The sequence below is a fragment of the Antechinus flavipes genome, chromosome 3 (genome assembly GCF_016432865.1).
Source record: "Antechinus flavipes isolate AdamAnt ecotype Samford, QLD, Australia chromosome 3, AdamAnt_v2, whole genome shotgun sequence".
Lineage (NCBI taxonomy): Eukaryota > Metazoa > Chordata > Mammalia > Dasyuromorphia > Dasyuridae > Antechinus > Antechinus flavipes.
The window spans coordinates 313649921-313780413 of record NC_067400.1 but is presented as its reverse complement, the minus strand read 5'-3'; the positions used below and the strand labels follow the sequence as shown (position 1 = coordinate 313780413).

Below are 130493 nucleotides of genomic sequence, written 5' to 3'. Positions count from 1 at the left end.
TTTTATTATTTCTGTGTCTCCCCTATGACCTGTATATGTGCAGGCTCATATCTACTTGAGCCTTGGCCAGCTAGAAACATATTTACTTAACCTGAACTGATGACATTGATTGGTATTTGACATTTATCAATATTTAGTCTATTAGCTGGACCACTGTCTGCTTGATTAAGCCTGAAGGCCTGACTTTGTTTCCCAGAAATCAGGAGATTTCAGGGAAACAGAAACCTTCCATTCCAATCTCCCCAACTAGCAACAACCAATTAGATGCCTCCCCCTCCCCTTCTCAATGCTCTCTTACTTGTGATGTAATTTCTTATATAAAAGCTATGTATCTCTACTACTTCTTTAGCCCTCCTACTGCGAGCTTATCTTGCGGTGGGACGGCTCATCCTCCGGAGGTTTTTCAATAAACAACTTTTCTGCCTTCTACTGAGGGATCTCTGAGTAGTCATTTTGGGTAAGGGTCTTCTACATCCCACACAATACTGACCTTTTTACAAGTACCTTCTCCACTGCCCCCAAAATACATCTTCAAACTATGACTTCAAGAAAAGTTATCTGTACTAAAGTATACAAAATTGACAGCAACCTAGAATATTTTCCTATTATATTTCATTTTTAAAGTGAAAAACTTATTGCTTATTGGAAATTTTCATACATCAGCAAGACCAGATGGAAGGGGGCAGAATACTCCTGAAATCTAACTAGTTACTTATTTTACCTACTCCCAAGGCAAGCACCTTTCATAAAGATAGAAGTAGAAGAAATTGGGCCACACTGAAAAAATGAGGAAAATTCACTTCAAACATATTTGAAGTATTTACCAGAATGAAAGCTGGCACAATCCCTGCTTTCAAGGAGTAATTAGAAATGAGACTGGTCAAGGTAGGTCAGAGCAGGTTTGCTCTGGATCTTAATTGCCAAACCAAGGAATTTGTGTTTCATTCTAGAGGTGATAAGAACCCATTGAAGTTTTTTGTACATAGAAATGACATAATCATCATTTGTACATCATTGAAAATTATTTTAATAGCTGGTTGAAGCCTGAACTGAAGGAGGAGAGTATAGAAACAACTCAGGATGCTATTCTGTATTTATAAATACCTTGGCAATAGATAACTTGAATTTCTTTTTTTTTTTTTTTTTGAGAGCTTCCTAACTATGGATCATTTATTATTTGGAAGACAATTCTTAATTCTTTTTTTAAAATGTTGTTGTCACATCATTTTCAGAAGAGCTTTATTATTTTTTTTTCTAACTCAATAAAATATTTTTTTAGTTCTTTACTTGGGATGATACTGAATAAGTAGATCAGTTAGGTAAAATTGTAATTTTAAAAATTATATTAGCTTTATATACTCATAAATAACAAATATTACTTCAATTATTTAGATCTGAGTTTATTTGTATAAAAAATGTTATATGTTTATGTTTTCCATAGTTCCTATGTATGCTCAGGAATATACTATTTTATACTGTTTAGGTTTTTTAAATGGGCTAAAACTATATTGAACAATATTGCTGATGCATAGTGTAGTTTATTTTTCACTTTTGATTAAATCTATTTAATTTTAACTTTCATCTCATAATTACTGTCTTTCTTTCAAACTCCCCAAATAGTGATGACAATCATGAGCTAATATTTTCATAAATATTAAGTAAACAATTTGACCTTACTGTGTCCCTTCTAAGTGGTCTTTAATATTTATCTTTTATTTCTATTGAATGTTATATATCAAATTTTCTTTTAAGTTCTGGAGTGTTTGTTAGAGACCTGAAAATCTTTCAATTTATTAACGTAAGAAACAAAATATCTTATCAAGAATTCCACTGACTTACTAATGAATGGAAGAAAGATTTATGTTACATTCCAGCAAAAATGGGTCCCTAGGTAAGTAGACACACCTTTGAAACTCCAAAGGCAGCATTTTATTTCCTATCCTGAAGTATCAAATCCTTCCCCTGATTCCCCATTAATTGGATGTTACAGAAGTTACACTTTTTTTTTCATTTAGGATTATACTTAACTTTGCTGGATAAATTATCTTTGGGCATAACCCCAGCTCTTTTACTCTCTGGAATATAGCATTCGAACACCTACAGTCTTTATCAGTCACATCAGTCACTTCATGATATTTAAATTGTTTTTTTTTTCCCTTGTTGTTTCCAATATTTCCTCCTTTATCTAGCAGTTCTTAACTCATATGACAATATTTTTAAAATGATTGTACATATATAACTTTTATCAGATTGCTTGTTGTCTTGTGGAATGAGAAGGTAAGAGGAGAGAAAGAAAAACATTTTTGGAATTCAAAATCTTACAAAAATGAATGTTTAAAATTATCTTTATATGTATTTGAAAAAATAAAATACTATTATAACATATATTTTTTTTAAAGGAACAGCTTTTTCTAGCTCCATTACCTTCTTCAGAATATGAATAAATATTTTTCTATCATCATAATAATTATCTATGGTTGAGTTCTTTCTCCTGTGCTTACTCATTTTTTATTATATCATTATTATTATTATTTGCTTTAGTTTGTTTTTAGCGACTACTAGTATAATCAAATTGTGGTCTTAGGACATATGGAATGATACCACAAGCCTCAGGTCCTCCTTACTGCTATTTTTTGAAGTCTGTGTTGGGCTCACTTCTCCACTTTTAAGTCACAGGGCCCCCAGACACAGTATTCCACAAAATTATCTTGGTCACTTCCATTCTTCTGGTGACTTCAAACTATAGCTGTCCTTCCTGTCCTGAAACTGTAACCAGAGACTGCTCTTCCTCAAGTGCCCTCAGTCAACAGGATCTCTGCCCCTCACTATTGCTCTCACAGGCTATGTTCTAGCTTCCTCTCCCCATTACCTTAGTCCTGGACACATGGAATCAGCATAACTGTGTGTGGTATCCCTCAACAATGGAAGGTCCTTCAGTCTTCTACTTGGTTGTCAGACTCCCACATTGAAAAAATGAATGTTTCTAAGTCTGAGGCTGCCTTTCAAATTAGCTGCCCCCAAGATTTGTTGTTTATTGATTCTGCAGAGACTCAGGCTGAACCTCTGCCCCAGGAGATCGAGTCTTTCCTGGGGTCTTCTCAAATTGTCTTAGGAAGACAACTGCTTTATGCCATGTTTATTTTTGCTGCTCTGAAGTGATGGTCTGTCTTTTTATATGTGTGCGGAGGAAATTTGGAGAGCCCGATGTTCTGACTATTCCATCACCTTTCCTCAAGTAGTAGTTGTTTTTCTTCTTCTTCTTTTTCCTTCTTTCTTCTTTTAATGCTGAAGCAATTGGGATTAAGTGACTTGTCCAGGATCACACAGCTAGGAAGTGTTAAGTGTCTGAGATCAGATTTGAACTCAGGTCCTCCTGACTTCAGGGCTGGTACTCTATCCACTGCACCATAAGTAGTTTTTATTCTTAAAAAAATTCAATCAATTCCTTTTGAGGAGGCCCTAGGTAACTAGGTGGGGCTGGCAGAGAAATCTTGAAACACTGATGAGATTATAATACTCCCTTAATCAAGTAGAGAAGGGCATTGATGGAATCTCTTGTTTTGCAGTCCCCTTCTCCCGGACTCCCCCCACACCCCAGTCTTGGGAAACTCCTCCTTATTGTATCCAAACAAAAAGCCAAGTTATGATGTCAACATCTCCCCTCCTCCCTAGGTTAAATTTCTCATATAAAGCTGCCCTTTGCCTGTGCCATTTTTGCTTTTAGGGGTTAGACCACCATGTTTTGCCTCATGGTGTTTTTCTCCTTGTTGTAGCTCTTTTAGGGTGCTCAATCCCTTTTAGGGTTGGTCTGGCAGTCAATGGTGTAACCCCTTTCCTTTGCTAAGTAAAACATTCTTTCTATTGTTTTCCTGAATATATTTCATATTTGCCACTTCTGGTGTCTATTTTACCTTTTCATTTTGGGTGCAACCTCTTCTCATAAAAGTACCTTTAGGCAAAGAGAATGCCTTCATGAATTCTTCACATGTACCTTGTATTTAGAACCAGGAATTGCTACCCCAACCTCATCATTTCATATCTTAGAAATGAGAGATTTGCTTTAATTCCCCCCCCCCCCACCTCTACTGTTTTGCTTCTAATGTTAGCTATTCAATTTCTGTGGGAAAACTTTTCAATTTTATGTAATAAAAATTGCACATAATACTGTGTATAAAGATAAATCTAAATAATTGAAAAAATGTTAATAACTAATGAATAAGCTGAGCCAATATAATGACAACACAATCTAAGTTAATTTACTTATTCAGTATTATTTATATACATCAAACTACCAAAGGATTACAATTAGAAAAAAACCTGTAACAAAATTCTACTGAAATTTCAAGAATTTGAAAAAGTAAAGAATTTAAAGGAAAGTAATGAAAAAACACAGGGAAGAAAGAGGTATAGCAGTACCAGATCTCAAACTATATCACAAAGCAGTAATTCTGGAAAGAAAAATGGATACTAGTTGAAATAATGATTAGTATAACAGATTAGGTATCTCATATATGGAAGCAAACTAACCTAGTAAATTTTCATAAACCCAAATATTTCATCCACTAGCATAAGGAATCACTGTGTAATTTTAAAAAAGAACAAAATTTAAAAAACAGCATTAAAACAATAACAGAATAAGCAGAAATTAGATTTAGACCAGTATTTCATACCATGAGCCAAGAAAAGCATGGAAGGCATAAGTACCATAGATTGAAAATCAGATTACAAACAAATCAATAGAACAAAGAAGAAATTATCTTCAGGTCCATGAATAAGGGAAGTGCTCATAACTTTTTTTTAAAAAATGATTCTTAAAGTATATATAATATGTAAGGAAGGGGTTGAACAAACAAATTTCTCAAGTATCCCATCTTTCTCCCCTCCTCCACCCCATCCCTACTTCCATACTCTTTGGTACCTGATTTGGAACTAGTCTTGTATTTTATAGATAATCTAGATATATAGATAATCTAGTTTTGCATTTTATAGATAATCTCCATAGAATTGCTTTTCTTCTAACAATCCCAATATTCTTTCTGTGCCCTGTCAATCCATTTCTTCCACTGGTTCATTGAAGATGTCTAAATTGATCAAGGTCTTTTCACATTTACTTGGACTGCCTTTGACTGATTTGTTGGAAAACAGAAGTTTCTTCATCAGATTAAATGAAGTAGCGGGGCATGACATTTAATCGCTTGCTTTATGTGGAGCCCTTACAAATAAATTCAAAATTACTTTAAAATCTGTCCTACTTAGCTATGTTTCCTGCTGAACTTCCTTCTATTCTCTTCTGTGAATTAAAAAAAAAAATCCTTCAGCATCCCTCTTTTTCTTTTTCAGATAATACTATTACTAATTCCATTCTTTCGCCTCATCTTCCTTACCGATTAAAAAAAAGAAAAAAGAAAGCCAAAATGAGGATAGTCAAAAAACAAAAACAAAAACAAAAACAAATTCATGCATTGGCTAATTCCTTCTTCTCCTTCTCTCCCCAAAAAAGCATGTGTCCTTGGTGAGACTTACATGAACTGATGCTAAGTGAAATGAGCAGAACCAGGAGATCATTATATACCCCAACAATGATACTGTTTGAGGATGTATTCTGATGGAAGTGGATCTCTTCAATAAAGAGAGCTAATTCAGTGTCAATTGATCAAGGATGGACAGAAGCAGCTAAACCCAAAGAAAGAACACTGGGAAATGAATACAAACTGCTTGCATTTCTGTTTTTCTTCTCGGGTTATTTATACCTTCTGAATCCAATTCTCCCTGTGCAACAAGAGAACTGTTCGGGTCTGCACACATATATTGTATCTAGAATATACTATAATCTATTTAACATGTAAAGGACTGCTTGCCATCTGGGGGAGGGGATGGAGGGAGGGAATGGAGGGAGGGAGGGGAAAAATTGGAACAGAAGTGAGTGCAAGGGATAATGTTGTAACAAATTACCCTGGCATGGGTTCTGTCAATAAAAAGTTAAAAAAAAAAAAAAACATGTGTCCTTTTGTATCTTGAGATATTAATTAGGTAGTGTGTTTTCTCATCAAGCTTTCTGGAATCTCCATTTATTACTATGATCTTCTACAGTCTTTTAAAGTTCTTTTTCTTTATAGTGTTGCTTTTATTATGTAAATTGTTTTCCTGGCTCTGTTTACTTCACTTTGTATCAATTCCTAAAATCTTCCCTGGTTTTCTGAAACTGATCCTTTCATCATTTCTATTTTGCAGTAACAGTCCATGACGTCCATATTTCTACTCAGACTTAAACATAATTTGATTATTTATTGTTCGATTTATGTGTCCCTTAGTTTCAAGGTCTTTGCTACAATAAAAAGAATTTTAAAATTTTTTTTGTGTATGTATATAGGAGGTCTTTCTTTCATTGATTTTGCATATAGGCCTAGCAATGCTATTGTTGCATATCAACAGTTATGCACAATTTAGTGTCTTTTGTGGGGACAATGTTTCTATTTGCTTTCCAAATCAAATTCCATTTGTTATACCACTTTACTGGTAAAGGAACAATGCATTCACCCACCACCTGTTTTTCCACAGCTTATTCAAATAACAGTCATTTTTCCTTTTTTGTCATCTTGGTCCATCTGATAGATATGAGATGAAACATTAGAATTGTTTAAATTTGTTTTTATCCAATTATTCATGGCTTTTTTCTTGTTGATATCTTGGATTTCTTTCTTTGAAAAGCAGACTTCTTAAGGTTTCTTCTGAGAGTAGACTGAAGATAGCTCAAACAGGCTTATTAAATTTTCATTGTGAATCTTGTACCAGAAATTGACAGTCCTTACAAATCTGGCATGATTTATTGCTTTGTTGATTGTCTAGACTTAAGAAAGTGAAGATGGTAATAATGCAAATTAAATTTAAATGTGTATCTCATAAACATTTTCCCTCTAGAGAGCTATTGTTAATATTTAGTTTTGTCTGTCTTTTGTGTAAATCAATTTTTACCAAGGACTTTTTCCCTTTCCTCAGTGTTATTGTTAAGCCACAGTGAAGGCACTTCCAACACTGAATAAACTCCTTTTCCTTTTCTTCTTCCTCTTCTTTTGAAAATAATATATTATTCCTATTACTTGTAAAGATAGTTTTCAATATTCATTTTTTATAAGATTTTGAGTTCCAATCCCCCCCCCCCCAACTTCCCAAGATAGCAAGCAGTCTGATAAAGGTGCAATCTTTACATATTTCCATATTAGTCAAGTTGTGAAAGTAGAAACAGAACAAAAGGGAAAAATCACAATCAACCAATTAACTAAAAAGGGAAAATATTCTTGTATCTGCATTCAGACTCAATAATAGCTACCCTTCTGCCCAAGAGTTTTCTTGGTTCTTTCAGCAGCAAATACCTTCCTCTTTTAGACAATTTTTTTTCGTATATGACTTGGAAATAAGAAAACTAGAGTTCAAATCCCAACCCAGCCCCTAAATACTGGTGTGCTAGATGAGGACAATACAGCCTCGCCCAGAAGAGCATCTACATTCCCTGGGAAAGACTGTTCCCATACATTATGCACCTTTAGGATGCAAAACCTATATTCCCTGGGAAAGACTCTTTTCCCACATCCTATCTCAAGTATGTTCCTTTGGGATGCAAAACCCAAATTGTTTTGTTTCTGTATAAGAATAAGCCCTGAGAAAATGTCTCTTGGCAATTCTTTGACCTTGCCCACCAAGAGAACATCTTGGTGTCTTTCTCTTTAATAAAGTGCCTTTTCTTATCACGGCCTTTTGTGTAACGTTTCTCGCTGGGAACCCGCCCTAACTTGGTGTTGTGGAGAACTAGGAGACCAACCCATATTCCTGCCACGATCCATACCTCATCATGCTCACACTTAGCTCAGCTTCAGTTTTTTTTTTTTAATAGCTTTTAATTTCAATATATATGCATAGACAGTTTTCAACATCCATCCTTGCAAAACTTTGCATTTCAAATTTTCTCCCTCCCCTCTTCCACCTCCTTTAGACAGCAAGTAGTCCACTATTTGTCAAACACATGTAATTCTTTTATATATATATATATTTCTATATATCATGTTGCACAAGAAAAATTGTTATGCCACAGTTCTCTTTAACTGTCCTGACTCAGTTTCCCTGTTTCAGTTTCCTTAACTGTTCTGTCTCAATCTCTTATAAATTAGCAAGATAAAAGAGTAGATCTCCTGACTCTTTTATGGATTTACAATATCCCTTAAAATATTCCAAGATAACCCACGATATCTTTACTTCTTTGTCTCCGGATTTTTTAGGGTTTTATGGCTTCCCCTCCCTGATAAAAACTTCCCCTCCCTTTCTCTTCTTTGTCTCCAAAAAGGTATTTAAGAAGTTGGGGTTCTTCCATTCATTGCTGGAGGATGGCGGCTGGCAGCTGGATTCTTTGAGATGACAGTCTCCTCCAGACCTGGGACCAACATGAATTCCTTGGTCCCAGTATACTTATCTCTGTCTGACTGGATAATTCCAAATGAGAGTCTTGTCCAGTCAATCTTACTCTCCCATTAATAAAATATTAAAACTCTCTAATCTCTCTCCTGCCTCAGTTTCTCCGGCATTACAAAATCAGATCAAAAATTAGAAAGAAAAAAAGTGTCAGCTTCAGTTTTGCTTTGCCTTGTCTTTTTATCAGTAAAATGGTGATAATCATAGCACCTACCTTACAAGGTTTTGAGAATTTAGCGAGATAATTTACGTAATGTGTTTTGCAAACCTGAAAACGCTATACAAACACAAGCTGTAGTTATTATTTTATATCTTGTAGCTATCTTTTAGTTTCCTTCATTACAATGAAAAGTTGTTGAGAACAAGTACCGTTTGTCCTTTTCCTACTATCTCTAGTACTCAGCACAGTGCCTTGTAATAATCACTTAATAAATGTAGAGTGACCGGTTACTAACGCTTATTGACTGCCAGACTGATCCTGAAGGTGCCCAGGTGTTTCGCTAAAGAGGGCGCTGCAGCCGCCACTCAATTTGAGCCTGCAAAGGTAGGGAGCGAGCGGAGGTAAGAGCAACTGGAGATGGCTCCGCCTCCTGCCTCGGGGGCCCTGGACCAGCGTGTTGTCAGTGCAGAGCCTCCATCCTTCTCTCGCGCTGACTCCGCGGAGGAGGAGCAGTAGCGGCAGCAGCAGTAGGAGGAGGAGCAGAAAGGGATATCTGGAGTACGGTTGGAGGCGGGGTCCCAGATAGAGCTGCCCCCGCTTCTCCGCCTCCCGACTTCCCCTGACGGCCCCTGGCTCCAGCCAAGGGAGTCGTTGCAACCTCCGCCTGGTGAGTCTGAGCTCCTGCTGTCCAGGCCCGCGGCTCGAGTGTTGCACTTGGGTGTCTGGCCTGGGAAGAAGGGGCGGGAGAGGATGCCGGTGCCCAATAGAGCTTGGTCCTTGAAGCCCCGAGGATGGGCTGGGGAAGAGGGATGCTGCCGCAGGTCCCTTAACCTAGGAGCCGGTAGGCAGACTGGAGGCCTGGGGACCGCTATGGTCCTGGGAAGGGGCCGCAGTTTGGGGGAGAGGTTGGAGCCCTTGGTCTCTGAGGATGGAGGGGGAGAGTGAAGGCAGGGCGAGGGCTCCGAAAGCGAAAACCGAAGGGTGGTGCTGAGTTTTTGATGGACAACCCTGGGGCGCCATTATAGACACCCCCCTCCCTCTCCTCTCTCTTAGCTGAGTTTCTTTTTGCTTATGTGCTGCCGAAGGGAAAGCCAACTGTTTTGGTGGGAGGGAAGGCAACTAGCCGCCTTCGATTTCCGGAGGTTAACCCAGAAATTTTATAATCTGCAGACTATTCTGGGTGGAATGAACGATCTCGCTTGCCCCCCTTCAAAGTTTGGCGGAGGCAAGACTAAAGTGTCCTTTTTTAACATTCCCTATTGTTATTTAAAAGACCCACTCTTTTCCTTCCTTCCCCTTTCCCTCCCAAAAAAGAGTTGATTCAGGGCTTTTCACTCTAAAGAGCCTACCTTTTGAGTTGAATTTTGAAAGATCGAACAATTTCAACTGTTGGAATCATCACAATTTAAGCAGGTAGACTAGGAATTAAGAGAGCAAGGACTTTTGGGGGAAGGGATATAGTAGATTGGAGACTGGATTTACTTCAAAGTGAAGTTGGAAAGGTAGACTAGGTTTAGAATGTGCAATGTATGTTACCGGATATTCTGCTCAATACTTAAGCGTTTCTTTTTTGTAGATCTACTAATTTCGTTGAAGATCTCAATTAGCCTGGTTTCTTCCAGAACACCCGCTGTTATTTGGCATATTATAGAATTGGTATGTGGTGGTTGTGTTTCTGAGAGGTATGCAGGCCCTTTCCTTGGTCTTTTTTTCCTAGGCTTTGATATCCTTGAGGCAGATTGCAGATTTCTGTGATTTACGCTGGTAGAATTTGGGTAGAACTTGCCTTCTTGGATCCTTATAAATAGTCCCCACTTTCACTGTCCTATGGTTCAGATCAAATTTTACTAGGGATAGTTTAAACTCGTAAGTTTCAGTTGTTGATTTGTCAGTTTTCATGGAGATTCCCATGTAAACAGCCAGAATTTTACCTTAACTTTTATTCATTCTTTGTACAAAGATTTCTTGTACATATAATATGTGCAAGGTTTTTTGCTAGATAATTGGGGAGGGAGGAGAGAGGTTGTAGAGAAGGATATTTTTTTTTTAGTGAGTTTTAAGAGTAAACTGGTTATCATATTAAATAATTTTTTCATTGAGGTGATGGACACAACTGTAATTAGTGTTTTATGAATTCATCCCCTACACCCTTCTCACTTGCATTTGGCAAAGAGTCAATATCTACCTAGTTGATGGGAAAGGAGACAGTATTAAGATCAGTATAACCAAAATGTTGGTGGAGTTAAGAAGAGGGCAAAATCACTTTCATTCAATAAAAACTTATTAAACTCTACTTGTATGCCAGGCACAAGGAATAAAAAGAAAAAAAAATGAAGCTTTCTGTGTTTTCAAGGATCTTGAAAACATGTGGCTGATTTTTGGAGGATGAATTGACATGCAGGTAAATCAGCAAATATAAATAAGTGCATATTTCCCACCGTTATTTAATCATCATCACAAAAATCAATAATAGTGTTTTTAAAATTTATAATAACTTTTTATTTTTCCAAATATATGCAAAGATAGTTTTCAGCATTCACTTTAGCAAAATCTTGTGTTCCAATTTTTTTTCTCTGTCTTCCCTACCCCCAGACAGCAAACAATGCAATATAAGTTAAGTATGTGCAATTCTTTTTCCCCCCACTGTTTTTTTCTTTTTGTGGCAATTAAGGTTAAGTGATTTGCTCAGGTCACACAGCTGGTAAGGGTTAAGCGTCTGAAGCTGGATTTGACTTCAGGCTTCAGGATCAGAACCTCGCTGTTCCTGTGCAGTTCCCTTAACTATAATTTTCATATTCCTCATGCTGCAAAAGAAAAATCATATCAAAAGGAAAAAAAACCCAACAACAATAAAATAAGCAAACAAACACTACCACCAACCAAAAAAAGTAAAAATACCATGCTGTGGGGGGCAGCTTGGTAGCACAGTGAATAAAGCACCAGCCATGTGGAGGACCCGAGTTCAAATTTGACTTCAGACACTGAATACTTCCTAGCTGTGTGACCCTGGGCAAGTCACTTCACCTCTCAATTGCCTCAGTTTTTTCTTTTTCTTTTCTTTTCTCTTGGTTCTACTCGTATCACAGCATCAGTTCATGCAAGTCTCTCCTGGCTTTTCTGAAATCAGCCTGTTCATAATTTCTTACAGAACATATATAAATAATATTCCATTACAATCTTATATCATAATTTATTCAGCCATTCCTCAACTGATGGACATCCACTCAATTTCCAGTCTTGCCACTATAAAAAGGGCTGCCACAGACATCAGCTACTGATCATTTTAAATGAAACTCCATTTAATATAGTAGCATGTTTTAGAAGGGTGTGGTGGCAATAATCTTGGAATCAGGAGACCGATATTAAAATGTGAGCTCCTAAACTAGTTGTATGATCCTGAGCAACTCCCTTCATGCCTCTGAACGTTATCTTTACATGATGGGAATAATAAGCTTACGTTACAGAATTTTTTTAAGTGAAGTGTTCTTTATATAAAGTCCTTTGTATGTGTGTGTATACACACATATACATATTCATATATGTAAGCTATGTGGAGGGGCATTGAGTAAGTCCAGTTACCATTTTCAAAGGAACATGCTTGGAGTTGCTTAAACTGTCTTATATAGAGTTTGATAATTCATTTTCAGGGTAAACACTTCCCCCTGGAAATCAGCAAGCTTCATTTATATTTTCCTTGATTGGATTTAAAAAAGTGAAGGAGAAAATGTAAGTAATGAAAAAACAAAATTGGGGAGTTAGTTGGAACAGTGGATAGAGCATCAGCCCTGAAATCTGGAGGCTCTGAATTCAAAATCCAGCCTCAGGATGTGTGCGATCCTAGGCAAGTTTGATTAACTTAACTTGTATCAATTAACTCAGATAGCTTCCTCCCTTCCTGTCTTGCCAAAAAAGGAAAAAAAAATAGGAAGAAAATATAATATAGTTCTCCTTGGAGAACTAATTGTTGAACATTTACCCAGCACACACCAACTTCTGAGCCTGACATATAATGATTCTATAAGGAATATGGAATATAGGAATAATCAGTACCCAAAGTCTAAAAGAAATCCAGAAGGCTTCCTGATTGAAAATAATTTACTAACTTGTAAACCTTAAAGAGGTATTTTGGTAATAATTCTGTGGGAGTTTTTGCTTGGGGCAAGAAAATAGATAAGTAATTTTTAAGCATTTTTTTTTTTTACAGGTCTGATCTGGGAGTATAGGGCAGGTGACAAATATATGCTTGACCTGGCTATCTATACAGAAAAGACTAAATGGGAAAAGAAATGTCTATTGCTCAGATTGACATATATTTGAATGGATAACTTTTAGAGTTTGTTCATCTGTATATATATCTTTTTTTTTTTTTAAAGCTTTTTTATTTTCAAAGCACATGCATAGTTTTTAACATTCACCCTTGCAAAACCTTGTGTTCCAATATGTTTTTCTCTCTCCCTTCACTCCACTCCCCTAGATGGCAAGTAATCCAATATATGTTAAACATTGTATATATTTCTTGAACAAATCACACAAATGAAATATGACTTGGGCCCAAAAGAGGAGGAATAATGGAAAAGCATTTATTATGCACTTAATTATGTATTTGACACCAGACTACAATCTGAGAATATGTCTGATGATGTGCTAAGGTTTGGGGACAGAAAAACAAACAAGTAGATAGTTTCTGCCTTGCTTACAGTCTAAGAGTAAAATACAACACATCAGGGATGTCAGAATTAGAGGAGTAGTTCAAGGATTTGGAGATGGGCTAAAAGACACTCAATGGCTTAATTTGGAACAAAAGAAAGTGAAGGCTTACTCATAAGACTCAAAAACTTCAAGAATCTGAGTTCCAAGAGATTTGCTTAGTAGTGGGATTGTTGGGTCAGAGGGTATTTTCTCTATTTTTCGTGATTTCATTGGGTATAGAATCAAATTACTTTCTACAGTGCCTTTACCAGTTCCTGATTCCACCAACAGAGCACTGATGTTCTTGGCTTCTGATAACTATCATTTTTGGTATCAGATGATGATTGTATGTTAGAAACTTAAAGTTGTTTTCTTCTTATATCATTTCTTTGCAACCAAAATAGGTTGATATAATTTCATATGCTGTCTCATTTAAATTTTTTTCTAATCTAAGCTAATCATTACAACAAATATCAGTAAACATGAAGATTTTCATGTACAAGAACAGAGAATATTGTATATGAAGTTGTGTGTTTTTTTAAATCTAGCAAATTAAACATGTTAATTTTCTTTTTCTCCCCTTTTAAAATACTATTTTATTTTTCCAATTATAGTTAAAGATAGTCTTTTTTCTTCTTTTTTTGTATCATTGTTGAGGTATATAATGATCTTCTGATTCTGCTCATTTCAGTTAGCATCAGTTCATGTAAGTTTCTCCAAGTCTCTCTGTATTCATCCTGCTGGTCATTTCTTACAGAACAATATTCCATAAGACTCATATACCACAATTTACCCAACCATTCTCCAATTGATGGGCATCCATTCATTTTCCAGCTTCTAGCCACTACAAACAGGACTGCCACAAACATTTTGGCACATACAGGTCCCTTTCCCTTCTTTAGTATCTCTTTGGGATATAAGCCCAGCAGTAGCACTGCTGGATCAAAGGGTATTCACAGTTTGATAACTTTTTGAGCATAGTTCCAAATTGCTCTCCAGAATGGCTGGATGTGTTCACAATTCCACCAACAATGTGTCAGTGTCCCTATTTTCCCACATCTCCTCCAACATTCTGCATTATCTTTCCCTGTCATTCTAGCCAATCTGACAGGTGTGTAATGGTATCTCAGAGTTGTCTTAATTTGCATTTCTCTGATTAATAATGATTTGGAGCATATTTTCATATGGCTAGAAATAGTTTCAATTTCTTCGTCTGAGAATTGTCTGTTCATATCCTTTGACCATTTTATCAATTGGAGAATGGCTTGATTTCTTATAAATTAGACTTAATTTTCTATATATTTTGGAAATAAGGCCTTTATCAAAAGCTTTGACTGTAAAAATGTTTTCCCAGCTTATTGTTTCCCTTCTAATCTTGTCTGCATTAGTTTTGTTTGTACAAAAACTTTTCAATTTGAGATAATCAAAATTTTCTATTTTGTAGTCAATAGTGATCTCTAGTTCTTCTTTGGTCATGAATTCCTTCCTCTTCCACAGGTCTGAGAGGTAAACTATCCTATGCTCTTCCAATTTATTTATAATCTCATTCTTTATGCCTAAGTCATGAAACCATTTTGACCTTATCTTGATGTACGGTGTTAAGTGTGGGTCAATGCCTAGTTTCTGCCATACTAATTTCCAATTTTCCCAGCAATTTTTGTCAAATACTGCCTTCTTATCCCAAAAACTGGGGTCCTTGGGTTTGTCAAACACTAAATTATTAAAATTATTGGCTGTTTTATCCTTTGAATCTAACCTGTTCCATTGATCAACTAATCTATTTCTTAGCCAATACCAGATGGTTTTAGTAACCGCTGCTTTATAATATAATTTTAGATCTGGTACAGCTAGGCTACTAAAGATAGTCTTAACATTCATTTTTATAAAACTTAGTTCTAAATTTTTCTCCCTCTGTCCTGTACTTTTCCCCTCTCAAGATAGTAACAAAATATATATAATCCTTTTAAATGTTTCATATTTGTAACATGTTAATTTCTAACCTGTTCTGCTTATGCCATTCTCTGAATTTCTTTATTTTCTTCTATTGATTTTAAAAAATGTTTCATTAATGATCTTTTCTTTCTTTGGGGGAAGCATCATCACATCTCTCTTTTTCTATCCTTTCCCCTGGAGAAGAGGTATAAAGCATGGTTCATTATCTTCTTTTGAGATATTATTACTATTCAGTCATGTCTAATTCTTTGAAACTACCAGGTCCTTCTATTCTCCATTATCTTTTGAAGTCTGTACAAATTCATATTCATTGTTTTCATGATACTCTCTTCCATGTCATCCTCTGCTCTCTTTTTTTTTTCCTTTTTCCTTCAATCTTTCCCAATGTTAAGGTCTTTTCTAGTGATTTCTATCTTTTCATTAAATGGCCAAAGGATTTAAGTTTTAACTTCAGTATTTGATCTTCCAGTGAATAGTAGTCTGAAATAATTTCTTTTTTAAGTGTTGACTGATTTCATTTACATGTTGTCCAAAGGATTCTCGAAAGCCTTCTCCAGCACAATTTGAAAGTGCCAATTCTGTGATGCCCAGACTTTTTTCTTTTTTTTTTCCCTTTTCTTTTTTAATTAAAATTTTTTATTTACAAAACATATGCATGAATAATTTTTCAACATTGACCCTTGCAAAACCTTGTGTTCAAAATTTTCCCTTCCTACTCTCCACCCTCTCCCCTAAATGGCAGGTAATCCAATACATGTTAAATGTGTTAATATATGCTAAATCCAATATATGTATACATATTTATACAGTTATTTTGTTGCCCAAGAAAAATAAGATCAAGAAGGAAAAAAATAGAAAAGAAAATGCAAGCAAACAACACAAAAAGAGTGAAAATGCTATATTGTGGTCCATATTCTGTTTCCACAGTCCTCTTTCTGGGCATAAATGGCTCTCTTCATCACAAGAGCATTGGAACTGGCATCAATCATCTCATTGTGGGAAAAAGTCACATTCATCAGAATTGATCATTGTATAATATTTGATGTTGCCATGTATAATGATCTCCTGGTTCTGTTCATTTCACTTAGCATCAGTTCATGTAAGTCTCTCCAGGCATCTCTGAAATCATCCTGCTGGTCATTTCTTACTGAAAAATAATATTCCATAACATTCATATACTGAAATTTGTTCAGCCATTCTCCAACTGATAGACATCCACTCAGTTTCCAGTTTCATGCAGCTACAAAAAGGGTTGCCCAGTCTTCAGCTATCCATGGATAGTGGAAAATCAAAATCATGAAAAATCCATGCTTTTGACTACACAAGCAAGATAATGTCTCTGTTTTTTTAGTACATCTCCAGATTTGCCATAGCTTTCTTTCCAAGGAGCAGATATCTTTTAATTTAATGGTTGCACCTACCAGCTGCAGTAATTTTTGAGCCCAAGAATATAAAATCTGACACTGCTTCCATTTCTTCTCCCTCTTTATAAGAAATTGATGGAACCAGATGATGTAATTGTTTAAGCCAGCTTTTACACTCTATTCTTTCACCCTCATCAAGAGGCTTCTTAATTCCTCTTCCCTTTGTCCCATCCAAAACTTTTGGTTGGTAGTTGATAATTGAGAGGAATTCCAGTGATTAAATCTTTCAGTCTTGTTTTCTTTTCCTGGTGTTATAGTTGGTATAAAAATTGTACTAGTGGTATAGTTGGTGTAAAAATTGTTCTTCTGACTCCCAATATTCAATTTCAGTTGTTTGGTTGACATTTTTGTTCTTTCTGTTTTTATTGCTCTAGTCTCCATGTATATTATTTTCCCAGTTCAGCCTACTTCAATTTGTATCAGTTTGTTTAAGTCTTCCCTTAAGGTTTATCTCTTAAATAAAGGCATTCTATTGATGTTGCCCTTTGGCAGCAAGATGTGTTCAGCAGCACTAAAAATGAGCATCACCCAGAAGGCATTGGTGGCTGTGAGAAAAGTGTAATATACAACTAATAAGGATCCCCAAAGGTCAACAAGAGCAAGAAATATCCCAGAGGAATCAAATGATAGAAGAAAGTAGGCTATTCCTTTGGCAGATGTGAGGAATGACAGGTGGACAGGCAAGTGATCCACTCGCATCCTTACATAATTTCAGGGAGCAGCTTCCAAATCAGATTACAAACTTGACTACATATGAGTGATTTTGTCTAAGGCCCTGGAGATCCAAGGAGTAAAATTTGTAGAGGTAAAAGTTGTGCACATTAACTATGATAAAATTTTGAATTTGATTAAATGTTAGGAGAGATCATACTAGCTGGAGAGATTCAGGGAGGTAGGCTATCACTTCTAATTGTGATATTCTAGGAAGAAGGAGACCTAGGCTATATGCCTTGAACAAAGAAAACGATTTTAGTTAGCAGAAGTGTAGGAGATTGGCTGCCAATATGTATGACATATGTATGCCAAAAGGAGCAAAGAAAGGACAGGGCTAATTGGAACCTAGCTGTCCAGTTTGGCAGGAGCATAGACTATATAAAATGTGAATAGAACTGAAAAAGTACTTCTCAGAAATTAGGGATAAGAAGCCCTCTCCTGTAATTTGTGGGGTTCATAGTCCACCTCAGATTCTTTAGTTCAATTAACATTTATTAAATGCCTAGAGTAATTAGAGAAGTGGGCCTGAAATCACAAAGACCAGAATTCAAGTTTCCCCTCAGACATAAAACTAGAAACTCCTTTAAGTACTTTTGCCAAGAAAATCCCATGCATAGTTTGTCCATAGGAAATGCATAAAAACTATGTGCCTGGCATTGAGCTAGTTACTGGGGATACTGAGAAATAAGAAAGAGTCTCTAAAGGAGTTTATAATCTATAATTTTGTTGTATTCTAGGAGCTTCCATTTATGGTTTTCTTAGCAAAGATTTTTACTATTTCTTTTTTCAGCTCATTTTATAAGATGAGGAAACAGCGGAGTGACTTGCCCAGGCTCACATAGGTAGTGTCAGAGGTCAGATTTGAATTCAGGATTCCAAACCCTGTGGTTTATCTACCAAATGGAACCCTTCCTACAGAAGAAAGCAGAAAAGGAAGTGGGGGGACAAAGGGCTTGGTATTCCATGGAGTCTCTTCAAATAGAATTGCTGATGTAAAGTGAACAGTCACTGGAAAATTCTGCAGGTTTTAAAGCCTTCTAAATAGGATGTCTTTGGAAGGAGATTAGAACTCCACCCTCCAGCCTTCCAATCAGAGGGGAGAGGCTGCTGTATTTTATTTAAGTATATTGTAAAGTATTTTATTTAAAAAACTGAGTCATTCGGCATTTCTGATGACCAGCTTATCCTGGATCAGGCATAGGGTTTCATGGGATCCAAACCTCGCAAAGCTGCTGATGCAAAGTTGAGATTTAACAGGAGACCTTTACCTAGTGTGCTATGACGAGAAATAACTTCTTTGGGCCTCATTTCCTCATTGGTAAAATTCAGGGGTTTGACTCAATGGGTCCTTTCAGCTCTAAATTATAATCTTGTGATATTCCTGGCACTGAACAGCCCTTACTTCCAGGACCCAAAATGTTGAGTTTCGTACTATCGGTATTATAGTTTAACCATATTCTGTATTATATTACATTTGTGGGTTATATTGTATACCTAACCACCATTTTATAGCAACAAGATTTTGATGTGAAAATTCTTGCTGGTTTCCAAATAACACGCTGACTTTTGGTAGCCTTACCTCTGACAGATTATTGTAGTAGTCTTTGAAGTGGTCTCCCTGAAGGGAGTCTTTTGCCAGAAGAAATTTTAGAGGTCACCTGGTTTAACTTCCTCATTTTTATGGATGAGGAAATTAGGGCTCCAAGAAAGTAAATAACTTGCCCAATGCCATACAAATAATTAGTGGCAGAAACAGAATTTTTTAATTGTCTTTTCTTCATTAATAAAAGAAAAGCAAAAAACCCTATTGTTTATAATCTTTTCCCTCTGTATCTTTTCTCATATTTAGCTCTATTCTCTCCATATTCTTAATTATTCTTAGGATGTAGTCTTTTCACTAACTTCATCCCAATGTTGTAGTCCCCATGCAGTCCTTCATGTTGTCACTGGAAAAACTCTACATAGTTCACTTTCCAGATTTGTTCTCTGGATTTTGATCTCTGTTATGTTGAAATTTTCCACACATATTTTCTACCCATAAAATAATAGAATTCAGTTAAGAACTTCAGTGATCAAAATGTTAGTCCAACCCATAATAAAAAAGGATCTTCCCTACAAATAACCCAAAAAGTAGTCATTGTCCCTTCCCTTGAAGATCTCCAATGAGAAAGAACCCACTCATTTTAAAACTATTTTCTTTGTTAAAGAAATTTTTCTTTCTTTGAAGTTTCTGCCTGTTACTTCTCATTCTCTGTGCTTCGGGATGTGTGATGTATAAATGCCACATGGGACAATAACTGATGATAATGGGGAATTCATTAACTAATGATAATGAACTTGATTGTCCTCTGAGTGACAGGGAACATGCTTTTCTATGATTTATTTGGGCTGGAGAAGAGCTGCTTCTTTATTCTATCCCAAATTCTCTTCCTGAGCCAAATATGTGGTCATGTCTGGGGAGAAAATCATAGACTCATGAATTGGCTGCCTACACAGTGACTGTATTCCACTCTGCTTACCTTTAAGAGTTGTTGAAAATTAATTGTCCCACTATAGCCCCTTTAGATCACATTAAAAATAAGTACAAGGTAATCCCTTGGGCCATTTCAGTTGCATCTTGGGTGGAATGCCAGACCTAGAATCATTTGGACTCATCTGAGTTCAAATTTGTCCTCTGACACTTACTAGCAATGAGACCCTGAGTAGTTCCTCATCTACAAAATAGGTTGGAGAAGGAAATGGCAAACTTCTCCAGTATCTTTGCTGGCAAAACATCAAATAGGGTCATAGTCAAACATAACTGGAAATAATTGGGCTGAATCTTTCAGAATCTCTTCCCTCTTCCTCTTTCTCACTTTTATTTACTTATGCTATCTCCTATTTACATATTTCTGCCAAAAAAAAAAAATTCTATGGGTCAAGATTAGCTTGGTCTCTAAAAGTAGTGGTTAATGAATTAATGAATTTAACCTTGATTATTCAACCAGATCTGCTGTTAAGGTTTTTTTTTTTTTTAAAGATTATATATAAGGAAATATTTTAAAATTGAAAACAATAGTAGCTAACATCTATATAATACTTTAAAGTTTTCAAGATTGTTTGATTCTCAACATCCCATGGGAACAGGTATTATTGTTAAGCTCATTTTGCAGTTGGAAAAATGGAGGCTGAGAGCATGAATGATTTGGGGTCAACCAACTAATCCTGTGAGGCAGGATTTGAAGTCTTATCTTCTTTATTCTCAGTCTAGAACTATCTCTTTCATAACCCTGATATTTCAGTTTAAGGTGCTTGTTTGAAATAAAATATGTTTTATGATTGTTTTCCAGAAATTATTGGAACAGAACAATGGAAAAAGAATTTTCATTGCTGCACCTGTTGACGTACAACTTGTGATTGGATCGTGAAGTTTTTTTTTAGGCTATTTTCCCCCTGCCTCATGCGTGGCAGTGAAGAACATTTTATCCCTCTAATAATAAGATGGGTATAAACTTGACTATTCAACTTTCCTATAAATTCAGACTGTTGCTGCTCTTTGCATTATGCATGATGGTGATTGGATGGGCTACCTCAAGCTACCTGGTTGCTGCCATCCAAGAGATTCCTAAAGTAAAGATTTTCAACAGGACCACAATTTGGAGGACGGAGTTAGCTTCATCTAATAAGGCTTCCATGACAAAATCAAAATTGAAAAAGTGTCCTCTTTTGTCTCCCCACTTGAGTAAGTATTTTGTACTTTATTTTAATTTGGATGCGATTTCATTAATGTAGCAAAGTAAGAAAATTTCTTCCACCAAACCACATCTGCAATTTTGAGTCTCAGTTTTTAAATAGTTGAATGCTACAGGGAAGTTAGAGAAGAAAACAGTCTGTATTTGCCAATTGGGAGGAACAGCACCTAAAGATTTAACTTCAGCAAGTCTGTAAATAAAAATTAATTGAAGCAGAAAAATCTTAATCTGGAGAATGTAAACTTTAAAAAAATTGATATTGTTTTAAAATATAATTTGTTTCCTTCATAATCCTATGTATTTATGCATTTAAGAACATTATGCTAAAACAATCAAACAACAATAACGACAAAATTACTCTGAGGAATAAGTCCATAGGCTTTACCAAACTGCCATAAGAATCTATGACACAAAAAAAGGGTCAAGAACTCCTGGACAGAAAGTTTGGGAGTATTAGCAAAGACCTCGTGGAAGTTATATGGAATTGAGTTTGGTAGGTCTATTTAACACCAATGGTATTTCGTGGCAGTGTTTGATACTTTGAGAAATGGAGCAGGAAAAATTTGAGAATTAATTAGTCAACACAACAAATACTCTTTTGCATCTAGTGTTACTTTTCTAAAAGCATATTTTTTTTTATCTGAATAGTTAGTAACAGTAATGCTTTCCCTATCTTTTCAAGGTCACGAAGGATAAATGAGATAATACATTTCAAAAGCTCTTTGAAAAATCTAAAATATACAATTTAAAACAGTATATCATTGAAGAATATTGTATCATAATAGGCACAAAGTGGAATAGTGTAAATAGAACACTAGACTTGGAATCAAGAAGACCTAGTTCAAGTGCTTCACATACTTAAATAGCTGTGTTATAAATACTGGATAAATTACTTATAGTCTCTTGGCTTTAATTTCTTTATCTGAAAAATAGGTATAATAATGTCACCTATCTCAGAATTAAAGTAGTTGTAAGGATAAAATGAGAACATTTAAAATGCAAACCTTAAGACTATATAAAAATTCTATTTATCATTGTTATTTCAAAGATAACAAACTGATTCATCTTGGGACAAATTAGACAATGAGCTGGACTCCCTTTCAACTCAATATATGCTTTGCTTCATGGATATATAAAATTTCTTTGTTTGCTAATTTACCATCAGAAGCCTCATGAGATCAAAAATCATTTGCATTTTCTTTAAGGTAGCTAAGTACTTACGAACATAGTAGGGTGATGATCTACTTTAATAGGTTCTTGTATTCCTGGAGCCCAAAAAATCCAGTAGTATGCCAGGCAAAAAACTGAACTTTTTTCCTTCTTTTTGCTTAACCCTGTTGCATGCATTTCTAAGATATATTTGGATTTGAGAGAAGAAAATTCTCTTCCTGAGCCAAATATGTAGTCATGTCTGGGGGAGAAACTCTATAGCGCAATATTACTAGCTTGGATATATTAGGACAAAATGTTCTTTAATGATCCTCCTACTTTAAATTGTATGATTTTGGACAAGGAAGTCAGAGCAAGTGATGATAGAAGTCCACAAAGTTATGATTGCCGTGTTCTTTCCAGAATGGCAGTGTAATTTGATTGTTCTTTTCAGAACTAGATTTGAGGAAGAAGGCAAGGTTGGAAGAGGAGTGAGAGAAAGTCATGCAGTATGAAGCAATTGCTGGGCTGGGGAAGTAGGGCAGATGTTTGGGGTTGGAGCTCAGTGCTGGGCAGTGATGGAAGCTGGAGGGCTGGCAGCATGCTGTAGAGTTAGGGGAAGTTAAGTGACTTATCCTAATGACGTAGTATGGGGGAGAGATGATTCAAAGCTCCGACCACCCTTGCAGCCTTTATTTTCATGGGAATTTGTATTTGTGGGGGAACTGTTTGATTGCATTTGTGGTGCATTAGGAGATGTATTAGTGTTCAGTACAAGACACATTTAATATATACTTATGTACATTTGTGCATAAATAAATGTGCAGGTTATTGTACATGTGTAACCAAAAAAAGAGTTTCTGCCTTTTAAGTGTTACCATTCTACCTGGTGAGGGAGATCAACAATGTAGGTGAAATTAGTTTATTACAAAATAGATAGGAAATATGTGTAAGAGTAAGTTCTGAGCATGAAGTTGGGGAAACCCCAATTACTAAGGAAAATCAGGGATGACTTTTTGTGGGAATTGGCATTTGAGCTGAACTTTATGGGGAACAAAAGCCTGCAAGGAGCAGAGGAGAGAAGGGAAGTATCACAGATAGAGGGTATGGCCTATGGAAAAACTAGAATTGAGCAAGTATATAGGGACAAGTTGGCCAGAAACTCAAGGGAAGTGGAGGATAGGATAATATGAAATTAATCTGTTTAGCTATGGTCTTTTCATCAGGAATGTTTGAAAGTCCTATATTTCATTGAATGTCCATTGCCCACCTCTTGAAGAGTTGAGCTCAATTTTTCTGGGTAGGTGATTCTTGGTTGTAACCCTAGCTCGTTTGCTCTCAGGAGTGTAATTCCAAGCCTGCCAATTTTTACTATAGAGGCTGTTAAACCCTGTGTAATCCTGACTGTGGATTCTCAATAGTTGAATTGTTTCTTTCTGGCCAATTATAGTATTTTTCTCTTTAACTTGAGAGATATGGGATTGGTTATAATATTCCTTGGAAATTTTTATTTGGGGCTCTCTTTTAGAAGTGATTGATGAATTCTTTTTTTTTTTTTTTTTTAATTAAAGCTTTTTATTTTCAAACCACATGCATGGATGAGTTTTCAACATTGTTCCTTGTAAAACCTTGTTGTCCAAACCTCTCCTCCCCACCCATTGTTGTACCCTCTCCCCTATATATGTAAGTAATCCATTATATGTTAAATATGTTAAAAATATATGTTAAATTGATTGGTGGATTCTTTCAATTACTATTTTATTCTTTAGTTCTAGGATAACAAGGCAGTTTTCTTTGATAATTTCTTGAAGAATTGATAAATTCTTGAAAGATTCTGTCCAGGTTCTTTTTTTTGATCATGGTTTTCAAGTAGTCCAATGATAATTAAATTATCTTTCCTGGATCCATTTTCTATTTTCTAGGTCAGTTGTTTTTCCAGTGAGACATTAATATGAAGTTAATCCAGAAAGAGAGATTGAAGATAGGACATGAAAGACTTTAAATGCCCCCCAAAGAGATGTTTCTATTTTAATCTTGAGGCAATGGGGAGCCACTAATGTTTCTTGAGCAGGGGATATAACATTGTCATTGATCTTGTTCTTACAGCTCTGGGAGAGTAATAAAGTTAAATTGATAAATAAGTAGAACCTTGAAAATTATGTGAAGATGTGAACACTCCATAGGTTTTTGTAGACGATAACAAGATAAGCTCAAAATAGATATATAATTTAAACACAAAAAATAATATCATAGGCAAATTGGTATATAATTTAAACACAAAGAATAATATCATAGGCAAATTGGTATATAATTTAAACACAAAGAATATCATAGGCAAATTAGGGGAACACCTTTCAGATCTGTAGATAAGGAAAGAGTTCATGATCAAATGAGAGGACTGTAGGAGATAAAATGGCTAATTTTGATTATATTAAACTAAAAGCCTTTTGCATAAATTAACATAGTTTCCCCTTTTCTTTCAAATTATAGCTAAGGAAAATATTTTATATCAACCTTCTTTGATAAAGCTTTCATTTCTCTAATATAGCGAGCTACTCTAAATTTATAAAAAATAAGAACCATTTCCCAGTTGATAAATGGTCAGAGGATATAAATAGAACAAGTACTTTTCAGAAGAAGAAATCAAAGTTATTAAGAGTCATATTAAAATTGTTCCAAATCATTAATAATTAGAGAAATACAAATTAAAACAACTCTGAGGTACTACTTCATAATCATCAGATTGGCTAAGAAGACAAAAAATGAAAATTACAAGTGATGAAAATGATATGAAAAAATAAGGTTCCTAATGTATTATTGGTAGACTGTAAGCTGGTCTAACCATTCTGGAGAACAATTTAGAACTATGCCTAAAAGGCTATAAATCTATGCATACTCTGGCTCAGTGGTACCACTATCATATCTATTTCTCAAAAAAAGATCAGAGAAAAAAGGAAAGGACCCATATGTGCAAAAATATTTGTAGCCATTCATTTTGTAGTGGCCAAGAATTGAAAACTGAGAGGATGCTCATCAATTGGGGAATGGTTTGTATGAATGTGACAGAATACTATTGTGCTGTAATCTGGGAATACTTAAATGAGCTGATGCATAATGCATTAGTTTTATTTGTATAAAAACTTTTAAACTTAATATAATCAAAATTATCTATTTTGTGATCAATAATGATCTCTACTTCTTCTTTGGTCATAAATTCCTTCTTCCTCCACAGGTCTGAGAGGTAAACTATCTTATGTTCCTCTAATTTATTTATAATTTCATTCTTTATACCTAAATCATGAACCCATTTTGACCTTATCTTGGTGTACGGTGTTATGCGTGGGTCAATGCCTAGTTTCTGCCATATCAGTTTCCAATTTTCCCAGCAGTTTTTGTCAAATAGTGAATTCTTATCCCAAAAGCTGGGGTCTTTGGGTTTGCCAAGCACTAGATTGCTATAGTTATTGACTATTTTGTCCTGTGAACTTAACCTATTCTACTGATCAACTACTCTTTTTCTTAGCCAGTACCAAATGGTTTTGATGACCACTGCTATATAATATAGTTTTAGATCTGGTACAGCTAGGCTATCTTCATTTAATTTTTTTTCAATAGTTCCCTTGAAATTCTTGACCTTTTGTTCTTCCAGATGAATTTTGTTGTTATTTTTTCAGGTCAGTAAAATATTTGGGGGTGAGTTTGATTGGTATAGCACTAAATAAATAGATTAGTTTAGGTAGTATTGTCATCTTTATTATATTCACTTGACCTATCCAAAAGAGCACTTGATATTTTTCCAATTGTTTAGATCTGACTTTATTGTATGGAAAGTGTTTTGTAATTTTGCTCATATAGTTCCTGACTTTCCCTTGGTAGATAGATTCCCAAATATTTTATACTATCTACAGTTATTTTAAATGGAATTTCTCTTTGCATCTCTTGCTGTTGGATTTTGTTACTGATGTATAAAAATGCTGATGATTTATATGGATTTAATTTGTATCCTGAAACTTTGCTAAAGTTGTGGATTATTTCTAATAGCTTTTTAGTTGATTCTCTGGGGTTCTCTAAGTATACCATCATATCATCTGCAAAGAGTGATTTGGTTTCTTCATTACCTACTTTAATTCCTTTAATCTCTTTTTCTTATTGCCAAAGCTAGCATTTTGATTTATATAGCTTTGTATTTACAAGATGTATGCATGGGTAATTTTTTTCAGCATTGACAATTGCCAAACCATTTGTTCCAATTTTTCCCCTCCTCCCCACCCCCTTCCCCAGATGGCAGGTAGAGCAATACATGTTAAATATGTTAAAGTATATGTTAGATACAATGTATGTATACATATCCATACAGTTATTTTACTGCACAAAAAGAATCGGACTTTGAAATAATGTACAATTAGTCTGTGATGGAAATCAAAAATGCAAGTGGGCAAAAATGGAGGGATTAGAAATGCTTTTTAGTGGTTCATACTCTTTTCCCAGAGTTTTTTCGCTGGGTATAGCTGGTCTATTCATTTTTGAACAAATGGAACTGATTTAGTTCATCTTATTGTTGAAGAGAGCCATGTCCATCAGAATTGATCATCATATAGTATTGTTGTTGAAGTATATAATGATCTCCTGGTCCTGCTCATTTCACTCATCATCAGTTCATGTAAGTCTCTCCAGGCCATTCTGAAATCATCCTGCTGGTCATTTCTTACAGAACAATAATATTCCATAACATTCATATACCACAATTTATTCAGCCATTCTCCAATTAATGGGCATCCATTCAGTTTCCAATTTTTGGCCACTACAAAGAGGGCTGCCACAAACATTTTTGCACATACAGATCCCTTTCCCTTCTTTAAGATCTCTTTGGGATATAAGCCCAGTAGTGACACTGCTGGATCAAAGAGTATGCACAGTTTGATAACTTTTTGGGCATAGTTCCAAATTGCTCTCCAGAATGGCTGGATGTATTCACAATTCTACCAACAATGTATCATTGTCCCAGTTTTCCCACATCCCCTCCAATATTCAGCATTATTTTTCCCTGTCATCCTAGCTAATCTGACAGGTGTGTAGTGGTATTTCAGAGTTGTCTTAATTTGCATTTCTCTGATTAATAATGACTTGGAACATCTTTTCATATGGTTCAAAGCTAGACTTTCTAATACAATATTAAATAGAAATGGTGATAGTGGGCAACCTTATTTCACTTCTCATCTTCCTGGGAATGGTTCCAGTTATCTTTATTACATATGATGCTTACTGGTGGTTTTAAATAGATGATGCAAAGTGAAATGAGCAGAACTAGGGGAATATTATGTATGATAATAGTAGTAAAATAATAATAATCAACTATGAAAGACTTAGCTACTCTGATCAATTCAGTGATTGGACTCAAGATGAAAAATGTTCTTCCAGTGAGAGAATTGATGGAGTCTGAATACATATTGAAGTGTATGTGTAGTTATTTTGTTTTGTTTTCTTTTTTAGATTTTTTTCTTATTTTTTCTCCCTCACAACATTGCTAACGTGGAACTGAATTTGCATGACTTTATGTAATCAGTATCTATTCCTTGCTTTCTTACTGGATGGAGGAAGAGAGAGAAAATAAAAATTTAAAATTTAGTTTAATTTAAAAAAGAAAACTGGATGAGTAGGAAATTTATTAGTGCAGAAGGGAAGGGAGGCCATTCTAGCCATAATCTCTTAAGATATAAGAGAGAAGAGTGAAAAATAACATCAACATCTTGGTGTTTCCATTTGGAAAACTAAATAAGTGGTGCTCTCATGAGCAAAAACAGGGAAGTCTACAGAAGTAGATTAGAGGAAGGGGAAGGTTGTTTTTCCAATGTTGAGTTTGAGGTGACAATGAGATATTTATATCTTGGTGTGTCAGGATATCAAGATATAGACTGCCTGTAGATTATATCTGGCAGGTTTGAGAGAACTCATCTTTTCTAGAATCTTCCTGCCCTTAATTCTGAGTGTGGAGATTGCTTCTTCACCTACTCTTCATTTTTTCATGGTGGTCTTGTACTGGATATTGAAGATATTGGACTTTCTCATCTCTCTTCCTTTCTCCCTGATTATTTTTTCTTAGAGCAAATTCATTATCTGGGTATAAATAGCTGCTCTCCTTTTAAGTAGTGCTGGACTTTTTGTCTTCCTTTGGAATTTGGGCTTTCTTCTCCCTGGAAGCTGTATAATTGGACCACAAGGCCTAGGTTGTTGTGAAACCCCTTTTTCAGCCTAGCCTTTCCTTATTGCTGTCATCAGGATTCCACTTGCCCCCATTCTGTTTCCCTTTTGAAACACATTAAACTTCCAACCTAACACATGTATTCTTGGACCAGTAAACATCTTGGATCTTTCTCTGGCCCATTTGCTTGTTCTCTCAATTTAACTCTGTTTCCAAGGCCTTTCCCCAAGGAGGTTTTAGTGAATGTCTAGCCCCTCTATCAGAAAGTGGTTATTATGCTTCATCCTAGGTTCTCTAGAATTGTGACTGGCTCTTAACATTAATCAGAGTTCATAAATTTGCGTGTATCACGTTGATTATTTCATTCTTCATTATTTCATACAAAATTCCAAAGTGTTTTCTGAAACTATTTGAGGTAATTTATTTTAAAGTGCTTTGCAAATCATAAAAATATTAAATATTAACCATGTGTTTTTTTGTCACATGGATAGCCATTCAGGGTCTGGGGATGGAAGGATTAGAATAATACAATGTTAGAAATGGAAAGAACTTTGTAGTTCATTCATTTCAATCTCTGTCATTTTAGAGATGAAATTGAGGTACAAAGTAGTCCTATATCATAGGTAGTGATGCAACTAAGACTCAGATCTAGGCCTTTTGACCCCCAAGTCCAATGGTCTTTTTACTATCTCACTACAAATCCAAATACTCTTTTCACTATACTATAATGAACATGTTGTCTCAAGTAGGATATAATTAAAATTTTAAAATAACAATGAATTTTTTTCAGTTAACAAGAATTTATCTTCTCCCCTCTCTTTCTCTTCCCCTCCCCAATGAAATTACATAGTCAAGCAAACCAGAGTCGCCCTTTGGACATGTCCAAAATGCATATCTTTTTCTGCATCTTAAATTCATCATTTCTCTGTCATTAGATTGGTAGTATGTTCCATCTTTGGTCCTTTGGAAACATGGTTTGTCATGACATTGATCAGATTCTCAAATCTTTTAACTTTTTTTTTGGTAATATTATTGTATAAATTATTCTGGTTCTTTTCACTTCACTATATTGATTCATATAGGTCTTCTCAGTTTTCACTGAGGTTGTCCATTTCATCATTTCTTATGGTGCGATAAGATTCATTACATTAATATAATTTGTTTATATGTTATGTTTATATGCATATGAACATATAAACATATGTTTATATGTCACATAATTTGTTTAACCATTTCCCAATAGATGGGTACTCCCTTAGTTTTCAATTTCTTGTTTCTATAGAACTACTGTTAATATATATTTTTTATACATAAGGTCCATTTACTCTTTGGGATATAGCCCTAGAGGTAGTATTGTTGGGTCTAATTAAAATTTTAAAATCCTATCCCATAATCATATTGTTTTGGCAGAGCTTAAATTAAAATTATTAGAGGATCACAGAGTTTTAAAACAATAAGGAGCTGCACTCTCTATCCTAGCACTTTTCTTCCCAATAAGAGAAGCCAGAATTGAGTTTTTCCATTTCATTTGTGAGAATTTCATCTCTAGGGCACTTTAATTGGTAGCTTGGAAACTAGACTTGATGCCTGTATATGTTATTTAGGAGGAACCAGCAAACTCATTTTCAAATCAAATCTCTCATGGGGAGAAGTACAGACAGAGAATCCTAAAGTTCAGAAAGGCCGTTACCACCCAGAAGATTGTATGGCTTTACAACGGGTTGCCATCCTAATTCCACATCGGAATAGAGAGAAGCATTTATTATACCTGCTGAAACATCTCCATCCATTCTTGCAGAGACAGCAATTGGATTATGGCATCTATGTCATTCATCAGGTAAGCAGTTATTAGAGTTGGTCCCTTTGATCTTACAAATCTACATAGTCATCTTTGTAATTTTTCTTGGGTAAAATTGCCATCATTCAACCTTTTTTGAGCAAAATTTCTATTTTTTTTTAAATCCCTGAAAGGGGGATAAGAAAATTCTTGTCCCATGGCACGTGGATTCCATTTGACTAAAATCTGGTAAATTTTACTCCTTCTTAAATAAGCTTCCTGAGGAAGGCTGTTTTTTTGTTTTTTTCATATTAGGAGTGCTCTCTTGAATTGTTTTCCTAAACTATTGCAGTAGCCTCCTAATTGGTCTTTTCACTTTATCCTTTATCAACATCATCCAATCTATCCTTCATACAAGAAAGATGTGGTCATATCATGCCCAAGCTCAAAAACTTGAATGATTCCTTATTGCCTACGAAGCAAATGTCATACTAAAAGTCTGACTAAATTCTCTCCCTAATACTCCCCAGAATATTTATTGCATGTCACATAAGCAGATATTTTAATCTTTTTTCATAATCAAGATTGATTATTATTTGAGTAAGAACTAGAGAGAAGCAATTATTTGATGGAATCATTGTAGTGCCTTACATTGTCCTGTGGCTTTGGAAGCACTAAACAAGCAGTTTCTAACATTTTGTATTTTGCCTTTCAGTAATTAGTTAAAATAGACCTACTATTGACTTTTTGTTGCCATCATTCATACATTTAATTTTGTTGGTTCACCAGAGTATCATCTAGTTGTGTAAGATTTCATTCTTCTTGAAAAAGTACAGTGTAATGAATTTGTATACCAAAGCTGTAAAGTATAAAAGAAAGTCACAAAAATTTAATGTATTTGTATATATCACTAACAAAAAAGTGGGGCTGGGGGTGATTAAGAGAGAAATACTATTTAGAATAATGAAACAATATATTATCTATGGTATATATACTGACTGGCTGTATGACCTTTTACACAGAAGAGATTGGATTACATGATCTGTAAGGTTCTTATAGTAAAGAAATATATTCCTTTTAGTAAAATCCACCAATTAAGCTTTTCTGTAAAACTTTAAAAAATAATTATTTTGCATTTAAACATCCAAGGGAAAAAAATGAGTATTTCTATATATGCTGAAAGGGTAAAAAAAAAGATTATAAAATGATTCATCAATCTATTACCTAGAGTTTGTCTTTTAAAAATTTTTTATTTTCCAATATTTTTCTCCTTTTAGCCCTTCCCTAAAATTGGAGAAGGCAAGCAGTATGACATTATAATGTGAAGTAATTCAAAACATTGCCATATTAGCCATATTGAAAAGAAAAGGCAAGAAAAAATAAAGAAAATGAAAAGTCTGCATTCAAGTTCATCAGTTCTTTCATTTGAGTCCTGTACAAAGTAGCTAAGTCTTGATTATTGTCACAGTATTTCTGTTCCTTTGTACAATATTCTCTTGTTTCTACTCATTTCCCTTTTCATTGATTTACAAAAGTCTTTCTCAGGTTTTTCTGAAACTCTTCCCCCTCATAATTTCTTTTAACACAATAGTATTCCTCCGTCACAATCATATAATTTGTTCAGCCACTTCCCAGCTAATAGGCATCCTCTCCATTTCTAGTTCTTTGATACCACAAAAAGAGCTACTATAATTATTTTTCTACATATAGGTTCTTTTCCTTTTCTTTGATCTCTTTGGGATACAACCTAATAGAGGTATTGCTGATTGAAAGGAAATGCAGTTTTATAGCCCTTTGGCTAAAGTTCTAAATTCTAAAATCACAACTCTATCAACAATGTATTAATTCTGCTTGCTTAAAAAAAAAGTATGAAGTAAATTCAGCATGTTATTTTAAAAGCAATCATGCTTGTCTTTGTCCTGAAAAACTTTTTGAAAAGATGTTATTTATATCTTTCCAGAAAAGTAGTTAAAAATCTCAGAAGTCAAGCAAAATTATCAGCAATTTAGTAATTGTAATAGCGAAAATATTAGTTTTAGGCCAGATGATATAAAACAGCAGTATTGGATTTTTTGCTTAGTTTTTATTTTTTCAAAATTACAAATATAACACCAACAAATATAAACAAAATAAGAAGCAATATTTCAGGTAAAAAAATAACTTTACCAAAAATAATAATAACTAATTTCCTCTGTCTTCTTTCAATCCTTTTTTACTTTGGTATATTTATAGACATTTTTGTTCTGTTTGTGTGTTTATAATAGTCAGAATGTATGTTCTTCTAATACTTTGCTTTGCACTGCTTTGTATAAATTTTCCCTCATTTCTTTGTATTCTTATTTGCCATTTGTGTATTAGTATTCCAGTTTGTTTCTATATCACATTTTGTTTGGCTATTCACAAACATAAAGGCTGCTTCCAGTTTTTTTTTTTTTAATTACAAATGAAATGTCTATGAATATTTTTGTACAGAGGTCTTTTTTTTTTCTATTTAACAATATCTTGAGGATAGAGTCCTGCAATCAGAATGACACAATAACTTTTTACTTCTTATTAGATTGTTTTACAAAAAGAGTGGTCCATAACTGAGTTTCAATGGATAAATGATGGACAGAAGCAGCTACACCCAAAGAAGGAACACTGGGAAACGAATGTGAACTATTTGCATTTTTGATTTTCTTCCCGAGTTATTTTTACCTTCTGAATCCAATTCTCCCTGTGCAACAGGAGAACTGTTTGGTTCTGCAAATATGTATTGTATCTAGGATATACTGCAACATATTTAACATATATAGGACTGCTTGCCATCTTGGGGGGGGGGAGGTGGAGAGAGGGAGGGGAAAAAACGAAACATAAGCGAGTGCAAGGGATAATGTTGTAAAAAATTACCCTGGCATGGATTCTGTCAATACAAAGTTATTATTAAATAAAATAAAATTAAAATAAAAAAAAAAGTGGTCCAATTTGTAATTTCATCAGTATCTAATAAGTGCTTGTTGCGTAAAAGTCTCTTCACTTTCAAGTCTTCAGTTTCAAATTATTTTAGATGATTTGATAGGTATAGGGCAGTGTCCCAAAGCTTTTTAAATTTGTATTTTTATGATTTATTGAAATACTTGGATGATTTTCAAAGGATTATTAGCAATTTCTTATTAACATTTTTCAAAAATTGTCTATTAATATTTTCTCAATCATTATGTGCTAGAGAGCAGGTTCCACTCATAAATTTATATTAGGTACATCACAGTTACTAAAATATTTTTTCCTCCCTTTCACACCCCTTTACACAATATTTTTCTATAGTTACATACTCAAATCCATCTATTTTGTCTTCAGTATTTCCTTCCATTTATTCAATAAGGTAATCATTTTTCTTCCTTCCAATTAAATCTTTGGAATGTTAAGATCTTAGTTCTAGTTGAAATTTATTGTTGCATGTGTCATAAAGCCTTATCTAAAATTAATTTCCCCATGATACCTCTATCCAATTTTCCCAACAATTTTTAGTGATTCCTTTCTTCAGCATTTTGTAATCTTTTTTATTTTTATTTTTATTATTGTTATAGCTTTTTATTTATAAAACATATACATGAGTAATTTTTCAACACTGACCCTTGCAAAACCTTCTGTTTCAACTTTTCCCCTCCTTCCCTCTACCCTTTCCCCTAGATGGCAGATAGTCCAATACATGTTAAACATGTTAAAGTATATGTTAAATCCAATATACTATACATATTTATAAATTATCTTGCTGCACAAGAAAAATCGGATCTAGAAAGAAAAAAACCTGAGAATGAAAACAAAAACAGCATTTTGTAATCTTGAATTTATCAAATACTGACCTATAAATGATTGATTCCCTTTTTGTATTTTTGTCTATGGAGCATTTTTTCCCTTTCTGATCAAAAGATATTGGATGAGTACTCCTTTAAAGTACACTTGAAATATGGCATTCTTCTACATCAATTTTATTCAGGGAGGGAAAGAAGGGGGCAGGAAATGGAAGGGGGAAAGAGGAGGAGGGAAAGACCAGGGAAGGAATATGCTATTTTCTTTTTTAATGAGCTTTGCCATCTTCTTCCAATATTTCCTTAGCTGAATTCACTTTTCATTATTTTTTCCTAGGATTTCATAGTTACATTCATTTCTTTTTTTTAAAAAAATTATTCTCTTACCCCTATCCCCTATTTAAATGTTTTTCCTCCAATATTTCTTGCATCATTTCTTAAGCTTCTCCTAATAATGTTTTGATGTGCATTCATTCTGATGATTTCCCTTCTTTTTCTTAAGCTATAACAAAGATTTTAAAAATTAAATTATTTTTTCTTCAATTAACAATCATTTATTTTTTCTTCTTCCTACTGGAAAAAGAAATTTTGTTACAAAATTTTTGTAACAATTGTACCTAGAAAAGCAAAATAGATTCCCATATTAGCAACATGCAATAATGTGTGTTTCATTCTGCATGTTTATTTCATCCCCTCTTTGTTAGGAGGTAAGTACATTCTTCAATTACCAGTTCACTGCAATCATGACATCATCAAGGTGATCAAGTCTTTTGAAATTATTTTTACAATGTTATATCCATTTTTAAAATTTTTTACCAGAGCTCTTTTTTGTTTCACTCAACTTATTTTTGGTGGGGTTTAATTTTCTTATGAAAGTTTCTAATAATTGTATTTATTTTTTGTGTTCTTTTTGAAGGGGCATTATGAGGCATGTACCTTGCTTCTGACTTTTCATTTTTCCTTCTTGCTAGAAATCCTAAAGTTGGATTTTGTGTATTGTGTACTCTTCATTGTCCATTGATGCCCTTTATATAAATTAATTGTGACATGCATTTATGTCCATTTTATAGAGCTTGAGACATACTTTTTCTTTTTTTTAAAATAGCTTTTTATTTACAAGTTATCTGTATGAGTAATTTTACAGCATTGACAATTGCCAAACTTGTTGTTCCAATTTTTCCCCTCCTTCCCCCTACCCCCTCCCCTAGATGGCAGGATGACCAGTAGATGTTAAATATATTAAAGTGTAAATTAGATACGCTATAAGTATACATGACCAAACCGTTATTTTGCTGTACAAAAAGAATCTAATTCTGAAATATTGTACAATTAGCCTGTGAAGGAAATCCAAAATGCAGGCAGGCAAAAATATAGGGATTGGGAATTCTATGTAATGGTTCTTAGTCATCTCCCAGAATTCTTTCGTTGGGCGTAGCTAGTTCAGTTCATTACTGCTCCATTGGAACTGATTTGGTTCCTCTCATTGCTGAAGATGGCCATGTCCATCAGAATTGATCATCATATCGTATTGTTGTTGAAGTATATAATGATCTCCCGGCCCTGCTCCTTTCACACGGCATCACTTCTCTCCAGAGACGTACTTTTTCTTTTACAGTTATGGCAGGTTTATCATCGTTGTAACTTAGATTTTTGGATATTTCAGCCACAAAGGAGATTTTTAGAATTATAGATCCAAAGCTAGGACTTGTATCAGTCATCTAGTTCTTTAATTTTGAGTTCCTGTTAAGCTCTATAACCCCTAATTGTGACCTTGATGCTATTGAAAAATAAAATCTAGAGGCAGCTAGATGGAACAGTGGGATAGAGCACTAGCCCTGAAGTCAGGAGGAGCCGAGTTAAAATGTGATCCCAAACATTTAATGCTTACTAGCTGTGTGACCCTGGACAAGTCATTTAACCACAATTGCCTCATCGCCCCATTCCCCCCCCCCCAAAGAAAGAAAATATAGTCTGCTTTATAATCAACTCTGTTGCTGCTACAAAGTAGCTTAAAGTGGGCACTGCCCAGATTTTTATGTTGAACCATCTAGTGGAATATTTAAACCTAAAATAGAAATACAAAATATAACTGTGATGTAGCAGTGTGTATGTTGGTAATGTTCTAAATGATTAATTTTTAAAATTTTGCTTTTAAAAAAACTTAGCATTTTATTTCCCTCCAATTACATGTAAAAATGATTTTTAGGGGGCAGCTAGTTGGTGCTTGTTAGAGCATTATCCCTGAAGTCTGGAGGACCGGAGTTCAAATTTGACCTCAGGCACTTAACACTTCCTAGCTGTGTGATGCTGGGCAAGTCATTAAACCTCAATTGCCTCAGGGTAAAAAAAAAAAGGACTAAAACAATTTTAAATTCATGTTTAAAATTGAGTTTCAAATTTTTTCCCTCCCTCCTCCTATTCATTGATAAGACAAAGAACATATTTTAGTGATAACACGAAAGAAAACACAGACCAAAATAAAAACCCAAGAAAAATAAAGTTTTAAAAATCATGCTTTGCTCTGTACTTAGACTCCACCAACTTTTTCTCTGGGGATAAATAGCATTTTCCACCATAAGTCCTTCAGAGTTGTCTTGGATCATTGTATTGCTGAGAATGGCCAAGCCATTCATATTTGATCATCTTACAATACAGTTATTTCTGGGCATGATGTTTTTCTGGTGTTAGTCATTTCACTTTACATCAATCCATGTGTCTTTCCAGGTTTTTCTGAGATCATCCTGCTCATCATTTCTTATAGCTCAATAGTATTCCATCATAATCATATATCAAAATTGTTCAACCATTTCCCAATTGATGGGCATTTCCTAAATTTCCAATTCTTCGTCACCAGAAAAGAGCCACTATAAATATTTGGGCATAGTTCCAAATTGCTCTACGTAATGGTTGAATCAATTCACAATTCCACCAACAGTATATTAGTGTTTCAATTTCCCCACATCCCCTCCAGTATTTGTCACTTTCCTTTTCTTTAATGTACATTTCTCTAATCAATAGTGATTTAGATGATTTTTTTTTTATGTGGCTATAGATAGCTTTGATTTTTTAAATCTGAAAACATCATATTTTTGATTATTTGGGGAATGACCCTTATTTTTATAAATTTGACTCACTTCTCGGTATATTTGAGAGAGAAATTTGCCTAAAAATTTTTTTACACTTATGATCCCTCCCCCAATTTTTAATTTTATTCTTTTTATCTTTGGAGGAGTACATGTGTTCCAGGTCAAGAATTTCTGTTAAAGTGTTAGCTACAAATATTCAATTAAAATTTAATCTCTCCTTTTACTCTGTCCCTCCTCAAAAGTATTTTGCTTCTGATTATTGCCTGCTCCAGTCCACCCTCCATCTAATTACCCTTTATAAGCACTTCTCACATCCCCTTCCTCTCCTACTTAACTTTCCTTATCTATTTTTAACCTCACTAAACATTATTGCTTTTAAGTAAATGTCGAGATTTAGGAAGGATGGTTCAAAGTTGTAAATCTGTTCATTACTGCCCTTTTTTTTTTTTTTAAATACTACCAGGCTGGAGATGACAAATTTAACAGAGCCAGACTCCTGAATGTTGGCTACCTAGAAGCCCTTAAGGAAGAAAATTGGGATTGTTTTATATTCCATGATGTAGATCTGATACCAGAGAATGACCTAAACCTCTATATGTGTGATGCTCATCCAAAACACCTGGTGGTTGGCAGAAACAGCACTGGCTACAGGTAGGAGTAGAGTTTATCTTTTTAAGCTCTTTCCTGATGCCTTTTAATTTTAGTATCTTCCCTCTGGATTGTGAACATAATTGTTCATCCTTTAGAGTATGAGCTCCATGAGAATGTCTTTTGCTGTTCTTTATATTCCTAGCCCTTAGCAATATGAAGCTCAATAAATGCTTATTGATTGACCAAGGTCTTTCAGGATAATGTTGTAAGTCAATATAAACAACAATGGAACTCAATCAGGAGTGACTAGACACTATCCATTTAACAGTAAAGGGGTTTGAAAATGTAGAAGGTGAGGACATAAAAACTGGAGGGATCAGAAAGATTAGTTAATTCAAACAGTGGGCAAGTAGGGAATAGACATATTCACATAAGTTTTTAAAAAAAATTAATAATAGCCTTTTCTTTTTTAAAATTTATTTTATTTGAAAAAACAGAATTAGAGAAAAAAGAAAAACTGAAAAGGAATATAAAACAAGACAAAACAAAAGAGAACATTGTCATATGTCCTGCAGAATATTAGGGAGGATTCAAAATATATAACAAAAAATTACCTAGATCAAGAAAGGTATAGGTTTTTATTTTCAAAATACATGCAAAAATAGTTTCAACATTTACCTTTGCAAAACCTTGTGTTTCAAATTTTTCTTCCTCTCTGCCTCTCCCACCTCTCTTCCCTAGACAGCAAATAATCCAATATAGGTCAAACATATGCAAGTCTTCTTAACATATTTCCACATTTATTCACATAATTGTTTTTTAAAACTTGGTTAAATTTAATTATAATATTTGCAACTAACATTTTTAAACTTATTTTTTATACAAATTGCTTTATGTATCATATTGGGAGACAACTTAGAACAAAAGGAAAAAATCAAGGGAGAAGAAGAAAAACAAAAAAGAAGTGAATGTAGCATGTGTTGATTTATATTCATCCTTCATAGTTCTTTTTCTGGCTGTAGATGCAGGTAACATTTTATCAGAATTTCTTAGCCTGCAGTCCATGAGCTCTGTAGATGGATTTCAGAGGGTTTGTGAAGTTGGGTGGAAAAAACAAATAAATTGTATCTTTATTTTTACCACCCTCTTAATGAAATTTGGCATTTCTTTCAATGATTAAAAATCTTATTCTGAGAAGAGGTCCACAGTGTTCACCAGAGAGCCAGAGGGAGCCCCCAAACAACAAAACGGTACATTGGACCAGCTAGGTGGTGAAGTGGCTAAAATACTTGGAGTCAGAAGAGCCCCGGATACTTATTACCTCCATGAACTTGGACATTAACTCACCCCCAAAACCCTCCCCGCCAATTTTTTTAAACCAATATTGAATGAAGACTACCTTCTGCTTCATCTCTGAGGGTGCTTGTAATCAGCGTTCAGGGTAAAAGGAAGGGCCAGATGATTAGACCCCTTGGAAGCAGGGCCAGTCTTTAGGTTTATTTCCTGTGACTTTTTCCTGCCATAGATCTTTTTGAATAACTATTAGAACTATCCAGAATCCATCCCCTCCCTTCTCTCCTTTAGCAAAAAATACATTTATTAGGAGACGACCTCAGATCTCTTCCTTGTCTTGAACAGTCTGGCCTTAGTGTCTCTTTCCAGTGTTTTAGCCTCTTGTTATTTGATCTCCTAAGAGAGCATTTGTTGCCTCCTGATCTTTCCTGCCTGATTTTACAGGTATGCAATCCCTCAAACAGTTGTCATTTCAGTTATATGTTCAACTGATTGTTGTCTCCTGCTGTTGATCATCTGCTTTATACACTCAGAAATACTTTATGCACATGGAAATATACTCAATTTATTTTCCATAAGTGGTATACACACATCATTCACCCCCCTACAAGCGACTGAAACACAGCTCCATCCTGAGAGAAATGATGGCTTGATTATTACTGGTTATCCTCCATAGGGTGACCAGCATCCATCACCATGTACAGGGCCAGCACCTAGATAGTGGATTGCTAGGCCCTACCTTGGCATAGTTGGACTCTTGGTTCTCACTCTTCCAGCCTGGGATGGTTTTACAAAGCATCCAGAACCCTTTAGGGATGAGGAGTCTGGACCAGGTATGCCCCTGAGGGGACGTTCAGCTTCCATCTTGGGTAGGGTAGGTGGGTGGGTAATGGTAAGGGGAGCAAAAGGGAATTCATATTTTCGGCTGGGGTCAGGTTATTTTCAAAACTTTAAAAAAAAAATGAACATTTATTTATTTATTTTTCTTCTTTTTAATGTATTTCTGTGCCTCCTTCCCCTTCCAACTCCCACTTCTTTTCCATGAGTGGGTTGAAGGGGCAGGGAAATAAAAATAAAATCCTCATTAAAAATCTGTATAGTCATATGAAACAAATTCTCACATTGGTCATATCCAAAAAATATCTCTCATTCTGTATCTTGGTAGCTGTGGAATCATGGTTGGTCATTGCATTTTTTCTTTTGATTTTTCTAATCTGTACTAATTGCTGGTGATGTGGAATTGGATTTCATGGAAGTATGCCCCCTTTGTGATATTTGCAGTTCTTAATTAGTTAATTAAGTTAACATAAGAGAAATTCCTTAAGGGGCAGTTGAGTATAATAATCATTGATATAAATACCCAGATACCTACCTAGACATTCACATAATACATATATTCATATATACATATACAAGCAAAAAAGGAAATGAATTGGTATAATGGTACCTTGCATGAGGGAGGGAATAGGTTAAAAAGGTAAGTAAAAGTTGGGGATTGTTTGAGACTAAGAAAATTGATAGTTGATAGTTTGACATCCAAACGTGTATAGGGTGTTAGTAAGGAAAGCACAGAATGTATGTGGTGCTGGTTGGGAATAAGTTTGCTTTGTACTCATTACCCCCCATGCTTTGTTTTTACCTACAGATTGCGTTATAAGGGATATTTTGGAGGTGTTTCTGCTCTAACAAGAGACCAGTTTTACATGGTGAATGGATTCTCCAACAACTATTGGGGCTGGGGTGGAGAAGATGATGACCTCAGAATCAGGTGAATCAACAAAGAACACAGCCCTGTTTGGCTTAGCATAGGGATATTATATGATCTGATAATTATATGTGACATATAATTATATCATAATTTATTATATATATAAAAATATAATTATTGTTAGCCATTCTCGGCTCTATGACATGGGCTGCTGCAAGAGATTTTGGATCCTGGTGTATAGTGACTCGGAGATGTTAGATTAGAATCGGGAACTGTTTAACTTCTTGCAGTTCCTTTCCTGATTCCCTTCCCCAATTCAATTCAACTCAGCCAAATTAAGTACCTCCTTTATGAAAGGCAATATGTTTAGGGCTTGGGAATTCAAAGAGGAAAAAATACGGAATTATCATGGTGTTATGGATGGGATATTGGACTTATATGTGGGTTCAAATCCTACTTCAGACATTTATTAGCTGTGAATTCTAGGCTTCATCTACAAGATGAGAAAATGATCTCTAAGATCCCTTCTTACTCTAAATCTATGATTCTGTGAACACAGTTCCTGCCATTAAAGGACTTAGTTTTTGGGGGTTATGCAACACATTTAAAAAAAATGTATATTTTATTTTTTCTCAATAGCATTTAAAAATAATTTTTAACATTCATTTATGAATCATGTTGGGAGAGAAAAATCAGGACAAAAATCAGAACCATGAGAGAGATTAAAAAAAACAACAGCAGAAAACAAATAAACATAGCATGTGTTGATTTACATTCAGTCTCCTTAGTTCCTTTTCTGGATGCAAATGGCATTTTCTGCCCAAAATCTATTGGGATTGCTTTGGATCACTGAACCACTGAGAAGAACTAAGTCTTTCATAGTTGATCATCACACATTCTTACTGTTATTGTATACAATCTATTCCTGGTTCTGCTTGTTTCTTTCAGCATCAGTTTATGCAAACCTTTCCAGGCCTTTCTAAAATTAACTTGTTCATCATTTTTTTTTTAATAGAACAATAATATTCTATTAATCTTCATATACCACAACTTGGTCAGTCATTCCCTAGTTGATGGGCATCCATTCAGTTTCCAGTTTCTGGCCACTACAAAGAGACCTGCCACAAACATTTTTGCACATACAGGTTCCTTTCCCTTCTTTATGATCTCTTTGGGATATAAGCCAAAGTAGTAACACTCCTGGATCTAAGGGTATGCACAATTTGATAGCCTTTTGACTATAGTTCCAAATTGCTCTCCAGAATAGTTGGATTATTTCACAATTCTACCTACGATGCATTAGTGTGATAAGTAATTTGATATAGGTTATACATGTACAATTATATGAAACATTTCCATATTAGTCATATTATGAAAGAAAACATAGACTTCCCCCTCCCCCCCAAAAAAAAAAAATCATGAAAAAATAAAGTAGAAAAAATAAGATTCATTAATCTGCATTCAGATTCTATCAATTCCTTCTCTGGAATTAGACAACATTTTTTATTGTGAGCCTTTTGGAATTTTTAGATCATTGTATTTCTGAAAATAGCTAGGACATTTACAATTTATTATTGCACAATATTGTTGTTACTCTGAACAATGTTCTTCTGGTTCTCTCACTTCACTGTGCATTAGTTCATCTAAGTCTACAGGTTTTTCTGAATATGTTGTGGTATGTTATTATATTAGAATACTGTTATGCTATAAGAAATAGCAACCAGAATGACTTCAGAAAAACATTTTTAAAATAAATATGATCTAAAGTAGAATTCAGGGAGGAGAGTTGGGGGATATTAATAGTGATAGAGAAAAGAAGAAAGGCAAAGAATATCAATGAATCATTAAAAAATAAAGAGGAAAGAACAGAAGAAAGCTCAAAAAAGTACACAAAGAATCGGGAATTTAGAACTATGATGTTTAATGTAAACATTCAGTGTTAAAAGTAAAACAAGCTGTATCTGGTGTAAATTCATGTTTCACATGCAGCCTTCTTTTTATAGTCTTCTTTGTAAAAGGAAATAGTTATTTCTTATTATTTATCAAGTATATACAGATAAAAAGGAAAAATTAACAAAAGGAATAGAGAGTAATAATGACAATAGGTAACATTTGTGTTGTACTCATTATGCGCTAGGCATTTTGCTAAGTTCCCTGCAATTATTATTGTGTTTTATACTCATGACAACCCTTGGAAGTAAGTATTCCCCATTTTATATATGGAAAAACTGAAACTGGATTTGAATTCCAGACCAGTGTTTTATTTGCTGCTCCATCTAGTTTTCTGGAGAGAGAAAGCAAGAACAATTTTATTTTATTTTATTTTTAATTTTCAGTAGTATTTTATTTTTCCAAATACATGTAAAGATAGTTTTCAACATTTGTTTTTGTAAGACTTTGTGTTCCAAATTTTTCTTCCTCCCTCTTTTACTCCCCCTCTTCCCCCCCCCCCCCCCCCAAGACTGCAAGCAATCTGATACAGGTTAAATATGTAGTGCTTTTATTTTAAAGATGGAGAAAATTAAAGCACTAAATTATGTCATTATCATCAAACTCTGTGGGATTCCTCCTTAGGACTCACTTAATATTACATTGTGCCTTTCTTTTTGTAGGGTGGAGATACACGGGATGAAAATATCTCGGCCACCTCCTTCTATAGCCAAATACACAATGATCTTCCATACCAGAGATAAGGGCAATGAGGAAAACTCAGAAAGGTAAGCTTTGGGTCTGTAATTGTAAAGAAAATGAACTTTCTAATGAATTTATTAATTCAGGATTGTGTTTAAGGCAATGAGGAAGTCCTAATACTTGAAGAAAATCAGCTCTTATGACAGTATCTACTTCCATCTTTTCAGGGAGCATCCTTTCCCTTTCCTTTTCCACTAAATTGATCTTTCCCAGCAGTTAGTCAACTAGCATTTATTAAGTACCTAAGTGCCAGGCCTTGTACAAAGAGCTAGGAATTGTTCTTTCTCAAAGAGAATAATGGCATCAGATAGGTGACTGGCAAGTGAATTGGATGGATTTGAGGGAAGGTTGTACAGGTTGTACAGGGTCACCTGCCTCCCATAGCCTTCTGGGCCCATTGGCAAGATAGAAGTCAGACAACAGGAAGATTTCAGAAAGGCCTGGAGAGACTTAGGTGAACTGATGCTGAGTGAAGCGAGAGAACCAAGAGAGCATTGTACAGGGCAACAGTAAGATTATCCAATGATCAACTCTGATGGATGTGGCTCTTTGCAACAATGAGATGATTCAGGCCATTTCCAATGATCTTGTGATGATGAGAACCATCTGGACCCAGAGAGAGGACTGTGGGAACTGAGTGTGGATCACAATGTAGTATTTTTATCTTTTTTGTTGTTTTTTTTTTTCCTAATTTTTTCCTCTATGATCTGATTTTTCTTGTATGAGATGATAAATGTGGCAATATTTCTAGAAGAATTACACATGTAACATATATTGGATTATTTGCTGTGTAAGGGAGGCAGTGGGAGGATGAGGGGGAGAAAAAATTGAAACATAAGATTTTTAAGGGTTAATGTTGCAAATTATCTGTGCATGTATTTTGAAAATAAAAAGCTAAAAAAAAGTAGAGATCAGAACAAAAGGAGAAGGTCTTATATAGTAGGATACAGTAGGAGACCATGGCCTTTTGAAACTAAAGTCTTCAACAGGTCAAAAATCTGACTGAAGCTGCATCCTTTCAGTGATTAAGGCTAGATAAGAAATGATGCTGAGAACGATACCTGGAACTGGGAACACAAAAAAGGGCAAAAAACAGGCCCTCTTAAGGCACTCACTTTTTAAATGAAGAGACAACATGCAAATAGCTATGTGTACAAACATGATTTGTATTTGATAAATTTGGGGTAGTCTTAGAGGAAAGGCCCTAAGATTAAAAAACTTCTTTTTAGAATATTTTTTTTCTCTCTCTGCTACTTTGCTATTTTATTTTATTAATTTTTTTTAATAATAGCTTTTTATTTTTCAAAAATACATGCAAAGATAGTTTTCAGCATTCATTTCTGCAAAATCTTGTGTTCCAAATTTTTCTTCCTACCTCCCTATCTTCTTCCGCCTCTAGGCAGCAAGTAATCCAGTATAGTTAAACATGTGCAATTCTTCTAAACATATTTCCATATTTACCATGCTGCACAAGAAAAATCAGATCAAAAGGGGGAAGAAATGAGAAAGGGAAAAAAGGCAAGCATGTAACAGCAAGGGGGTAAAAATATTATGTTGTGATCTATATTCAACTCCTGGATGCAGATGACTATTCATCACAAGTCTATTGGAACTGGCTTGAATCACCTCATTGTTGAAAAGAGCCACGTTCATCAGAATTGATCATAACATAATTTTATTGTTGCCGTGTATAGTGTTCTCTTGGTTCTACTCACTTCACTTAGCATCAGTTCATGCACATTTCCCCAGGCCTTTCTGAAATTAGAAAGACTTCTGTTCTTTTTGAAGAAGGTACTAATTTATCTGAGACTTTAAAGAAGGTAGGAAGCAGCAAGGAAGAGGAAGAATATAAAAAACCATCAAGGACAGCCAGTGAAAGTGCTGGAAGATACCAGTAAATAAGATTCTGAAATGAACTCTTTCCTGATTTTTTCATTTCGGGACCATCATGTATTTTATAATCTAGAATATTTTATAGGGATTAGGAGGAAGGATTGGATGTGTGATCTCATTATATTGAGAACCTCCTTTGACTATTGCAGATTCAATTTATAGCCATTGGGAGTTACCTGGAAATTAAGGGGTTAAGTCTCTTGTCCAGTTTACATCACCAGTGAGACTTGAAACCATGGCTTTTTTTCTGTCCTGTTGTGCAGGAGTGCAAAGTAGGATCTACCAGAAATACAGTTGAATTTAATAGTTCTTTAAGAGTGCTTGTAAACTTTGCTCAGGAATAATGGCAGGAATAGAGGCTAATATCTGGAAATATAATTATGTATAACCTTATTTTCACTTTTTTTTTTATCTTTAGGATGAAGCTATTAAAGCAGGTGTCACGAGTGTGGCAAACAGATGGACTGAACTCTTGTTCCTATAACCTGCTGTCTGTGAAACACAATCCTTTATATATCAACATCACAGTGAATTTTCTTGTGACTTCATAATCCTACATTATGGGGAAAGATAGAATGTCCAGTTGTAGTAGTTATTGAATGTCTGGAAATGGTGAACTTGACATTCCCCCCAACCCTTTTTGCCTCTTTCACCAAGGAGTGGACACAATGAAAAGCTGTGACTAGTTTGAATTTTTCCTTCCTGTTTTTCTGAAAAGCATTGTTGATGATGTGGAGGGAATAAGGTTATTGGAACAGGAAAGTTTCCTTACAGATGAGCATATGCAAGAATGAGAAGGTCCTTTGTAGCACAGTAAGAGCTGTTCAGGAGCATTTCTTGAAAGTGAATTGTCAGGGCCAGTTAAGTGGCTCAATTGATTGAGCACTGGCCCTAGAGTCAGGAGGACTCAAGTTCAAATTCAATTTCAAACACATGACTGTTCTTGGGAACAACAGAAAGGTAGATAAGTACCCTTAGGTGAGACCGATTTAAAGATCTCTAAGGGGAAGAACATCAGGTAGAGGAGTAAGGAGAAACAAAGGTACTAGAGAGGGAAAATATTACAGATGTCCCTGGGATAGAAATGAGTAGCTGAGCAAAGGTACAGGACAGCCTATTTGAGAAAGAGGTGGCAGTAGGGAAAATGGGGTACAGTTCCTCCACATATATCCTACCTCACATACCTATTCTCCTCTTCTGCCTCTCTGGGGTGCAGATGAGTCAAACAAGGTAGCACTCCAAGTAGACTGAGACAATCCTACTGAAGAGGAAATTTTTAAAAAAATCAACTCTTCATTTCCTTCTGCTATCTCCCTTTCATACATACTCTTGCCACCTCATTATCTGAATTTTTTTTTTATTACTCAGATCATTTCCCTTTCTCTTTAGTTTATTAGTTCATTTTTTCTGGACTAGTAGCTATTCCTAATTTTGAGTTTTTTTTTCCTGATTTTGTTCTGTAATTGCTTAGCTCTGTGCATTTTCCCAGGCCTTCTCTAATGGACTCCATACACATTTCCATTTATTGAAATCCTTTCCCCTCTAGGGCCTCATTCAAATGCTACCTCTTGCAAAAAAAGAAACATTCTGCTGCTGCTCATCAGCTGAAAGTCATTTCTCCCTTATATTTTCAGAACACTTTGCCTGATCTCTTTTGCTCTTTTCCCATTCTAATGGCATTACATTTAGAGGCACAGAATCTTTGTTTCAAGCTTATATAAGCTGTGCAACCTTAATCAGATCACACTTTCATTTAAATGAGAGTTTCGATTTTTCTTCTTTGTTCTTCTTCTTTTTTTTTTTAATAATAGTTTGTTTCAAAATACATGCATAGTTTTAAACATTCACCCTTGCAAAATCTTATGATCCAAATTTTTTCTCCCTTTTTCCCCCCACTCTTCCCCTAGGCAGTAAGTAATCCAATATATGTTAAACTTGTGCAATTCTTCTATAGATATTTCCACATTTATCACCTGCACAAGACAAACCAGATCAAAAAGGAAAAAAAATGAGAGTAAAAAAAAAGAAAGAGAATAACAACAACAAAAAAGGTGAAAATACTATGTTGTGATCTACACTCAGTCCCCATAGTCCTCTTTCTGGATGCAGTTGACTCTCTCCATCACAAATCTATTGGGATTGGCTTCAATCACCTCATTGTGGAAAAGAACCACGTCCATCAAGAATTGATTGTCACATAATCTTGTTGCTGTGTACAGTGATCTTCTGCTTCTACTCATTTCACTCAGCATCAGTTTGTGTAAGTTTCTCCAGGCCTCTCTGAAATCATCCTGCTGGTCATTTCTTACAGAACTATAATATTCCATAATATTAATATACCACAATTTACTCAGTGATTCTTCAATTGATGAGCAACAACAGTGATGTTGTTACAAAAAGGACTACCAAGAACATTTTTGCACATGTGGGTTTCTTTCACTCTTTTATGATCTCTTTGGGGTATAAGCCCCATAGAAACACTGCTGGGTCAAAGGGTTTGCACAGTTTGATAGCCCTTTGGGCACAGTTCCAAATTGCTCACCAACTGCTCCCCAGAGATATTGGTGTTCCATCAATCCTGCTTTACTCAGTGTTTTCCCACATCCCCTCCAATATTCCTTTCTTTTCCTATCACCTTAGAATGACTTGTATTCATATAAATTTGAGTCAGTTCTCTATGTATTTAAAAATGAGGCCTTTATTAGAATCTTTGGATGTGAAAAAAAAATTTCCCCCCGTTTTCTACTTCTACTCTTGTCTACATTGGTTTTGTTTGAAGAAAAAAACTTTTTAACTTAATAAAAATTATCCATTTTGCATTTTATAATATATGCTAGTTCATCTTTGGACACAAATTTCTCCTCCATAGATCTGCAGTTCTAAATTTGATTCTACCTTGTCATACTTATTTGTGTATCTCTTGTACCTGTGTTAAATTCTTGTCGGCAGGGATTGTGACAGTTTTTGTTTTTGTTGAATTGAGTTGAATCATCAATTTTTTTTTTTTTTTTGCATTTTTTCTTTATCCTCAAATTCAGTTCTCTGGATATTTTTTTATCTGCCACTTTTTGATTACAGGCCTGGGTATAGTTCCAGACAGCTTAGAGGAGCTTCTACCTTCCCATATCAATTGAGGAATTATTCCATTGGTCCTACCAAAGGGGCTGGTGTGGTGGTTGTTATTACTCTGTTCTAAATTAAGCAGCTAACAGCACTTGCCCTGGGGAGGGTTCTTCATCTACTATTAATAATATAACATGTTGCCTACTAATTTTTCTAGATATTTTTAATAAAAAAACCTTTTTTACATGTAGTTTTAGAATCAACAGTAAATGTGTTATAACCACAAAGTATGTCCAAAGTGACTTTTAGAGTCAGTATTTTAGTATTTCAAAAGATGTTTTTGTCAGTTATATCAACTGATGCAGAGTATAACCTTTCCACACGTGTGTGTGTGTGTGTGTGTGTGTGTGTGTGTGGTTGTTTTTTGGGGGAAGTTTTCTGTATTTAAAAAAAAAATCATCACTTAAAAGTCTAACTTTCTGGTGATAGATCCTCCTCAAACATAAATCCAAGTGGGCACTTACCTTGAGCAGTAGATAACAAAGTTCATTCATTGCTGGGCTTTCTCAGAAAGCCTTTATAAAGTGAAACTTGACAGCAGTTACCAGAGCTTGGGTTCTGGTTCTTCTAGGGTTATTTTGAAATTTCATTGAAATAACAAAAGACAAGGAAATAGCTCATTTGATCTGCTCACTTCAGCATGGTGTGTTTAAAGAATCATCCTGTTGAATGAGTGTATTATCCTTTGGGTGAAACATTCTCTAAAACTAATGTTTTTCTGCTACAATCTCCAGGGCTATCAGAAAGCTTTATACTTTAGAGAGAGTCAGATAGGAGAGTTCCATGGTTGAGAGATATTATTCTCGGGTTTTCTGTTCATAGCTTCCTATTTCCATATTTCCATCTTAAATTCAGTTTAGCTATTATATAATTATCACCTTTTCTAGGCATTCTTCTCTGATGATTCTCTGCCATTATTTGGCTCATCTGTTTGGATGCTTTGAGGGAATAAGTATCTTTTTTTCATAATCAAGCTTATTTTTCCAGCGCCTGCTTTTTAAATACCTCCAGTGGCACTGGATTAACTTTCCTTTTCCTCTGTTCAGTTTTTTTTGTTGTTGTTGTTATTAATCATGTTTTTGGTGAGGGAAGTTAATATTCAGCAATAGAAAGACATTTTAAGCTTCCATGTGACAAATATTTTGTTGGAACATCTCTGCTGAATAACTGGGTTTTCAATCACGTTCATAACATTATTCAACTCTTATAAATTAATTCACTTAAATCACTGAAGCCAAGGACATCGGGAATATGACTGCTCCCCAGAGATATTAGTGTTCCATCAATCCTGCTCTTACTTGGCCTATAACCATCATCCAGGAAAATAAGCTTGTGGAAAAGCCTGTTGTCCTCCCACTAGTTTCCAACACCTGCCAACCACAAGAACGACAAGCCAGCCTGGCCAAACAGGAACAAGAGGTACCATGTTTCAGGTGGATTAATGCACTGCCACTTCCCTTTGGACTTTGGTGGTTACAGCCTAGGACCCAGAGTCCAGAAGTTTGGGGAATTGCAATTTCCCCAAGACCTGCTTCCAGTCTGGTTATTATTGATTCAGGAAGCAGCTTTGGCTGAAAGGTTACCGTGAGAGCTAATATTCATGGAACTCCCCTTAATTCCTATAATTCTTTGAGTTATCTAACCAGCCATAGGTGTAGGTTTCTCCCTTTCCTTTAAAGCCCCACCACTTCTTTTCCTCAGTGCCTTAGCTAAAGTGGTTTTCTATTGTCCTTAAAAGCAAAAACAAAACAAACAACAAAAAAAAAACCCTTGTGTTAATTGTTTATTTCAAGGCTTCTTGAGCAGAAAAAGTTTGACCCCTTTTCATTCAAGAAATTTTTATGTGACCCAGACATAAAGATATATAAAATAGTTATAAAAAGCAAACATTTACTGGTAATAAATTATAATTTCACAACCCCCATGTTACTTGACTCCTTATCGGGTTGTGACCCGATGTTTAAAAAGCTGGAATCTATTTGGGGAGAGAGGTTTTCAGGAAGACTTGAGTTTACATAAGAGACATTCAGGTATTTTAACTTCGACAAGGTATTAAAATATTCACACAAGTCTCTCACATACCAACAGACTAGGATCTCTAGAGTTCCTGTTGCAATAGTAGCTTCCCTGAAGGATTTTTAATATGCACCCCTTGGCACTTTGGCATCAGTACATCATTGGATTTTTGCCTCTGACAAAATTGGTATAAGCTGTTTGTCTTCTGATCATGAAGACTGCAGGATGGTTTTTAAAATTCCAGAAAAAGGAAGTTCTGTAGCATGCCAGTGCTGGTAGCTGGCAGCAACAGCAGCAGCATCCTAGTGAAAGTGTTAATGTTGAATTTCAGTTATGATAATTTAATAATGAACTGATGTGTTCGTGCCTAATTGGGAATTGGGAGGAGGCTTTAGGGAGCAACATTAAATAATAAAAAGATGTTACCCACCTGTCATCTTAGGAAATGAGCAGGAAGGAAATGTGAGGGGGGTAAAAGGCAGAAACTTATTTTGTTGCACAAAGTCTCCAAAAATTAGGGAAATCAAATTTTAAAACATCGAGAGTTTGAGGCAATCATAGGGTAATGGGTAAAGAGTTAATCTGGGAGCCAAGAAAATCAGGGATTAGCTTCTGCCTCTGATGGAATTTTAGCAGTGTGATCCTGAACAAGGAATTTGACCTCTGGGTGTGTCAGGTCAGTGATGTCAAACTCAAACAGAAATGGGGGCCACTCAGCTGTGCCTAAGGATATCAGTGAGTTGTATATTGAGTTAGAAAATCCCATGTTTATATATTTGGTTTTTAAAAAAATTTATCAACAAAAAAATCAGATAGTACTTACATTTTAATCTGTACTCGGGAGTATTGTGGGTTCTAGATTATTCTCTAAGGCTCTAAGTGGCAGAGAAGGTACTGACCAGTGTTGGTAAGGAGAAATTACTCACCTGGGAATCTTCTCTATTAATGGAGTCACTGATCTAGACTCTATTTCTCAGAATCTTAGCCTCATCACTAGTTGTCTTACTGAGTCTGAAAATACCTGGTGGTTTTGCCCAAGTTGCTATAGTATGGTCATGGAAAAACTCTGTTTCTACATGGCAATTGATATTTATTGGGCAGCAAAATGTTAAGACATCTAAGACAACCAGATGCAGGTAGTACACATTGTGATATTTATGTATGAATTTCATGGGGTTAAGACCCTAGCAAAATCTTTTAGTTATTATACCTTAAAAGAGTTAATTAGAATTGTATAATATAAAACATTCTGATGGTATATCTTTTGGATTTAAAGTTAACTGATATTGTTCATTGCTCCATGGTGTATACCAAAGCTTCTTAAATTGTGGGTCATCACCCCATGTGGGATCATGTAACTGAATGTGGGAGTTTCAATTATGATTTATCAGCAAATGTGTGATTTATATACCTATATTCCTGGAATCATGTAAAAACTTCTTCAATGAAAAGAGGTCACAAAGAGAAAAAGTTTAAGAAGCTTTGGTGTATACTATCTTGTGAGGAGGGTACAGGATATCAGTTATTCTTGACATCATAAGCAGTATTTATGAGTTCAAATTCAGCTTCATACATTTAGTTGCTCTGTGATCCTGAGCAAGTCATTCAACCCCATTTGCCTAAGTTTCCTTATCTGTAAAATGAGCTGCAGAAGGAAAGTGTTGCATCAATTACAAATTTGAGAGTGGGATTGGGGGTCATCCAGTCCAATTTATAGATGGAAAAAAATTCGCTGCTATAATAGTGAACAAACATTTACTAAATACCTATATGTATGGCAGATACTGTGGTAGGTTTGGGGATACAAAAAAAAAAAAAACTAACTTTCGAGGGGCTTATTGCTTTTTCTAACTGGAGAAGACAAGTACATATACTGTTCCAAAAGTCTTAGTGCAATTTTAAGCTTTAATAGTTTAAAGGGAAGGATGTAGAGAAGAAGGGAAGGCTAGGGAAGAAGGAGTAGAGAAGATTAGAGTGTGGAAAGGAAGCAAAGCTTTAATAGTTTAAAATGATGCTAAGTTTTGGAACATCCTGCATAAGCATATATAAAATAAATATGAAAAGAATAAGAATAGATTATACTTGACACAGGGTCTTTCAATACCTGATTAAAGGCTTCCAAAGAAGGGAAGTGTTTCCATTTTGGGACAGCTCCAATTATTGGGAAGTTTCTCCTGACATCAAGCCTAAATTTAGTCTCCCTGATTCTGCCTTTTGGGGCCAAGATAGTAAAATCTTTCCCTGCTATATCACAGTCCTTCAAATGCTTAAAGATGGTCATCATGATCCACCCATTTCCAGACTAACAATCCAATTCCTTCAACTCATTTTCGTATCACTTGGAGTCAAGGTCCTGTCATTCTGATTGCCTTCCTCCAAATGCTCTCCATCCTATCAATAACCTTAAAGTTAAGTGCCCAGCACATATAATCCATATTAAATTGTTTGCTGTTTTAGAAAGGGGAAAGGGAAAAGAAAGTTTAGAACACAACATTTTGTAAAAATAAATATTAAAATTTGTCTTTGCATGTAATTGGAAGAGAAGAAAGTACTAAAATAATAAAAATAACTCAAATTGCCCAGAAATGACCAGAATTCTCCAGATAAGATCTAGTCAGGAAGACTATCCCTTTTTGGAATCTATGCTTCTTAATGAGCCCAACACTGTAGCTTTTTTGACTGTCAACGTCATATGGATGACTCATATTGAGCTTATAGCTCACTAAAACAACTGTCTTTTTCAGATAAATTGCTTTCTAACTTTCCCATTTTGCATGGGTAGAGCTGATTTTTTTTTTTTAATATCTCGGGGCATAACTTTGTAGTTATTGATTTTCATCTTAGATTCAGTCCAGTATTCTAGCCCCTCACGATCTTTTGGGTTCCTGATTCTTTTCTCCTCCCCACTTCCCAATGTCTTCACTATTTCTTGAAGTTTTAGTCCCTGGAGACTTGATTAATGGGCAATATATGGCTGAATAAAGTATTAAGCAATACAGAGCCAACTAAGGATGTCCAGGGTAGTATAATAATGACCTCTTGCCAAGTTAACAATGAACTCTTTACTAATTTTCTTTATTAATTCTCCTCTGATTCTGAATTATATATTATCATCTAGTCCAGGCTAGGGCAGCTAGATAATGCAATGAATAGAGTGCTGGCCCTGAAGTCAGGAAGACTCATTTATGAGTTCTAGATTCAGTTTCATACACTTAGTTGCTCTGTGATCCTGAGCAAGTCATTCAACCCCATTTGCCTCAGTTTCCTTATCTGTAAAAGGAGCTGCAGAAGGAAATGGCAAACCACTCCATTATCTTTGCCGAGAAAACCCCAAATGGGGTTACAAAGAGTTGGGCATGATTAAAATGGCTGAATAACTAGTCCAGACCAATCAATCTGAGTTTGGAAGGAAACTACAGGTTTTAAGAAATGGAGGAGAGGAAAGAATACATTTTAAGAGTCTATATCACCATGTTCTTGGTTGTCCTCATCTACTCCCTCAATGGGGAAAATGTAAATAATTTGTAATATCAAAAATCCCTAAGTTGAAAGGAATCTGAGGTAATCTCATCTATGCCATGCCTGAATAAAAATTTTTTTCTACCAAATATCTGACAAGTGGACTTCCAACATCTGTTTGAAGACTTTGAGAGAGAGGAAGACCTTCCTGCTATTTAAGGTTCATTTTTTGGACATCTCTGTTAGGAAGTTTTTGCCAACATCTGTAATTTTGCAGTTCTTATTCATTTTGCTTAGATTTTTTTCCCCCTGGTACCCAAGGATAAATTAACAGAAAAGGATCTAAGCATTTTGACAAGAGATAACTCTTCAAATACTTCAGGATAGCTTTCCTGTCTTTTTCTGCCCAACTCTTTGCCAAGTTAAACATCCCGATGCTAAGTATTTCACCAGGTTGAACATCCTTTAACTGTAATCTATACATTTAGTTTCATATAACAAGCATTTATTAAATACCTATTATATGTCATGGGGACAGGAGATGCAATATTATAAGAGAGCAGCAAGTGTGCTGACTTGGTAAGAATGTAGGACGTATAAAGGAAAATGTGCAATAATCCTGAGATAAGCTGGAGCCAGAATGTGAAGGGCTTAAAAAGGCAAAAGAGTCTGCAATTTATTTAAAAAGTCAAATAGGAATCTATAGAAGCAAGGGGAAGCCACTGGGACTTCTTGAGGAGTTGACATGGATAAACAAGTTTATCTAGAAAGCACTCTCTGACTCCAATTTCCCAGGGCAAGGCTGACTATATTTTGTTCTCAGGTCTTAAAGAAATCTTTGAGGGGTTGAAATGTCTCTAATTCTGTCTGGTGGAGTCCCCATATTGAGTGTTGTTTCCCTACACTGTTAGCTACCAATGACTAGCACCGAAATCCATTTATCCAGTTAGCATCATTCAGCTTTTATATGAGATATTTTTCCTAAAGATAGAGCATTCATCTTTCCCCTTAGTCCCCACCAAACCACTTTGGTCTCTGAAAGTTGGAGAGTGAGCACAGACAATGTAATTTTAACAAAGCATGGCTCCCACCAAATTCAAATATGGCATTTCAATAGCAGAGTGCCAGACCTGGAGTCAATTTAAATTCAACCCAGATACTAGCTGTATGACCACAAGTAAGTCACTTAACCTCTGGTTGCCTCAGTTTCCTTATCTGTAAAATGGGGATAATAATAGCAACCACTTCCCAGAATTTCAACAGCATGGGTCCCACCAAGTTCAAATATGGCATCATCAAGAGATGAGTCATCTTCTCCACCACTACTGGGCTGGGTCTTTAAGGTTACTCCTCACTCCTTGGATTATGGATGCTGGGACAGTTACAAGTCCAACATACTTAACTCTTGGACTTCTGGACAGCCAGAGGCTCTTGTTCTCCATGAGAAGAGCACATTTTGCAGAATGACCTCACATTTCTCCAAATCTTTCCAAGGCACTTGAATTATATCTCATCATGACTCCTGGAAACAGGCTCCCTAACCTTTTCCATGTGAAAAATTATACCAGCAGCATTCTATTCATAAGGACTGGACTCAGAGGACAGGCACTGAAATGCTAGCAATATCACTCTGACTTATCCTGGTTTGATCAATCACACACCCCAATCGTCTGATACTCCAGGGAGACGGCATGTACATTCAGAAGAGTATATGAATAAATAATAAATACAAGTTAGTTAGGGAAAAGATCCTGGGATTTGGGGGGAATCAGGAAAAGCTTCAGATAACAGGTAAATGCCTTGGCTATATCTTAAAGGATGTGAAGGGTTCATGAGGTGAAGAGGGGGTGCAGTCTGCATATAGGAGATAAGCAAAGCAAAGGCAAGGAGACAGGAGATGGAAAGGAACAGCTTATAGTTAGTTATACCAGTGCATATAGTGTCAGGAAGAGGAGTATAATGAGACTGAAAAGATAAATGGAAGCGCTTGGCTTTAAAAGCCAAACAGAGGTGTTTATATTTTTTTCCTAGGGCTTAATAACATTTATGGTATCTATTTGTTATTTTAATAACATTGGTTTTCTATCTAGGAGAAAATATAAACCTTGTTTGCCTTCAGTCATAATCTCTATGTGGATGGTTACCACGTCTATTTATCCAGCCCTCATCTCTTTTGAACTACAGTCTCGCATTTCTAATTCCTGATGGAATATCCCCACTCTAAAATCTCCCACAAGCACCTGAAATTCAACATGTTTAAAAGTGAATATATATCTCCCCCTTCCCTGTTCAAGTCCCATCACTCCTCTCAACATCATGGTGAACACTACCCTCCTCCTGGTTATCCAGATTCAGGACTTTGGAGTCATCTTTACCTCTTTCCTCTTTTTCATCCTCTAGTCCTAATCTGTTCCCAAGTCCGGTTGATTCTTCTAGACATCTTTTTTATCTGTCTCCTTTGCCTGCCTCATTCCACCATTATCCTTCTACAGACCCGCTTCACTTTTCTGATCAATTCTACTTCTCTCTCTAATCCTTAATTCATGAAACTTCTAAAATAAACTTTCTAAGGCACAGGTCTGATTGTGTCATTTTCTCCACTCAATAATCTTCAGGAGTTCCCTTCCACCTTGATACAAACTCCTTCTGACACTCAAGACTCCCATAAACTGGTTTCAATTCACAGTTCTTACCTTATTTCACAGTATTGCTCTTCAAGCTAAAATGGATAATTGGCTGTTCTCCAAACTTAAAATGCCCTCTTCTATCATTTGTGTGAGCCCAGGTTAGAATACATTTTCTTCTCATCTTTTCCCAGCCCATATTTTTTTTACAAAGCCTTCCTTGAGCTCCCCCAGATGTTAGTGTTCTCCTTTGTCATATTTTTGCAATACACTTTCTCTGATGTCTCCCTCCTCTTCTTCCCTCCTCCCCTTCTTCCCTGAATCATCCTTAACTGTGTGCATTTTGTATCTCCTGGAGGACAGACAGGGAATTCTTTACCTTTTTCTTTGTATTCCTAGTGTTATAGAGTTGTTTCAGCTATATTTGACTCTCTGTGACTCCATATTGGGTTTTTGGCAAAGATACTGGGGTGGTTTACCATTTCTCCAATCCATTTTACAGATGAGGAATTGAAGCAAATAAGGTTAAGTGAATTGCCCAAGATTGAATTTGAACTCAGGTCTTCTTGATTCCAGGCCCAACACTCTATCCATTGTGCCATCTAGATGCCTATTCCTAGTGTCTGCCATAGTTTTTTTTTTTTTTTTTTTTTGTACACAACAGAAGCATTTATTAAAAGTTTGTTGAACTTTTTAATGCATTTAGTATTTTCTATTAAATTTATCTGTGCTTTTGTCATCTTTCAATAGAATATAAGTTCCATGAAGGTAACAGCAAAAACATCAAAGTTTGCTATCTCTTCCAGCACCTAACTGTTGTAATGGGAAAATGACTGGTTTGGATTCAGAAGACCTGTGTTCGCTTACTAACTTATGACCTTGGCAAGCTTATTTAACTAGCCTGGGTCTCTACTTTCTCATCTTCCAAATGAAGGAGATCACAATAGATGCCCTTGAAGGTCCCTTTCACTTCTAAATCCATGATCCTTTGAGCTCACAGTGCTCTGAACAAAACATGTATTGCATAAATGAATGATTAGAAAGAAAAACAAGAATTTCTCAAAGTCAGCTTTATTAATGGAAATGTTTAAAAACAATTACAACCCTTAGGAACTTCCCTCAGATAGATGAAAATGAAACAAGATATATTCCAACTACCTTTTGCCCCAAATTTCCACAAACTGCAGCCCATCACAAAATATAAATAAGTTCTATTTTTCCCTACTTAAGGGTAAATGAACTCCATTCTTCACTACTCAAGGGTGTTTCAGTTCAGTTGCTTGAAAAACCTATAAAGCCAAGATTTATTAGATGCATAAACCTGTTTCATGCTTATAGGAACCCATGGAATTAACCCTTATAGCTTCAAAGCAAGAATAGAACTGGGCCAGTGAACAGAGTACACATAATTTCAATGTTTGTGATTAACTCAAGTCAAAATAAGTAATTGCCCCTGAGAACAGAAAGACTATAGATAGCAATGAAAGGAACAGTGAGAATCTCCACAGATATCAGACACAAAGGAACCAAGAGAAGGTACACTGCAGTCGGTAATTGATATTTTTCTTTGCCTCCTTCACTCTTCTTAGTAAATATGGAATAAGATGCTTCCTGTCTTCTCCAGTCTGGTGTGGATGTGAATCTTGGGAAAGCACCAACCAGTTACAATGAGTTTGTACAAACAAAATGGTCTGTTGTGTCAGGAATCCAAGGCCTTTTCAATGTCTCAAGATCCAAAAGTAAACAATGTACATATGAACAAGGAGCACTAGTTATCCACTTGTTATCCCTTCTGAATCTTGTATTCTGTATAATCTATGGAAACATTACAGTAAGACTAGATAATGATGAGACACTGTAGTCATGAGAGCCATGGGATCCAGGGAAGAGAGAAGTGAATAGTATGCTTCCTGGCAGTTTGATGAATAGAAAATGCTTCCATCACCTGGAGCACAAAAGGGATAGTATCTGGAGAGCAATGAATGAGCCCATGCACCAACTCTGGAAAGACTTGGGAGAAATGGAGAACAATGGCGATACTCTTCCTTTAGTACTCAATTCTACTCCAATAGAACATGGTGCCCAGGAGAACACAGAACTAGAAAAAAAAATTTAAGAGGTCATTTCATTAGAACTATCTCTCATGTTTAAGAGAAGACAATATTCAGGGTTATGCAACCTTCAAATTTAAGAAGTATGCTAAAAGGACATTGGTAAGGAAGAGATATTTCTTAAAAGCTCCTAATTATCTATAAACTCATTGCTATTTAACAGCCCCAAATATCTTCACTCAAAAATCTTCTGCTACATTACACAGCCTTTCCTGTTCCCTTATTTCTGAATCAGTCCCCTTGGAAAACCCTCTTCCTTTAATTACAAATATAGTCCCAAATTAATGGATTCTAACTTCACTGTGGATCAGTTCCTAACGAGACTCTTGCTATTGGTGTTTTATCTATTACCCCAAAGACAGCTTCCCTTTCTTATTCTTTATTAACATATGGTATATAGCATATATAGTATATATATATACTAAATATACATATAACATGCCATATATGATACATACTATACATAATATACCATATAGTATATTATACTATACATACACATGCACATACATTATACACATATATGTATTATACAATATATTATAAATATATTCATTGTATATGTGTTTATATAATTATATATATATAAATTATATATGCATATAATATACTATTTAAATGTATATATTTTTGGGGGAATAGGAATGGTCTAGACCTGTGATTTCATTGACCTAGGGAACTTTAGGTAAGGAAAATGTCTTTATAAATATAAATCAAAAGCTGGTCTGCAACCTATAGCCAGATAGTTGAGAAGTTAAGTGACTAGTCCAAGATCACAAAATCAGTGCATAGCAGTGATGGAACTTTGAACTCAGATTTTCCTGACTTTGAGACCCTTCCTATGTCATTTTTCTTCTCTGCAATAGTGGTGAAAAGTGTTAGTTAGGACGTTGATAATTCTCTTTTGTAAAATATAGTTTACAAAGCTTATGGACTTAACAGTTTCCAAAGTGTTTTGTTCATGTACCTGGGCTCTTCCAAGACTTGATTGTGGCAAAGCCTTAGAAAGGCCCAAAAGAAGGTGGGGATGATTGTGGGCTACTATACTGTCTCTGCTTATGAGATCAACCAAGAAGGAAACTAGCCTACAATGACACAACTACTAAGTGTCTGTAGTGGAATTTGGATCCAATTCTTCTCATTTACAAGGGCAGCTGTCTCATCCCTATGTGTTCCTTAATGCTTATAATTATACATTCTGTATATAACTACCACTTATAAAAGGATATATGAAAAAGGAATTTTTGGGAAAAGGGAAACTGTTAGAGGTCAAAGGAGGGGCAGCAATCAGCCTTCATTTCCATAAACTGATTTCTTAAAACTAAAAATTAAGAATATAGAGACTTAATAACACCTTTTATACTTTTGTTATCTTCTTGTCATTACAATTCATACCAGGAAATACTTACAGTCCAACAGAGAATGGCAAATCCAAACCATGCAACACCCCAGGCGTGTCGATTCATTGGTCCAGAAATCAGTTCGTAACAGCCCTGAGAAAGAACCAAGAAGCAATTAATGTTGAATCATACCCCTTCAGCAGGATGTGGAAGGAAAGGATGATAAGGGATAGATTACAGCATTATTGACATAATAAAACAATTCTTCTCTTGAGGCATTATGGTATAGTGGAAAGAGTACACTGGTTCCAGAGCAGAATCACAGGGATTCAAATCCCAATTTGAACATTTAACATTTGTATGACCTTGAACAAAGTCAATCAACTTACATGATCTTCAGTTTCCTTATCCTGTAAAAGGAGTGAGTTCAATAAGATGGTCTCTGAGATCTCTTTCAGCTCTTGATCTACTATCCATGTTCCAACTAGACAACTCAAGTTTGTTTTATTTTTTAAAATATTTTTCCTAGTTACATGTTAAAACAATTAACATTCAGTTTTTTAAATTTTGAGTTCTTAATTCAGCCATTCTGGAGAACCATTTGGAACTATGCCCAAAGGACTATAAAACTGTGCATACCCTTTGATCCAGCAGTGTGACTATTGGGCTTATATCCCAAAGAGATACTAAAGGAGGGAAAGGGACCCACATGTGCAAAAATGTTTGTAGTAATCCTTTTTGTAGTGGCTAGAAATTGGAAACTTAGTAGATGCCCATCACTTGGAGAATGGCAGAATAAATTGTGGCATATGAATGCTGTGGAATACTATTATTCTCTAAGAAATGACCAGCAGGATGATTTCAGAAAGGCCTGGAAAGACCTATATGAATTGATGCTAAGTGAAGTGAGCAGAACCAGGAGATCTTTATACGCAGCCACATTATAAAATGATCAATTCAGATGGACTTTGCTCTCATCAGCAATGAGGTGATTCGGACCTCATTTCAATGCTCTTATGATAAAGAAAGCCATCTGCATGCAGAGAGAGGACAGTAGGAACCGATTATGGGCCACAACATTTTCACTCTTTTTATTGTTTGCTTGCATTTTGTTTTCTTTGTCATTTTTTTTCCTTTTGAATCTGATTTTTTTGGTGCAGCATAATATTTGTTGAAATATATATAGAAGAATTGCACATGTTTAACATATATTGGATCACTTGCCGACTTGGTGGGGGAAGAGGGGGAAATTATAACACAGGGTTTTTTAGGAGTGAATGTCAAAAAATATCCATTTACATATTTTGAAATAAAAAGCTATAATTAAAAAAAATTGAGTTCTAAATTCTTTCTTCCTCCATCTCTTCTTTTATCCCTATTCTCTCTCTGAGATGGCAAGCAACTTGATATAGGTTATACATGTGCAATCATGCAAAACATATTTCTATATTAGTCATGTAGTAAAAGAAAACAAACCAAAAAAAAATCCATGAAAAAAATAAAGTGAAAAATAGTATGCTTCAGTCTGTATTCAGATTCAATCAGTTCTTTCTCTGGAGGTGGATAGCATTTTTCATCATATATCTTTTTTTTTAATAACTTTTTATTGATAGAACTGGTAATTTTTTACAACATTATCCCTTGCATTCACTTCTGTTTCGATTTTTCCCCTCCCTCCCTCCACCCCCTCCCGCAGATGGCAAGCAGTCCTTTACATGTTGAATAGGTTACAGTATATCCTGGATACAATATACGTGTGCAGAACCGAACAGTTCTCTTGTTGCACAGGGAGAATTGAATTCAGAAGGTATAAATAATCCGGGAAGAAAAACAAAAATGCAAGCAGTTTATATTCATTTCCCAGTGTTCTTTCTTTGGGTGTAGCTGCTTCTGTCCATCTTTGATCATTTGAAACTGAATTAGCTCTCTTTATCGAAGAGATCCACTTCCATCAGAATACATCCTCAAACAGTATCATTGTTGAGGTATATAATGATCTCCTGGTTCTGCTCATTTCACTTAGCATCAGTTCATGTAAGTCTCGCCAGTCCTCTCTGTATTATCTTCCTGGTCATTCCTTACAGAACAATAATATTCCATAACATTCATATACCACATTTTATTCTGCCATTCTCCAATTGATGGGCATCCATTCATTTTCCAGCTTCTAGCCACTACAAACAGGGCTGCCACAAACATTTTGGCACATGCAGGTCCCTTTCCCTTCTTTAGTATCTCTTTGGGGTATAAGCCCAATAGAAACACTGCTGGATCAAAGGGTATGCACCGTTTGATAACTTTTTGAGCATAGTTCCAAATTGCTCTCCAGAATGGCTGGGTGTGTTCACAATTCCACCAACAATGTATTAGTGTCCCTGTTTTCCCATATCCCCTCCAACATTCCACATTATCTTTCCCTGTCACTCTATCCAATCTGACAGGTGTGTAGTGGTATCTCAGAGTTGTCTTAATTTGCATTTCTCTGATTAATAATGATTTGGAGCATATTTTCATATGTCTATAAATAGTTTCAATTTCTTCATCTGAGAATTGTCTGTTCATATCCTTTGACCATTTATCAATTGGAGAATGGTTTGATTTTTTATAAATTAGAGTCAATTCTCTATATATTTTGGAAATGAGGCCTTTATCAGAACCTTTGATTGTAAAAATGTTTTCCCAGTTTATTGTTTCCCTTCTAATCTTGTCTGCATTTGTTTTGTTTGTACAAAAACTTTTCAATTTGATATAATCAAAATTTTCTATTTTGTGGTCAATAGTGATCTCTAGTTCTTCTTTGGTCATAAATTCTTCCCTCTTCCACGGGTCTGAGAGGTAAACTATTCTATGCTCTTCCAATTTATTTATAATCTCATTCTTTATGCCTAGGTCATGAACCCATTTTGACCTTATCTTGGTGTACGGTGTTAAGTGTGGGTCAATGCCTAGTTTCTGCCATACTAATTTCCAATTTTCCCAGCAATTTTTGTCAAATACTGCCTTCTTATCCCAGAAACTGGGGTCTTTGGGTTTGTCAAACACTATATTATTAAAGTTATCGGTTGTTTTGTCCTTTGAACCTAACCTATTCCATTGATCAACTAGTCTATTTCTTAGCCAATACCAGATGGTTTTAGTAACTGCTGCTTTATAATATAATTTTAGATCTGGTACAGCTAGACCATCATAGATCTTTTGGAATTGTCTTTGGTCATGGTATTGCTGACAATAGTTAAGTCATTCATCGTTGCTCATCACACAGTGCTGGCCACTACATAAGACTGCTATTATTGTGTATAATATTCTCTTGTTCCACTTCACTTTGTCTCAGTTCAGAAAGCACAGTTTAGCACTGCTTTGCTGAGGTGGGGACCCAATAATTTTTGTTGACAATTTGTAATGAATACATTTAAGTTTTTCTCTAGTTGGTAATCAATCTATTTAACAAAAGTGTAGTTCTTTTGGCCCTTGTAGTATTTACATATGTAATAAGAGATTGGCCAATGATGGTTCAGTTCTAGAACTATATGCAATCAGTTCTCCTTGCTGCAAATTCACCTGGAGGGTTTTGTGAACCTGCCTCTAGATATGAGTGATGATAGTGTAATGGAGGTGCTTGTCAAGGGGGAAGGAGGGGTAGTGTTGTGTTCAGCTTAGAACTGATTGTTCAATTTTCAGTATGAGTATTTATATCTCAAAAATTACCAAGCCACAAATCAGGTCTTTATTTGTTGTTTAATTTCATTAATTGTTTAGAATTAAGAAAATGATAGGTAAAATGTTAAATAATGCAGATTCAACTAAAAAGTGTCATGTATAATATTTTTTTTCCTTCAGAGAACTAGTTGTTAAACATTTACCAGCATGCTCATGGGCCCTACCACCATTTCAGAACTTGCTAGGTATTCTGTGATTATTTCCTGTTCAGGTACTGAGTAGTAAAGCAAAACTTTTTAGCCCAAACTGAGTAAGCCTACATAAGGCCAAATTAAGCTTTCTTTTTCTTTGTGATAATTGATTGTGGGGTAGAAAGGAGATTAGGAGAGAATGGGGACTGTTTAAACTTCCAAGTGAGGAGAGAGGCCTTTTGTATCCACAAAGCTAACCAGAATGCCTGAAGCACAGTGGGAGCTTAATAAAGCTGATATTAAGGTGATAACAAACTGATTGATTAGCCTGCTCTGTGGCCTTGAACACATGGTTCTGTCATTTCATTCATTTTTTTAAAGTGAATAAAGTTTGGAGATGGAATGGATTAGGTCACATCCATGTAAGTTGGAAGTACTTCCAGAGGACTAGGGATGGAAATCCATACCAATGTTTGCCAGCATCTGAGTCCAATAAGAAACAGAGCCCCAAGGAACAACTTGTGGGATCCAGCCCAGCAGGAAATCAACCTGACAGTCTGGATGTCATGTTTTGCAGCAAGGCAGTGATTCATTCAGCAGCTATGTCCTGTCCAGAAGGGAAGTTGGTGAGCCAAATGGTTAGTGGCAACCACTTAAATTTGAACCTGTTCTCCTTCATAGATTAAGGTAGTAGAGGAGACAGTGTGCTCTGGGTTATTTTTTGAGGAACTAGAGGGAGAAGAAAGAGGACTTGTGTTTGTACTTCTGTTTACAATTTTTTTGTAAAAGCTGATTTGTGTTAATTGCTTATTAATGATCTTGAGGAAATATTAGTCCTTGAAGAGATGACTAGTCCTGGCAAATGATATTTGAGCATAATCTCTGACAATTGATATGAGGTAAGTGAGGGGGAAACAGGCTGGAATTGGGGCTCAAGGCCGCAACACTACAAGAACTTGTCATTTGGTATAGAACCTGCAATGGTAAGATGTAAACAATGTGCTGTGGGGACCTGCCTTGCCAATACATGTGAAAACAAAGACTCACATAATTTACTGGACTCCATGTACAATAACTTTAGTTGAACATTCCTACAAGAATTTGTTACTCTGCCTCAAAAGCAAAAACAGAAAATCAACTCACCTATAACATGTTAGTGAATCTAAGCAGGGCCATAGATTTTGGTAAAGAACATTTACTAGTTCATGACAAATTTATTCATAAATAAATGTGATCTGATCACTTTTAACCAAGAGAATCTTGTGAGATTTATCATAACTCACTCAGTGTTATCAATCAATTCCACAAAAGAACACAGTAGAGAGAAAATGATCTTGTGGCATGGAATTAGTTCCTTAAGAACAATGTTCTAAGTAGATGATTTTATATTATAGTGGAGTTTTTTTTTAAATTATTGTAAAATGTGGTTATAATTCACTATAGAAAAATCACCATTAACATTTATATAGTGTTTCTAGCTTCATGTTTGAGCCTTACAATAACTCTGTAAGGCATTTTTGCATATATTACTGTCCTATTTTATGGATGAGGAAACTGAGACACAAAGAGGTTAAATTATTTACCTGTGGACATATTAAGTTTCAAATGAGATGACATTTAAATGTATTTCTTTCTAATCATTCTGCTCAAGCTTGACATGAAACATTCTTCTTTCTTATTTAAAGCAGCTAGATGGTACAATGGATAGATTACTAATCATGAGTCAGGAGGAGTGCATATGTGGCCTTAGACACTTATTAACTGTGTGACCCTGAGTAAGTCATTTTACCCAGTTTGCCTGAGTTTCTTCAATTGCAAAAAAGAATAGCATCTGTCTTACAGACTATTGTGAGGATCAAATGAGATGATATTTGTTAAGTGCTTAGCTTTATGCCTGGCACATACTAGGTGCTATATAAATGCTTATGCTCTTCCCCATTGCCTGATTCCAAGTCTAGCAGGTAAGTCCACTATTCCAGGCTACTTAGCAGTACATCCCTTTTGCCACTTTACTCCCCCGGTCCCCTATGATCCAACTTCACTGGCCAACTTGCAGTTCCTCACATATGACTCCCCCTCTTCCATTTCTGTGCCTTTCCCTGGCTCTCCTCCATGCCTGGAATACTCTGCCCACTCACTCTATCTCTGAATTTTTCTGACTTCCTTCAAGATTCAACTCAAAGCCCACCTTCTCCAGCTGTTTAATGCCCTCCCTTTTCAGATTTCCTTTCTTCTACTGTTTACCTTCTGGGTTGTTTCCTGCCTCCCCTCCATTATAATGAGAGCACCTGGAGAAGCCTGAATTATGTCCTAGTCTTTCTTTGTGTTCCCAGCATTTGGCACAGTGGCTGGTATATAGCAAATACTTAAAAAATGCTTATTGACTTACTACTGTGAATTACTGTGTTACAAAGTTGTCCAGAATGACCTTCTATGGGCTAGATGATTTCTTAGTGGCCAAATCAAAAGGCCTTTTCTCAATCTCTTTGTCCTTTCAGTCATGATTGATACTGAAGAATTTTGTATTCCAAGATCTTCACTGTAGGTTTCATGACAATGGTTCTTCTGTCTGACTGCTCCTTCTCACTTGCCTCTGCTGGATCTTTATTTTTACTGCCCCCACTAATCAGAGCACAATTAATTTTCAGATCTTTATGTTCAATTTTATCTTTTCTCCTGTCCTTCAGCATTGCATCTCCAGCTCCCTATTGGACATCTTGAATTGGATATCCCACCAAGATGGTTTTTTATGCTAATAGCTTTTTATTTTTTAAATGAATGTAAAGATAGTTTTCAACATTTATCCTTGTGAAACTTTGTGTTCCAAATTTTTCTTCCTCTTTTCCCACTTCCTTTCTCCTCTAGACAGCAAGTAATCCAACATAGGTGAAACATATGCAATTCTTCTAAATATATTTCCATATTTATCATGCTGCACAAAAAAAATCAGATCAAAAGGGAAAAAATGAAAAAGAAAACACAAATACCAAACAACAACAACAAAGATGAAAATACTATGTTGTGATCCACATTCAATCCCTATAGTCCTCTCTCTGGATGCAGATGGCTCTCTCCCTCACAAGTCAATTAAAAATGGTACCCAAGATCTTAAACTTAGCATATCCAAAATTGAACTCATTATGTTTCCCTTCAAACTCTCCTCTTTCCCTAATTTCCTTATTACTGTCAAGGGCATTACCAAACTCCCATTGTCCGAATTTGCTATGTAGATCTCATTCTTGATCCTCACTTTTTTCCTTCCCCCCATCAATTCTATTTTTGCAACATTTCTTGTATACATTCTCTTTCTCTTCTCTGCTACCCTCCTTACATGCAGACTTTCATCACCTCACACCTAGTTTATTAGAATAGCTTTTCTATAAATCTCTTCTTACTCCAGCCATCTTTCACTCATCTATCAAAATGATCTTCCTAAAGCTTAGGTATGATCATTTCACATATTGCATCACTGAAAGGCTGTTGGTCTAGTATTGTACAGGCCTAAGAAATGTGATGTCAGAGGGCAACAAGAACAATCTTAAACATGAAATTCTTGAAAAAAATCTCAGCCACTTACTCTTTCTTGCCAGTTTTGCCTCTTTTAATACCTCTCCATAAGTTATTAGTTAGTTGTTTGAAGCAGTTTTTTTATTTATACAAACTTACTTCACTCAGGGTGCAAAGAGTACTGGCTCATCATCAGTGCATTTGGGGATTTAGAAAATAAGTCTATGTTCCCATTAGCCAGACCATTCCTGGCTTTATAGATCAGCAGACATGACCGGCACTTAGCACAATGTTTGGCCCATAGTAAACACTGACCTACTCTACCATAGCTAAAGACTTTTTGGCCTGTTGGCATAAAATTGCCTCTCTTCTCACCATCACTTTACTTTTGCTTCTCTGGGCCTCCTCTGTTTTGTTTAAATCTTCTGAAAGAAATTCAGTGACCAGAAATGTGCATGGATCTATAATCTCAGCAATGTGGGGCAAGTTCTTCCAGTGATGCAAACTGTATTACATCCATATCTGCCCATCCAATGAGACTGTCCTCTGAGCATTTCCACAGATCTGCTACAGGAAGCAGGGAACTTGACTTGTAGGAAACCTTTTTCATATTCATTTTATATTACATGCATATCAGTGGAGCTCAAGATCGGCCCATTGGTTATCCCTTCATTTGCCACATTACCAGTCCATCTGTGGTTCCAGTCATTAAATTTATAAGATGGCAATCTTTGTACCACAGCTCCTATGTAATTTCTTATTTGTAATGCATGGCTCATGCCTATCGATGCATTCATCCATTGATATTTTTGGGGACCTCAAACTTTATTTTATATGAGGATAGGAAATAGACCATAAGCATCCTTATCTCTTTCCCAATCACTATGACATTTTGAAAAACACATCAGACTCTATTCAGAATAACTTATTTTGTGACAGGCAACAAAACCAGATCTGGCTTCAGAATTCAGAGGTTATGGATTCAAATCCTTCTAACATATGAAGCCTCATGTAACTCACTGAACCTCTCAATGCCCCCAGGCAATTCTTTTAAGACCATATATTGCTGAATAGTTGCTACCTTGCATTGTAGAGGGAATTTGTTTATCAGGAATTCCCTGAAACAATGAAATTACAGTTTCAGTTTCCATCTCTCCCCATTCTCCATTGCTTCTATAACATTCAGGTAGATGTTAATATTTTTTCAGTTTGTACTTACAACCAAAGGATATAGAAATTTATCTCAGATTAAACCCTCTGGTGCATTCCTTTGAACTCTCTTAATATTTTACTCATAGCTCTCTTTTATACTCATCATATTTTCTTTTGCTTTCATTTTTTAAATACATACACATCCTAATTTTGACTGATTGTACTGGATGATTTACATTTCTGGAACTCTCTCTGTTTACCTTTGCCTCCTGGCTTCCTTTAAGTCTCAGCTGAAGCTCAGCTACCTTCTGCAAGAAGCCTTTCCTGATCCCACTTAATGCTCTTCTGGGATTATCTCCAATTTGTCCTGTATATTTTTTTGTACATAACTTCATCATCTCCATTAGAACAAGGGCTGCTTCCTTGCTTTCTTTATATCCTAGATGCTAAGCGCAGTGCCCAATGATATGTCACTGCATAGAAATTGAAGAAACTAAGAAAGACCTTGATTTAGAAAAGTCAAGGCTGTCCATTATATATATCCTGGGCCATTTCCTATTATTTTGACTTTTGTCTTGCTGAACTTCATGATTCTGGAGGAGTGAGGCTTATGATTTTCTGCTACTTTGTCTTACTTAAATCCAGGCAACATGAGAGTCAAAATATTCTGATGCTGTCATTGTTCTTCTCTGAGAACTAAAGGAACAATGACAATGATAACATAGTAGTGGCTTAAAATGTTAGTTGATGATTCAGGCCAATTCCAGTGCTCTTGTGATGGAAAGAGCCATTTCCACCCAGAGGAAGGGTTGTGGGGACTGAATGTAGACCACAACATAGCATTTTCACTCTTTTTATTGTTGTTTGTTCGCATTTTGTTTTCTTTCTCATTTTTCCCCCCTTTTGATCTGATTTTTCTTGTGCAGCATGATAATTGTGGAAATACTTATTGTACATGTTTAACATACATTGGATTACTTGTGTCTAGGGAAAGGGGTGGAGAGAAGAAAGGGAAAAAAATTTGGAACATGAGGTTTGGCAAGGGTGAATATTGAAAATTATCTATGCATGTTTTGAAAATAAAAAGCATTAATGATAATAATACATATATTTTAAAGTTAACTGGTAGAAGGAAATGATCTAAGAGTGTGAGAGCTGAGCACCATCTGGTGACCAACAGAGATACTGCAAGCTCCAGGAAAGTTTAGTTTCTGCTGGGGAGGACAGGAGGTCTGCTTAGGTGCACCAAATTAATTCTGATGAAACCCCTGGCTGGTGTTTTAAGCATATGGTCAATGAATTAGCAAAAATGATATTTGCACCGGCCTGTTGGCCAACTAGCTAAGTGATAATTCGTTTTCTGTGGAAAGCAGGACATAAGCTAGATGTGGGCTATCACTATTATACCACTGTCACGTACATTTTGCCTTTCAAATTCTTAAAGATAACTAGTGACTTTCCCTCCTAAACCTTCTCTTCATAATGACAGATATTCATAATCATTTTGAAGCAAGATCTGGAGCCCCTTCATCATCCTGATTACGCTCCTTTGTTCTCCCTAGCTAGTGGGCCATTCTACCAGTCTTTAGAGAAAAGGCACTTCTTACCTTGCTGTGGTAATAACCGGACACCCCAAGTTTACAAGCGTCGAGATTGAGCGGCTTATAGAGAGTGTCCATGACGCAGCACTGATGAGGCCAGGGGTAGTCGGCATCATTATTCACATCTCGGAAGGCTGAGTTGTACTTTTGCCAATCTGATGGACCATTGACCCCACAGCACTTTTCCTGTCCATGGAAAATAAAGTCAATATTTCTTTTCATGATCCCTGCTAAAATATTCATTGGAATAAATTAGGTATTAAAGGAGAAACATAGATCAAATATCATATTACAGCTTAAACTCACTCACAGTCCTCCCATTAAAGCTTATTAAGAGTCTCTGTGTGGAAAAAAGGGAAAAAGACATGATTAACTTTGATGATCCTGAAAAGATGATTTTTTTCATCCCAGAAGTAAAAGCCCATATCTTCTTTCCTCTTCCTTCCTTCCCTCCCTTCGTTCCTTCCTTTCCAAGAAGAGTTTAAGCTCCTTGAGAGCAGGAACAATTTTTGTACAAAAACTTATTGGTTTTATATCCCCATAGTAGGTGCATAATAAATTGCATTGAATTATATTGAATTGTCACATTCAAACTGTGCTTTATATATGTTGTGATACTTAGTTTAGTTTTGTTATCTACAAGTGTTTCTATTAATAAAGGACTCAACCAGTATTTATTAAATAACTACTATGTATCATGGACTGTGCTAGGTGCTAGGGATACAAATGAATTAGAATGATCAAAATATATATAAAGGAAAACAAGACAGAAAGGTATCAGAATTCTGACTAAAGAGATGACTGGTAGACCAGAGAAACAACAGTGAAGCATGTCTCTTTCCTTTTGATAGAGAGGTTGTGGGCTATAGATGCAAAATAAGGTATACATGGTCAGATATAGCCATTGTGTTTTTACTTAGATGTATTACTTAATTACAGCAAAAGTTTTATGAAGTGGAGGTAAGGTGGGAAGGACTTAATGATAAGTGATTGTTAATTAAGACATCAATAAAATATTTTGAGGCAGGTTGGTGGTTCAGATATGCTAATTGTGTGACCACAAATCACTTTGTCCCTTAGTTTCTTCATCTATAAAATGGAGATAATAATAATACCAACAGGATATTTGTAAGGGTTTTTGTAAGGAGATATTTATAAAGTGATTCGCAAACTTTAAAGCAGGCTAGTTTTATTATTATTATTTATTAAAAGAAAATGATATTATATATAATACAATGTTCCCTAGGAGCTATTTTTCCAGCAATAAAGAGAGGCTGACATCAAAAATATGTGTGCATTTATAAAGTGCTTTGCAATCTTTAAAGCATACTAGGTATTATTATTGTTATTATTTATTAAAAGAAAATGATATATATTAATACAATGTTCCCTTAGAACTATTTCCCCAGTAATAAAGAGAGGCTGGCATGAAAACATGTGTGCATTTATAAAGCCAAAATATGTGTGCTTTTTTTAAAAAAGACAGTATTATTTTAATTATGAACTTGATAAATACCAACAAATGTGAGCATTTCCAAAAACACAAACTAGAAAAAGAGGCTTGTTCATAAAAACACAAATCTCCATTGTATGAACCTTTTTGTTTCTTTTTAAGTATAATCCACACATTACTTCCTAAAGTGTCCAACTTGTTTGTTTTCCCTGGAGTCTGTTAAAAATACTTCATTGGTTCTCCATTTTTATCTCTGCCTATTATTAATCCTCTGTCTCCTATGACTCTCTCTTCCCCATTAAAACCTTCTCCTGTAATTGACAAGCAGCCAAGGAAAACAAATATGCAAATTGGTGATGTAAAAAAAATGTTTATCTCATGAAACTGGTCTTGAAAATAGCTTTCTGATTGATCAATGTAGCTCAATGGCAGCATCATAGGACTAAATTGTCTTAAGTTTGATTTTTATGTATTCAAGAGTTTATATTCAACAATATATATTTTTATATCATGAAAGGCAGCATAGCTTAGCAGATAGAATAGGGGACTTGTAGCCTTAAAGACCTAGTTAGAATCTTTCATGTAAGACTATGCCCATGAGCAAATCATTTAAATTCTCTGCGCCTTAATTAAATTCTCAGAGCTCTTAAATTCTTCAAGTTCTGATCTTCACTGGAGTCAGGAAAACTTGAATTCAAATCTTGCCTCAGATATTTGCTAGCTGTGTGACCATAGGCAAGTCACTTTGTATCTTTGTTTTCCCACCTGACATCAGCACCTTATAGGGTTATTGTGAGGCTCAAATATGTAACAATGCATTTCCTATATGTTAGAGAGTGGTACAAACTCAGCAATTATTACTAATTAAAATTTATGACCACACAATGGAGTTTTTTCTCTGTTGCATTATATTGCTATTGAGCCATCTTAACTATTATTTGGTCTGATGTCAACATACCTAGAATTCTGAGGAAATCAAAAAGCTCTTTGATTTTGCATAGTTTATGGTTAATATTACAATCAGTCAAATGGCAATTTGCAAATGAACAGGCTTGGGATGTAGTGGGAAGAATACTAGACTTGAAGTAAGAGGAATTTGGTTCCTTTCTAGTGACTTCCTAGCTTGAGATCTTAGACAAAATGAAAAAATATCCATCTTCGAGGGGTTTACATTCTGTTAAGGAGAGATGAGATATACATATATAAATGTATGTGAAATAAATATAAGGTAATTTTTTGGGAGAGAGGAGGCACTCTCAGAGAGATGTATTCTCTCCAGCATAGGAAGTAAGAGCAGTGTTTTAATTAAAATTTAAAGGAAAATAAAGATTCTAAGAGGTAGAGAGGAGGCTGCACAAGACGTTGAAACAAAAGTTGTAATATTTATGTTAGGAAGAGCAAGAAGGCCATTTTAGTTGCATTAGAAAGGAAAGGTAGGTTGTAGCCAGGTCTTGAAGGACTTAAAGCCATAGTGCCTTTTGCCCTATATCTACTGGATAAAATGGATAAACTAGAGTCCTGGGGTCCTCGGCTACCTGCTATATGACATAGGCAAGTTAAAGCCTCTCTGAGCCTCAGTTTCCTTAGCTATAAAATTATAATAATTATGTCTGCAATATATGTTTATTGTGAAGCTCAAATGAGATAATATAAAATGCTATAAAATGTCTATTACAGTTATACTTATTATTTAGAAACAATGAGTCATAATGGATAGATGCTGACTTAAAATCAGGAAGAACTGGGATCGAATCCTATCTCAAATACTTCAAAGTTATATAACAGGGGGAAAATCACTTAACCACTTTGAATCTCATTTTCTTTATTGAGGTTAGACCAAAAATTATGGTTAGATTACTTAATAGTAATATATTGCAACAGAGGAAAACATCTTTTTTTGTCTGTGAAATAGGACAGATGTTCTCAGCTTGTTATGAAGGTCAGGCGAGGTAATGTAGAAAAGTATTTTACAAACTTTTAAACTTCATATGAATATTAACTACTATTTTTATTATTAATGGTGATAAATTTAAGATGAATAAGAGAGTAGCCAGAGGATTCTCAGGATATTCCAGCTTTTGGGATCAGGGAAAAGAATCATTTAGTCAACAATTAAGTGCCTACTATGTTCCAAGCGCCAAGCTAGATGATGACAAAACAAAAATAAAAATCATTTTGATTTAAATGTCTTAAAGGGGAAAAGATAGATTGCTTTTAATGCCTTAGACTGGTACTGAAGTACCAGTAAGTACTTGGATGTAGGAAGAGGCAATCCAACTAAATTTAGACATTTAAAATTAGAAATAAGTTGAGCTATTTTTAGTTATTTTTGTTCTGGACCTTACTGTTTTTGGTATAATTTAAACTTTGAAATATGTTTTTCTTGAAGGTTAATATCTAGCACAAATATAGCTGGAACAGAAAACATATGGGTCCCAGAATATTATTGTTATTATTATTATTATTTTACAAAATTATAGTCAACTTTATTAGTAAGGCTCTGATTATTCCACTTGTAGATTTTTTCAAAAGCTTTTATTCCCTTCCTGCTTTTCAGAAAATTAATTTCTGTTCAGTGGCTCAGCCAAAGAGTAGACATCTGTAGGGAAATGAAAACAAAACATTAAACATACTAATTTTCTCCCTTTTACCAGTTCCATTAAAATATTTGGTGAGAAGAAGCTGAAATTATAGATGCTATTCAATTTTTGAAATAAATATTTTCAAGCACACATATAAGTCAAAAGCAAATTTTCATCAAACAAATCCTTTTCCTGTTGACTTACATAGTAAAATTAGTGATATATTAACATGGAAATATATACATAGTTATGTATGTAATAGTATTTATGTATAAGTATATATTTGTATGTAAGTATATATGCATGTATCTATATCTATATAATTGTGCTGAGTTGAAAATCTTGAGGAGAGATTAAGTCTTGAGCCTTACTTAATAAGGCCAGGCTCATGATTTACTGGATATATAAAATTTTTTAGGTCTTTGGATCCTCTGAATAAATATTTGTGGTACCTTAGCTTTCAGTACCTTAGCTTTCCTTCTCCATTTTCCCTTTATCTAGGCACTGTATTTTTTTTTTTTTTTATTGATAGAACGCATGCCAGGGTAATTTTTTTACAGCATTATCCCTTGCATTCCCTGCTGTTCTGATTTTTCCCCTCCCTCCCTCCACCCCTTCCCCCAGATGGCAAGCAGTCCTTTACATGTTGAATGGGTTGCAGTATATCCTAGATACAATATACGTGTGTAGAACCGAACAGTTTTCTTGTTGCACAGGGAGAATTGAGTTCAGAAGGTATAAATAACCCGGGAAGAAAAACAAAAATGCAAGCAGTTTATATTCATTTCCCAGTGTTCTTTCTCTGGGTGTAGCTGCTTCTGTCCATCTTTGATCAATTAAGTAGGCACTGTATTTATGACATCTATTAGAGATGGGTTGCAATATCATACTTAACCAGAAAGTGACCCTCTCTTATACATAATATACTGATGGATTAAAATTCCTTCAATGCAAAGATTTGAGGTCTTAAAACATGTTTTTCCTGATATATGTGTACAAATTAAATAGTCTGTAAAAAGTATTTGCTTTTTTTCCCCCAAGAGAGATAACTGTGATGGTTCCAATTTTCAATGATTCAAATAGTTCCAAAAGTTTTTGAGGGGGACAATCTGCAAATAAAGATTATTCATATAATCTCATGGAATATCATGATTTAACTAAACAATCAAAATGTACGTAACTTTTATGATATTGGAAGACAAAAGGGAAGTCAATGATAGGTAAAAGAGCTAAACTGAAATCCTGATGATCATCCATCTCTGCTACTAAAGCTTCCCATCTTTTTCCCAACTGATTCCGGGTCCAGTCAATGAAAGTGAAGAATCAACCAAAGGAATGTGATGATCACATTATAATAGTAAAATAGTTAAATTTCACAAACATCTATCATCTTAATACACGGTAGACCCAGGAAGTACCAGATGAGAATGCCAGATATTAAAGGAATTCAGAAATCTATTGTTTATATATTTTTGCATGTTTTCTAAAGTGTAAGGACTTTAGAATTATCCACTTTTTTTTTTGTAATGTAAATAGAAGAATATAAATTTTTGTCATGTAACATCTTGACATTTTCTAGGCCATGTTTACTCAAACAAATCTTACATGACTATCATCTCAATAAATGACACCAAGATCCATATATCTCTATTCCTGAGATGGGGTTTTTGATATATGAGCCTCAACTTTATTTGACCTCAAACCCAGGCTACCATATCCTGCCCAGTCATTTAAAAGCCATATTCTCTGTACTATAGCTACTACCATCCCACTAGAAGTTGTACTCTGATCTTAGGCCCCTGGACTCTGTTAAGTGACTGTTGGTCTTATCTTGCTCAGAACCAGGTCATTTCCAGACCAAGTCTCTTCAAGTCATCTCAACCTACCCTGGTCCATCCCCTACTAGAATGTAAATTTCTTATGGAATGACACAGTCTTGCTGATTCATATTTGTATCTCCAACATTAAATTCAGAACAATAACCAAATAAAATAAATATATAGAAAAAAGAAGACTACACATAAAACTATGAATCTCTTAAGTGCATTTTTTTCCTCTTTTAAGTATATAAGAAAATTGATATGTAACTTTCAAAGCTATCCATGGTTTCTTCTGGCTATCTTTGTGTTCTCGTTTGTCCATTTAAAAATATTTCAATCACCCTCTTTTCTTTTTCTTTTTTTTTTTTTTTGGGAGGGGACACTGCTATTTTCTCAATTCACCACCCCAGTTGAAAAAAAAAAGAAAAACCTGTGTAACAAAAATGCATAGTCAATCAAATTTCTGCATTGGCCATCTCCAAAAAATATATTCCTCATTCTGCACCTTCAGCCATCTGTCCTTTCTCATTGTCAGAGAAAGCCCTCCTCTAAGCCCCTTTAGTGACCTGTTCACATATGGAAGGGCCTCAGCCACAGGCTATCATATTCTCACCAGGAGCATCAGGCGGTCCCAGGTTTTGGTCACTTCTCTATTTTTCCATATGTCATCATTATTGGACTGACTTTTGTTCTGGTACCTTTCCAACATCTGCCTCAGGAAGAGATTGGTAGTGAACTATCAGGAGAAAAGATAGAATAGGATTAGACTGACAGTTCCCAGGCTGGAACTTTAGAAACATCAAAATACATGTGAGCTAAGAGGTTCTCTGGAAAGCAAAATTGTATCCAGTAAGTTCAGGTGAACTCTGGCTATGAGTCTGCTTTTGGATGACAAGACCAGTATAGGAGTACCACAACTGAGCCAAAACAGAGAGTACTTTAAAAATTGGTTTACGCTGAGAAAGGAGAGGGAAGAAGGCAGAAGAGAGAATAGACTCATAACTATTATGACAAATATAATTGGGTTGAGTGGTGAACTCAGGGATGATGAGGGTTGGCAACAGATTATCCATCATAATTGAATATAGACATGTTGAATGAGTGGGCAGGGCCCATGTCCCAGAAAGTCCCTCAAATGCAAATGATCTTTAACCCCTTACTTTTCAACAAGGGGACAGAAGCAAAGAGAAGTGGAAGGTGAGGGGTACTGCCATGGGGGAGAGGTGTGCAGTGGTGATGGGATACTTGGAGACAGCAGTCAGGAGCTGTCCAAAGAGACTAGGGGGTATAGATGTAGGGGTTGTGTGGCACAAAGATGGTGGAAGACAATGAGACCCAGGAACTGTGGGCTGAAGGATTGTCCTGGAGAGAAAGTGTGCCCCTTGAATGTCGGCATCCTGGGGAATTGTCTGTTTGCACCCTTCCTGATTATGGCTCTGAGAGGGAAGGGAAATAGAGAATTAATTATGGGTCAAACTCAGATTGTATCAGAATGATAATTAGAAAGTATCCTCCCAAACTCCCTCATACTTACAAAATCCCGTTGCACAGCTGCTGTGATACTAGATGCAACTTCAAAGGCATATACTATAAACATCAAAATAAAATACTGAAAAAAGAAGCAAAGTACAAAAGTTATGTATCACCCAAAGACAAGTCTTTTTAGAACAGATTTCTTTTTTTAAAATGTGTACATTCATTAATACATTATATATGAGCCTTTCTGCTAATCTCTAGTAGATCTAATTCTTCTCTTTGCATTATGTGTTTAGAGACATTTAACCCAAACCCCTTATTTTAAAAATCATGGGATCATAGATTTAGAGTTAGAGAAGATGGAACACAACATCTTCATCTTACAAATGAGGAATCTGTGATCCATAGGGATTAAGTGACTTGTACAAAACCCCACAGATCACCAGTGGATGAACTAAAATTTGAACTCATGTCAAGGAGCAAAAAGCTACTTGATGGACTGACTCCCTGCTTTGTCTATACAGGAGGAGCCAGAGGCTTTGTAGAATTGAAGAGAAACCAAAGGTATGGCAAGACTCCTAACTCCCAAGTATAACAGTGTACGGTACCAAGAGGAAATTTTATAGCACAGTAAAGCTGTTATCCAGAATAATCTGGGGAAAACCCCTTTTTGAATTTGTGAAAAGTCTGAATTGTAAAGAATTAGCATCAAGTTTAGCTACTATTTCAGCTACATCAGAGAGAAAGTTGTTTGTCCCGCATTTGTCCTTATTTTAGGGAACTCTTGCCATGGCAAGCAGTTGGATTTAAGTGAGGGTGAGTTGTGTAAAGTCACCAGCCTTACTTTGTCTCCAGAGCCATCTGGGTCCTGAGCAGATATAGACCAGGACATGAGTGGACATGACTCTCGATGCAGTGTGGAGACCTTGGCCCTTTTAAGCTAAGGTCTTTAACTGGTTTCAGTTTGACTGAGGCAACACCCAGAAATGAGGTAAGAAATGAGGCAGAAAATGGCCCTTTTTGCTTAATCAAAAAAAAAAAAAAAAGATCAATCTGAAAGGGGAATACTTTCTGGATTTCTAGACAAAACAGAAACAATTGCTGTTTACATTCACTCTGAGCCAATCAAAGTCTGAAGACCCAGAGGCACTTGATCTGGAACCTATTATTGGTCAATCTATGAGAACCAGAGTGATTTGGGTTTTAGGCACAGTCCTTGAGAAAAGGTCATTTCAACTACATCACAGAGAAAGGTTGCTGGTGAATGTTTAATAACTGGCTCTCTGAAAAAAATGTAAATGTGCCATAATTCTAACCTTATTCCAAATGAGTAACATTTTCTTCACCACCTTCTTAACAATAAAACAATAAATTATGCCCTAAATTATAGCATTTGCTAATTTCTGAAGTGTAAAATGCTTACACTGAAAGTTTAACAATCAGCTCCAGTTAAGAGTTAGCTCCATCGTAGAAGGAGGCAAACTGGACATGAGACACATACATACCAACTAATTTGCATTCTCCACTTACAATCCTCCTTTCCCAAAGTTCATGTAGAGGATTTGGTAACTAAAATGATGATTGCTCTTCTTTTCTGGGTGATCTGTCTCTACACGTTCACATATAACTATTCTCTGTCCTGCTGGAGGATGTGACATTGCCATAAAAGTCAGATTTATTTTTGTTGAATCAGAGCCTTTTGTTTACTTATTTTGATTAGTATTACGGGTGCTTTTCTATAAGTCCTATACTGTATGAGCGTCTATATTTATTAATTTATTAATTTTAGAGGGTAGAAAGAGGGAAAAGGGAATTGGAGGAAACTTTTTCTTTTAAAATTAAATTTAAAAAATTTCAATGAACAAAAATCTATTTTTATCTCTCCTATATCTTACCTTCATTGAAAAAAGGAAAATAAAACCCTTATAATAAATAGTCACAATATTATTTTTAGATATGGCTAATAGGGGGATTTATTTTATATGACTATACATATTGGTAATGGATTTTATTTTTCTTACTGTCTCAGTGGTGGAAGGGGGTAGGAAAAAGAGAGAATTTGGAATTGAAAATAAAATTTAATTAAAAATAATATGCATAGTCAAGCAAAAATTCTATATTGGCCATATATATATACATATGTATGTGTATATATATACACATATGTGTGTGTGAGTATATATGTGTATATACTCTCACACACACAAACACATCTTGAGTCCATTATCTGTTTGTCAGAGGGTGGATTCATCATCTGTCTTCTATAATCAGGAGAACCCATTTCTACATGTATTGGTACAACAACTCTGAGAATTGGATCACAGATCTAGAATTGGAAAATACCTCAGAGGCCATCCAAGCTATATCCCAACACTTCTCCCATTTTACAGTTGGAAACTGTAGTTACTTGCCCAAGGTGATTTAGGTGTCAATTTGGCTCAAATTCTCTGACTCAAGAGCCAATGCTTCTGAACTCTTTCTGTACTGTTTCTTTTTTTTTCTTTTTATAATAATAGCTTTTTGTTTTTAAAATTATATGCAAAGATAGTTTCCAACATTCATCCTTGCAAAACCTTGTGTCCAAATTTTTCTCCTTCTCTCCACCCTTCTCTCCCCTAGGCATCAAGTATTCAATATAGGTTAAATGTGGGCATTTCTTCTAAAATATTTCCACATTTATCATTCTGCACAAGAAAAATCAGATCAAAGGGGGAAAAATGAGAAAGAAAAAAACAAGCAAGCAAATAACAACAATAACAAAAAACGGTAAAAATACTATTCTGTGATCCACATTCAATCCCCATAGTCCTCTCTCTGGATGCAGATGACTTCCTTCCATCTACTGAAATTGGCTTGAATAACCTCATGACTTTTCTGTTACTAAGCTATTGGGGGTTCTGAAAAGATGGCTGGGTCAAAGCAGGAACAGATTCTCTTGCTACTATTTGAAGTTGATATATTGTTCCTCTGCCTGTGGCCACCTTTGACCATCTATGAGAAGTGAATATAAGTAGGAAATAGAGGGAAGAGCCACATTTTTCTTGTATAATGCAAATAATGAGAATTTAAGTATCCCCTTTGATTTAGGCAGGTCTATCCCTAGGCAAAATTGTGTCAACATATTAAGTTTGTTTTCTCTGGCACCTCTCTTCTAATCCTATCTATCCCTCTTCTCTTCATTTACTGTGGCTTCTTCTCCTGTGTACTTCCCTCTCCCAGCTCTCAAGTGGGCTCATGCTGCCTTCTGGGAAAAGGAAAGGCGATTGATATTGTAATTTTTACAAATATTAGTGTCTCAATGTTTTGTTGTTCAGTTGTTTCAGATTCTTTGTGATCCATTTGGAGATTTCTTAGCAAATAGACTGGATTTGTTTGCCATTTCCTTCTCTAGCTTATTTTACAGATGAAGAAATTGAAACAGTTAAGTCTCTTGCCCAGGGTCATATAGTTTAAGTGTCTGAGACTGGATTTAAATTCAGGTTTTACTGATTTAATCTAGCACTCTATCATCTAGCTGTCCTAATGTGTTAGTTACCTTTTCCCAGTGACATTTATATTTTCCAAGTTTTTAGAAATATAATCCTAAATTACATAAGAATGAATTTCTAATTTTAGGAAATTCACGATATGTGTAGTCTTCAAATGAGGAATGATAAATATTGTGGGGAGGAATTTCCATATGTAAAGGAATTGAAATTTCCTTGGAATAAAGACTTATCTGCCCTTAGCCTGCTATCTTTTTTAGCTAGGTAAAAGAAAGACTAACTCTCACTTTGGATATACACATTCTATCAGGAAGCTAAGATTATGCTCTGAAGAATATTAGCATAGTATCTTTTCCCTTTACATATATCCCCTTTGAGTCCTGAAAGGACTTCATATGTCAAATGCAGCATCTCATCTATGTAAGTGTATTTTACTTCAAAACTGTTGTAATTACACTTGTCCCCTCAGCTCTTCTGTAAGGGTTTAACTGTACTTAGTGAACACACACACATACAATTTGGGCAGTGTAGATCTTACCGCCAGGAGTATTTTTCTGCTTGATTTCATGATGCCCACAATACCAAGAACAGACAAGCAGAAGAGGCAGATGCCCACAAAGATGCCAATCCAGGCTGCTCCATAGATATCATCATTATCAGTAGCTTCCAGCAAAGGGTAAAGGCTGTGTTGGTCTGATACAAAGAAGATGCATTCTGCTGTCAGTGCAATGCCGCACATCTGAGGGGTTGAAAGTCAAAAAAGTCAAGTCAACAAGCATATTTTAAGGACATAATATATGCCAGGCACTGTGCTAAGTCCTGGGTCACAAAGAAAGGCAAACACAAGTTCTTCCCGTCAAGAAACTCACTGTCGAATGAGCGAGACAGCAAATATAATAGTGTATAAAGAAGATATATACAGAATAAAGTGGATATTGTCTCAAAGGAAAGGAACTAGCATTAAGGGGAACTTGGAAAGGCTTTTTGCAGAAGATGGGATTTTAGCTGAGACCTGAAGGAAGCCAGAGGACTGAGACAAGGTGGTAGAATTAGTTAAGAATGGGGGACAGTCAATGAAAAAGGCAGAGTAGAGAGATGGAGTTCAATGTTATGGAATGTAAAAAAGAGGATAGTATTGTTGGACCCCAGAGGCTATGGTGGGGAATAAGGTCCATAACTTCTCTTTCAGGAGGTGGGTAGCATCCTTCATCATTGGTTCTCTGGAATCATGGTTGGTCTTTGTGTTGACTAGAATTTTCAAGTTTTTCAAATTTGTTGCTTTTTTAGTATTGTTATCAAGTTATTGCCTCTTTCTGCTGTCTTCACTCTATGCAAATTCATGCAAGTCCTTCCAGATTTCTCTTAAACCATTCCCTTCATAACGTCTTACAACACATCTTAAAATACAATCATATTCTATCACATGAATCATAAAGCTCTTTTTTCCTGCTTTATCAATTAAGTTTATTTGATATGCTCACCCTATCCCTTACTAAAAACTTTCACCTCCCATCCTTTTACTCAACTTCTCCTGCTAAGATGGACAAGCAGACAAGGTGGATGTTCACAAAGATGCCAATTCAGTCTATATCATAGACGTCATTATTATCAGACCTGTCCCCTGTGCCATGGGGACAAACAGGCCAGAGGTTTCCATTATCTATCCAGTTATATCTTTGATTGCCCTTGTCTGGAGTGCTTCTATGCCTGAGTAATTTATCTAAAGCTTTTCTTTTTTATTGTTTATTACCATTTGTTGTTATTGACTTCTTTTGTGAATTTTCCACTAAATCCTCAAATTGCTGATCCAATCTGAAGCAAACACATAGGATCATAGATTTAGAATCTGAAAGGATTGTAGAGGTGCTAGGAGTAAAATTCAACAAAATATAGACTGAGGTGCATTTTCTCTGAGCTACATGAGGGCTTATTAGCAGATACTACTTTCAGGTCTAATGGATTGCCTCCATTTAACCAAAGACAAAGAAATGAAGATACAAGTTCCTTTTATAAATGTAGAGCAAAGAAGAGGACAGAATAGGTGAAGAAATCATACCACTGATTACAGGATTGGCAACAATATGGAGATGAGGGATCAGGATTGATTACATGGGACTTACTTATACATATGGGACTAGTACTAGAATCCCTCTCTGTCCTGGCAGAACATTTTATGGATTTTTGAGACCCCGTTGCAATCCAAGGCTATTGATAGTGGACCAGGGATAGTAGACGCACTAGTCCTTAGGGATGGACTAAGCCCATCTTTAATGGAGGATGAAGGGGTAATATCAGGCCAGGTCAGCTTGCATATTCTCAGAGATAACATACAAATGTAAAGGAGTTTTTCAGGAGATGAAATTATGAAAGATAGCAAGCTTCCTTGGCACAAAATAATTTGCAGGTGATTCAAGAATAACAGTTTTCTTAGAATTAGAGTGTTTTATGAGAATATTGAACTTCTAAATTTAGCTCAGTTTTTCTTTTACTAAAAGTGAGAGAAGGCTCTTTGGCATCTCACTGTGAGAGAGGAAGATTGAACTTCTGAACTCATGATCTTTACTCAGAGATATTGAAAAAGCTTTAGGTTTGTCATATAGAATTAAGAAAAAGATTATAGAATAGAATCAATGGGAGTGATCAATTATAAATCAATTATAAAATGCAGGATCAAAAATAAATTTTTGCAGAGACCAACCCTTGCATTTTACAAATGAGGAAATTGGGGTCCAAGAGAATTTAATTCATTTGCCAGAATCAAGCAGCTGAGATGATGGTATGATGTGAACACAGGTTTTCCTGACTCTGAGCCTACTAGTCTATCTGCTGTACACACTGCCTTTTTCTCTCAAACATAAGTAAGCAATTACATGATATTTCTATAGAGGGCACTAACTCTGAATTGAATCAGGAAAAATTTGTTGTTAATTATCTCAGACAATTAAGTGGAACATTGCAATTCCCTCTGGGATTTGGGACAGGATCATTAGCTACAGGACAGAGGAAGAAGAGACTCTTATAGGAGGAAGCTTTTGGGTTTAGCAGTGAAAGCATTTCCAGTCATCCTGGCATTTCTTCGCATCTTGCTAGGATGAGCCATAATTTCAGGGAGTAGAAAGAAAAAAATTACTCACCCTTTTCCAAGAAAAAAACAGTATATTATAGAGATTCATACAAAATTATTCTCTAGACTGAAACTCTAGCTCACATACTTAAATAAGACTTTAAAATGAAGATGAAAAAAACCTAATTACATCATTATTTCCCTTTGAATTTGGGATTCAACCATGGGTCTATCTAAATGATTTATTTATTGCTCATTTGAAGAGCAAAACTTCCTGATAGATGTTTAACAACTAGCTCTCAAAGAAACATACTTTAAAGTTCATTCTGTCTTATTAACATTTTCTCAATCACATTCTTATGTCTAGACAATCAACAAAGCAATAAATTAAGCCTTAGTTTGTAACATTTGCAGATTTCCCAGGTATAAATGCTCACACTGAAAATTTAACAATTAGCTCCGGTGAGTAAGTATGAGTCAACTCCTGTGCACCACTTTCCATAAACAATCTATTTTCTATTTGAACAAAGATTTTTTTTTTTTAATGGAAAAACAAACACCCCAATTCATGACGAAATCTGCTAAATCTGAACATATGCAATATTCCACATCCATAATCCTTCAATGAAAAGAAGTACATCTATATTTTCTCAGCACTTTTTAGTCCAAGCTTAGTTATTATAATGCTACAGTTTTTATATTAGCTTTTCTCTTTCTATTTACATTAATGTAATTATTGTGCACACAGCTTTCCAGATTTGACTTACTTCAGTATGTATCAGTTCATTTAAAATTTTCCATGTTTTTAATAAATTCTTCATATTCATCTTTTCTTACAGCGTAGCAATAATCTATTACATTTATGTGCTAGAGTTTATAGAATTATTTCCAGATGAATAGCTACTTTTAAATTAATGTTATCTGCTACCTCTTCCCCCATTAAAAAGAGCTTTATTATAAATATTTTAGAGTATGGGACCATTCTTTTTTGAAGTATGTATACATACATGCATATATACAGTACATATATGTATATTTGTGCAAGGACATATATGTATGTACACACAAATGTGTGTGTACATATATGATGACATGCCTAACAGTGGGGGCTGTGGGGACAGAGTATGAACATTTCAGTTACTTTTTCTAAAGGATAATTCCAAGGTTTTTTGTTTGTTTGTTTTAACAGAACCTTTGGAAAAATTCAGAGTACCACTAACAGTGTGCTTGTCTTCCCCAGTACCATCAACACTGACTATTTCTGCTTCAGATATGTTTGCCAATTTGCTGGTTGTAAAGTGAAAACTCAGTTGTTTTGATGTGAATCTCTTTTATTTTTAATGCTTTGGAGTGATCTTTTACATGGTTATTAGTTTGCAGTTCCTCTGAGAATTGTTAATGTGTTTTGACTAATTATCCATTAGGGAATAGCTTTTGTTCTTACATATTTGTATTAATTCATTATATATCTTGGATAACAACTCTGTTTCAGAGATAAGTGATGCAGAGATTTCCCCCCCAACTGATGACTTTCCTTCCTGTCCTAGCAACATTGATTTTGTTCACTCACATGCTTTTAAGTTCCTGAAAAATTTTTATTACTTACTCCAATAATCACATTTCCAAAAATCAATAGGCCTTGGAAGCAGCGCACAGAGGAGTCACCTTTGGCCATCCTTAGTATGTCCTACAAGTTTAAGACTCTGTTGAGGAAAATACAATCTGATTATAGCAGCTGACAGATATAACTATGATTGCTTTAAAAATTGCAACATTTACCTTAAAGTTAGAAAGACAAGTTCAAATTTGACTTCAGCCATTCATTAACTGTGACCTTATAAACATCATTTAGTCACTGTCATCCTCAAGTTTCTTCATTGGGAAGAAATGGGAACTATAAAAGCACTTACCTCCCAGGCTTGTTGTGGGGATAAAATCAGATATTTATATAGTGCTTTATAAACTTTACAAGATTATATAAAATATTAATGAATTATATTAACATAGAATTAAGATTTCATAAGCTTATATTTATGTTTAAATCCTGCACATTATATTAATAAATTATTAGCTATCATTATTATTATTGTGACATATAAAGGATTATAATTTGAGTTCTTGGAATGATTTGGCAAAGGCTACCCTTGCACTGGCTGAATTTAAATATAGATAGTTCAAGTTGAATTTCAATGCTCATTGTAAAAGAAAGATAAGATTCTGATCTGTGCTACTTGTTTCAGAGCACAGGTAGGGAAGGTAAATCCCCAGAATTTGAGGACAAGTATATTAAATGTCTCCCTTGACTTAGGTACAATAAAATTAATATAAAATTGAGGGAACTACAAATTTGGATGTAACTTATCCTAAGAGATTGTCTGTGAAGAGTTGTTGATGAGACAAAAGTCAGTCCCAAATTCCTATCTAGGGAGCTATCAATTTAAATGTTAATTACTATTATTAATCTTTCCCCCCGCCTGGACTAGATCAGTGATTTTCATACCAAGTAGTGTTTGAAAAAAAATTCCTTCACCAATATAGATAGCAACTAATTTGTAATTTATAGAATTTGAATATGTCCTGGGCCATTGAGAAATTTAATGATTTGCCTAGCATCACACAGTCAACATGGGTCATTGTGTCAGGATTCACTCTAACGTCTCCTTCCCTCCAATTATTAATAACTCACATTTACATTAATCTCTCTGCATTAAATTTTAAAGTTTTCAATTATCTTCCCTACAATAATCCTATCAGGTAGGTAGTACAAACATTATTAACTCCATTTTACAAATGAGTAATATAAGGCTAGAGAGGTTTTCTATTGTTATATGACTTTTTATCTGTGGTCATTCTAAGAAGATTTCTTGCACCATAAGTTCTTGATACTCTATTACGACATAATAATCATTAAAGCTTTTCTAAGCTTAAACCTAGAGTCCAAACCAGTGCTGTGGTGGCTAGAGAGTGCCTCTGTAATTTATGACCAAAGAAGAACTAGAGATCACTATTGACCACAAAATAGAAAATTTTGATTATATCAAATTGAAAAGTTTTTGTACAAACAAAACAAATGCAGACAAGATTAGAAGGGAAACAATAAACTGGGAAAACATTTTTACAGTCAAAGGTTCTGATAAAGGCCTCATTTCCAAAATATATAGAGAATTGACTCTAATTTATAAGAAATCAAGCCATTCTCCAATTGATAAATGGTCAAAGGATATGAACAGACAATTCTCAGATGAAGAAATTGAAACTATTTATAGACATATGAAAATATGCTCCAAATCATTATTAATCAGAGAAATGCAAATTAAGACAATTCTGAGATACCACTACACACCTGTCAGATTGGCTAGAGTGACAGGGAAAGATAATGTGGAATGTTGGAGAGGACGTGGGAAAACAGGGACACTGATACATTGTTGGTGGAATTGTGAACACATCCAGCCATTCTGGAGAGCAATTTGGAACTATGCCCAAAAAATTATCAAACTGTTCATACCCTTTGATCCAGCAGTGTTTCTACTGGGCTTATATCCCAAAGAGATACTAAAGAAGGGAAAGGGACCTGTATGTGCCAAAATGTTTATGGCAGCCCTGTTTGTAGTGGCTAGAAGCTGGAAAATGAATGGATGCCCATCAGTTGGAAAATGGTTGAGTAAATTGTGGTATATGAATGTTATGAAATATTATTGTTCTGTAAGGAATGATCAGCAGGATGAATATAGAGAGGACTGGTGAGACTTACATGAACTGATGCTAAGTGAAATGAGCAGAACCAGGAGATCATTATATACCTCAACAACGATCTTGTTTGAGGATGTATTCTGATGGAAGTGGATCTCTTCGATAAAGAGAAGATCTAACTCAGTTTCAGTTGATCAAGAATGGACAGAAGCAGCTACACCCAAAGAAAGAACACTGGGAAATGAATATAAACTGCTTGCATTTTTGTTTTTCTTCCCGGGTTATTTATACCTTCTGAATTCAGTTCTTCCTGTGCAACAAGAAAACTATTCAGTTCTGCACACATATATTGTATCTAGGATATACTGTAACCTATTTAACATGTAAAGGACTGCTTGCCATCTGGGGAAGGGGGGTGGAGGGAAGGAGGGGAAAAATCAGAACAGAAGAGAGTGCAAGGGATAATGCTGTGAAAAATTACCCTGGCATGGGTTCTGTCAATAAAAAGTTATTAAAAAAAGAAAAAGAGTGCCTCTGTAGTTTATATAAAAACTGTAATCTTGGAAACCGTAATTTGTGAATGACAAATGAATAACAAAGGGTGTGGCTGTCTCTACACAACACTTAGAAAAAGAACTTGGATAAAGAACCTAACTTTATAAGAATTTGCCACTATTTAAACAGTTCAGTCCAAGAGTTAGGGTGCTCTGACTAATTCTATCACACTTAGCAGTCAAGGTATGATAGAAATGGTAACATTAGGCTCTTGGGGTTTGTTAATACTATCAAAGTGTTCATACTGTCCAACTTTGTCCTTACTCTTCTCACTAAGCAACTTTGCTAATATTGATTTAATTAGCCACTGATATGGGAAGGTCTGAACTATTCAACATGAATATTCCAATTTATTGGACACATATTGCTTAGTATAAATTAACACATTAGTTAGAACAGCTAGATAGCACAGTGGATAGAGTGTTGGGCCTGGATTTAGGGGAACCTGATTTCAAATTTGGCCTCAGATTCTTATTAGCTATATGACTTTGGGCAAGTCACTTAACACCATTTGCCTCAGTTTCCTTATCTCTAAAATGAGTTGGAGAAGGAAATGGCAAACCATTCCAGTAACTGTGCCAAGAAAATTCCCAAGAAAAAATGGGATCATGAAGAATGGACATGACTGAACAACAAACTTCAATTATCAGTTAATCTCAGGAGTTTGATTAACATGATTTAGTTGAATCTCATAGTGGAAGAGATCCTGGAGACAGAATGACCTCACTCCCACACAAACCACCCTATAAAGTCCAGTCTAAGTAATCAGCTTTCTTTCTCTTTGTTCTGATCCTGCTGACTAAATTTCAAGAAATACTGGTTCACCCTGATACAATAACTGAAATTACAGCTTAAGCATTATCACCTTTCTCTGAAGTCTTAAATGTAAGCTAGCAAAAACCGATAAAGGCAACAGCAAAATAGTTTCATCTGAGTTCCTCCACTAGCAGGATCTCTTCAGAGAGGAAAGAGATCTTGGCAGCATTTCCAGACCTGATGTAGGAGACTTTTTGAAGCTACTGTATGATTTGTGTTATAATACCCAGGGATGACCCTCTCCTCCCCTTTTTTTTAATCCATGGTCATCCTAAGAAAATTCTTGGATCAGAAGTTCTTAATCTGAGGTCCATGAACTTGGACATTTTGATAACTCTATTACAAGATAATAATCATTAAACCTTTAGGTTTACTCTGGCAGGTGCTAAATACTGAGGATACCAAAAAGAGGCAAAAGACAATTTCAGAAGTCTTTCAATACAGTGGAGAAGACAATAGACAAATATATACAAAATTAGCTATGTAGAGGATAATAATTAATAGAGGGAAGGTTTAGGGAAGGTTCGCTATACAAGGTAGGATTTTAGTTGGGATGCAAAGGAAACCAGGGAGGTCAATTGTCAGAGTAAAGAAGGGACAGTGTTCTGGACATGGGGGGCAACCAAAGAAAAGATCCAAGGATAGTTTTGTTCCTGGAATAGCTAGGAGGTCAATGTCATTGAATCAAAGAGAAGAGTATGTGATGGGGACTTAGGAGTAAGAAGACTGGAAAGGCAGGAAAGGGTTAGGTTATGGCAGACTTTGGCAAATAGAGTATTTTGTATTTGATCTTGAGGTCATTGGAAGCCACTTGAGTTTATCAGATAGAGAGGTGATATGAATGATCTTTACTCTAGCAAAATCACTTAAGTGGCTGAATGTAAAATGGATTGTAGTGGGGAAAGATTTGAAGCAGACTGTTACAACAGTCTTGAGTGTGAGGTCTTTACCAGGTCTTTACGAGGGCACCTTATCGAGGTGGGGATAGTGTCAGGAGAGACATATGGGATATGGGGGTGAGAGATAGGGAGGAATACAGGATGAACAGTAGGTTTTGAGCCTAAGGGACTGAGAAGATGATGTTGCCCTCTACAGTAGTAGGGAAAGCAGGAGGAGGAGGGGGGGGAGTTTAGGGGAAAAGGAAATAAGTTCTGTTTTGGACATAATGAGTTTAAGCTGTCTCTGGACATCCAGTTCCAAATGTTTAAAAGACATTTGGAGATGCAAAATTGAAGGTCAGCAAAGAGTTTGGGACAGGACAGATTTGAGAATCATCAACTTAGATATGGCAATTAAATCTATGGGAGCTGATAATCTCAGCACCAAGTGTAATAGGGTAGAGGGAGAAGAGAAGAAGGCCCAATACTGAACCCCAAGGGACACCTATTTATAAAGATTGAGATCTGGCAGAGTATCCAGCAAAAGAGATAGAGAAGAAGTAATCAAATAGATACTTTCACCAGGAGAGAGTAGTATCCCCAAATCCTAGAGAGATCAAGGAGAGAATGATCAACATCATCCAAGTATGCAGGGAAGTCAAGAACAATGTGGATTAAGAAAAGACTGTTGGATTTGGCAACTAAGAAATCATTAGCAACTTTGAAGAGAGCAGTTTTGGTGGAATGATAGAATTGCAGCTGGACTATAATCCTATACATTTTATTTTATGCACTAAAAAACCTTATACTGAGAAGGTGGTCTAGAGGTTTCATTAGACTGCCAAAGGAGCACAAAAAAAGATCCTTTGCCCTAGGAGATGAACTTGTGACCAGAATTTGTATGTGAAGGGGACTGTCAGCTGTTAAAACTTGTGATCCCTGCTCTAGTTGCTACCCAACAGACATTCCTCCAGGAAAGTGATAACACAAGTTTAAACAAATGCCTTGAAATGAAATGAAATGAAATGAAATAGGTGCCTGGGGGATTTCTAAGGTATAGCTCTTACCTTCAGCAACATATGATGTCTTAGGGAAGATAAGACATTTACACAAATAACCTTAATTCAAATCAATGCCCTACTAGTAAAAGTGCTGCTGACTAGCTGTTTCATGATATAGTGGGAAAATATCCTGGATCTGACATCAAAAGACTCGGGTTCAAATATCTCAACTACCATTTACTAGCTATGTGATCTTGTCACTTAATTTCTCTAGGGCCTGTTTTTTTCAGCTGTAAAATAAAGGATTTGGACCTTTCTTAATATGTTATGGGCCAGAACTCTTGTACTTAAAACAAGGATTCTTACAAGCTGTTAAGTCAGTGGAATTGATAAGACAATGGCTGTCTAGTTTAGCATGGTGATTAATAGTTCTCTAGTTCAATATATGTACTTTGTACTTAATATAGTTCCACAAGATTCGCACCCATGATAATGTAATTATAAGAGAGCATATAAAGCTGGGATAGACTCAGCTAGAGTCACGATCATAGACTTTTTCACTGAAATTAGGATCAGAGGCTTTTCCACTGAACTCAGGATTATGTCGGTCTGAACTGCTGATTGTAAATCCTTAGTCCCACGTTCAGATGCCAAAATGAGTGTTCTTGTTTGGTTTTCTGGAGGTCTAGGAGTAGCCTTCCTTTCAGCAAATTAATTACCATGAGAATAGTCAGGTGTTAAAGTCCAGAGTCCAAATTCTTTATTGTCTCCTTGCCTGGGTCTGGGCAGCTTTCTGGAGGCCCTTTAGATGGGCCTTGGTCTCAGGGTGGGAAGCAAGAGAACAGGCCAGCCACCACAGTGGTGGGAGATGGAGTGAATGTCTCTCCTTGTCTCCGAGAGCTTGAGCTCCCGCTTCCAGTCCTCTTGTCTTCTCTGGCTCTGACTCTGGCTGAGTTTGTCCCAGCTTATATGCTCTCTTATAATTACGTCATCATAGGTATGAATCTTGTAGAATAGATTTCAATCTTGTGGAACTATATTAAGTATTAAGTACATGTACTGAACTAGAGAATTATTAATCACCATGCTAAACTAGATAACCACTGTATTTTCAATTCCACTGACTTAACATCTTGTAAGAATCCTTGTATTAAGTACAGAGTTCTGGCCCATAACATTAATACTCACTCCCCTGACCCCCCAGCTCTAGATCTACGATTCTAAGTATTATATTGATTTTGCACCTTAAAAGTTGTGTAAGTTTTTGATTGGCGGATATGGGAATTGCCTTATTTCAAATGAAAGAGAATAATAATATAAGCAGAGACACATGGATGGTCTCATAAGGCATGTTGAAATGTAAGCTAATATCTAGTAAAGAACTGAACTTGAAATGAAGTCATATCTGAGTTCAAATTCTGCCCCTGGCATATTTCAGTTACTTTACCAAGGGCAAGTCTGACCCTAAATTACTTCTTTAAAAAAAAATCAAAAACTTTAATTTTTGAAGTATCACCTTTAAATTTTGAAGTATGTAAGGATCAAATTAATGTACATTACATGTAAAGTGCTTTGTTAAACTTAAAGTAGCATAAAAATGTCAGTTATTATAATTTAGGAAATAGATCAATCTAGGTTGTTCCACTCTACTTTGTTACTTTTCTTTAAAATTAAGACTTCAGAATTACTATTGCTTTCTAATCTAACAACTTTCAAAATTCTCTATAGGGGTTTCCAGTAATTAAATACCTCTAAGTGATTGCTAGATGGAACAGTGGATAGAGTGCTGGACAGAATCAGGAAGACTCATATTGCTGAGTTTAAATTCAGCCTCTTTAGCTATGTGATCCTGGGCATCACTTAACTTTGTTTGTCTCAGTTTCCTTACCTGTAAAATGAGCTGGAGAAGGAAATGGCAAACTACTATTAAACAACAACAACAACAGCTCAAATAAGGTTAAGAAAAGTTGGGCATTACTGAAGAATAATAACAAAGTGACGGCTACTTTTATAAATTGTCTTTATATAGCAATTTCTAGGTAGGTCTCTGTAAAGTGTCTTTTTCGTGTACATATTCTTGATATGTACAGAAATACACAATTTCAAGGTACTATAGGTACTTAATTTTTTATTGGTAACTTTTATTTTTACATCATCTTTATTTTCTAATCTATCCCTCCTTATTCCCCTTTCTAGAAAGCCATCTTTTAAAACAAAGAATAAAAAAGATGAAAAAAGTTCAGGAAAATCAACCAACATTCAATTGTTTGATAAGATATGTAATACTGCACACCCATAGTTCATTTCTGCAAAGAAAAAAAGGAAATGCATTTGTTCAGTTCTTTATAGATATTTTGTAATAACAAGAACATTGTATCATCTCCTATTTTAAAGTACTCAGAAGTTGAAGGAGTTAATACACCAGTTACAAAGTGAGGAGCTGACTTATCTAGCAGGACCTGTCACATTGTTAAGTTCATTATCAGCATCTACAAGGCATTCTTCCTGACCAGGGGTATTATCATCTAAGATAGAGATATAGGTAAGTAGACCGTGAGAAGTAGGAATTACTATAATAGACATATAGAGAGTAAAGGTCATGTTTCACTTGGAGGGGACAAATCCATCCTAATTTATTGAGTACCTGCCCATAAGGTATTACATGGTTGTCATGGGTAGATTGGGATTTCAGAATACAGAAGACAGATATGCTTTCTAAGAGTTTATAATTAGAGTCAGATAAAACAACATACAATAGAAGGACAAGTGGCAAAATTATGAGCAATAAAGAAAAAAATATTGGGTACATGGACAAAAAACTAAGGAGAGTAGACGATACAGATAAGAGTTCCACAGAATGGGTAGTCATGAAATCTGTCCCATTGGAGGGCACATCTACATCAATAAGATAATGCTAGCAGCCAGATCCTCTCTTTCATTACCATGCATCTCCAAAATCCCTTTTGGTTCCTCTACCATTGAAAACTTCTGCTTTGATAACCACTCCGTGATTCAGAAACCATTTAATTCATTGCTATCTTTTTGAACAATACAAAGAATTAGTCTCATTACAATAACTTTAAAAGATTAATGAATTTTTCAATTTAACAGACATCAGAAAAAAGTAAAGATAGTTTCCTTGCATTCTTATGGGTAATGAGACTAGATAACATTGCATGTGTTCAGATAAAACTAGACTGAAGTACTTAATGAAAGTCTGGAGATGCAAACACATTCTGTGTTCTCTTTCTCTACCTCTTTTTCATAACCTTGAAGAAGAGGAGAAGGAGAAGTAGGAGAAGAGGAGGAGAAAGAAGAAGAAAAGGAGGAGAAAGAAAAAGAAGAAAAGAAAAAGAAGAGAAAAAGAAAAAACAGTAGTAGCAGAAATGGTGGCTAACATTTAAATAAACTTTAAAGTATGCAAAATGTTTTGCATTCATTATCCCATTTGAATTTCATCACATAAAATATAAATTATATATTTTTATTATATAAATTATATAAAATATAAATTACAGTGCCTATAAAATAGGTACTATAGGTATTGTTATTATTTCCAGCATATAAATAAGAGAATTGAGACTTAAGTTAAGTGAATATTGCCTGTCACACAGCTAGTAAATATCACAGGTAGGTTCAAAGGGAACCTTCTTAGAGCTGCAAGGGACCATTTAATTCTGCTACTTCAATCTACAGATGAGGAACTGGTTAGACGTTAAATGATTTGCCCAAAGTCATAGAAATAGTGCTAAAAACAGCAACTAGGTGGTGCAATAGATAGTACACAGATGCTGGAGTCAAGAGGACTTGAATTCAAATTTGACCTCAGACCCTATTAGCTGTGTGAATTTGGGTAAGTCACTTAATTAACCTCATTGTCTGCGGGGTGGAGAGGAAAGAAAAGCAGTACTTGAATCCAGGTTTCAAACAGATCATCCTGACTTTCAGCTTAGTGTTTCAACCACTCTTAATTAAGATAATTAAGAGAAATCCCGTGTTGACAGTGTTGACTTTGGAATCAAAAAACTTGAAGTGTAAGTGAGTTTTACCTCAGACATATACTGCCAATGTCACCCTGAATAAACAATTTAATTTCTTAGTGCTTCAGGCTCTCTCCAAGACTATAAATTGTAGGGGAGGGACCCATCTGCAGTGGTAAAGAGAATTCCCTCACCATTGAAATAACATTCTCTCCCCTCCTATCCTCAATAATAATTTGTTACATTATAAAAGGCATATGATAGTAAATTTTTCATAGCTCCCGCATGAGATTTTGACTAGAATCTAGGTTTGACTGATTTTCAGGGGACTAAAATTAACCCCTAAATAGCCACATATATATTCAAATGGGGACTCTGGATCCAGGAACAATACAAAAGGTACTTGTGGGCAGTGCAAGTGTAAGAAATATCATGGCTGCGCTACACGACCTCCTTAAGCACGGAACTGTAAGGAAGGAGTTTGTACCCTCAGACTATTGGGACAGGAGTGAACAATTCTGGCTCCTGTCCTGTGACTTCCCAGTTAACTTTGGAGATTGAGGGAATGTGAAGTGGAGATGAGATCCTCAGTTATGATTCCCTTAGATTTCTATTTCTAAGGAGGATGGTGAGGAAAAAACAAAGCTAAAAAAACCCTCCCTACATATATCTCCACTTGGGCTATGGGTGGGGCTCGAGGCAGGTACAAAGCAGCACTGCTTTATGGGAGGACCCACTCAGTAGCATTCCAACAACATTCCTAAAAACTTACTGTCCTGCATTTCAGTGCCAGCAGAGTTCATGCCTGCCCAACTTTTAAATCTTAACTTCAAATTTAGAAGGAGTTATAGGATTCCCTTTGCTGCAGGGAATGTTTATTCTTTTAAGGAATAAAACAATTAGCTTTGTCTTATTCCTGCCTCTTTTTCTGCAAGTGTCAGCCTGGGAATTGCATCCTAAGGCAACCCTTTTCTAGTGAGACTCTCCAAAGAACAACCCTTTAAATGCCTTGAAAAAATAACTTACATTAATGTATCTAGGTGCATCATTTTTCTCCCCTAACATCCCCTGGATGGCACCTAACTCACTGCCTTGCAAATAGTTGGTGCTTAATAAATGTTTGATAGGTTGAAAACATTACATTTTATGAATGAACTATCTAAGTCTTTCCTAGAAAAGAATATAAGGAACATATCATGCCCAAAGTGTCTTTTGAAGCACAAAGTTATAAGTAATAAAGATTTAAAATGGCAAAGGTATACATTTCTAAAGTTAATCAACCAGTGGGAATCAATGTGGCTAGAGAGCTACCCTTAGAGTCAGGAAGATATGGCTGGAGTCCCATCTAAACCACAACCTGCCTGAGCAAGACAACTTTTCCATATCTCAGAGAATTCCCCCAATATCATAAGTTGCAGAGAAGCTGCTAATCATTGCTCAAGAAAGTTCTAGTTCCCTAACTCCTGAAATTACAGGTCAAAGAAAATGAATGTTAATTAACCAGATGTAAATCATTGGGCCCAGATGTCATTAACCCAAGAATTCTGAAGAAATTCAGTTTAATTGATAACTGGTCACAATACATAATCAACAGCTACTATACTGATATGGTTGTCAATAAGAAGGAGACAACCTTTTTCAAGATTAGAAAGTTTCACTTTAATACCAGGCAAATCTTTGGAGATACCTGAGTGGCACAGTAGATAGAGCTCTGGACCTGGACTTAGGGAGATCTGAATTAAAATCCCACCTCAGACACTTATCAGCTGTGTGACCATAGGGAAATCACTCAACTTTGTTTGTCTCAGTTTCCTTATCTGTAAAATAAATTGGAGAAGGAAATGTCAAACTACTGTCAAGAAAACTACAAATAGGGTTATGAAGCTTTGGACACAACTAAAAAATGACTGATCAAGAAACCCCAAACAGTGAGGGTAGGGGATAAAGGTGAGAAGGAGCACCAGGGGGCATCCAACACAGAGGTATCTTGTTCCATGGAGTTGGAAAAAAAAAATCAGGCAGGGTAGCAGACCCAGAGTGGAGTAAACCCAAAAGTCCAGCTTCTGTCCTCAGTAAAGGAAGGAATTGGCAAGGGAAAACTGACTATGGAGGTAGTGTCAGGCAAGACTTGAGTTAGCAGCATGAAGATGAAGTTGGAGGTGATTATTTTCTTTTATTGATCACAAAAGGGATATCTCTTCCTGAGAAGAGTTCATTTTTTTGACTCTCTGTTAACAAACATCTTTGGAGTGGTCAAAGTCACTAGGACCTAATCAAGAGTCCCCAGTATCATCTTAGCAAAGTTCATATCTCTTAGCAAGAAGTCAGATAGATGTTCAGCTCCCTGGGAGGTATTCTAGTCTAGAAAGTCAAAGAGTTCCCCTGACTATTCCTGTTGCAACCAAAAGAAATGAACTTCCAAACTCTTGACATGTGACCCTATTCCTTCACCTTGAAGTTTAATCTTGGCGAGCATTATTATCCCCTGAGCAGTAAAATGCTTTATTTACCTAGTCCACTGAGCCTGAAACCATTTCTTTGCCACTTGCTTCTTTTGTGTGTGTGTGATAATTGGGGTTAAGTGACTTGTCCAGGGTGATATAGCTAATAAGTATTGAGTGTCTGATTCTAGCACTAGTACCTACCTATTCACTATGCTATGTAGCAGCCCTTCCTACCTTTGCCATTAGCTTCTATTAAAATGCAAATGTCCCCAGTCCTTCATTAACTCATTGTGCATGAATTTTATTGGAAGGATTCAAATTTTATCTGCTTCTTACAGTGATTTGCAGAAAGTTTCTCCACCTCTTGGGGTTCCAATTTCCTAGCTTGCTTAAAAAAAGAAGGGTAAAAGACTGACTGCTAGAAGTGGATGAGGTGATAATAACCAATGACAGGGATCCAGTTAGGTAATAAACATCTGTTAATGCTTGCTATGTGTAAGGTACTGTGCTAAGCTCTAGGGATACCAAAAGAGGCAAAAGACAGTCCTTGACTCAAAGAAACTCATAAATAAATGGAGGAGACAATAAGCAAACAAACAAGCTACTGGGAAGGCAATAGAATTAAGAGGGATTGGGAAAGACTTCCATAAAAGATGGAATCTTAGTTGAGACTTAAAGTTATCCAGGGAGAAGGTAACAAAGCTCAGAGTTTAATTTGCTTCTGGTTTTCTCTGCTAAGGAAAATTATCTTTGGACCAGAACCAGAAAGTACAAAACAACAATGGCTAATTGGGAGTTAATGCCCAAGATAAGTAAGGCAATTGTGAGAGAAATTCAAGCTGACTGCGATGGGTTCAAATTATCTGCCAAATCAATTATACCTTGCCTGCTAAAAGACTTGGCAGATGGGATTGCTGAGACATTGTCAGCAATGACAATGACCTTTGAAAGATGATGGAAGCCAGGCATGGTGCCATGCATATTTATAATTCCTGCTCTCTGGAAGGCTGAGGCTTGCTTGAATTCAGGAGCAGCAATAAGAATAAAGCAAATTGGGTCTTTACACTAAGTCCAGCCACAATATAGTGAACCCCTGGGAGCCAGGTGCCTTGTGGGGCAGGCGGATTGGAAGGTCTTGCCAAAGCTTCCATATCAACCAGTAGTGGGATTAGACTTGTAAATGGCCACTGCATTTTCAATTTAGGAGAGATAGAAGATTCAGTCTTGGGAAAAAAAGGAAATAAGAGATTGAGAGAGGAAGGAAGGAAAATAAAAAGATAAGAAATTGGAAACATACTGAAGGGTAAGAAAAGAGCACATGATCTGATTTTCCAAAAAAAAGAAGAGAATGGAATCAGCAAACTATAGGCCAGTGTACTTCACTTTGATTATTTTTTAAAATTCTAGAATGTATTATTATTGTTATTTTTGCTGAGGCAACTGGGGTTAAGTGACTTGCCCAGAGGCACACAGCTAGTAAGTGTTGTGTCTGAGGTCACATTTGAACTCAGGTCCTCTTGACTTCAAGGCTGATGCTCTATCCAATGAATCACCTAGAATGCCCCTATAATGTATTATTAAAGAGATAATTAAATAAAGATAATTAAAGAGATTTTTAAAAAGTGTGCCAAACTATTTCATTTTTTTCAGCAGAGTTACTAGATCAGGAAAAGGTAATAGTTACAATTCACCTAATATTTTGCTTTTTTCATTAAAATATTTACTGAGCACCTAAAGCAGTGCTATACACTATATACAATAGTAGAATATTAGAGATGGAAAACATTTAATGGATATCTCTTCTTCGGCATACTGATAAATGCTTAACTAGATTTTAGCAAGATAGATTTTGGGCAAGATAGCAAAATGTAGACTAAATGATATCATTAATGAATTTCAGAATTGGTTGAAAGGCCAGATTCAAAACATAGTCATTAATGGTTCCATGTCAAGTTAGAAAGTGGTCTCTAATGGAGTGTACAAGAAATCCATGTTTAGTTCTGTGTTATTTAACATGTTTTTAAATTAATTGGTAGAAGGATAGATGGCATGATTATCAAATTGACAGAAAATCCAAAGATAGTTGACAAATTGGTTAACAGTATGGATTAAAAAAGATATTGATAGACTAGTAACATAATACTGAACCTAGTGAAATGAAAGGTATAGGAAGACATGAAATAATGCAAAGGAGAATAAGCAGTACCAGGAAAATGATACATATAATGACTACAATAATGTTAATGGAAAGAGCAACAACAACTATAACAACAAAACCTAATGAAATTGTAATGACCAACTGTGGCTCTTCAAAATAAAAGCCTTTTTTCCTTTTTTTTTTTTCTTCTAAAGGTGGGAAACTACTGGTGTGGGATATTTCATATACAATTAGACTTTGTTGATATGTTGGTTAATTTTGTTGAACTAACTTTTTTCTCTTTTTTTTTCTTTCTTTGTTGCAAAGGATGACTCTGGGGAGAGAGAGACCTATTTGGAACCAAAAGAGATGTTAAAAAATAATAAATAAAAATTGGACAGAAATTTCACAGTGGGTATGAGGTATTTTAAAATGACATTACGAATTAGGTGGAAATAACCTAATAAACGTATAATCTAATTCAATTTATAAAAGAAATTGAAAGGAGGAAAAAAACTATGGAACAGAGTCATAAAAGGTTGACAAGTGATGTGAAATGGAACATTAAGTTCATGAGCCAAAATCAATTTCCTCTGAGAATATGTCTTAAATTTCTAGAAAGTAGTTCACTGCAGACCAGATTTTACAAAGAATAGGTTGCATGGATAGTTTTGGTTTAAGAAGTCTCTTTTTCATACTTTTGAAACATTTCTCCTCCCAATCTGGCATCATTACAATTTACCAAGCAGATCAATATAAAAAGAATTCATTCTTAAATCTTCAAACCACAATGAAAACTCCAAGATTCATTTCTCAACCTTTTCTATTGTTGTGTTCAGTCTATTTCTTAAAAACCCAAGTTCAAAGTATTGACTTTTCTAAGTGCATTGAATGAGTCTAAAAAGAATTACTCACTAAATAAGCTAATTTTTTTAGAGTAGAAGAAATATGTGAAACTCACCCACCTAGCATGAGATCATTTTTCTGGTTCATTACTCTTTTTCTTCACCTAGTTCTGTTGTCAGAACACAAACCACACCTTCAGTTTTTAGTTCAGCTTAGAGAGGCAAACCCAAGAAAAAAAGGGTGGGAAAGAAAGAATTATCTATAATATGTTATTCTTCCTCTTTCAGGCTTGACACACATGGATAAATACTAATGTTTAAATGTTTATATAACTGTGAAATGTAATTCCTAAACCAAGGTGTGTCTTAGAAGTCACCCATTCACTCATATGAGCTGCTATTCTTCCAAGCAATGGAGTTAGATCTTCACAATCAAATAAGATCCTTGGGAATGAGAATCACCTAAGACAGTGGGACAGTAGTATAGTGGGACAGGGCATCATCAGGATCATAGCTAGTTTACCTGCCACTAATAATAATAATGATTAGCATTTTTATGGTGCTTTCTATGTGCCAGTTACCATGCTAGTGTTCCTGCTCTATATTTATTTTGTGATGAGGAACAGAGTTATTGATATTGATAGGAACTTCATTGGTAATTTTGAACAAGGTGAAGTTTTAGAGCTCCTAGAGTTATATTAGGGTTGATTCAATCCAGTTACTAAAAAATGATCATTTGCTAAGAGGACTTACAAATGGAAGCTGGACAAGCAGAAGAGAAAGCTGATCTTTAAAAAATTAAATGACTTCTAAGGTCTATTTTAGTTCTAAAATGGTTTAATTCTAAGAAGTCTGCCTGTATGTGTCAGGAAAAATATATGTTAGCTGAGATTATTTATTTGTATTATTTACAAATTTATTTTTAGCAGTCAGCAATGAAACTAATACCTAAAAATTCATCTATTTACATCCATAAAATTTCATTCAACAAATAAACATTATTTCAAATGAATTGAATATCACATTTCAGGATCTATGATGTGTCTGAATATCTGTACTCTTTAACAGTTCAATTCAAAACAAAAAGCACTTTTCATTTAAAGAGGTAATTAAAAAAGGGTTATTAGAAAGGGAATGAGGTTATGAGGGATCAGAGAGAATCAACTAATTGGTAAAGAGTGAAAATAAGTTTTTGAAGGGAAAAAAAGTCACAAACACAATTGGTAAAATTGATTTGTTCAGAAACACTATTTTACAGAAAACACATTAGAGACAAATTACTTAATACATTTTGTAGAATGAAAATTCTTTTTTTTTCATAAGTGAGAAAATGTGATCAAAGTAAAACTGAGACCCATGTTTCATTTAAGCAAATCTTCGAACCACTCCTAGGACATTAGGACATAAAAATTTCTCTTGAAAGAGTTGAATCCTGAAATCAAGAAAGTTGAATAATATCACTGGAGGGAGACAGCAACTTTGGAATATACTACAGTGAAAATGGTGATTTTAAAAATAAACATCTTTTAAAAAGCAAATACTCAGTTCAGGATAATAGGAAACAAATCTATCTTTAATCATACAGAACTATACCCTTTATAAACCCTTTAATCTACTAAGTAAGCACCATTAAGAACTGTTCATGCAAGAAGAATCTTCTCTCCTAGCTTCTGATCTCTGGAAAACAATCATTTCATAGCGATTTCAGACTCACCAAGAATGCCTCTTGTCCTTTTCTTGCTCCACTATGAGCTTGTTCACCTGTGGAGCTTATCTAGCCTGTAGCGATTCTTTAAAGTCCTGAGGCACAGGGGAATAGTGGGTTGTGATTGGGAGGCTGCATCTCACATGGGCTGAACCTGTGTCTGCCTGAACTTGTTTCAAATGAGAATCAAAGAAAAAGAAAACTTTTAGCCAATACATTTTTGACTTCAGTGGAATGCTGTTATTCTGACAAGCACAGCCCAAGTGCTTCCACATTGACACATTTCTCTCTCTTTCCTCTAAACTTTCTAAAACAAGCTTGCTTAAATACAGAGTTATTCGGCCTTTTAAAAAAAATTCCTACTTCAGATGCATTTTTGCTGTAAGCTAGGCTGACTCTGTTGAACAGTAAGGTAGAGCAGTGGATAAAATACTGGACCTGGAATCAACTTTCTGAATTCAAATCCAGACTCAGACACTTATTAGTTATAATGATCCTGGGCAAGTCATTTAACTCTAGTTGTCTAAGCTCTTCATCTGGAAAATGGGCTGGAAAAGAAAATGGCAAACCACTCCAGTATCTTTGCCAAGAAAACCCCAAATGGGATCATGAAGAGTTGGACGCAATTAAATATTGCATCTTCATCTTTTAGTCTTCTTTAGAAGTTGGTCATTTATGATGACTTCCAATTTATACTCTATAGCTGAAATTTGCTATTGTCAAAGGCATGAACATCATTCAAGCCTATCTCTCTCAAATTGATCCTGAGGAGAACGAGGAAGCGGACTCCTCCTCCCTCGAAAAAGGAGGTTCTGAGAGCAGAGAGACAATGGGGTTAACCAACAAGAGGACAACAATACATTATTCTAGAGATGTCAATATATGTTTACTGGGTATCTATTACCTGTAAACCAGGTGGAATCATTAACTTAAAAATGAGAATTCATTAGATAGGGGATTGAAATATGACACAAATATATTGATGTATTCATTGGATTCAGTTTGTGCAAAGTACTTCATTTTCCATTCCACTATATTCCTTTGGATTTCTCTGTTATACCTGTACTGGATATCTTCACTTCTCCTTTTGTGTGCTTTCTCCATTATATTGTAAGCTCTTTGAAGTCAAGGAATGTATTTCCTTTTTGTAATTGTATCCTAAGTGCTTAGTATAATTCCTGACACATAGGAAGCACTTTATAAATGTTTACTTATTGATTGACTATGCGAGATACTGGGGGAGATATAAAGTATAGATCTTGCCCTCAAAAACTTTATAGTCTAGACGGTACAAGATACGTACATGATGATTGATCCACAGAGTGTCCAGATCAATTTGACAATATTATAAGAAGATGTATCTCCTGGGGGTATGATCATGTTCTATGAGACCTTTTTTCTAACTTAAAAAAATTTTTAATTAAAACTTTTTTATTTTCAAAACATATGGATGGATAATTTTTCTTTCTTTTCTTTTCTTTTTTCACAGTTCTTTATATCTTTTTATTTTTATTTTTTTTACTATAGCTTTTTATTTACAAAACATATGCATGGGTAATTTTTCAACATTGACTCTTGCAAAACCTTCTGTTTCAACTTTTCCCCTCATTCCCCCCCGCCTCCTCTAAATGGCAAGCAATCCAATATATGTTATACATGTTAAAATATATGTTAAATCTATGACATCTTGAAAGAATTAAGGACATTTCTTGGTCCTTGAGGACTAGTGAGTCTCAGTTATTGGGAAGTATTGGCTATGACTACAATAAGTGAAAGCCATTTCCTTATGTTACATCTGTCAAAAGGAATCTTCCCCTCCCCCCCAGAATAACCCTTTTTTAGGAAAAGTCCAGAGACAGAGAGTTGGACATAAGTCAAAAACCAGAGATCTAAGAGGAGACTGGGCATTTCTTGGGAAATGGGTAGAGAAAACCTAGCCATAAGCAAAATTATCCGTTGGAGTCATTCATAGAAGCCATAATAGGATCACAGACTTATGTTGAAAGGTCCTTTAGAGACTTCCTAGTACAACTCCCTCATTTTTAAAAACTTTTTTTAAAAATTGGGTCTTGTCATCTTGTAGAAGCTGGAAGTATAAGTGCTACTGTTCATGGGTCTAATTCCACTAATGATTGGCCCAGGAACTTTGACCTTCTCCATTTCTGACCTTGGCCAGCTCACCCCTCTATGTGCAATCTAGTCTCCCCCCAACCCAGTCCTGGGACCTCAACTCATTAATGGTGCACTTAGTGTGGACACCTGATAGCCCTCTGCATCTCATTCTTCCCTATCCTCAGTCTGCAACCATAATTCTAGTACCATTATTGTCCAGCCCCTCAATCCCTCATTTTTATAGATGAGGATATTGTGAACCAGGAAGGTGACACGCCCAAGATAAAATAGGTAAAGATTTGTACACCCAACTCCTTTTCCAGTGTACCATAGGGAACATATCCTCATCTTTTCCAGCCTAAGAGATGTCTAGGAGAAGCAATGGGAAAGTCTCTTGATCACACAGTCCCAGAAGAGTTCCTTATCTTCAAATGCATGGTCCTAGCTATAGAAAAGTAAACTCTCATTCCAAGAGATGGCAGCTGTGGAAGGAAGAATCATATAAACCTAATAATGACAATTCTGATCCCCGACCTTTTGAAGGTATATTTTTAGTTGTTGGAATAAGGATCTGGCTTGTAAACTTACAGCTACAAACAGGAAATGAGCTATGATATAGTTGACAAAAAAACCTTGATTCTTTCATATTTATTTGAGTTTTTCAGATGGTGCAGGTCTGATAGAAAGGAAGGCTGCCTCTCCAGCAACCCCAAGAGTATTGTCTTCCAAGATGAGTTCAAACCCATAGGGCTGGAGTCTTATATAGGCTTCGAGAAGAATAAAAGACCCATCAGAAAGCTGGGGATGGAAGGAGGAAGATATCCTTTTCTAACAACTTCAAGTTTGTTTTACTTCTAAGGGGGGTTCACACATTTACTCCCATAAGGCTAGAGGACTATGTAGGGGCTATTGGGTTTGGGATAAATGAGACTTACAGAAAAAAGAAGAAAATTGTTAAAACTGGTATGGGATAGGGTGAATCCTTTATGGTATTTTGAATTTTTCTGTGGTGAAATCAAAGCTGTCCTATATTTTATCTGCATTGTGACTTGGAGAGATTATATGGGAAATGAGAACTGTTCCCTCAATGTAAGACACTTAGTCAATACTTATTTTCCTTTTTTTAAAAAATAGCATTTTATTTTCCCAAACACATGCAAAGGAATATGAGGGTAATCTGGCTGCAGCATCTATCACTTCACTGATTGCAGCATCTATTACTTCACTGATTGCCAGGGTTGATTCGGTTGATCTGGCTGGTTAGGTGGGTGTCCCCTTCTTCCCTCATCACCCCATCTGCATCCCTCCTGAAGATGCTCCCTTGATGGAAGAGGAAGACCTTCCTTGATAGAGGCATACTGGGTCAAGGATAGATGAATAGCTGTGCTCCTCTGCTAGAATAAGCTCCCAAGTTTCAAATGCATGCAACATTCATCTTTGCAAAATCTTATGTTCCAAATTTTTAGCTCTCCCTGTCCTTTCTTCCCACTCTCCTAGACATCAAGTAATCTAATATAGGTTAAACATGTAGAATTCTTCTAAAAATTTTCCATATTAATCATGCTGTGCAAGAAAAATCAGATCAAAAGGGAAAAGATGAGGAAGAAAAAAAAAAGCAAACAACAAAAAAAGGCGAAAATAGTATCCTTTGATCCACATTCGGTCTCCTAATTTCTCTTTTTGGATACTGATGGCACTTTCCATTGAAATTCCTTCTAATCACCTCATTGCTGAGAAGAGCGAAGTCCATCATAATTGATCATCATATAATCTTCTTGTTACTGTATATAATGTTTTCTCATTCTGCTTACTTCACTCAGTATCAGTTCATGTAAACATGACTTATTTTCTAAGGGTACCAGAGAAAACTTTGGGTAAGAACAAAGTGAACCAAAGTGATATGATTTGGAGACCATTATCCAAGATTGAATTTGATCTATGAATTGATCAGATATTAAAGACCCTGGGTGATGGATCATGAACAATTGCGATCTCTTAGAATTTAATACTACTTTATGCATTTTCTTGATGGTGTTGGTATAACTAAGTAACTCTCAATGAGGAAATTTTTTTCCACAGATACTGATCAGCAACTGTTTTGCCATTTACAATCTTAAAGAGTTACTTAAGTTAAAGGAGTTGTTCAGGGTCACAGATCTAGGAAGTACTATGAGCACAACTTCAATCTAAGTCTTTCTGATTCTGTGAGATCTTTAGCTACTGCCATGCTGTTTCTATACATTTATCAGATTTATTTCCACCATATCACTAGCATTTGGCCTCTCTCTACTCATAATCACCATTTTAGTTCAGACCCTCATGACTTCTTGCCTAGACTATTATAAAAGCCCACTAATTGATTTTCCTTTCTCTAATATATTATCCACACAAAGTAGAAATGATTATCCTCAAGAACAAATCTTACCATTTTATTTTGATTCAAGAAATTCCAATAACTGTCATTATCTCTAAAACAAAATCCAGACTTCTCTGTTTAGCTTTCACAACTTATCCCTAGTCCATCTTCTTGACTTCTTTATACATTATTGCTTTTTTCATACTCTAAGATCAAGCCAAACTAATCTACTCTATTTTACACACACAGATATGTGTGTGCGCGCGTGCTGATAAATGCTTAACACCTGATTCTCTAAAGAAAAAAAAAAGTATGCTGACGCACTTTTAAGTTTAATCTATGCTATTAACATATTTTCTCCATCATTTTCCTAAGTCTAGACCAGAAGTAGCAAAAAAAAAAAAGTCAATTGTGAGCTGCAAAACTCCCTAGTACAAACCAGATTAAAATGTTGCTGGGAAATTTTTTAGCAAAATAAAAAAAAATACAACACAACATAGATAATATTAATTTGTTGTTTTCCAAGTCATAGTCAGGGATTTGTTTCTATTTGAGTTTGATACCACTCATCTAGACAATCAACAAAATATAATTTTTATCATTTGCTGATTTCTAAAGTACAAATAAAAGTTGGCTCATTCCTGACTCCTATCTCTGTTCCTTTGCTCTGGTTGTCTCCCATGACTAGAATATACTTGGTACTCACCCATACTTCATATACTGTTCCTTCAAAACATAGTAGAAGCATTGTCTTGTATAAGAACTCCTTCTGCTGTACCTCCTAATATTTAGCTGACTATTATTTTTTGGGGGGATTTTTAATATTTCTTTTATACATAATGGGGAGTAGCCAATGAGGGCACACCTAGGACCATAAGTAGAGGGTCCATGTGGTTGTTTCCTATTTTCCAAAATCTGTGTTAACATGTAATAGAGAGACCCAGCCCTCCACTTCAGAGTTTATATAAATATCCTATGACAACCTTCTTCTGTCCAAAGACTGGGTGGTAAAGTTAAGCCTTTTGATTATCTTCTGAGGCAGAATTGAATGTGCATACAATAACTGGATGACATCTCTCTCATTTTTTAATTTTCTTGTTTTTTTTCTATATAATGTACATGTACCTTATTTTTTAATACATATTTCTTTATGAATCATGTTGGTAGAGAAAAATCAGAACAAAATGGAAAAACAAGAGAAAAAAAGACAGAAGAAAAAGAAAAAAACAAGTGAACATAGGATGTGTTTCAATTTCCATAGCTCTTTTTCTGGAAGCAGATGACATTTTCTGTCCAAAGTTTATTGGGATTGCTTTGAATCATTGCACCACTGAACCAAGCTTTTCATAGTTGATTCTTACACAGTCTTATTACTGTGTATACCATATTCCTGGTTCTGCTTGTTTCGCTCAGCTTCAGTTTGTGTAAATCTTCCTAAGCCTTTCTAAAATCAGCTTGTTCATCATTTTTTAGAACAGTAATATTCTATTACCTTCATGTACCATAACTTGTTCAGTTATTCCCCAAATGATGGGCATCTACTCATTTTCCAATTCTTTGCTACCATAAAAAACTGCTACAAACATTTTTGCACATGTAGGTCCTTTTCCTCCTTTATGATTTCCTTGGGATACAGACCCAATAGTGGCACTGTTGAGTCAAAGGATATGCTCAGTTTGATAGCCTTTTGGGCATAGATCCAAATTGCTCTCCAGATTGGATCATTTTGCAAGTCCACCAACAATGCATTAGTATCCCAGTTTCCCCATATTCCCTCCAGCATTTATCATTATCTTTTTCTGTTGTTTTAGCCAGTCTGAGAGATGTGAGGTGGTACCTCAGGATTGTTTTAATTCACATTTCTCTAGTGAATAGTGATTTAGAGACATCCCTCTCTTTCATCTGGTGACAATCAGGGAAAGACTTGTTCTAAGTATCTAGTAGGGGAAGGAGGAAGGAATAGTGCCGGCAGCCCACTCTTTTCCTCTTCCAGGCAGATATGTTCTATTGTTGCTTCTGGATCTGTTATTTTTTCCCCTGGTTCTTAGATGAAGGAGGATTCAAGATGGAATGATATTGTGACCTTTAAAAGGTAGCTAGAGCTAACAGATTTCCAACAGCCAAAGCTCAGAAGATTGATCTGTAAGATTTACCTTAACTGTAACCTGACAGACAAGATACTATGTTCTGCAAGTCAGGAAGCAACTTTATCCACCGACTATTTCTTCTGAATATAGCAATTTGGTAATATAAATGCTTTATAGCAGTGGTTCTCAAAGTATGGTCTAGAGAATCCTGCGGATCTCTGAAATCCTTTTAGAGGGTCTACAAATTCAAAAATAGTTTTTATTTCCAATGTGGTAAAGGTCTATAAATATAACCCAGATAAACAAAAATGCTTTGGAGAGATCCTCAATAATTTTTAATAGGATAAAGATACTGAAAACAAAAGTTTGAGAACCACTGCTTTATAGCAATTGCTTTAAGTTTGATCCCATTCTTTCCCAGATCTGAGGTGGCAGAGGATAAGATATGCTTTTGGTTTGTGGGGACCTGTTTATAATAATGTGCTTTTCATATCTTTCTAGTCAGAATATTTTTTATGGCCAAGCTTGGTTATTTTAATATTCCAATTTTGATTGTTTTGCTGTTCTTTTCATTTATATTGCAGGATTGTGCATATATTTCTCATTCTGTGTATTTTATACCGTTTCATACATGCCTTCCCATGTTTCTCTATATTCATCATGTTATTTTGTTTTTTGTCTCAATATTTCATTACATTCAAAATCTGCTTAGTTGTTTCTCTTTGTTTTTTATTTCTTTGCTACTACAAAAGTCCTGCTATAAATATTCTGATGCATATGGAATCTTTCTCTTCACCACTGATCTCACATATGCCTAGCAGTGGGATTTCTGGGACACAGGATTTGGGCAATGTGGATGATTTCTAAGTTTAATTCCAAATTGATTTCTGGAAGGGTTGGTAATAACCTATCCTCCTCAAAACTCATACAACATCATCCTGCACCTCTCTAGTTCTTTGTAGGTAAAAAATTATGTATTTATAACTCCATCAGTACAATGATCCATATACAACATAAACTTAATGCTTGTTGATTTTTAAGTTAACCATATCATCAATAAACATGTATTAAACATTATAAGTCAGGCATTATGCTAGACACTGGGAATATAAATGCAAAAAATTAATTCTTATTCTTAGGAGTTTATGGTCTAATTTTGGGGAGGGGAGCAGAGAGATTGGAAGTACATATATAAGAATCTACACGTAGCAATTCTCTGAATTTACTCTCTCAATTCACACATATACTAGCAGATCAGGTCCCTAGAAGGCAGCTATATCTCTTCTTCCTGATTTTAAGAGTAATCCTGAGGGATTATGGGATTTTCTCAAGTCATTCAATGGTGCCAAAGACTTTGGCTGCAAAAACTTTCTTTTCTAGGTCTTCAATAGCTGTGACAGGAGCACCTGCAGGAGCAATTGCCAGATTGTATTTCTACAAGTCTTGCTTCAAGGATGATGTTTGTGTGGATTGAACTGGACAGTTTGCTATTCCCAAGACTTTAGGATTTAGGGAGCAAGGCTGTCTCCTCAGGACTGAGGGGGAGAGAGTGATGAAAGAATGAGGCGTGGTTTGATTTGCCTGGCACATCTGCCTCCCGTCTCTCCTTCAGAGTACCTAGTTACTTCAGCTAGGCTGGCCTGAATACCCTGAGTGTGACAGCTGGTTAGTAATTGCTGGGGATGGTTCTCTCCTGGCCAATACAAGCACTGTTTCCTCCAGTTGTGAGGGTGGTCTAAGGGTGCTGCTACTTCCAGTGCTCTTTGACTGTCGATGGCAGTTGGTCAGTGGTTGCTGCTGATGGTGATAATGAAGGTGAATCCCCACTCCAAAATGATTTTTCTCTTCACCCATGGCCATGTAGGGAACATTGCACATAGAATCAGACTTGATTAATATGCTGATTAGTTTTGTGGACTGTTTTCTTTATTATTCTTTGACATAAAGAATAACTCTCTTGGAGGGGAGGGGGAAGATATGCTAGAACAATTAGTTGATACAAAACCAAAATATGTCAATAAAACTTTTAAAAAGTACACCTGTATAATTTTAAACACAATATTTATGAAATTTTAAAGTAAAGCTCTTAGACCTAGAGTTGTATAATTAGCAAAATTCAATATGTTCTATGAAGTCAGGAGATGGATATAAAAAAAATAGACTTTGCAGTGATATGGCCACTTCAAGGAAATCTTTAAACAATAACTAAGCTTTAAAGTTAAAAAGATAATTATTTTAAAGAATTCACACTTCTTATTGCAAGATTAAACATTTGCTAATTATATGTGATGACTTTTCTAATTCTATATTGGCTAGAAAGTCATTAGAAGGATGTTTCCCCCTGAAAAACAGAAAGGAACAAAGGAATAATAATAAGAATAACAAAAAAAGATCATACACAAAAGAAGGGCAGAGTAATTTATATCAAGGTGAAGTCTTGTTTGATCAAAGTGAAGTCCAATTTAAAGTAACTTACATTTTTTAGTAATACAAAACAGATGAATACTGAATATTCAGTTCTATTAAATTTAGATTAATAGAAATAATTCAATTGAACAAACTTTTATTAAGTGCTGCTTAAATGCCAATATCACGCCAAATGCTGGACAAAGAAAGTACCAAAAAATGAACTAGTCCTTCATTTAAAAAGCTCATATTTTGCATTTCTTATGCAAACAAGAAAACGTGTTTTCCTTTCCAATAGAATAACTGAAGGAAAGATAAACCTAACAATTTTAACATTAAATGAAAATGAGTCAAAGGGTTGATTAAAAAGCAGAGTCCAACAACATCTTGCTTATAAATCAACTTCAATCCAAAGAAGTATAAAGAAATTCAAAGTAAAACACTAGTCTCAAATTGACTATGCCCCTGCCAATCAGAAAAAGTGGTAGGGGCATTAATGATTTCAGACAAAGTTGAATTTAAATAAGAAGATATTTAAGAGGCAAAAAGGACATCATATTATGCTAAAAGGTTCTATATTAAATGAGAATATATCATTCTTATATACATACACATCTAATAATTGTACAGCAAAATCCAAATAGAAAAATCTTACAGGCTTATAATAAGAAAAAAAAGATACAGCTAGGTCCTGATATGTGTGAGCAATGAATCCCATGAAGTGGTTGAATTATTTGAATTGTACTTTTTGAGGTTTTGATTATGTGTAAAATATGGTAATTGGTTATAGTTCAAGGAAATCCAATGAAAATTCAATAATACAACCACTTCATGAGATTTATTATTCATATCAATCAAGATATAGCTATAACAGTGGAATATTTTCACATAAATTTTAAAATTTGTAAGAAATATATCTTTTTAAAAGTCACAAAGAAAAACAGAGCTTTAAACTAGAGTTAATATAAATAGAGAAAAGTCAATAAAGAAGCAAAAGATTTATCTTTTTTCAAACATTCACAGATTTTAAGTAAAAATTAATCATTTGTCCTTAACATAAATGCACAAAGAAATACAGGAAAGCAGAGATTCTGTACATTAAACTTAAATAAAATAATACAATAAAACCAAATAATAAATAATGATGCAATAAATAAAATATATTAGTTCATAGGAAAATCACAGAAAAGACTTGTTAGATGACTGAGTGAATTGATCAGAGAAATGCAAATTAAGAAAACTCTGAGATACCACTTACACACCTGTCTGATTGGCTAAAATGACAGGAAAAGATAATGATGAATGTTGAAGGGGAAGAGGGAAAACTGGGACACTGATATATTGTTGGTGGAATTGTGAATGCATCCAACCATTCTGGAGAGCAATTTGGAACTGTACTCAAAAAGTTATCAAACTGCATACCCTTGGATCCAGCAAGGTTTCTACTGGGATTAGATCCCAAAGAGATATTAAAGAAGGGAAAGGCACCTGTATGTGCAAGAATGTTTGTGGCGGCCCTTTTTGTAGTGGCAAGAGACTGAAATTGAATGGATGCCCATCAATTGGAGAATGGCTGAGTAAATTATGGTATACAAATGTTATGGAATTTTATTGTTCTGTAAGAAATGACCAGCAGGATGATATCAGAGAAGCCTGGAAAGACTTACATGAATTGATGCTAAGTGAAATGAGCAGAACCAGCAGATCATTATACATGGCAAGAGCAAGACTATATGATCAATTCTGATGAATGTGGCTCTTTCCAACAATGAGCTGATTCAAACCAGTTCCAATTGTTCAGTGATGAAGAGAGCTATCTACACCCTGAGAGAGGGCCGTGGCAAGTAAGTATGGACCACAATATAGCATTCTCACTCTTTCTGTTTTTGTTTGCTTGCATTTTTGTTTTCTTTCTCAGGTTTTTTTTTCCAGATACAATTTTTCTTGTGCAGCAAGATAATTGTATGAATATGTATACATATAATGTATTTAACATATACTTTAACATATTTAGCATGTATTGATCTACCTGCCATCTAGGGGTGGAGGTGGGGGGAAGGAGGAGAAAATTTGGAAGAGAAGGTTTTACAAGGGTCAGTGTTGAAAAATTACCCATGCATGTGTTTTGTAAAAAAAAAAAAAAAGCTGTAATAGATGACTGAGTGAAAGAGGAAACTTTTTTTTAAATATCAAGTTATATACACACATCTATCTTGACACCTCATTGTAGAATGGCAGTGATCCTTGATTTTCAATAGTATTAAAAAAAAAAAAAACAGGGCAAGTTGTAGCAGATTCTACCATATTAGGAAGGCTTTGTGTATAGCTCTGGAAACAAACCAAGTTTTTTTTTCCATTGCCCAGCCCAATTATGGTGGGACTCCTCAAAAGTAGGCTGATAATTTGGTGACAAACTTTTTTTTTGACATGGGAATCCATGAAACAAATGTAGATATCTAAAAGAGACGAGGATACCAAAGGTTTAAAAAATTTTGGCTCTTATTATTACTTCCCTCCCCACACCCACAAAAAAATAACCAAGTGAAAACATCAATAACAGGAAACCCATACTCATATTTTTCCATCTCCTTTTCCAATTTTTTACAAGATTATTCCTCACATGCATTTGAATCTTTGATGAACATTTGAAGAAGAGCCAGCATGCTTTCTCTAGTGATATTCTACAAAAGAATGCATCCTTACAGTCACATAATTTACTGATATGTATAGTGAATAATAGACACCAATATACTTACTGATTTTTGCCTATCCAAAATAAAACCAAAAACAAAACACTTGCTTCAGAAAAGCAAATATCACCTTAAAGTTTCTCTTCTGAACAAGGTTATCTCCAAATGCATTTGTCAAAATCATATAAAAGTACAATGGGAGAGCAGTTTCGGTAGGTAATGGACCAACCTTGGTTCAAGCAGAGATTGGGAGAGTATCTACAGATTATATGCAACACAGACATTATGTATATTATTTTCATGGTTCTCCTTGCTCTGCATTAGTTCAAATAAGTCTTCCTAGATGCTCTGAATTCTTTATAGAATTATAGATTAGGAAATGGAAGGAAACTTAAGGGCTATTTATATTTAGTTCAACCCCTTCATTTTATAAATGAGGAAATTGAAACCCAGAGAGATTAAATGACTTGCTTAAAGTCACATAAGAAGAAACTGATAGTAGCATTATTTGAATTCCATGCCAGATTCCAAAATGATTATTTATTCTACTGTATCATACAGCTTTCATATCCATTGTTTCTAATAGCACAGTAGTATTTTATTCTTTGCAGGAAGCTAGGTGGTCTAGTAAATAGAGCACTGAGCTTGGAATCAAGAAGACTCACCTTTATGAGTTCAAATTTGGCCTCAGATACTAGCTGTGTGACCCTGGGCAAATTACTTAATTGTTTGCTTCAGTTTTTTCATCTGTAAAATGAGCTGGAGAAGGAAATGGCAAACCACTCCCATATCTCTGTCAAGAAATCCTCAAATAAAGTCTGACTAAATAACATTTCATTTTTCACATTAAAATTTGTTTAGCTTTTTTAAATCAACAGATACTAACTTTGTTTCCAGTTCTTCAAATATTATATCTTAAAATTATCTTAAACTAAATACTAGTAGAGAAGGATACCAAGTATTTTGAAAATAAACTATGGAAGCACAAATTCCAGCTAGATAAACAGAGAGCCTCTTCAGAAAAATAATTTTTTTACCCAAAATGATAGTCATATAGCCTTAATGTTTTTCAAATTAAAAGTTAGAACTGGAAAGGATCTTAGAGATCAAGAGCAACTTCCTCATTTTATAATAGAGAAAATTACAATGAAGTGGATTGTCCAAGATCACAGAGAGAGTAATTATTTGAGGTAGGATTTGAACTCAAATTCTTTGTCTTCAGAGGTAATGTACTTTCCACTGTCTTGTGTTACTTTTCAAGTATTAATGGTTCAATAATAATAATTTATTAAAAGGAAATAAGGAATGGTTCAACAGAAATGAATATCATTTTTAGCATGTGCAAGAGACAATTTTCTACTGGCTCCAGAGGAAGTTCTGACCAGAAGATCAGATCACCAAGATTCTTCACAGAACAAAAAACAGCTTTTGCAAGAAATGCAATTAGCAAAAATCAGTACTACCCTTTACTCTCATTCACCTCAAATATTAAATCAGGGGAGCTAGTTGGTGTGATAGAGCACCAGCCCTGAAATCAGGAGGACCTGAGTTCAAGTCTGACCTCAGACACTTAATACTTCCTGGCTGTGTGATCCTGGGCAAGTCACTTTTGTCTCAGCAAATATATATTATATATAATCAGTTGTTCATGCCATTTGCAAAAAAAAAATTCTTAATTTGTCTCCTCTTCTCTGGCCACATAGTCAGCATTCTACTTTCTGGCCCTTTTCACCAAATTATTGTACTAGCCTTCTACTGGACTTGCTGCATCCATTATCTCCTTCTCTCTGATTCATCTTCCACACAGCTGTTTACCTGATATTCATAAAGTACACAGGTACTATACCATTCTTCTGCTCAGGATGTGAATCCCTTTTACCTTAAGGATAAAACACAAAATCTGTTGACTTTTAAAGCCCTTCATGATCTTTATCCAACTTCTTTTTCTAGGTATATTTGACATGGCTCCCCCTCTACACTGTATATTCCAGGTAAAATGGTCTATTAATTGTTCTCTGAATTTAAGAACCTATCTTCTCTCTCTATGTACTCACACAAGCTGTTGTCCATTTCCAGAAAACACTTCATATCTTCTTTAGAATCTTTTAAATTATTTTCTGATACTACATCATTTGACAGTGCCAAGAATTTGGGTGACCACACTTTTTTATTTCAGATCTGTTGTGGCTGTTTGAGGAAGCAAGGCTAGAAAAGACATTTGCCAGCCCAAAGAGATATTAAAGAAAGGAAAGGGACCTGTATGTGCCAAAATGTTTGTGGCAGCCCTGTTTGTAGTGGCTAGATGCTGGAAAATGAAAGGATGTCCATCAATTGGAGAATGGTTGAGTAAATTGTGGTATATGAATGTTATGGAATATTATTGTTCTGTAAGGAATGACCAGCAGGAGGAATACAGAGAAGACCGGTGAGACTTACATGAACTGATGCTGAGTGAAATGAGCAGAACCAGGAGATCATTATATACCTCAACAACGATACTGTTTGAGGATGTATTCTGATGGAAGTGGATCTCTTCGATAAAGAGAGCCTTAATTGATCAAAGATGGACAGAAGCAGCTACACCCAGAGAAAGAACACTGGGAAATGAATATAAACTGCTTGCATTTTTGTTTTTCTTCCCGGGTTATTTATACCTTCTGAATTCAATTCTCCCTGTGCAACAAGGAACTGTGCAACAGTTCTCCTGTGCAACAAGAGAACTGTTCGGTTCTGCAAACATATATTGTATCTAGGATATACTGCAACCCATTCAACATGTAAAGGACTGCTTGCCATCTGGGGGAGGGGGTGAAGGGAGGGAGGGGAAAAATCGGAACAGAAGTGAATGCAAGAGATAATGCTGTAAAAAATTACCTTGGCATGCGTTCTATCAATAAAAAGTTATTTAAAAAAAATAAAGACTTGAACTCCCTTGCAAAAAAAAAAAAGAAAAGACATTTGCCAGGTCAAAACTCCACTACCAGGATGATGGCAGTGGACCAAGATGGGTTAGGGTTGGCAGCCATGGTGGACTCTATGGACTTTTCACTGAGGATCCTAGTGCCCCTCCATGAAGGTCAGAGTGAAGGTGGTACTTTTGGTGATGGTGTTTAGCCAATTTCACTTAATTGCCTCCTGTTAGACAATAAGCAATTATTAAAAGTTTGGCACTTAATACAGTGCTAGAGATTCAAAGTAAGGACAAAACAGTCTGCTCTCAAGGAACTCACATTCAAATGGAGGAGACAAACATAAAATAACTAGGTATGCACAACATACCATACATTGAGTTGGAGGTAATATTAGAAAGGAAGGTTTTGACATTCACCTCTACAAAACCCTGTGTTCTAATTTCTTCCTCCCTTCTCCCACTAAGTTGGAAAATGATCTAATATATGTTAAACATGTGCAATTCCTCTATACATGTTTCCACAAATAGCATGCTGCACAAGAAAAATGAAATCCAAAAGGGAAAAAAGTGAGAAAGAAAACAAAATGCAAGCAAACAACAACAAAAAGAGTGAAAATACTATGTTGTGGTTCACATTCAGTTCCCATAGTCCTTCATCACAAGGCCATTGGAACTGGTCTGAATCACCTCACTGTTGAAGAGAGCCATGCCCATCGAAATGGATCATCGTATAATCTTACTGTTGGTGTGTATAATAATCTCCTGGTTCTGCTCAGTTCACTCAGCATCAATTCATGTAAGTCTCTCCAGGCCTCTTTGAAATCATCCTGCTGGTCATTTCTTACAGAACAATAATATTCCATAACATTCATATATCATAACTTGTTCAGCCATTCCCCAATTGATGGGCATCCACTAAGTTTCCAGTTTTAGGCAAGAGATTTTAAAGGACTGAATTCTACAAGCCATTCTCCAGCTGATAAATGGTCAAAGGATATGAACAGACAACTTTCAGATGAAGAAACTGAAATCCATTTCTAGTCATAGGAAAAAATGCTCTAAATCACTATAGTTAAGAGAAATGCAAATTAAGACAACTCCAAGGAATTGCTACACAACTCTCAAATTAGCTAAGATGACAGGAAAAGATAATGATGAATGTTGGAGGAAATATGGGAAAAATGGGGCACTAATACATTGTTGGTGGAGTTGTGAATAGATCCAACCAATCTGGAAGCAATTTGGAACTATGCCAAAAGGACTATCAAACTGTGCATATCGTTTGATGGAGCAATGGGATCTGGGTCTGGATCCCAAAGAAATTATAAAAAAGAAAAAATAATCCACACATGCAAAAAATGTTTGTAGCAGTCCTTTTTGCATAATGGTAAAGAACTGGAAATTGAGTGGATGCCCATCAATTGGAGAATGGCCGAATAAGTTATGGTATGTAAATATTATGGAATAGTATTGTTTTATAAGAAATGATCAGCAGGATGATTTCAGAAAGGCCTGGAGAGACTTATGGGACCTGATACTAAGTGAAGTGAGTAGAACCAGGAGATCACTGAACACAGCACAACAAGATCATATGATGGCTGTTTTTAGCACAAAGTGATTCAGGTCAGTTCCAATGGTCTTATATTGGAGAGACCATTTGTGCCTAGAAAGAGGAGTGTGAAGAGTGTGGAGATTGTGTGGATCACAACATAGTATTTTCACTTTTTTTTGTTTGCTTGCTTTTTGTTTTCTTTCTTATTTTTTTCTTTTTTTCTTTGATTTTTCTTGTGCAGCATGATAATTGTGGAAATATGTATAGAAGACATTTAACATATATTGGATTACTTGCCTTCTAGAGGAGGGAAAAAACTGAAACACAGGATTTTGCAGAGGTGAATGTTGAAAATTATCTCTGCATATGTTTTGAAAATAAAAAGCTTTAATAAAAAGACTGAATTATAATGAATGTCTGTGTGACTGGAAAGAAGTGAACATATACTAGAAATATTGTGAAAGTAGAAACAAGAAGGAAATAATGGTTTTACATGGATTTTTTAACATAATATTTTTTATTTTCCCCCCAATTATATGTCAAAAATATTTTTTACATTTTAAAAAAGTTTTGGCTTCTTAATTTTATCCCTCCATTTTTATACATTGTATATTTTATACATAAATTTCTATTTCTATTTATTATATATTTCTATTTATCAGTTCTTTGTCTGGATGCTGATAGCACTTTCTTCATATGTACTTTATAGTGAATTTGTAATAGAAGAAAATAACTTATTTGCTCAAAGTCAAGACTATTAAAAAAAAAAACTTTTCTATATCAACCCTTATTTCTGAATATTGAAGAGATTCTGAGGATCTTGGTTGCCTTCTGTTCAAAATGCTTTGGTTTTATTCTCCAATTATTTGTTGATGAGATAAAGTCCATTTGTAAGCAAAGAGGAACTTCTGAGAAGCATGAAGCAAGCTAAAAGGTAAAAGCAAAAGTCTCAGATCAGGTAGATAGTGCTGGAGAGGCTTTTAAAAATAATGCAAAATGGTTATGGTTATAGTTCTTACAATGACTAATTTTCCCCAGATTATTAGTGAGACTCTAAGACAACAACTAGAAATAAGAATTTGCATTCCTTTACCATCAGCAAAAGACACAGAAGAGCTCTCATGAATGTTTATATGAACTGGAATAACTAGTGATGTCGACAAATCAAGTAAAGCAGAAAATATGGAAGATTATTCAGGTGCAGATATTACCAATGCAGGTAGGGATGCATCCCTAATAACTATGAGAAGGTACATTGAAGGTTTGACACCTAAAGAAATCAGAAATCTTTCCAGAGATGAAAGGAATATACTAAAAACTCTGGAATGGTTTTTAAAAGGTTTCTAAGACAATATCTGCTACAGACATTGAAAAATATGAAAAATGGATATTTGAATTTGGGTCAAGCCTTAAGAAACATGCCTTATGTTGATTCAAAAGTAATTCATTTCATTGCACTGAGTACTATTATTTTTTATAATAGTTTTTTATTTTCCCCCCAATTATATGTCAAAAATATTTTTTACATTTTAAAAAAGTTTTGGCTTCTTAATTTTATCCCTCCATTTTTATACATTGTATATTTTATACATAAATTTCTATTTCTATTTATTATATATTTCTATTTATCAGTTCTTTGTCTGGATGCTGATAGCACTTTCTTCATATGTCCTTTATAGTGAATTTGTAATAGAAGAAAATAACTTATTTGCTCAAAGTCAAGACTATTAAAAAAAAAAACTTTTCTATATCAACCCTTATTTCTGAATATTGAAGAGATTCTGAGGATCTTGGTTGCCTTCTGTTCAAAATGCTTTGGTTTTAGTCTCCAATTATTTGTTGATGAGATAAAGTCCATTTGTAAGCAAAGAGGAACTTCTGAGAAGCATGAAGCAAGCTAAAAGGTAAAAGCAAAAGTCTCAGATCAGGTAGATAGTGCTGGAGAGGCTTTTAAAAATAATGCAAAATGGTTATGGTTATAGTTCTTACAATGACTAATTTTCCCCAGATTATTAGTGAGACTCTAAGACAACAACTAGAAATAAGAATTTGCATTCCTTTACCATCAGCAAAAGACACAGAAGAGCTCTCATGAATGTTTATATGAACTGGAATAACTAGTGATGTCGACAAATCAAGTAAAGCAGAAAATATGGAAGATTATTCAGGTGCAGATATTACCAATGCAGGTAGGGATGCATCCCTAATAACTATGAGAAGGTACATTGAAGGTTTGACACCTAAAGAAATCAGAAATCTTTCCAGAGATGAAAGGAATATACTAAAAACTCTGGAATGGTTTTTAAAAGGTTTCTAAGACAATATCTGCTACAGACATTGAAAAATATGAAAAATGGATATTTGAATTTGGGTCAAGCCTTAAGAAACATGCCTTATGTTGATTCAAAAGTAATTCATTTCATTGCACTGAGTACTATTATTTTTTATAATAGTTTTTATTTCCCCAAATACATACAAAGATAGTTTTCAATATTCACCTTTGCAAAACCTTGTGTTTCAAAATTTTCTCCCTCCCTTCCTCACTCTTTTGTCCCTCAGACAACAAGTAATCCAATATAGGTTAAACATGTGCAATTCTTCTAAATATATTTCCACATTTATTATGCTGCACAAGAAAAATCAGATCAAAAGGGGAAAAACATAAGGGAAAAAGTACAAACAATAACAAAAAAGTGAAAACACTATGCTTCAATATATATTCAGTCTCCGTAAGTCTCTCTCTCTCTCTCTCTCTCTCTCTCTCTCTCTCTCTCTCTCTTTCTCTTTCTCTCTCTCTTTCTCTCTCTCTCTCTGGATGAGAATGATATTTTCCATTCCAAGTCTATTGTAATTACCTTGAATCACCTCATTGTTGAAAAGAGTCATGTCCATCACAATTGATCATTATGTAATCTTCTTGTTGCTAAGATTAATGTTCTTTTACTTCTACTTGCTTCACTTAGCATTAGTTCACGTAAGTTTTTCCAGGCTTTTCAGAAATAAGCCTGCTCGTCATTGCTTATAGAACAATAATATTCCATAACATTCATATACCATAATTTAGCCATTGTCCAATTGATGGGTATCCTAAGTGCTATTTTTTTAAAAACTATCATAATAATAATTTTAAAAGGAACTCATGATTCTGAATAAAAGTAATTCAAAAAATTAAATTGGCAACAGACCTTGCAACAGATTAGAAATGTGGGGTGAGTGAAAATGAATTGAAGATGACAGAGTTTGAGAGCCTAGGTCACTGGGAGGGGGATGGTGCTTTCAACAGTAAAAGGAAAATTGGAACTCTAGAAGGAGGATTCAGGGATAATGAATTCTCCCAACTTTTGTACATGTTATATTTGAAATGCTTGTGTAAATGCCTCTGAAAAATTCAACTTAAAAGACTCCAAAGGAATTTGATAATGTGAAACTAAAGCTTATGAGAGAGACTACTGCTAGATATATAGATCTGGGTAACAGAGATATACAGAGATAACTGAATCCATGGGAGCTAATGAAATCACAAAGTAAAGAAGTACAGAGGGAAAAGAAAAAAGGGTTCAAGACAGATCCTTGGTAGACATCTAGTCAATAGGTATAAGCTGAATAAAGATCCTCAGTATCTGAGGAGTGGTGAGACAAGAATCAGAAGAGATTAGTTTCACAGAAACCTTCCAGAAATGATGATGGATAGTATCCAAAGTCAAGAGAGGTCAAGAAGAATTGAAGATTGAGACAGGGGCATTAATTTTGAAAAATTAAATATAGCTGGTAACTTCGGAAAGAGTGGTTTCAGTAGATGAGGTATTTCAGGAAGCAGTGTGATTTTACCTGTATTTTTTTTTTTTTATAGCAATAGGAGAATTAGAACTAGAGAAGTCTTGACAAGACTCCACCAGAATTGGGTTGGAAAATGCCCTCTGCATCCAGAGAGAGAGAGCTATGAAGACTGAATGCAGATTAATGCATACTATTTTCAACTTTTTTGTGTGTTTGCTTTTTCTTTCTTGTGGTTTTCCCTTTTGTTTTGCTTTTTCTTTCACAACATAACTAATACAAAAATGTTTAAAATGATTGTACATGTATAACTTATATCAGATTGCTTGCTATATTGGAGAGGGGAGAAAGAAGGAAGGGAAGGAGAAAATTTGGAACTCAAAATCTTACGAAAAAAGAATACTGAAAGCTATCTTTACATGTAATTGGAAAAATCATATACTATAGAATTTTTAAAAAAGTCTTGACAAGCTGAAAAACCAGTGAATTATAAATAAATATGGTTAAAATAGTCAGTTAAAAAGCATTTATTGTTCTTACTAAGTGCCAGGCACTATGCTAATTTGGGAATACAAATACAAACAGAAAGTCCTTGCTTTCAAAAAGCTTATCTAATAGGGAAAGAAAATATAAAAAAGCTATAAAGAGATGGGTGGGAAGAAATAAGGGAATTAATCTCTTAAAATCAATTTTCGCAATAGGTAACACTTTCTTCCTAATGTTTCATGCACCAGTAAAACTAAGAGTTTTGATATCTCTAGAAAATCATGTATTTTGTTGTTGAGTTGATTAGTCATGTCTAATTCTTTGTGACCCTATCTGGCATTTTCTTGTCAAAGATTCTGGAATGATTTGCCATTTCCTTCTCTAGATCATTTTACAGATGAAGAAACTGAGGCAAACAGCGTGAAATAACTTGCCCCGGATCACATATCTTTTTTAAAATTTTTATTTAATAATTACTTTATATTGACAGAATCCATGCCAGGATAATTTTTTTTACAACATTATCCCTTGCACTCGTTTCTGTTCTGATTTTTCCCCTCCCTCCCTCCACTCCCTCCCCTAGATGGCAAGCAGTCCTTTATATGTTGGATATGTTGCAGTATATCCTAGATACAATATATGTTTGCAGAACCGAACAGTTCTCTTGTTGCACAGGGAGAATTGGATTCAGAAGGTATAAATAACCCGGGAAGAAAAACAAAAATGCAGATAGTTCACATTCGTTTCCCAGTGTTCTTTCTTTGGGTGTAGCTGCTTCTGTCCATCATTTATCAATTGAAGCTCAGTTAGGTCTCTTTGTCAAAGAAATCCACTTCCCTCAGAATACATCCTCATACAATATCGTTGTCGAAGTGTATAATGATCTCCTGGTTCTGCTCATTTCACTTAGCATCAGTTCATATAAGTCTCGCCAGTCCTCTCTGTATTCATCCTGGGATTCCTTACAGAACAATAACATTCCATAACATTCATATACCACATTTTACCCAGCCATTCTCCAATTGATGGGCATCCATTCATTTTCCAGTTTCTGACCACTACAAACAGGGCTGCCACAAACATTTTGGCACATACAGGTCCCTTTCCCTTCTTTAGTATCTCTTTGGGGTATAAGCCCAATAGAAACACTGCTGGATCAAAGGGTATGCACAATTTGATAACTTTTTGGGCATAATCCGGATCACATATCTAATAAGTATCTGAGACCACATTTTAACTCAGATCTCATGACTCCAGGGCTGGCATTCTATCCACTGATAAATCAAAGAACCACTTTAATTTTATTCATATTTTCTTTTCATTTATCTACTTTCATAGAACTTAAGATCATAGACCTAGAACTTGAAGGGACATCAGATACTATCTAGTTTTTTTTTTTTTTAAATGGGGAATTGAAGCCAAAAGTAGTTGACTTATTCGAGGTCACACAGATGTCACGCATCAGCAGCCAGTTCGTCTGACTCCAAAGTTAAGGTTGCTTCTACTGTCCTGGGCTGCCATTTTATCTAGGTCTGTAACAGGCAGGTTCCTTGGTTACGTATCTTTATTTTTTTGAGACTCGTGGATTCACAGAAACACTTTTTTTTTAAAGACTGTTATGTTATTGAATATTTATTCATTATTAAGTGCATTCTTTTTTTAGGTATAGATTGATTTAGATAAGAGCTTCTTAATCTAAGGTTCATGAACTTGTTTTGAACATTTTGCTAGCTGAATTTTAAGATAATTGGTTTTCTTTGTAATTTTATGTATTTAGAACATAATTTATAAGAGGAGTCTATAGGTTACACTAGACTGTCAAAGCCCATGACACACGCAAGAACGATTAAGAACTACTGGACTAATTATTAAAGTCTTTTTTGTTATTTTCAAATTTTGACCTTATGGGCAAACAACTTAAGTTTTAATTTAAATGAAACTTAAAATTCATTTAATTTCATGAATTAAGCTTCTTAAAAATGTTATAAGTATAATCCTTAGAAAATAAAACCCAGATATTAAAAAGTTTCTTATGTGGCTTACCAGAAAGAAGCTTGATATATAGCTGTACCATTTATATTGGCACATTCAAAGGTTGTGTTATCAGGGTGTTAGCTGAAGTGCTGAGAACCAAGTCTGCTTAAAGTTCAGAGAGAAATTAAGGAAAAGGTTCACCTCACAAAAATAGTCATGGTTTCTGGGTAGATACTCACACAATCTCATACCAATGAAGCTTTTTTTTGCTTTTAAATACCAGTTGGACTGGTTACAGCATTGTACACAGGTTACCATGATCTTGGAAGGATAAAGATAATGAGGAAGTGACACTGCCTCTCCCATGGGTGTGTGCAGTTGGCCTTTTGCTGCAGCATCAGGATTAGAAGGCTATCATTGCTAGGGGTGGATAGACTCAAGGCTATGATTGCTAGAGATGGATGGAATCATGATCTGAAGCCATCAGAGTCTGAACAGCTAAAGGGGAAAAACTAAGGCCTAAATAAATGCGGAAATAGCATCCTTCCACTAGGAGTCAGAGGTGACTGATTTGATATATTATACATACATGTGTATGTAGGATTGTGAGGTCTGGGGACACAATGTTTATACCTTGAGAATCCATAATTTCATTGGTGTGGCCACTCCTCATATTGATTTTTAGTAGATGAGCTTTGAGAGTATCTTGGCCAAAAAAAAAGTTTCTTGGTTCATCACCTGTGGCTAAGCTGGTGATAAGCCTCTCTGAAATAAGCTAGGCTACTAGGCAGTCCTAAGAACCAGTCATCAGGAATACAGAGCATGTGCACACATACACACAGTGTGGCCTAGCGGATAAAGAGTCAGCCTCAAAGTCAAGAAGGCTTACATCCAAGTTCTGCCTTTCCTATACATTATATATAGACTGAGCACTTAACTGCTCCAGGTAGTTCTCTCTCTCTCTCTCTTTTTTTAAATTAAAGCTTTTTATTTACAAAAGATATACATGGGTAATTTTTCAACATTGACCCTTGCAAAACCTTTTGTTCCAAATTTTTCCCCTTCTTCCCCCCACCCCCCCCCCTTAGTTGGCAGGTAGTCCAATACATGTTAAATATGTTGAAATACATGTTAAATCCAATATATGTATACATAGTTATATAGTTATCTTGCTGCACAAGAAAAATCAGATCAAGAAAGGAAAAAAAAACTGAGAAAGAAAACAAAATGCTAACTGAGTGAGAATGCTATGTTGTATTCTTTTTTTTAAATCTGTTTAAAGATACTATTTTTAATATGTACATTCATGTTTTCATCTGTATATAGGAAAAGACAAAAACACAAACACAAAAGGAAAATGGCATTTTTTCATTGTATTCATTTTTATGGGTTTGACAATTAAAATCAGATTTTTAAAATCTTTTTATTTTCAAAATATATGCATAATTTTCAACATTCACCCTTGTAAAACCTTATGTTCCAAATTTTTCTCCCTCTGTTTTTTTTTTAAATAACTTTTTATTGACAGAACCCATGCCAGGGCAATTTTTTTACAGCATTATCCCTTGCATTCACTTCTGTTCCGATTTTTCCCCTCCTTCCCTCCACCCCCTCCCCCAGATGGCAAGCAGTCCTTTACATGTTAAATAGGTTACAGTATATCCTAGATACAATATATGTTTGCAGAACCGAACAGTTCTCTTGTTGTACAGGGAGAATTGGATTCAGAAGGTATAAATAACCTAGGAAGAAAAACAAAAATGCAAGCAGTTTATATTCATTTTCCAGTGTTCTTTCTTTGGGTGTAGCTGTTTCTGTCCATCCTTGATCAATTGAAACTGAATTAACTCTCTTTATCAAAGAGATCCACTTCCATCAGAATACATCCTCAAACAGTATCGTTGTTGAGGTATATAATGATCTCCTGGTTCTGCTCATTTCACTTAGCATCAGTTCATGTAAGTCTCGCCAGTCCTCTCTGTATTCATCCTGCTGGTCATTTCTTACAGAACAATAATATTCCATAACGTTCATATACCACAATTTACTCAACCATTCTCCAATTGATGGGCATCCATTATTTTCCAGCTTCTAGCCACTACAAACAGGGCTGCCACATACATTTTGGCACATACAGGTCCCTTTCCCTTCTTTAGTATCTCTTTAGGGTATAAGCCCAGTAGAAACACTGCTGGATCAAAGGGTATGCACAGTTTGATAGCTTTTTGAGCATAGTTCCAAATTGCTCTCCAGAATGGCTGGATGTGTTCTCAATTCCACCAACAATGTATCAGTGTCCCTGTTTTCCCACATCCCCTCCCACATTCCACATTATCTTTCCCTGTCACTCTAGCCAATCTGACAGGTGTGTAGTGGAGTACCACTACACATGGTATCTCAGAGTTGTCTTAATTTGCATTTCTCTAATTAATAATGATTTGGAGCATATTTTCATATGTCTATAAATAGTTTCAATTTCTTTGTCTGAGAATTGTCTGTTCATATCCTTTGACCATTTATCAATTGGAGAATCCAGGTAATTCTCTATGATAATGTATGTGGTAGAGTACGTGTCAATCTGCATTTAAGGAAGAAACTTTTCTCATGGAGATTCCCTGTATTTATCAAATCACAAGTCTGTTCTCAAATATGTATGTGTATATATATACATGCATATATATGGGATGGAGGGATAGAGAGGGGGAAAGGGAGGGAGAGAGAGAAAGAGAGAGAGAGAGAGAGAGAGAGAGAGAGAGAGAGAGAGAGAGAGAGAGAGAGAGAGAAGGAAAGAGGGAGAAAGAGAGAGGGAGACAGAGAGATAGAGAGGGAGGAAGAAGAGGGAGGGGGAAAAAGAGAGAGAAGTAAAGAGAGTGTACACGTACGTTAGGTGGTATAATGAATGTCGGTCCTGGAATCAAGATCTGAATTCAAATTTGGCCTCACACACTTAGTACTTGTGTGATCTTGGGCAAGTCACTTAACCACTGTTTGCCTTAGTTTCCTCAGGCTATTGAGAGGATCAATTGGGATATTTGCTAAGGGCTTCGCAAAACTTAAAGCATTCTATGCTACATAGTAGTATTATTACTATATAATGAATACATTAGAGGAAAAGTGGCATAGTGGGCAGAGTCCTGGCTTGGACTCAGGAAGATCGAGTTAGAATCCTACTTGTAACTTGGTAGCTATGTAATCATCTGAAAGTCACTGAAAGTGTCAGGGCCCCAGGCAATACTCTTTAAGTTCCAGATTAGCTGAAGATCTGCATTATGAAGTTTCCATAATCATTAAAAAATAATTAGTCTACACCAGAAAATTCTATATGTACTATATATGTTAGATGTGTGTATTATTATACAGATCTTCTGGAGGTAAATAATTGAAGATTGAATGGATCTTTGATCTCAGTGGTGTGAGCACTCCCTCCTGTGGTAAAAGTTGCAACTCAGTCATGCCTTTACAACTTTTGGGCAGCTAGGTATCATTGTGGATGGAGTACTAGGCCTGGAGTCAGGAAGACCCAAGTTCAAATCCAACCTCAGTTGTGTGACCCTGGACAAATCACATCATTTATATGTGTTATTTATTTTTTCCTTTTAAAATATTTTATTTTCAATTTTAAACTTGTTTTTAAAAATTTGAGTTCCAGATTTCTCCTTTCCTCCCACTTTACCCCCCACATTAAGAAGCCACATATAAAGTTATACAAAACATTTCTATAAAAGTCATATTGTGGAAAAAAAACATAGATTTTCACTTCCATCCCAAACCCTCAAAAAAAAATTTAAATAAAGTATGCTTCAATCTTTATTCAGACAAAATCATTTCTTTTTCTAGGTATGGATAACATCTTTCATCTTAAAAGTCATCCATAGTAGCCTTGGATCATGGGAGTGCTGAGAATACCAAGGTCATTCCCATATCATTCCTATTACTTGGACAAATCACTTTGATCCTATTTGCCTTGATTTCCTTGTCTATCAAATGGGAATAGTAATAAGCACACCTATTTCCCAGGGTTATTAAGAGAATCAAATGAGATAATGAATGATTGTAAAGTCCTTAGAACAGTGCTTGGAGCATAACAGACACCACATATATGTTATTTATCATTATTTTCATTCTATGTGATTCTTGTTCAGATTCTCCAATAAATGCTCCTCACCATAGGATTGAGGTAATTGTGGTTTTTCTTGCCTGTGACAACAAGGCATAAACTTTGGCCAGTTTTGGTAAGGTATAAAGGCTTGAAGTACAATTCCATTCCAGAAGCAGATGTAAGTCCTGTCTGTGGACTAGACTCCTAGGCTGAGGCAATTCATGAAAAAAAGGTATGCCCTGAGAAGTTTATGCTAATGAGTACAGAATATTCTCTGATATTGCTATAATCAGATAATTCATTCAACAAAAAGACATATCAAGTGTGAAAACTGAGGATACATTTAGTCAGAATAACTGCCAGTACCTAGCTATACAAAGTGATTTTTCAGATGGATAAATTGTATTAATAGATTAAAAAAAGTCAATTTGATTCTGAGACGGATGATGGTTGAGAATGAGGAAAAGTTCTTTATTTGCTGGTTTTTTTTTCATCCCTCTCTTTGATTAATTGTTGAATCTGAGAATAAAAAAGGAAAAGCAATTTTTTTTGGCTTACTTTGTAATTACTATTTAACATACCATCATCCCTGGATTATGGCTACTGAAACAATTATTTCTGTGCACAGGTGTTATCTGTCCCCAGAGAAGCTAAAACATAAAGAGATATAATTGGGGGCTCTCTTTCATACAAGTCTTTGGTCTACTCTACTGGGAAGGCCCAGCTCTTCTGAGATAGTGTCGGACAGCATGTTGGGCCTGAGTCAAATCCTAGCTTTTGCTAGGATTGAGCATGAATCAAATCCTACCTTTTGCTAATTATTAATGATGTGATTTTGAACAAGTTGCTCAAATTTTCTGAGCCTCAGTTTATACAACCATCTCAGAAGATCTGGAGCTTTTCCTTGAAGAATCCATTCCAACACCAGTTCCAAAACTAGCTCTATGATCCTATGATCACTACGCCATACTAGAAAGTTCATTCTGATCTCAAGAACCATTGCTGTAATTTTGGTATTTTCTTGTGTCCTGATTATGAATTAAAGGATTGGCTATATCATGCAAGCTGAACCTGGGTCATGTGACTCAAAATGATGTGGAGTGCTGGTTGCATGGCTCCTATTGCAGTGGTTGATCCCTAATCATTATGCAGAAGTACAAAGCAAATGAGGGCCCATAATTTCTGACCCTCATACAAATACAAAACACAAAGGTTATACAAAGGTATTCCAGGGACACCCCATTCTTCTATACTCATCTCCTGTTGATTTGTTAGTGTCTAGAAGATCAAGATATCCAGCTTGGAGCTCTTTGCTGAATGCAAGTCCCAAATCATTAACTGTAAATATGGCAGACCTTCAGTGTTTCATATTTCAACTTCAGCATGTCTGAAACAGAGCTTTCTCTTTCTACCCAGAACAAAACTTTATTCTGTCAAAACTTTATTTCAGTCAAGAGAACCACCCTTTTTCCAGTCACTCCAGCTCATAACATTGGAGTTACTAATCTCTCACTCTCTCCTCATACTGTATCCATTCATTTGGACAAGTCACATTCACTCTACCACCATAATCTCTTGCATCTGTGCCCCTTCTATCAATTCACACAGGCCTTCATCTCTGATTGGTCTCTCCTCTCTCTAACCATCATTCACATACTTTACATATTCCGAAAGCACAAGCCTTACAATGTCACTTCCCTATTCAATAAGTTCCATTTATTTCCTATTGCTTGTCAGAACAAGTATGAACTATTTGATGCTTATCTTATCCTAGCCTGCCTCTATAGTTTGAATCATTATTTCTCTTTCTATATATTTTTTGATAAACTCACATTGGCCTTTTTGCTATTCTTTGCATATAATATTTCATCTTCCATAGGAGTCTTTGAATAGACTGTTCCACCATTCTTAGAATATACTCTTTTTTCCTCATCTTGTGGAATCCTTCAAGGCACATCTCAAGTGCCACCTCCTACCCAAGATCTTCCCTGATCCTTACTTGGCTAGTAGCAAGGACCTTTTCCTCAT

General features: G+C 35.3%; 3 protein-coding genes across 3 annotated transcripts in view; 1 reads left to right on the top strand and 2 right to left on the bottom strand.

Moving 5' to 3' along the window:
• The first annotated feature begins 9189 nt into the window (after window positions 1-9189).
• Window positions 9190-48133, top strand: B4GALT4 (beta-1,4-galactosyltransferase 4). The gene is made up of 7 exons (XM_051985338.1): window positions 9190-9287; window positions 20730-21121; window positions 30084-30316; window positions 37594-37781; window positions 40660-40782; window positions 43335-43439; window positions 45725-48133. The coding sequence occupies exons 2-7, from the start codon at window positions 20881-20883 to the stop codon at window positions 45855-45857; spliced, it is 1023 nt and encodes a 340-aa protein (XP_051841298.1). The 5' UTR covers window positions 9190-9287; window positions 20730-20880; the 3' UTR covers window positions 45858-48133.
• A 9450-nt stretch (window positions 48134-57583) lies between these two features.
• Window positions 57584-102069, bottom strand: UPK1B (uroplakin 1B). The gene is made up of 8 exons (XM_051985342.1): window positions 102028-102069; window positions 85574-85670; window positions 81442-81642; window positions 77477-77551; window positions 76556-76678; window positions 70094-70273; window positions 60049-60132; window positions 57584-58626 (listed from the first exon to the last, which is right to left on the bottom strand). The coding sequence occupies exons 2-8, from the start codon at window positions 85640-85642 to the stop codon at window positions 58576-58578; spliced, it is 783 nt and encodes a 260-aa protein (XP_051841302.1). The 5' UTR covers window positions 85643-85670; window positions 102028-102069; the 3' UTR covers window positions 57584-58575.
• A 26840-nt stretch (window positions 102070-128909) lies between these two features.
• The window catches only part of TEX55 (testis expressed 55), a 6571-nt gene continuing 4987 nt past the window's right edge, over window positions 128910-130493 (bottom strand). Inside the window, exon 4 of the mRNA XM_051985331.1 lies at window positions 128910-128984. Within this exon, the coding sequence (XP_051841291.1) occupies window positions 128937-128984 (48 nt within the window). The 3' untranslated portion in view covers window positions 128910-128936. The remainder of the gene's footprint in view (window positions 128985-130493) is intronic.

Coding starts and splice junctions, on each gene's coding strand:
- B4GALT4 (XM_051985338.1), top strand. CDS start 20,881: ATGGGTATAAACTTGACTATTCAACTTTCCTATAAATTCAGACTGTTG. Junction 30,317..37,593: donor GCATCTATGTCATTCATCAG/GTAAGCAGTTAT, acceptor AAATACTACCAG/GCTGGAGATGACAAATTTAA. Junction 37,782..40,659: donor AGAAACAGCACTGGCTACAG/GTAGGAGTAGAG, acceptor TTTTACCTACAG/ATTGCGTTATAAGGGATATT.
- UPK1B (XM_051985342.1), bottom strand. CDS start 85,642: ATGGCCAAAGGTGACTCCTCTGTGCGCTGCTTCCAAGGCCTATTGATT. Junction 70,274..76,555: donor GGGACCGCCTGATGCTCCTG/GTGAGAATATGA, acceptor TTCCATGGACAG/GAAAAGTGCTGTGGGGTCAA. Junction 60,133..70,093: donor CCGGTTATTACCACAGCAAG/GTAAGAAGTGCC, acceptor GTTCTTTCTCAG/GGCTGTTACGAACTGATTTC.